The sequence below is a fragment of the Mytilus californianus genome, unplaced genomic scaffold (genome assembly GCF_021869535.1).
Source record: "Mytilus californianus isolate M0D057914Y unplaced genomic scaffold, xbMytCali1.0.p SCAF_11, whole genome shotgun sequence".
Lineage (NCBI taxonomy): Eukaryota > Metazoa > Mollusca > Bivalvia > Mytilida > Mytilidae > Mytilus > Mytilus californianus.
In genome coordinates, this window is record NW_026262593.1 from 29735934 (window position 1) to 29865979 (window position 130046).

The 130046-nt window shown below is 32.3% G+C and overlaps 1 protein-coding gene across 2 annotated transcripts; it reads right to left on the reverse strand.

Moving 5' to 3' along the window:
* Positions 1 to 18603: 18603 nt before the first annotated feature.
* Positions 18604 to 121461, reverse strand: LOC127719866 (uncharacterized). 2 transcript variants are annotated; one of them, XM_052226205.1, is made up of 28 exons: positions 120972 to 121461; positions 119077 to 119279; positions 117908 to 118023; positions 114542 to 114756; positions 112239 to 112364; positions 108752 to 108877; positions 107743 to 107948; positions 107013 to 107155; positions 105246 to 105348; positions 104451 to 104744; positions 103038 to 103365; positions 101862 to 102014; positions 90411 to 90560; positions 89129 to 89345; positions 82991 to 83144; positions 81026 to 81206; positions 79387 to 79764; positions 78098 to 78346; positions 67032 to 67073; positions 60298 to 60607; positions 58779 to 58902; positions 56564 to 56750; positions 48841 to 48956; positions 34282 to 34516; positions 26861 to 27016; positions 26464 to 26663; positions 22001 to 22145; positions 18604 to 19071 (listed from the first exon to the last, which is right to left on the reverse strand). In XM_052226205.1, exons 1-28 carry the CDS (start codon positions 121399 to 121401, stop codon positions 18983 to 18985), a joined length of 5376 nt encoding a protein of 1791 aa, XP_052082165.1. In that variant the 5' UTR covers positions 121402 to 121461; the 3' UTR covers positions 18604 to 18982. The 2 variants fall into 2 exon arrangements, with proteins under 2 accessions (XP_052082165.1, XP_052082166.1); XM_052226206.1 differs by lacking the exon at positions 67032 to 67073.
* Between the last annotated feature and the right edge of the window lie 8585 nt (positions 121462 to 130046).

The following is a 130046-nucleotide window of genomic DNA, read 5'->3' on the forward strand; positions in this document are numbered from 1 at the left end:
TACGAAATGTAAAGTTATCTTAATCAACAATCATATAATACAGTAGAGTTTCTTACATGTCTATCTTGTTTGCAGTCACTGTTGTCTCATGAATATGGAAAACGTTCACTTCCAAGACAGATTCCTGCAGAAAAGTATGAGAAAATAATCAAATACATAGACTTGAGTGATCATGGTGATTAAAGACAGCTTTTGTCAAAGTAAGTTAAATTAATACAGTTTCAAACTGATGAGTTGTGCCTTGTTTAACTGATATTTTTCAATTGTTCTTATGTCGTGCTGTTACACTGCTATCCCAGGTGAGGGGGTGTTTGGTTCCAGCAAATACACTCATCTTCGTTGCATATATACCTTATGTACCTGTCACATTTTAAATTGTATTTTTTCATCAATATCCAGAAATATTTCTTACTTTCCAAAACACAAAATGGATGTCACTGCCTGGATTAAAAAAACTTTTCAATTAAGGTTTTGTCTGTATTCTTAGATAGTTTTGAAGTCTAATACTACACAACTATTTGTCGAAAAGTTATGATGCACTTTAATTATATGTCACTCAACAAAAGTAAGAATTGTAACATGATTTTGGTAATGTCTTAAATTATCTATCAATCAAAAAAGAAAATTCTTGAACTGTTACACCCTATTACATTTGCTGCATTCTTATCTCTGTAATACTTATATTGTACAGTTTATATACAGAAATGATCAGTTCTATTCCTCACTATTTGTTTTTAGTGTTTTATTAGAATTGTTGATAGATTACAGTGTAAATAATGTTGTTTTCAACATTTGTGTATGTTTTTGAGGACAATTAGTGTTTTCGTGGATATTTGATTTTTTGGTTAGCAAGAAAAAAAGGTTTAAGAAAATTTGGACATCGTTGAAATTTGTGGATAACATTAATCAACGAAATCCAATAGAAAATTTGTATCGAACTAATTGTTGTGAATTCCCTAGTAATTCAAACCTTAATTTTTTTTGTCAAACTAAAAAAATATAAAATAAGCAGATACCATGGGCCAGAAAAATCCACAAGTTCAAGAAGGAAGACACTAAAGAGGGTCAAGTCACAAGATCGCGTTCAAAAATTGCCTCAGAGTACCAGGTAGCTTTTAAGCTAATTTGTCAGGTAACAGGTCCTTTCGAATGACACTTCAGGACCTGCCCATCCCGGGAAGTTGAAAGTTGTATTTTTTGTAGGTGAACAAAACTATTGATAAAGCTGAAATGAATTTCACTAATAATTTAGTTGAAACTAATCTACCGGGATGTAGTTTCTGCTTTGCTAAAGGTATCTTTCATAAAAAGGAGAGAAAAAAGTCGTATGATAGCTATGGATGTTATTCGTTTGCTTTTCCTGAAAAAGATCATATTTTTTTGCCAGGTGGTATGAAAAGATGAGAACTGTGTTCTACCACTATATATCCTTCAGCCAATCAGCAGTCATCTGCCAGAATTTATTGTAAAACAAAACAAAGAGAAACAGAATGCAGCTAAAGAGCAATGGTGGAAAGAAAGTGACATGATGTTTGATAGCTTAGTAACAGGTGCAGAGAAGGCTTTAACACAAGAGGAGGCATACACATTCAAAATTTTAGGTATTTTCTTCTTTAAATATTTGATTAACATATCAACGTATGTAATATAAGTATTACGACGGGTGTCAGATGTAGAGCAAGATCTGCTTACCCTTACGGAATACCTGAGATCGCCACGATTTTTTATGCGATTCCAGTTGCTCAGTTTTTAGTTTTCTTTGTTGTGTTATGCGGATTGGTGTTTTGTCTTTTCGTCGAATTTCACTTATTTTTTGCCAAGGTTTTGTCAGTTTGTCTTCCACTTTTGAGTTTGATTGTCGCTTTAGTATCTTTGCTTATTTTCTTCATCTCATTAAATAACTATATTTTTCTGAATCTTGCAAGTAGTATAGAATGCATGAAACGCTCATCCTTAGGGGGATGCCGTGACGTCATAGTACTATGACGTCATCTACCGGAAGTGGGTACTGCGCATGACTAGAAGTAACAAAACTGGAAGTGATTACTGTGCACGCGTGACCGGAAGTCGCAGACCCGGATGTGCGCATGCGTGACAAAAGTTACGTGATGTATGGGACCGCCATCTTGGATTGCGACATTGCGCATCTTGACCGGAAGTCACGTTTTGTCCCCCCCCCTTTCTTATGTTTCTCGCCTTTCCCAGTTAGTGTTCCAAATTTTCTCGCCCTTTTCAAGTGAGAAACTCCTAGATTGGTTTAATGGTTCTCTGGTTTTTACCTTAGGTAGCAATAAACAGATAGATCACCCCAGTTTTTGGTGAGGTTCGTGTTTTACAGTCTTTAGTTTTCTATGTTTTGTTTTGTGTACTATTATTTGTCTGTTTGTCTGTTTCTTTTTTAGCCATGGCGTTGTCAGTTTATTTTTGTCTTATGAGTTTAAAGTTCCTCTGGTCTATTTTGCCTCTCTTTTAGGAGTTTAGTTTTGCATTATGGCCATGGTGGATTTTTCAAATATGAAAGGTTTTGCACAACAAAATTCATTTTCAGATAGCTGAAGTAAAAAAATAGCCATCACAGGTGTTTGTGTAATCAGAAGTATGTTTTATGTGCCATTTTGTGTTTGGCAGTCTGCATCTTGGTATTCATGCTGGTCATTGGTCCAGAAATTATAGTGATGTTTATCAAACACAGTTTTTTAAAACAAACTTTTCAAAGCAATTGATGAAAAAACAAGGCGATTGACATATGATTTTTCTTTTCTCTTTTGATAGGTGTATGTAAATAGGTTCAGGAAAGATATCACTCAAGGGCATTGAAATTCTAATTTTGACCAAATACTGGGTAAACATATGACACCTTCAGCCCCATTTTAGCAAATTTTTAAAGCAAAAAAAAAATGCAGATTGTTGCCATGGATACTAAATAAATAAATTTTGTTTCACCATTTTAAGTATTGGCAATAAAATCTTTGGAAGATTCTGATAATAGACATATGCACATATATGACACAATCATTAAGCTTATGCAATTAAAAAGCAAGGAAAGAGGATGATGTAAAATTGTGAGGCTATATTTTAACATTGTAAGCTTACTGTATATTGCTACCTAAAGTTACAATGGTATCATTTCGGGTTGGAGTTCGGAACGGATCAGTAAAAATTCCGGATTGTGTGGCCTAGTTTGAGTTTCGGAATAGATTAGTTAAAATTCCGGATTGGTAGTCGGCTTCAGAATGGGTCCGTAAAATTCCGGATTCATACATCACGTGACTTAAGTATGCGCAATAAGCACATCTTGGTCTGCAACTTACGGTTATGCATGCACAGTACCCACTTCCCGTTTTGTTACTTCTGGTCAGGCGCGGTAACCACTTCCGGTCAATGACGTTATAGTACTGTGACGTCACGGCACCCCCATACGGCATCACTACAATGATAAGCGTTTCGTGCATGCTATACTACTCACGCATTTTAAATAACTTAAAATTTCTTTTGTAGTCACTCATACCGAGGTCATGAGAGGATTAGCAGATCAAGAACTTGGTAAGAAATGTATCTGGCTGAAACGTAATATTATAGATATTGAAAAGCAGGAACCTTCCAAAGAACTGTCAAGATTTACAGGTATAGATAATTTATTGAAGAATATATATATATATATATATTCTACCGCTGCATCGAGTGTGATACGATATTTATCCACTCGAGACGGTTAAATTTTCAAATTTGAAACGCGAGGCTCGCCGAGCGTTTTAAATATTTAAAATTTAACTGTCGAGAGTGGATAAATATCGTATTACACGAGATTTGGTGGTGGAATCTGTTTCTCTAATGATTTTCAAACAATACGCATGCAAATTTATTCCTTCTTTTCGAATGATCTGCAAAAAGATGTGTTCTTTCTATGTGACGTCATCAGGCATGGTCGCCTTTTTTCATGCCGTCACAATAGGGAATTCAGAGGAAAGCAAGAAAATTCGACGTCATAATCGGATTTTAACCAATGAAGAACTGAGATCAAACGAACCACACGTTGATTAAATTTTTTTTATACAATGGGTGCAGAAAGGGATAAATTGACGAAGAATTAGAGAAATATATATATACTTATCTTCTAGAGAAAAAATCAATGCACACTTGATTTTTATTTTTTTAAGAGAAAAAGATAGGTCCATGAAAAATTTAATAGAAATCTTAGGTAATTTAAAAAGTATGTGTTTCATTACACACCCTTAAATTATTTTAAGGATTTACGAAAAAAAAATCCCCAACATATTAGTTATCGTAACAGACTTAAGCTTCTTCGTCGGAATTATGACCGAATTAAATAAAAAATAAGTATTAACATGTAACAGCAGTCTTTATTCATTTAGTAAACAAAAAACAGTTAGTTGAAAGTGGTGAATAAAATATTTGTAATTATTTCGTAGATTATACAATACTTAAAAGCAAGGTTTGTAAAACATGTTTGAACCAGCTCACTTCAAAGGTGTTAAGTTCAAATATATAGGCAACAGTAGTGTACCGATGTCCAATAGTCATATATTGATGAAGGGATAACAAATTTAGACAACAAACTATTACAAACGGAAGAAAACACAACTACTAAAAAAAAACAAAAACAGTGAACTCGACCAAAAGCGACCACTAAAATATTTTATATAGAAACTTACTGTCTGATAAACAATGTCCATACTCCCAACTTGGCACAGGGAATTTTTAAAGAAAAAGGGTTGGTTGCACCTGGTTGATTGGCTAGTCAAACGTCGTGTCTGTATGGCAATATCTAAGATAGCACTAGAATGAAACACTGTGTGACAAAAACAAAAACAAAATATAAAAATTAAAAAAACGATCATTGGTAGGTTACACTTTAAGTAGCATAGCTTTACACATGAAGCACCTATTGAATTAAGATGATTTTAAATAAAACACTTTAGGAAGCATACATTTAGCTATAAACCTACAGTTCTTATTATATAAGGGAGATGTTTACTTTAATACTTTAGACAGCACAGCTACGTACACCCCAATCAAAAGACGAAAGCACATTAGTAGTATAGAATGAGCTCTTCGCTAAGTTTCATGAGGGATTTAGGGGGAAGATTTGTGACGTCATAGTTCTATGACGTCATCAACTGGAAGTGACGCCAAAGACCGGTTTTGGGTACCGCGCATGACCTGAATTCACGAGACCGAAAATGGTCACCACACATGCGATATCGGAAGTCACGTTTAGTTTCCCATCTTTCCCAGTTAGTGTTCCAAACTTTTCCCGCCCTTTTTTCGTTCAGAACACCTCATTGGGGTAGTTTAGGGTAATGGTTTTCGGATTTTTACCATAGGTTACAAGGGTATAGTTTTGAAGTCAGGTTCGGAACGTATTCTGAAGTCCGATTACGGAAATAACATATTCACATTGCGGATTGAGTGCTTTCTATGAGGTCCACGTTGACAAGTTACGAATAGGTTCGAATTCCGGATTGAGGTGTTTTATGTGAAGTCCGCTTTTTCTGTTCGGTTACAGATCGGCTAAGTATAGTTAAGTATGTCTCTCTTGCTTGGTATTTGCTGCTGCTGATGGAAGATAGGGTTTTTCTGCTTCTGCTGTTTTAGTGTGATTTAAAGGTGTTTTCATGAAGGATTTTCGCTGCTCCTGTAGCTCTTGTCGTGCTCATTTCATAGGCTCGTAATCTTCTTCGGCCCTGCAGCGTTTTGCAGTAGCTTTGATATTTCTGTGAACCGAATCTATTGCAATCTTCCTTTAATCAGAAATCATGTTTAAGGACCTGTTTTCAAGCTCTCCTCTGTAAGTTGTTTTCATTTTATGATAGACAAGAGACCGTACTTCGTATCTTTCGCAGACGTCTTCGAATTGTTCTTGATGAAGATCGAATGTTTTTCTGTACCAAGGATTCCCACGGGTCAGTGGTTTCGGATCTATTGTCAGTTTTTCCTGCATCTGACTTAGAAACCGAATATATAATGGTCGCGTATGAGCTTAATTCACTAATTTCAGTTTCCGTCTCACTTTCTCCCGTGCCATGTATCTTTTCCTTGTATCAATCAAGATTATATTTTCGTTGAGTGTCACATCCACATATATCTCATCGCAACGTGTACATTATTGTGTCCTTTTCTTTTGACATCCGAAGATTAAATTAACTAATCCTTTAATGAACGTTCAATACATATACAAATATTCCTTAGTTTGACTCGTTCTCCTTCTTCGAAAAACTAATTCCTGGTCTGTTTGATATCCTCTTTGTCTTGCTTGATACGGTTATTATTGTATCTCCACCACTTATAGTACATGTTCCTACAAGATTTAAACTGTTTAAAACATTTATAGAATTTCTCTGATGTTTTTTTTTTACCTTGCATCTTGAGCAGGTTTGCGAATTGGTTCGAGAAGATTCTTCTGTCGAGATCATGATATGCAGAGTTTCATCCCCGTTCTTATCGCGATGTTTGTATTTTCTTTGAAATTTCGTTGTAGTTTTTTTCTTTTTTAGCGTAGTAGTTGACTCATTATTAGATAAGCATATGGCATATCCTCTTGAGACGTGGGTATTGTACTAGTTTTTTGAAAAAACTGATAATAAAACCATTTTCAAGCTACTCGCATCTGCTCTCTATATTTATATAGCTGCTCCCGGCTGTTTTCGAGATTTTTCAAGATACTGACAGCTGCTTTTGATTTTTTAGAGATACCCACAGCTACTCTCGATATTTTTCGACATACTCACAGTTGCTCTCGATATTTTTCAAGATACTCACAGTTCCTCTTGGTTTTTTACTAGTATCTGTCATCATCTGCGAAAAACTCATATTTCAATTGGCGTGATGACGTCACTTCCGGTTCAGAGATGAACTATTGTGTTTTGTTAAAAAGGTAGCAATCGGGAAGAAACCTCTTCGTTGACAAATTCTACCAACAAAAAAAACCGTTCTGGTACAGGAAAAATGATGATTTGAATGAAATCAAATCAAACAGAGCTACAAAAATACGATTACACGTGCTTGTAGTGTACTTTTGACTTTTGTTTATGTTTACATCAGATATTATGATCATTGGAGATTGACTCGATGGTTAATCAGATGGCATCTAGACTTAGTTACACACGAAATCGTGAAACATTATAACGGGTCTATGCATAGTTAATACTTTCTTTAGGACTTTTTGTAATTTGGACAGTCGTTTAAATATGTTATAAATATTATATCGTAATTTGAGTCGAACATATGAACATGAATTTGACAGCTAGTGCCCCTTTAATTATTTTTTTTAGAGTAAAGGTAATTAACCATGAAGTTGACAACACCAACTGTAAACTTAATTCCTGATTTTGCAGTTTACTGAACAATTAAAATGATATTGAGAAAACTCAGTGCATGTTTTACCAAACAATAACTCTGTATCTTTCTTATAGAATAAAAATGTCAAAACATTCAAAACATTGTTAGAGGATTTAAACGAAGATTTGTCAAGGAAATTACCTTCAGAGAATATCCTATCTTATAACATTACATGGCAAGAAAAGGGTGAGTAAATATTCATATTATAGATGACACTTAATAAAGTTAAGGTCACTGCAACCTTGTTCAATGCATTATATAAAATATTGTGATTTTAATCTGATTTGTACATGGTAAGAGCAAATCATGAATAATAGTTAAATTATATTTGCTATTATATTCACTGTTTACAAGTTATGTTCATTTGATCATTTGTTGGTAATATTAGTCTTTACAATGTAGAGCTACAAATATTATAAAACAGTTTACATGTATTGTTTTCTTTTGTAAAAATCAGGATTGGATCCAGGTTTTAAAGAACACAGTGATTACCTAGATAAAATCACTGATGATGCAGAAAAGAAATTAAAACAGTTAATAAATGACATAATTCGAGCAGACAAGAAGAACAAACAGGATAATTTACGTCTTGAAGTCAAACAACATCTCTTGTTTTGTCAGTCAAAGAGTGCTGATTTTAAAGGCAAAGAAGATACTTTAAAGGTAGGTCTTTCCATCATGGGATCATTTTCCTAGTTACCTATTTTGTTTTGCCTGAAAACAAAATTTAATCTGTTTTAATTTAACAGACTTTCTATCTGCTTAGCAGCTAACAGTGATGAGTTTATAAGGTGTGAGCACTTGGACACCCACGCCTTTTTTGCCGATACTTTCAATTACGAATGGTGTGCGTTCTTGTTTGTTATATTTTTATATTATGATGGAGAGAAATATTCAAATTATTCCTGCAATTTTAATGGCTATCTTAAGAGAGTATTTCAGCCTAATTACCAAGTGAACGACCGAAGATCAGAATGACAAAACATGATGGAATCAAGACTCTCATGTATAATATAATTGTTATTTTGGCTACACATGGGATATGGGCTCAAATTCCCTGTCAGTACCCTATATCTCCTATACCATATGAAACACTGAAAGGGAATACCAGCCCATGCTTCTATGAATCTCCTGATTCATAAATAATATTTAAATCATACTGCTGATTATCCAATTTGAATTGTTAAACTGTGTATTGCTTGCCATGCAGTGTGGGCTTGTGCTCTGGGAAGCAGTATGGTAGCCTATAGTTGTTGACAACAATGAAATTTGATCAATGGTGGATGGTTGTCTCAGTTCAGTCATACCACATATTTGTGTTTCTTTTTCAGGCAGTACACAACTATATTAAAAGTGATAAAAGACATCCTCTTGTCATTCATGGAGAATCTGGTAGTGGTAAAACATCACTTTTGGTCATGATTGCCAAAATAGCTAATGAATGGCTTGATGGGAAGGCAACTGTTGTCATAAGGTAAGATTTTGCTATGTCAAAAGAAAAATAATTTTATGCTGAAATAGTCACCTATTTCTACAGAAGATTTTAATCTTATCAGACATTTAACAATAACATAATCTTACTATTAACCAAATTCAAGTTATCAAATATATTGTTTGTTTATTTTTTGGGCGAGCTGAAACCATAAAAAGATCTATTATGTCCTCTTTTTGAAAAGGGTTCAGTGTAATGAGGGAGTATGTCTCTCTTTTCAAACCCTTCATTCTTCTGTCGCACCTTTATATCAGCAGTTGTTCCTAAACAACTTAACAGAGTTTTGAAAACATTTCACATAATCATACATGATTTTCTTTTGCAACTTCCGGTATTTTTTTGGGTCAGAATTCTTTCTAGGGTTTTTTCTAATAAACAAATGGACTTTGACCTTGCTTTCAGGTAAACTTTTCTGTCTGCAACTACTTTTTTATTAATTTTCTTCAAAGCATGGACTTAACAATGTTTAATTTGGAGAGTTCACCTTCTAATTCCGCAACTTTCATGAAAATTCACACAATCTTCATCATAATATAATGCCATTGTAAACCAATGTTTTATGCTCTTGGTTATAACTATTTCTATGGTTCATATTTTAAAACACGGACTTTGCCATTCTTTACGTGTCTTAAAGGGTGGCTACTCTAATATCAACTTACAGTTACCGTAGGTCTCTGTCTTTATACACATATGACAATTGACTCCGAACCAAAAATCTCTGCAGCTGTTATACCTCAAAGGAGAAGTGTCCCTTAATAGTACCTTACTATTAGAAATATGGTCGCCTTTAGTACACCCGTTAAAGAACCCAGCAGAGATTTTTCATGAAATATCTTGTTCGTTTAAATGTTTAATCCAGATTCTAATGGCACTCCTGTACTAAACTATTCCGGTTAGTCAGATGATGTACGATGATAGATCGCACTAGAAATAACCGGAAGTGTTGACTGCATTATTATTGCGCAATGCAAACCATTACACATTTCAACTCAAGTTGTATGCTCAGTATCCTATTTTGTATATATAATTTTATCATCGTTTTTCGTCGTTTTGAAAATAATAAGTTTTCAATAAGTATTATTTTTAATCGCAATTAAGCATAGAAATAGAGTATAAAGAGATCCCTTGGGCCTGTATTATTCGCTTTAAATATGAACACAAATGAAAAAAATTGCAAGCAGATTATACAAAATTACCCTTACCATTAAATTAAAAAATGCATAACAATTCTTTACATTTAATATGGAATTGCTATGAGTATAGACTCACAACTGACTCATGCCAATGAATGAAATCATTTTCATAAGGGCTATACGAACAACCATTCATTTTTCATTTGCCATTTACTAACTTTATGTCTAATTTTGATTTAAATACATATAGCCATTTTCATCTAATATTTTTTACATGTACAATGTGTCAAGACATTGGTCTATTATTGATACAAAGAAATATCTCGTGTTGAACAAGTCTTATTTATAACAGAAATAGCAAAAGGACAATTGTGTAATAGTTTGCTTCTTGTATGTTCCATTTTTAACTCATTTCTTTTCTGAATGAATTAACATTTGAGATTTATATATGTTTGTAGGTTTCTTGGAACAACTCCGAAAAGTTCCAATCTTTTTGATTTGCTACGTAGTTTGACAGAACAACTCATCGTAACCAAAAACTTGGGGAACGTCTAAATCCAAAGGTAGGAATTTTTATTGTTTTATGAAATGAAGCAGAAATTCCTGTAGTTCCTTATTAAAACTGTTGTGCAGAGGTATACATTTTGGATTCACCATAGTTACAGTAGTATTTAGTACATATAAACAAAAATCAGCGACGAATGTTATCAATGAAATCTAAATTTATGAAGCCAGAAAAATGATAAACAAGGACAACAATTTAAGTTACATCAACCTAGTGTTTTTCTATGTTGCAAGAAGTCACTCCAATAACAAAAACAAACATTCAAATTATTGTTGCGGTTAATTAAAATATTATGTGGTTAATATTAGGAAGTCTTAACTCTTCAAACAACTGGTTCTATACAAAATATTGAGTATTTCAGCGTCATGTTATGTTGTTAAAGCTGAATAATTAAATGAATTAATTTTAATTTTAACTGTGTGAATTAAATTAATATGATAGCTATGCACTTTTGTTCAATAGTTATCTGAACAACAAAAATTGCAGTTTTAAATTTGAATTATATTTTCCTTGGAAAAAAGTTATGAAATCATAATTATGCATGTAAATTATAGGTTTTTTTTTTTCTAGAGCATCGAAGAAGCCTTGTCTATTCTTAGAAAGACCTTAGCAGGAACAACTACATCCGAACATATTATAACAGGAAGAACACAATCTGAAGAGAATATAGCAGGTACAACAGAACCTGGAAAAATGAACATCATCCTTTAGTCCTAATACTGGATTCTCTTGATCAATTGGACCCTTCCTACAATGCAAGAGGAATGAGGTGGTTACCACCATTTATAGGCAATCCTCATGTTAAAGTTATAGTATCAACCTTAGAAGATCAAAAGTATGAAGCATTTCCTAATCTCAAGGTATAACAAAATCTTCTAAGGTTTTAAATAAAAACCATTGATATAAAATAAAATTTTGTATTATTAGGATTGAAATACAACATAATGATAATTATTTACACCACTGGGTCGTTGACACTGCTTATAGACGTTTCTTTCCCTATGATATCACTAGTCCAGTAGTCAGCACTTCGGTGTTGACATGGAATATCAATTATATGGTCATTTTGCAAAACTATGAATTTATCGGAATACTAAGGATTTTATAATCCCATGCATATATTACCGTAACCGTATTTAACAAAACTTTTTGGAATTCTGGGTCTTCAATATTCCTCAACTTTGTACTTGTTCGGCTTTCTAACCATTTTGATTTGAGCGTCGCTGATGAGTCTTATGTAGACGAAACGAGCGACTGGCGTATAAAATTGAAAGCCTGGTACCTTTGATGCCTATTTACACCACTGGCTTTATGCCACTGCTCGTGGACGTTTCGTATCACCAGCTCAGTAGTCAGCACTTCAGTGTTTATGGTGTTAAAGAACTCGGCGGGCAAAAAATTAAAAGAAATAAGATTAGAAAAGAAAAAGCGGTTGCCTGACTTGACCTTATATAATCAACCTCCCCCCCCCCCCCCAAAAAAAAAATTAAAAAAAAAATATTAAAAAAAAAAATTAACAGACAGCTTTCAACAACAACCTTGGGACTGCAGACTCTTGCTAGGGATTTAACTCTTCAAAATAAAACGAATACAGTGCGCTTTGAACTTGCTTATCAGTGACCAACCCTTACCTTACTATTCTTTTGTAATGAAACAGCATATCACATATTTTGCCTTAAAATCGTAAGATTTACAAATTTTACTCTTGAATCGCCTACAATACTTAACTCATCAACTCTTAACAATCTAATGTGTAATATTTACAAATCTTAGACAAAGCCAATCACAGATTTTTAACTAGAGTTATGCCCTCAGAAATAATATAAATGTGAATAAACACAGCATCTCAAGGGGAATGGAATCGTTAGTCTTTAGCAAAGGTGCAACAAAATGAATTGCATTTACTTATAGAGCATAAGTCCATGTTGTTGCAATAAAAAGTGAACATTACGATACAAGTCATTGCAAAGATAATCCAAAACAAATTTCATATATCAAAATTATATTGTTGATGTATCAATAGTGCCATAAAAGACACTTTTCTTGTCAGAATATGAGTGTGAAAATATCGAATATGTACCTTCAAGGATGGCACCATTGGTATATAAATCTAACTAATTACTAATTATGTCTTTTTTTTTTGAATACGGGCGGATACGAATAGATAAGATGTGTTTCATATATATTGAAAAATGAATGTAAAATAATTTTACCCGCTTCGCTGATATTTCAGTTAGCACCTGTCTTAAATTATACAGCATATGTTTTTGTATTCAGAGTAAAGTTCCAGCTGAAGATTATATTCCTGTTGCAACTATCGATCCCAAGAGCTGATGTGAAATTAATTTTGAATCACTGGTTGAAAAGGAAACAACGAAGATTGACGCAAGAACAGGAAGATTTGGTTTATAAATCATACGACCAGTGTCCTGTTCCATTATATCTGAATCTTTGTTGCTTAGAAGCTTCTTAGTGGACTTCTTATATGGATGTTTCAAGCATTCAGTTGTATCAGACCGTGAGGGAAGCTATTAATGGTCTATTTGCAAAACTTGAGAAACTTCATGGATATGATTTCGTGTCTAAAACTTTAGGATATCTAACTGCAGGTAACATATTTGGAAAAGTATATTAAAATTGAAATGATTAAATAGGAAAATTAAAATGAAGATATCAAAGAGACCTTCATGTTCAAAAGTTGAAGATAATCTGATAAAGGGCAAATGTAAAACCAAACAGCAACAAAAAACAATTAACAGTCTATACAATTTATCATAGAAACTAAAAAAAACCAGGGGTGATAACATATTTAGTATGTATAGTAAACTTTGCAAATATTGATGTCATAATGTAACATATTTGATAGAATAAGGTCTTTCAATTGTTTGTTGCTAAGTGAGAAACTTCTGTTTTGCCGAATTCTCTTCAAATTCGAATAAGGTGTTTTCACATTAACATCTGTAATAAAAATAATCATAAATATCTGAAATGGAGAAAAATACTTTTGTGGATCGAGAGTGACTTGTAAATTTCTGGTTTTACATTTTGATAATAATAAAAAAGATACCTTATTTCCCAACATTATGTTCTGGCCTACATATTTCAATATTTAGTTTAAATAACGTATAGTTTTTTTTTTGCCCTGCCCATAATAGATTAGGAGCATAATGCGTTTTCTTTGGCAATCCATTCGTCAATCCTGGATAAGGTTTAAGTGTTTGTCGAGGACGTTTATGATAACGTTGCAATAACATCGACTTTAACATATGATAAACATGATTAAATCTATGTAAATCGTATGCAAAATTAAAGTTTTACCTAAAATTTCATATTTTGCTTAATACAGAGAAGTAAAGTGTGAGCGGGGCATTCAACCCCAGGGTGTGTATTGTCGTTTATGTATCAAATGATAGCTAAATGCAAAACGAGACTAAGAAAAAAGGGGAAACCCAAAATACATTTGTACAATGTTAAGTCTCTGTGATTAAATTTTATTGTGTAACTCATTGTTAGCAGTATCCTAATAAACAAGAATCATATTTTTGAATGAGCAAATTACTTGATCATTACACAGCAAAACTAGGATTGACTGAAACAGAATTAGAAGACATATTGGCTTGTGATGATGATGTGCTAAATGATGTGTATGAGTATTGGACACCACCATCAGAAGACTCCCCCCATTACTACTGGTGCGACTTCGGCATGATCTATAACAATATTTAGGTTTGTGTTACATGATCTAAAATAATACTCAGGTTTGTGTTACATGATCTACAACAATACTCAGATTTGTGTTACATGATCCAAAACAATGTTTACGTGTGTGTTACATGATCCAAAAACAATGTTTACGTGTGTGTAACACGATCTACAACAATATTTAGGTTTGTGTTACATGATCTACAACCAGACTCAGGTTTGTGTTACATTATCTACAACAATACCCAGGTTTGTGTTACATGATCTACAACAATACTATGGTTTGTGTTACATGATCTACAACAATACTAAGATTTGTGTTACATGATCTACAACAATACTCAGGTTTGTGTTACATGATCTACAACAATACTCAGGTTTGTGTTTCATGATCTTCAACAATGCTCAGTTTTGTGTTACATGATCTACAACAAAACTTTGGTTTGTGTTACATGATCCACAACAATACTTAGGTTTTTGTTACATGATCTACAACAATACTCTGGTTTATGTAACATGATCTACAACAATACTCAGGTTTGTGTTACATGATCTACAATAATGTTTACGTGTGTGTTACATGATCCAATACAATGTTTACGTGTGTGTTACAGGATCTACAACAATATTTAGGTTTGTGTTACATGATCTACAACAAAACTCAGGTTTGTGTTACATGATCTATAACACAACTCTGGTTTGTGTAACTTGATCTACAACAATACTGAGGTTTGCGTTACATGATTTACAACGATGTTTACGTGCGTGTTAAATGATCAAAAACAATGTTTACGTGTGTGTTACATGATTCAAAACAACGTTTACGTGTGTGTTACATGATCTACAACAATATTTAGGTTTGTGTTACATGATCCAAAAAAATTTTTACTTGTGTGTAATATGATATACAACAATTCTCAGGTTTGTGTTACATGATCCACAACAATACTCAGGTTTGTGTTACATGATCTACAACAATACTCTGGTTTATGTAACATGATCTACAACAATACTCAGGTTTGTGTTACATGATCTACAATAATGTTTACGTGTGTGTTACATGATCCAATACAATGTTTACGTGTGTGTTACAGGATCTACAACAATATTTAGGTTTGTGTTACATGATCTACAACAAAACTCAGGTTTGTGTTACATGATCTACAACAATATTCAGATTTGTGTTACATGATCTACAACAATACTGAGGTTTGCGTTACATGATTTACAACGATGTTTACGTGCGTGTTAAATGATCAAAAACAATGTTTACGTGTGTGTTACATGATTCAAAACAACGTTTACGTGTGTGTTACATGATCTACAACAATATTTAGGTTTGTGTTACATGATCCAAAAAAAATTTTACTTGTGTGTAATATGATATACAACAATTCTCAGGTTTGTGTTACATGATCTTCAACAAAACTCAGGTTTGTGTTACATGATCCAAAACAATGTTTACGTGTGTGTTACATGATCCAAAACAATGTTTACGTGTGTGTAACACGATCTACAACAATATTTAGGTTTGTGTTACATGATCTACAAAAAAAACTCAGGTTTGTGTTACATTATCTACAACAATACCCAGGTTTGTGTTACATGATCTACAGCAATACTATGGTTTGTGTTACATGATCTACAACAATATTCAGATTTGTGTTACATGATCTACAACAATACCCCGGTTTGTGTTACATGATCTACAACAATACTATGGTTTGTGTAACATGATCTACAACAATACTCTGGTTTGTGTAACATGATCTTGTATCTACGTTGGCCATTCTTTTTTATGAAACAAAGCAATACCAACTTTTAATTTGTCTTTTAGTTTGAAATGGGGAATACTTGTGTAAAGTGTAGAAAAGTCAAATGTTTTAATACTTTTGCAAGATGAAAGATGTATGTACTCTAAAAGATCTATTGAATTTTTTAGTATCCACATCTGATTCACTCCGACTCTAGAATAGGCAGTTTCGCAATAACTTTGAAGCCCGGCTTTGATTGCTGATAAAATAGATGTTAATAATTTAGAAAGAGGTTTCGTGGAGCACTTGGAAGACCCAGCAATATACCGTTGTTTGTAAGGACACTTATGTAGTTTAGGTGTCCAATACAGTGATGGAAGATCCAGTTCTTCATCTTTGGTTGAAATTACAAAGGAACATAGAACATACCTATGATTATCCAGGATTTCCTCTTTGGTAAGTGCAGTGAGGGTATATGTTGAGTTTCCAAGTGAATTGTCAATACCTAATTCATTTATCAAGCAATTTATGTAATGAGTTTTACACACAAAAACGATGTTGTTTGGGGCTTTATCTGCGGGGACAACAACATATTTGTCATGGAGGTAGGACAAGTGTGTTGCAACATTTGGGTCTTTAAAGATTGAAGTAGCATGAGTATTGATAGACCAATTCAGTTTCTTAATTCTGATTTGTATCAACGACCTCACAGCCTTAATCCATTCGGAAAGAATATCTACGTCTTCCTTCTCGCGTTAGCCCATTGCCTGGCATAATCCTCGACTGAATCCATTAGTATTTTGAAGTTGTATTTCCAATTGATGGATTTAGGCTCACGATATTTCGGACCTTTGGATAACACATTTCACAGGGTAGTGTTATTGACAATGTTGAGGTCACCGGTTATAACCTGGCCAGTTGGATTATATGTGAATTGGGAACTAGCACAAGTGCAATCAGGAGGTTTAGACTTGAAGTCGTCAATATTGAGATCCTGAAAAACGTGTTTGTAATTGAAAATTTTAGTTGCAATTGGTTTGGTATAGGTATAAGAAATGATTGGTACAGACTTATCTTTGAAATAAGGAGATATTTTCGACTGAACTAATTTATGATGAAGGATATTGCCTAAGTTGACGCAATCGAGACCTTTGTTGGCAAAGGAAAGTTTTAAAAAAGATCTTTTCTCTTTATCATCTCTTCCAATGCGAACTGGTTTGAAAAGTCTGTTATATTCAATATCCGAAATGATAGCTGTAAGTTTGTATTGGTTTGAATAAGGGTTTGTAACAGTGGTTTCCAAACATAAATTGAACAGTGAATAAAGTTTTGACAGGGGTAATGAATAAAGTTTCGTGCGAATGTGATAAATAACTAATGGCTTTTGTATAAATGGCAGCAAGTCATTAATAGAGACATCATGCAGAGTAGGTGATGTATAATGACGATGACCATGACTGCGTCAACGTCGAGGAGTAGAGTTGAAAATATTCATCACATTCACCGAGCTACACGAAGGACTAGATAGAATACCTATACTATCAATTTTGTCATTGCAACCATATGGTGTTATAGTTCCCAATTGTCGAATCCAGTAGTTCTCTTTTTTGTCTACGGACAGGCGTTGCCAGATGAGGATTGTTAGTCCTGTGGTATATTTTTCCGATAATGCGAACTGTCATAGAAACGATGGAATATCAAAAAGTATGGGTCACCGGACTTTTTTTCACGCTTAAAGGTGTTTTCAAAATTGTCAGATTTTGTATAGATTATGCATTGAAAATCAAATTTTGTGTGATAAAAAGAAAACTACTCGAGAGAACTTAAAGATAAAATGTAAGAAGACAGCTCTTATAACAAGCTTTCAGATAAGAAAAAGAAAAAATGGTGTCACCGAACTTGTTTTCTTGCTACATATCAAAATAGGTAAATTCACAACACTTTCTATTATAAATATTACTTTATCTGAGTCTTCTCCCCTTATTTGGCAAAGTTGAAAAAAATCTAATCAAACACAAACGAGGTGTTTTTGAGATATTACAGCCGTAATTATGATAAAACACACAATTTTCTATATTTACATCAAAAGTCTTCTACATAAATTACATACTACTCTCAAAATTTGCACATTATATCAAATATTTAGACCATGGTTATCAGCTACTTAAAAATCCAAGATGGAGGAAGACACCTGAGCCACCTTAAACATAAACTTCTTAGCTTTAATTCTGATCATTCAATGTGCTATGTATAAATATGTGAAATAGAGTAAGTTCTAATCCCAATGTCACGCACACACATGTTTTTAAAGTCTTAAACGTAGAAAGTCTTAGACAGAATGTTTTGCCGTACATGTCTCAACTTGCTGTGTAAACGACCTTGAAGTGAAGCGAAACTTATATTTCTGAAAACATAATACATTTTAATTTACTAGTATTTCTCTCTACTTTAATTGATATCAGGGTGCAGAATTTTCTTGCTGTGTGGATCACCCATTGGTGATCTTGGGACGTTTTCTGCTCTATGGTCGGATTGTTGTCTCTTCGACACAATCCCCTTTTCCAATCTCAATTTTATATATAATAACTTTATTTTAAATATGGTATACTATATCTATCTTTTATTTATGAACAAAATTAATGTTAGAATAAACAGTGAAATATAGATCTGTAAAAATAAATTAAAAAAACATTTCAATATCTCAATCTATATAATCTTTCTCAATATCTGAATGAGGGATTCTGTAGGATCGATGTCGACGATAATCTAAATCTGCTAAATAAACGTTTAAGAAAGTAATGCTGAGTCAAAGGTTTTATTTAAAATTCATTCAGATCGATTCTCCAATTCTTTAAATTTCAGATTTCTGCTTTTTTTTCTTTTTTCTAAATAATACTGATTGAATGAAGTACTTTTACTTATATATCAATCCTTAAAATGTGACGTTCTCGGTTTTCCTGTAATTTGTTAACTAGTCTTAATCATTTTCTTTGTCGCTACTGAGGTCACTGTTATCTGGACTATTATTCTTAAATTTCAAGGTTGGTATCTGTTCAGAGTCATTCACTGAAATTAAAATGTTTAGCATCTCATTTTTCTTTGCACATACATGGATAAATGTTATGAAGCTTTATACTTTCCACCATTGTGATATAGTATTATGGTAATTTTTTCAAAGTAATATGTTATTTCAATTGAAATCATTTGTGCTTTTCTTACAGCGTATCTGTTTGCCATTTTGTTTTGCTTTGATTTTATAGTATATGAGATTATAACACAACTTTGAATGCTCAACACCTAATTTTTGATATTTTTACAGATGATGTCTGTTTGATTTGCTCACACATTGTTGTCAATATAATTGAATTCTATGCATCTATCATACAAGTGAAAAATTAAGCTAGCTATAAAACCAGCTTTAACTAACTTTGTATGATAAAAAATGACTGTATCGGTTATATTTCGACTTTTCATTAAATGACTGCTTTTATTTGAGTTGAATTGGATTTGTAACAGCAAAATAATAATAAAAAAGTTTGTTTTTCGATATGACAACTTAGATTTAACCTTGCATAAACATGGTTAAAAAACGTATTTCAGAATATATCTTCAAAATAATAACTCATCCAAAGGACAAAAAACGTAATCTGTTACGTTTTGTACATTTCTGACGAATTTACTAGTTTTTTTAATCATTAAGATGAAAAATATGTGAAAAAGTAAGAACAGGCAAATCGAACCTTTCATACCTAATGTGCATTGATGACAATCATGAACTCGTCCAGTGTTCAGTTTGCAATGAATTTTATGTGCGTAATGCGGAATAAATATGAAAGATTGTCGGTGATATTATTATAGGAAGTCTATATAGGTTGTTTAACTATTGTTGTTTGTAGCTGGTTTACCGGTCAGTGTATAAGCTATTTACACGGGTTTTAAGATATCGAGGACCTGGTAGTAACCACAAAACGTCAAGTATATAGTTAGAAGTTAATTTTTATATTGTTTACAAAAATATGAGTACTTTTGTTTTCCATATTGAACAATATTTTAAATGCTTTGTAATTATTTAGTAGATTAGTTTGTTACAGAACACAAGAGTTAAAACCAAAAACACAAATAACACAAAGGAAATCAAATGACAACCTGTGCAAAAAATGACCAACCGGAACTATAAGTATAAAAAAAGTTATAACTAAATGTACAGAAGCGGAATATCTAAATAACAACCCGCGTGGTATATAAACTCATCATAGATACAAAATTGAAAATTTGTATTTGCGCCAGACGCGCGTTTCGTCTACAAAAGACTCTTCAACGAACATAAAACATGCAAAACACAGAACAAAACAAAAAGACAGCAAAAATTGAAGAAAATCAGTCTCAACTGCTATTGCCACTTTTTTGTGTCACACGTTCAATTCTGATTATTAAAATCAACACTATTGAACTCGTAAACTTACAAACAAAAATATTTTCAAAATATATGCATTCTTTGTTACTTTATATGATTTTTATAGGACCTACCTGCGCTTTCTCAGTATTACTTTTGCTATGTATTGTTCTACTTTTGGGATATATATTTTTTGTTTTCTAATTTGTATACAAAAGAGAGGCAAAAGATACCAGGGAGACTTTCAAACTTATAAGTAAAACAAAAAAAACTGACAACGATATGGCTAACAAAGAAACAGACCAACAGACAATCAATAGTACACAAAACACAACATAAAAAACTAAAGACTGAGAAATAAGAACTTGGGTTAGACTTTAAAAATGTTACAAGATTAAACGGTTTCGGTTAAACAAGGCAAAGCATTTCATTTGTCTCAAATGTACAAAACCAAAGTAACAAAAAAATAGGCCAGTCACAACCTGCACTATAGTTTTTCGGCACTTTTAGATAGTTCAAGGTCTAACTATGGCATAGGAAACATCGAATTCCCCCACAGAATCGTATCGCAAACTATAGTTCAATTAATATCTTGTCATGTTTTCTCAAACTGCTTTAGTTTTTTGATGTATTTTTAGCAACATTGGCCATGTTAATTTGTTGACGGACATCGACGATCGACGCAGACGGATGCCAAATAATATTGTTAGTGCAATTTCATTAAGTATATTCAACATACGGATTCATGTACGATGCAGTTCATTAAATGCGCAAACCTAAGGCTTTGATACATTTCTGCTTAATTATAAAAACAAAAATGCACTCACAACTTGATTTTGAGTATTTTATCTCATTTCTCCCAAAGTATCTTAAATAAATTAAGTAAACTTGTGGGTCACCTGTGTTTTAATTGGAAGTGTACATGTTCGGTGCATATCCGGTAAGTTCGCTTCACACAGTAAAAATGTATGGAGAGGTGGTTTATCACGTTTACGAAAAGAAAAAGGTAGACCAAAATTAAAGGAATTCCAGGCAATCGAAAAAATTCAAATTAGAAATCGGTTTTATAAGTAATAATTTCACCATTTGTAGCATTATGCATTGTGTTATAAAAATTACCAGATATTTTAATGATACATGATTCTTCTTTTAATATCCAATGCAGTGACGTTTAGGACAGTTCTAACAATGAAAAATAGCCAAAAAAAATATTTACAAATGTGACAGTTTTGGAAGAAAACTAAGTTTTTAACATAATCATAAATATAAAGTTTAATTTCATATACATCACTAATCATCTTTGGGTGGTGAATTATCATGCCAAGTTTTAAAACTATACTCCAATGACTTTGTATGTGAGGTAGCATAATCGTGATAATTGACTTAGTTGAACTTCAGTTTGTTTTAATATGGCCTCAACGTCTTTCTTCATTGTACCACTGAAATGAATCATCACAAGAAGTTTCATTACCCCACTGGGAGTGGTTTTAATGTAAGAGCAAACATTGTTCTTGTTCATAGCCCCATGGTTAATTAAGTTTAACTAAGGTAATGACCTTGTTATTCACTGTACAATTTTCAGATTAAAAAATAAAAACTAACCATTTCCTTTAAATATCGCAGGATACTTCGATAAACTACTTTTCCCCACATTGGCTCCTTCTATTGTCCATCGTACAATAACATTGGGATCCTCACTATAGCTCACAAATGATAGACCATCACTATTCAATTTAATATCAACAATCTACAAAATACCAAACTACAAATTTATTATCGGTAGTCATGAAATGATTTCACTTAAGAGTTTTCATTTTGCATCCTACTTGTTATAGTTTGTTATAGTCATACAAATTCAAAATGATACTTGATATAATTGTCAAATTAAATAAGTGTTCCCCCTATAAATCATATTCTTTTTTATTAAAATTGATGTATGTTATAAATTGTCCGCTAATTTAGTAAGACAAAATATTTAAATTGGTTAATATGCTTATATTTTATCTATATCATTATCAAAAATTGACTTCCAGGTAGAACACATGATTATACAGCACAAACATTGTAAATTTGTATCCCTTTTTCTTATATAACCCACAACTAATAATATAAATAATTGCAAATGTTAATTATTTTGTCGTTAAATTTTTCAATTAGAAGTTATGGCATATGATAGTACTTTAAATGTTTTTAATATTGTGTACCAGTTCTATAGTTTATATTTTAATTCTAAACAAAAATCACCTAATCAACACGTATATATATTTACTATTTATATAAGATCAATACTATATGATTAGTCTTTTTGTTTGCTGTTTTTTTTTCTTTTTTCTTGTTTTGATCTGTTGAGTCATAGTCCTTTTTTGCCGATTTTCACCATTTTATTTACACTGATTGGCCATGTCAGTTTATAGTTAATAGAGGTTTATAATCTGTGATGTTTTGTCTTTCATTTCCATCGTACAGAGCTCTTATTCCTTGTGTGGATTTGGTTATACAATTTGTCTTTTTCTATACAACTGCTTATTTTTGTATTTGAATATGTATTTTGAATATTTTGGCCTCAAGCATCACCAACAAGGACATAACTGTCAAGATGCAACCTTGTGAAGTACAATTGGCGTAGATTATGTGTGATTAAAGCCGTCAAAATTAGCTAATAAAGAACCATTAACTAACTTTGTGTGTGTCTATTAAAGTGGCTGGAAAAGGGGGGGTTGTTAATTTTTTTCTTAGAAAAGAAAATTTGTTTTCATATCCATCAAAAATCATTTGTTAAACAACCATTTGAAAATCTTTTTGTTTTAAGAAATTTTCTATATATTTACTGTATCACAATTTTCTATCAAAACAATTTTAATTTGTCAGTTCTATCCGGTTCTATAAATCTAAACCAGTAGGTAATGTGTAGGATTTTAAAATTTACCGGATTCTCGGATTTACCTCCCAATCCCTTCCAAGATTTATATTGTTTTCAAGGAATTTAAAATAGAATAAAGAATGGAAACGGGGAATGTGTCAAAGACACAACAACTCGACCAAAATGTATAAGACAGAAAAATGCCACAATAGGTCTTCAACGCAGCGAAGAATCCAATACCCAGATGGAGGGTTGAGTAGGCCCCGAAACACTTGTGTACACTAAAAAGAAAAATGGACGTCACTCTACACTCTACACACAGACAGCAACCAAAATTTTGAAAACACACACAAGACTAACAAAGGTTAGAGGTTTCTGACTTAGGACAGGCGCAAAAATGCGTCGGGGTTAAACATATTTTGTGGGCTCTCAACTTTCACCTTTAGCCAATGTACAATAAATAAATACACAGTGATATGTACAATGAAAATTCAGTTCAAGATAAATCCGAGTCCAATGTAAGATAAGGCAACGTAAGAAACTAACCAAAAGACAATGATCGACCAAATTAACAAAACTACTAGCAGTTGCTGATATGCCAGCTCCAGACCTCAAGTGAACCGATAGAAAAAAAAATCATGTCTTTACCTATAGCGTTGCATAAAAAAACGCCAAACAATCTAGTTTACTTTATATATTTAGTTATATTGTTAAAAAGTATTAAATTGTGATGCAAAAACCTCTTGAGCAAGAAAAACCCTATTCCAACGAAATGCAACAAAAAATGTTGTCCGGTAAAAATTCAAACATAATTATTTTGTTTGTTGTTACTAAAAAAAAAAACGAAAAGAGTTTGAACATATTTTTTTCACATTCCGACTTTGTAAATGCCCATCTAATTAGGTATGTCAATTTTTTTCTTTACAAATGAATAAGGCAAAGAATTATAACGGGTAGAAAATTTTAAACTTTTAACAGATTCTAAATCTGCAAAATAAGCATCCAATTTATCAAGTATTCCCAACGAATTATTGACACTCCAAAAGAAATTCATACCAGTATTTTCATAGACCTTATTTGAAAAATTTATTACACTGTTTTTGATTGTACCAATTGTACAAGTAAGTAGAATATACAGTTTAGTAGTAAAATAGAACAATGTCTTGCAGACGAAATAAATCCGTATTTGTAAGGTGTTTTGTGAAGTTTGGGAAGCTAGTATATAGTTGGAACTTTCATGTCATCGGTTCAGCTGGTAAAGAAGTAGTAATCAGTTTATGTTTGTTAACGATTTCATTTTCCGAAAATTGAGTCAGTTGAAAAGTTTGGGAATTTATGATTTCCTTTTGCAGAACTTCAAATTTAAGTCAAACAAAAACAATATTATTAAAAGCCTTATCAGCCGGGACAAAAACAAATTGCTTGCGGAGTTCTTTTAGTCTGTGTTTGATACGAGAATTAGGCTATTAAGGTTGGTAAAAGGTGTAAAATGTTCTTTAAAATGTTTAATACGAATATCTACTATTTCCATTATTGAATGGAAAAAAGAATCCAAGGATTTTTTGTCTGTTTTTCTTGTTTTATCCATTTTTAACATTATGAGTTACGACACTCATTCAATTTTATGGTTGACGAAGGGGGAAGGGGGTATTTAGTTCTCTTTCTGAGGAATTATTTCAAATAATAAATTTATCGGAATTTTAGGTAGTTCTTGGTAGTTCTGGTAGTTTTAACTTAGAAATTTGAGCATGTGCAGGTTAGATTTTGTGATGATACCACATAATACAACCCAGCTATAAAAATGTCGCCGTTAAAGCATTAAAAAGGACATAACGGCATATTTTGTGATAATTTCTAGATATATTTGTTATATTTCTAAAATGTGATCATCATTGTCATTTACAATCTTTTAAATATGACTTGAATAAGAAGTTTACTTTTATTGGTAAGCTGATTTTAATTCTTGTTAAATCGTATGTCCAGGACATTTGAATCGTCGAAACTTATTATTCCCTAACGGTAGAAGATAGGTCTACATACTTAAATGAAATGCTCCTACCATCTTACCATTTTTGTTCATATTTTATAAGTCCGTATCTACACAGAATGATGATAACTGGGAACTTCATTGCATCGTGTTAATTGGATTTAGTAGATAATCTGGACATATCCTAGTTTTCAGGTCAATGCCTTAGGACAAAACTTAAAACAATAATTTCAAACCCACCTCCCCCCTGAAAAAACAAAAGACCTGGGGAAATTATCGCATTTATATCTTCAATCAATACTGTTTTCTGTTTATATTAATAATCATCTTATCATCTATTGTGATTTCTGATGGAAAGTGGTCTCGTCGGATATCATGCATCACACCTTCTTATGTTTATGTTCCAGACCATACGAGTATTTGGACTGTACGCGTACGGTCCGGACCCTATGCGTATACTCGTACGGTCCAACCATACGCGTACGGTCGGACCATATGAGTATACTCATACGGTCTAGGATGAACTGGGCCATATATGTATTTGAACCATATGGGTTAATTTTAGACAAAAATTTATCAAAATCTTTTATTGAATTTACAAATGAATATTATTACAATTAGATTGATAAAGGGAAATATATCATCAATCCTACGTAATAATCGGGAAGGATCTGATCAGCAACAGCTATTATTAGAGTAACAAAGCTACCTTATTCATTCTTTGCATTAGTTTCGACACGTTTTTATTATATTTTCTCATTGTATTTTCGACGATTTTTTTTTTATATAGTTTTTGTCCAGTATCTTTTACCGTTTTTGTAGTAAAGTTCCTAAATATTCTAAAATCTTTTCTTCCAACATTATGTTTACTTCCGGTAACTTCAATTTCAGTGAGCATAATCAAATCTCATGTATTACGTACTGGCATGCTAAATACAGGAGCTTAACAGATTAAATTCACGTGACTTTTTTAAATAGTTAGAATATGAAGTTTTTATTTCATTTACAATTAAACTTTTCATTAATTAGAGATTTCAGTTATGTTGATCTGTTATATACATTTTTATCTAATAAACTTGACCAACATCTTAAAATTATGCAGACCGTACGCGTACAGTCCGACCGTACGCGTATTTTTAAAAAAGTACGCATACGGTCCAGGCCGTACGCGTACGGTCCAAATACTCATATGGTCTGGACATTTATATGAAACTTTACCTTTTTATCAAGGGTAAGAGATGATAACTGCAAGAATGATTTCTTATCCCAGAGACGAAGAGTTGTTGTCCTATCACTTTCGCAAGTCAATATAAATGGTGACTGAGGAGTGTAATACATAGAAATATAATTTGATCTATCTCCATAAGATTGATTATGAACTCTTAGTCTATGTCCAGCGACTCGTTTCAGTAGAGAACCTGAAATGAAAAGGAAAATTTTGTGTGTTGTTTCACTACATCAAATCAATGGTTAATCACAAATGCTTTATAAAATCCACGTCAGCAATGATTTTGTAAGGTAAGTAGGAAAAACACAAAACGGTCAATTGGTAAATTTACCAAGATATATGCAAACAAAAGTTACATGCGTATAGCTTATATGGAGAGAACATTACCATCTTTTGTAGACCAGACACGCATGAGTGTATCAAAATGAGTAGACAAGATAATATCATCATCAAGGAGAATACAATTACTCGGATGAATACTTTCATGTTCTCTTAATGCCTTTTCCAGGAAATCAAAATCTGTAAGTTCTTTTATCAGCTTCTCTGAAAAAAAAATATGACCAGTGTTCAATTGAATATTTGCCATGGACAAATAAGCAATATCCTTTATTTTCAACTAGAAACAAAATTCAATGTTGTACTATTGGATAAAAAATACATGTATTTGATAGTTTTTTTTTTATATCAGTGACAATGATGGTCATTATTTTCAGTTACTAGTTACGAAGTAAAAGTTTCTCATATTTGTTTTTCTTTTTATAGTAAATGGGTAACATTTTGGTTTTGGTGGATTTCAATGTGCCTTCTGTTATTTCCCTCTCGTAGTTTAGCATTTCCCACGGGTGTGTTTTTTTTTTGTATTGACTTGTTTCGTCTTTATCGAATTATGACCATTGAACATCAGTAAACTACTATTGCCTATGTTTACAGCAAATTCAAATGCATTTTGTATTTTTTCATTATTATCAGAGATCTGCATGTTAGAATTTACATAACTATACATATCATGCCAACAATGAAGGTTTTAATTCATGTGTTCCCTTTGCTAATTTCATAGTTATATAGTTGTATATATGTAAACAAAATATAATAACAAAACATTGTGTCTCTGTAAAATTATTTAAAAAACAAAGATGTATACATCTTTAAGCCCTTTCCAAGATGATTTATCTGATATATTACATTTCTTTTTTATTTTAGTTGCTTTATTGATCGAGCACAAACTCAGAGAGGATGTCAATTCTATAATAATATCTTAGCCATTCAATCGCTTCGACAATCGACCGGATTTTAAATTTTATTCTACATAAGTAATTATATTTTTTAAGTATCACTTTGCTTTGATTGATTGATTGTTGGAGTTCTAACGTCAGTTTTAAGCGCCGCTGCAGGGCTTTTCCGTGTAGGCCAGTTTATATAAGAGGAGGGAACCGGAGTGCCCGGAGAACACCACCGACCTTCGATAGGGAAACCGACAAAGCTAGTCAATTAAGATTGGAGTCGAGTGCACCCACCCAAGCGGGGTTCGAACTCACAACCTCAGTGTTAACTGGCTATTGATTACAGTAGTAACTTCTTACATCACTCGACCACCATGGCCCCTTTATCAATATACACATATTAGAACATCTTCAAAGCATGATAGTTAACTCCCAGTATTATACTTGATAACTTAATTGAAAACTTATATTACACGAGCCATTAAACTTTTGACAGAAAACAAACCAAAAAGTTCGCACACATCTATCTTTAAGTACGTATGTCACTTTTGTTTCTGTGCAGAAGGTACATAATTCTGTTTCACTGTAATTAAATTTCAATAATAACTTATTAACTCTTAGAATTCTATGAACTAATCCATACTGAAATGCGTTAGGAGCTCCACTCTTCAGCCTGGATATTTGATTCCAGTTTTGTATTCCAAATATTGTTTGCATAATAATTATGGTTTCCCTTATTTTGTTTACAAAGAATTTATAGAAATATTTGGAAACTTTTTCAATAGTTTTTATGGCAATTAGGTTTTTGTTACAGACAAAATTAAGTTTAAAATTGACTCTTGAGTGGAATATATTTAACCATTATTTTGGAAGTGAATATATTAGTCCATTAAATTCTAGGAAAGTTGTTTCTATAATTCCATTTCTGATAAACATCTGAAAATTATAAATTTCTCCAGTGTCTTAAATAATGTCATTTACATAAAAAAATCTGTATCCAATTTTTGTATAAGACTGATTTCCCACCAATTAGAATGTCATCATTCAGAAATAACGGTCTAGACAAAATATCCCTTTGGTCTGTAGACGGAGTCTAACACAATGAGGACTCTGATGAAAAGACTTATCAAATGTACCAAGATTATAATTTCTTCTACACAAGACACGTGTTTCATCTATATACGACTCATCAGTGACGCTCTAATCTGAATAATTTTAAGGCCAAATAAAGAAGAAAATTGAAGAGCATTGAGAATATAAAATTCCAAAAAAAGTTATGCCAAATACGGCTAAGGTAATCTTGTGCCTGGAGTAGAAAATCCTTAGTATTTCGAATAATTCTAAATTTTAAAACAGCAAATTTCTAAAAAAAAAAAACATTTTGCCAAAATAGGTTTAATTTGCTGTTATTTTTAATGATTGCTGATATTAATAAATTTCAAATGGTTTCTCCTCCTTTAGGCCACACCAATTTGATTAATAGTTCTTTGGATTTTCCCGCTCCTGTTTTGGAGAAATTGACTTTTCAATAAAAAAAAATAATTACCACTTCCGCCAATTTTTGGGCCGCATGCCGCTCCAAAATTAGTTTATCCTTGACATTTTTTTTCTTTTAGACGTTTTTCTTGTACATATATTGCTCCGATCGATTCAAACGCACGTGTGCTAAATCGATTTGTAAATTAAAGGTCAAAAATCGGGATGCCAACATGAAGTTGTGTCAGATCATTGCCGAGGACAAGTAGTTATTAAACACACAGTTATTTTAAACGCATTTTGTTTTACCTATGATGACCTGTTCTAGGAGACAAAAATAAAAAATCTTTCGTTAGGTGACCACGATCACATCAGTACTTGTTAGAAGTTAGAACCATTGTCATACCCGATCATTGTTTCAACAGACATAGTCCGAGATAACTTTGACGTCCAACGGCTGTTTTGCCGGACAAGATGGGGTGCTGTTGTCCCACGGCCCCAGCTTGTCCTGCAAAACAGCTGTTGGACGTCAGCGTAATCTCGGACTACAACAGACATAGAAAGAGCTATCTGTCTTGGATGAAATTAATATTAAATTCACATGAGTTTTTAAAAAATGACAGATTAATCTTATTTTGATGAAAACCTCATATCCCCTTGTTAGTCTATTGACATGCAATCAGAACTCTTTTGTAAGGGAAAATTTAAGAGTTCCAACGTTCGAAACCAAAGTGGTGGTATTGGGATTGGCATGCTAATAATAATTAGGGATGTGTTATTGCTGCAACCACTTACAGTTTGAAATATATTGCAGGTTTCAGGGGCAAAAGGAAAAAGTATTTTGCTAAGTCAGAATAATGCATGTGAATGTGGTTAACGATATTTTAAGGGAATGTTTTAATAAATTGAGATCTACATGCATAGCAATATAACTATCTTACTGAGGATGTTGTTGAACTATTCACCTTACTCTTTATGTTGATCCTATTATGGATAAATAGTTCTAACTGGATGTCAAGCAGCCAATAAACAATCATTACCATATAATAAAAACAACTATATCAAAAGATAATTAATATTTTTCATGGGCGTTTTTTGGAAGACATACACATATTTTAATTGTATTCAACACATTTCATTTAAATTTACCTCACTAACATAATTCCTCTTGCTAAACTGCATCTGCTATGCTTCCTTAATATATACGCATGTATGAATTTAATTTTTAATGAAAATTCACGCAGTCAAAGATTATTTGATGAAAATAATCAAAATTATACTAAACCAAAGCAAACCAGAAAGTTGGGTATGGTACAGACTGTACTTCAGGCACAAATACATCAAATTATATGCATAAGAACATGTTTATCTTCCTTTTTCTTTGAAGTAACCAGTTTTACATGTACATAAAATTATAAATCGCACAATTTAAAAAAAAATATTATACCGCTCGCTCCACTTGTAGAGCACCCGCCTCAACAAAACTCATTTTCAAGAAATAAATACAATCAAAAAAATTCGCTCACTCGCCCCATATTTTTTGGAGCTTTTGTCCGAAGAACTAAAAATCAAATTGGTGTGGCCTTAATTTCAATAGAATATGCCAATAGAACTTTCCATGAAGAATAATTTAAAGGGTCCAAAATCTTTTTACCAAGGAGAGTTTAAGTGCTTTAATAAATGACTTTATGTCTAAATGATCAATCACTTAGAAGATTTTTGACTTACTGATTTTTTTTAAAAAGTTGTCTTCATAGATATTATTTTTATGCACACAATATTGCCCGAATCTAAACAACTTCGGTATTTGGTCGAGTTGTTGCCTCTTTGAAACAAACCCAGTTTTAATTTTCGTTTTCATTCGATAATGCATTTAGAGTCGCATTAAGACACTGCGATGTAATATGAGCACACGGGTTTCTAACCCATTCAAAAAGCCGGAGGTTGTGGATGCTTTATCCTCTCTTCATGACAAATATGTCGTTGTTCAAGCAAATGAAGCCTCTATTAATATTGTTTTCATAGGTAAAAATATTTGTAATGTCTCATAAAAGAGCTTGTAATTAACAGAAAAAAATGATAATCCTACATACTTTTAAACATCATTTACAAAGGATGAAATTTAGAAAACACAAATCTTTTCTGCTTTCTTTAGGTATTCACATCAAAGAAGACGTAGAAAATCTCTCTTCATTATACTTGATACCTAAACTTTACAAAACTCCTTATATAGAACGGTACATAGCTGGATCGTGAAGATTTTCAACTAATCATCTTTCTAAAGTGCTGACTACTATTCTTTCTACAGTTAAAGATGGCCTTCCGAAATATTGTGATGAGATATATTCAACCAGTGGTGTCGATCAGATGCGGATTCTAAAAAAAATTCAAACGATCTACTGCTAAATCTCAAATCAATCTCTGCAATTTTGCTCTAGCATTAAGTCGTTTTTTCCACGCTTTATACTACTATTCTTCATGCTAAATATTGGAAGATCGACTTCACAGGTTCATTAAACAGAGCTTCTTTATATATATAAAAATTAGAATCGTAGATATACACTTCTTGTTTTTGGTTATAAAATTTTTATTTTGTGAAGAATTGACGATGATATTATAAAAATGCTGGACTTTTTTATCGACAACATATTTGTTGAGTTTAGAGGATTGATATTTCAACATACAGTTCGTTTTCCAATGGAGGAATTCATTCAGAACCTTCTAAAAGACAAAATGAAAAGCAACTTGGGAAGTTGTCTAATTTTACTTTCAGATATATTGATGATGTCCTATCACTGAATAACCAATATATCAGTGAGTACTTACAAATCGTATATCCCAGTGAACTTGAAATTAAGGATACTATGCATACTAGAAGGTCTGCTTCATACATTGATCTTTTCCTGAATATTGACACAGATGGACGACTTCAGACTAAAATCTATGACAAACGGTGATGATTTCAACTTTCCAATTATCAATTTCCCATTTCATAGCAGTAACATACGTCGTATGGTGTTTACATATCTCAGTTGATACGTTATGCTCGTGCATGTTCACACTATACAGACTTCATATACAGGAGTATGCTCCGTACGCAGAAATTGTTCCAACAGAGTTATGGGGAGGTAAGATAAAAATTGAAACTCCGTACATTTTATGGACACTATAATGAATTGGTTGATCTATACGATGTGTCTGTGTCTAAACTAAGTAATGACATTTTGTCCGCGTCTAAGATTGTGGTTTATCATCATAGTCGTCTGATCTGATTAGTAACGAACGTGACCTATTCCCGAATATGACTGTTTGCCGAATGTGAATTCACATTGATATACGATGTGACGTGGCTCAGTATTTATATATCCAGCATTCATGTATTTAGTTATTATGTTTCTTATGTCAGTTCGGTTGGATTTTTTTTTTTGTGACGTTGACGCTTTTATGCGCAGTTTCTCTCATTCATAGGAGATGTACATTGTTAGTCTGCGATTTAAATATTTTGAATGTACTAACATATGAGTTATTTAGGTATTTCTTTGTGTTGAGTATTACTGCTTTTTTTTAATTTTATTTATGTAGGTCATGCCATGCCTTACTTTCCCCCACATAGATAGTTTTGGCTGCACTCATAGTGACGTCGCATACGGTGTTAGTGATGATACGGCTACTGCATTCCAGTTCGCCTTTTTTGTATTTGTTCGAAGTTTCGAAATTGATAACTATATACATATATATAACTAAATGTGCGTAATTAAAATTAAAAATGAAATATGCCTTAAAATCAATACTTTTTACATTTTGTAACTGGAATAATCGAGTTTGCGCGTGAGGACAAATTACACTGCAACGTATGACCAGCGTTGTTTTAATGCTATTCTCGTCTTTGTTTTGTTTTCGGGGTATTCATTAAAAGAGCAGTCTTTTGTGTTAATAACGTATGTTTTAACTTATGAGTCATCGTTCAATGGACCCGCCTGACAAGGACGAATAGTTTTGTGGAAAAGCCAAAAAATGTAAAAAAAAGGTTTTGTAACAACATTTCAAAAGATCGTCGCAGAATTTATGATTATTTGAAATTTTTATTTCACAAACACAAATCTCTCTTGATAAAATTCTCTTCAAAATTCGAAGGAATGCTACAGACACAAATCACATTTTACATATTCATCCTTCCTGTGTCAAAATTATACAATAGATATAAAACTATCTGTGTCTTTAACTAGTGAATAATATTTAAATTATGTCCTATATTGTTCATTTGATTAAATCTGTTGAAATGTCACACAGGTCGTTTTTGACGTTTTCGGCGTATTTGTTATGTGTCTTATGAAAAAACAAAAACCATTTGCGGTCTTTTTTTACGATCTGAATTTTGTTTAAACGTGAACAGATGTTTTTTAAGTGTACGAAAACTAATATGTAGAAGTTTCAAGGGAAAATATATATAAAAGAAAATAAACACGATCTTTTTGTATGTGTCAAGTCATAATGTCACAACATGCTGTGATCCTGTTTTGTTTCAGAGATTTTGGGTTGAAAACAGTACATGGTTTAGAAGGAGTTGTCTAAAAAAAATGGTACACTCCTTTGCAAAGTTTGCAGGAAAATCACTAATTTCCAAATTCCGGAAAAATTGGAAATTTTTCTTCAACGATTCCATTATAACAGGTGCACATCTTCGTCATATGTGCAATTTAGCCTTCTGTGAAATTTCAGGGATCTAGGTTTAAACTGTAAGAGGAGTTCATAACACTAAGTATGTCGCCGTTTTTTCCACGCTTGCCCGAAATCCGAGTACCCGTCAGTCCATGCAACATCACCATGCTATAAGCCGGTTTTGGAATTCGTACAATCCGGCCAACAAATGAAAAAAAATAGGAGATTCACAATGGCATTATATGATAAAATTGAGAAAATTTCATTTTATTTAATATTTTTTGTGAAATAAAATGGGTACCGCATATAAAGCAATGGAAAAGTCGATGTTTTGGTAAAAAAAAGTTTTTGACCAAAATCAAAATAGGTGCAAATTGTCATTATATGGTTAAAAATCTGAGAAAGTTACTTTTCATTATGGCTTCACTTTCTTAACTAACAGACTCTACATACCTTTTTTAAAGTCATACAGAAAATGAGTCGGTATGTTATCTTTTTCACCAGAAAAGACTATGAAGCTCTTCTTATCTGGCACCAATTTTGGCGATACCGAGTCAGACAAGTTTAATCCAAACTTCATTCTTAATTCATCTACCATCACCTTTACAACTGTCCTGGCTTCAACATCTACCACAACAATCGTATCATCATCTTCTTTCATGGCTACCATGGTTCCATCAATATTTAACTTTAGTAAAAATTAAGAAAAATTTAGTAGGTGTTTGATAATATCACTACTGCAGGTTTTGTAATAATAGGGATAAAAAGCTACATATTATTGTATTAATTCAAATCTAAAGTAGACGATATAAATATTTAATCATAAGTTCTAAGAAGGAGGTATGATAAGAGGCATTATTTGGACCTTAAATTGTAAAAATAGTAAAATGTCTCTGCCCATTAAAAGTTTAAGGAAACTTTGTAGTTGGATGAACAGGCTAACATAATCTATATATTTTAGTGCAGAAAGGTTACCTCAGGTAGCACTTTGATGTTAAAACCATGTTTGAAAATGTATAAGTGTATTAAAAATTATATTAAAAGTTTTTCTGTTTCTGTCATAGTTTCTTTAAAAATATTCAAAAAATTGTAAAAATCGTCCATGGCCAATAATGGGTAATTGACAATTTCAGTCATATTCACTTATTCGTAGATTCTATTTTTCTGACGTTTTTGCTGTTAACAGTTTCTCTCTATCTATAATAATATTCAAGACAATAATCGAAAATTGCAAACTTTTCATACGGTAAACATTTTAGGGGCAGTTACCTGGAAATGAATTGTCAAATTGTCAAATGTCTAAAAATTTCACAAACGGAGAGATCATGACTTGTTGATAATATTAACTTCACAACTGCTTTAGTTTTTAAATTAAAAACCGAAATCTACATTTACCCCTATGTTTAATTCTAGCAAAGGCGGCCATTTGTCTTTGCGAGCAAGAAGTGAAATCACAAACTTAATACTAATAAAACTAACGATTATTCAGTCCAAATTTAATTGAAATTGATCAAGTAGTTTTAGAAGAGAAGATTTTTTCAACTTGAAGAAAATAAAGAATAAAATGTGAAAAACCGTCTTAAGTCCAATTACTCCATACGAGGTCAATTTACAATTTTGGTCATATATCATGATAATCAAGGTAATGAGCAAAAACTGCCAATTGCCTATTATCTGGGACGTCTATAATTGCGGTTATCACGCAACTTCACAATTAAGAACAAAGGTGCGACGTAGAAAATCGCAGGCACTCAACGAAGGCCATGTAGCCAAAGCGACTGATATGGCCTTCGTTAGACGGTTTCATTTTAAAATATTACGTTACCATGTGATTAACTTTTAAAGGTCATACAAACAGTCGTAAACAATATCGGTGACCATTTTTACCTTCTCTAGTCAATAGTTCCATTTCTTTTGTTTGATTTCTACTGGTTTCCGAGGTTCATTCACATAAGCAAACTTTTTTAAATTATAGGTAGTACAGTTAAAAAGTAAAGGTTGGCTAGATGAGATGTAAGGTAAACAAAGGGTTTTTATTTGGGGCTTTGGTTGGATGATAGTTGAAAAAGAAGACTGAAAATGATACTAGTACTAAAATAAAATAGTTTATAACGTCTATAAACAAATAATCTTAGATTCTGTAAATTCAATTTATTAAAAATCACAATTATAAGATGTGTATTTAATATACTTAGCCAAAATACATATACTAAATTTAATGTATCCATTGTTTTATTCAACATATTAAAGGGGCCCTAGCTACGATATATATAAACTAGAGGCTCTCAAGAGCCTGTGTCGGTCACCTGTATCTAGTGTGGTTTTGGAAATCATGTGAAAATCATAATAAATAGTATTAGATACCCCTATAATGATTGAGATCAAGTTTGGTTTAATTTGGCCCAGTAGTTAAATTAAAAGCAAGACATCTCATTGCAGTCTTACAATAGTTACGAAAGACCCCTTATCATTGTTTAAATTAGTTTTCAAGTTCAAAGTGACCACTTGAAATTATTTTTTTATAATTTTCCCAAAGACCTCTATAGTTAACCCCTATGTTTAATTTTAGTCATGGCGGCCATATTGGTAAAAATCGGGGTCATCGGTTAATTTTTTTTAACTCGATATTCTAAGGATGATTTAGGCCAAGTTTGGTTTAATTTTGCTAAGTAGTTTAAGAGAAGAAGATTCTTGTAAAAGATAGCACAAATTTACAAAAAACTGTGAAAAATTGATTTAAAGGGCAATAATTTCTTATAGGGTCAATTGACAATTTTGAACATTTGACTTATTTGTAGATACTACTTTGCTGAACACTTTTGCTGTTTTCAGTTTATCTCTATGTATTATAATATTTAAGATAATAACCAGAAATTGCAAATTTTTCTTAAAATTACCAATACAGGGGCAACAACCCAACAACGGGTTGTCTGATGCGTCCGAAAATTTCAGGGCAGATATATTGATAATCTAGATAAAAAACGAGACAGGAGAAACACTTATGAACCACATCAACAAACCACAACCACTGAACACCAGGTTCCTGACTTCGGACAGGTGCAAACAAATGCAGCGGGTTTAAAAGTTAAGATACCTTTTTATGTTTATATCGTGTTATGACCATCGGTAGTTATCGGATGTCATCTCGGTAGATAATTGGATGGCATCTAGACTCAAATACACACGAAATTCTAATATATATTATCTAGTATATGCATTGTTAACTGTTTATTTAAGACTTATCATAATTTGGATATGTGTTTTAGTATGTTAAAAACCAAATATGAGAATTTGATGATTTTGACAGCTAGTGTCCCTTTAAGTACATCCGAAAATAATATCCTACTTTCGTCGTACTAATATATATCAATGGATCAAATATGTAAAATAAGTAAGCCTGACAGTTGTTATAAAATTAAATATTATTATCAGTAGACAGCTACCTGTACACAAAACAATATGATACTTGTTGCTTCCTATGCAGTTTCATAACCACAACAGCACACGAACAGTGGAATTCTTTAAAACTATGCTTCTGAAAGACAGACTAAAATAGTGAATATTTTCGGTATGAACAAATCAAGCAACTATCAATTCATCTGAACACATGTACAGAACACGTTTTAAAACTTTTATTTAACACATAAATTGTATGTCGGCATATTCATAAGCTTGTGTTCAAGGCACGATTTTCTGGTTATTTTCTATGTATATGACCGTAAATTGACATCTACTATCTAGAACATAATACAAAATTTATTCCGCTTCTAGTAAATGATCAAACAGAGTAAACTAGGGCAACTATCACTAACTTTAACGCTTTTACTTTACATTGACTATTTAAAAACTTTATGTGAGCCACTTGTTATTGAACTACTCTCGCTTCGACGAACAGAAGTTCCGGTAGCTGTGCAGTTTTCTATTTTTTCCGTTCCCTCCCTGTGCATTATAAATAATACGATTGTTTTTATCATTTATTGATAATACGAGCACTTTTTGTTTATTATCATTTATTGATAATACGAGTGCTTTTGGTTTTTATCATTTATTGATAATACGAGTGTTTTTGGTTTTATCAATATATGATAATACAAGTGCTTTTGATTTTAACCAATTATTGATTATAAGATTAATTTTGGTTTTTATCCATTATTGATTTTAAGAGTGATTTTGGTTTTTATCAATTATTGCTGATAAGAGCTAATGTATTATATTGTGATCATGACGTCGTTGATAAAATTGTAAATACTTAAAAATTGATAGTTGAAATATAATAAACTGGTTTTCTATAAATTTATTGAAAGTAAGTCCTGACAAAATCCAGGCTTTAGCTATTGGTAAAAAGACAAATAAACGTAAGATTTAAATTGATATAAAATTTCTTGTGAAGATAATGTTAAACTCTTAGGGGTAATCATATATTCGGACTTAAATTTTAATAGTCTTATTTCTGAAATTTGTAAAAAGACATCAAGACAGTTAAACATTTTAAAACGGATTTAAATGATTAAGGCAGGTTAACAACGTACTATTCTTTCATTCTTTCATTTTTTTAAATTTTTGTCCAGTTATTGGCACTACTTTGGTAAGAAAAGATCTTTTAAACTTGAAAAATTCAAAAAAGAGCTTGAAGATTCATTTATGAAGATTATAATATATCTTATGAAAATTTATTGGAAAAATCAAAACTACCGTCTTTAAAAGTTCGATGAATAAAACCTATTGCTATTGAAACATTTAAGATTATTAATAAAAAAAAAGTCCAAGTTACCTACACTATTCAATCAAAATAAAAAATGTAACTTTAGGTCACAGAAAACAGCAGCACTTCCTAAAGTAAAAACTACAAAATATGGCCTTAAATCATTTAGGTACAATGCTGCATAGATCTGGAATAAGCTGTCAAACCATTGTCGTAGGGAAATATCGTTTGATTAGTCAAAAATGGTTCAAACATTGGACCCTAATAGCAGCTAATGCTAGTGCATGCATGTAGACTTTAAATCTTTCATATGTATTGTTTTCTTATAGTTTCTTTAAAATTTAAAATTTTGAATAATATGTTTTAAATATAGTTAATTTGCACATAGTTTTCATAAGACCTTAGACGAACTGTTCCTTTTATGTCAAACTTTTATTGTCTTAACATTGTATTTTGTATTGTTTAAGCATTAATTTTGTTGATATATCATGTGTGTATATATTGTTGTACACGTATAGTCGATTTGAAAAGCTCAATAGAGCTTGTGTTATATCGACTTTAAATACAACTTTGAATTAAATGTCCTATTTTGAATGTACATTGTGTACATCTGAATGAATCTTCAATAATTTCATCATATACAATTTTCATACTTTAGGGTTAAACTTTCCTTATTATCTTTCAATACCGGCCTGTTTGACTCTTGTCTTTAAATTTTTATCAATGTTAGCCGTTTTCGGCACCAATTTCATTGTATGTACCCATAGACATTTTCCACGAGAGTTAGTTTTTATCAAAGGGGTTCATACTTTTAAATTGAGGTAAACAAAATTAAGAAATTAATTTAAATATTTTATATAAAACCCTTAGTTAGAGAGTCTTTAATGCTATGCAACTTTTAATATTTAAATCTTTGATGTGAAATTCTTCTTATTTGATTAAACTTGAACCTTAGAATATAAATATGGTTAAACTCTTAGAAGTATTTTCTTGAGCAAATATGTCTAACTCTTGTCTATTGTTCACCCAGAATTCTATGTAGCCAATTAATCGGATTTCCCCTAATTGTCATAAAAACAATGTAGAACACCACATGTGGGGTGTCGGCTATGTTTGAAACGGGGTGGCGGTTTTGAAGCGGAGAAAAACGATAAAGGTAAGTTCAAGTATCAAAATTTCTGTTTTGAGAATTGTTAATTCCAAAAAATGTAATGCACGGAAGGAACCGAACCCTAATCTATTTCCAGCAAGCAGTAGCAGACGTTTTCAGTTATTACTCTGTTTTCCCAAACACCTCTCCCTAGTTTTCCGTGTTGCAGATTTTGAGTCTTCATATGCAAGTTTCAGGGTAAACAACTACTTTTGACAATTTTTTCTCGTATGATTTATATGGAAATAAATTCCTATCATGAAATTTTAACCAAATGCCAGCTTCTTAGTTAAAATTTATTGGTTTTAAAACTAATTTTTTATCAAAATATAATGTGTCGCTTGAGGTGTCAGATTTTGCGTTTCAAGGGGTGGAGGCATTTATTAAAAAAATATATAGATTTGCATATAATTTGGCCTTTTTCTGATACTTTGTAACTCAAATACACCTACTCTGTTATGATGACAAATTACAAACTTATGGTAGTTCAGTTGGTCCAAATTTTAGTCTTTTAAGTAATGAAGATATGCAATGTTAGAAATAGAGAAAAAGCTTCAAAGTAAACACATAAAGAGAGGTGATATGTTACTTGTTTTTGTTTTATATGTTTAAAGCACACAACTGTTATTAACACACGTATGAATGCAACAGATTGTACCCGATTCTATATAATATTTTTTTTATTTTTTTTAAATAACGTTGTAAATGAAACAAATATAGGCTATTGCTATCAAGATCAAGTTGTGAAAGAAGTTGCAAAGAAATGATTGCGCATATTGCTCAGTTATTATGATTCTTCGAAATTAATACTACTGACAGTGTGTGTTTCAAATAACATTCTTGCTTCCCTGTGATTGAAAAAAAATGTTTGTCCCAATAAACCCATTTTCATCCTGCCATGAGATTTAATATTGCTAGGCAAGATTATCAATTTAAAAAAAAAAACGCCCCCTTCCAGATAGAACTTACAAGAAAGTACACTGTACTACAAATTTACAAACAACAGACAGTGTAAAACAAATAATTTATCTTGACTTTTTATAATAAAAAACGTAAAACATTAACTTCGCCAGTGATATTTTTCAAATCCATGCAACAATTTGATTGATTTAAACGGCCCAGCATTTATTCTAAAAGTATCCATTCCATTCTTAATTTTATCGTAGTAAACATAGTACATACCATTGTCGGTCAATTGCGGCCAATGAAACAGTACGATAGAGGTTTTCTTGGGATACGTATTTAAATCTGAATATTTATGCAGTTTATCAAAGAGAGGCGAAAGATATTATCAAGGAGAGTCTTCAACATTTAGTTCAGGTCGACAGTTTGACCTGACCTTCAGGTTGACAGTTTGACTTGACCAATAAAAAAGACTGCTCTTTTTTCTGCTGACACTTTATATATTTTATCCTTTCACTAAGCTGTAACTGCAGTTAACTGTATTTTGCCTATACGTATAGGAAACAAGAGGTTCTCCAGAGCCTCAATCGCTAACCTGTAATCTTTTGCGTATATCTTTAATCCATGATTATTTTTGCTTTTCAATCTTAGACTAGTAGTTTTTGATGGAAGATTTTTGAAAATTTATGAACAGATTTTGAAAAATAGTTTTGTAAGGCAAAAAAGCCCTTAGGGTCAATTGACAATTTAAGTCAGCTTGGCTTATTTGTATATCTTACTTTTGTGAACATTTTTGGAGTTAACAGTTTATCTTTATCTATATTCCAGACCATATGAGTATTTGGACCGTACGTGTATGGTCGAGCTCGTACTAGACCGTACGAGTATACTCATACGGTCCGTCCGTACGCGTATGGTCGGACCGTACGAGTATATGTATACGGTCCAAATACTCGTATGGTCTGAAACATCTATAATGATAATCTAGATGATAACCAAAAACTGCCAAATTTCCTGGAAATTATTAATTCAGGGGCAAGAGCCCGAAAATCTATTGTCTGATTTGTCCGAAAATTTCATGGCAGGTGAATTAACCAAATAGAGTAAAGAATGGAAACGGGAAATGTGTCAAAAAGACAACAATCCGACCATAATGTACATCAATTGGCCCTCAATACAGACAGAAATCCCCCACCCAGAGGTTGGTTTGAGCAGGTCCCGAAACATTTATATATACTGGATCGAGAAAATGGACGCCACTGTACACTCCGAAACATAGAAATGAACCAAAATTTGAAATAAAACATACAAAACTAAAAAGGCTAGAAATCCGGACTTAGGACATGCGCAAAAATGCAGCGGGGTTAAACATGTCTTTTAAATAATAATAATAATAATGAAAGTTTATAAAGTGTCCTATATAAAAAATAAAAATTACTCTAAGGCGCTGTACATTCAGCATGGTAATTAAAACAAATCAAGGACAAAAACATAAAACATACACTGTGTCAGATACAAATACTGAAATAAGAAAAAAAAAATACAACAAAAATGTCTACAATAAAATAAAAGGTCAATACGAAAATACATGTTAAAACAAAAAATTAAAAATTAATTAAAAGTTAAATCGCAACCTTCGTCCTTTACTTCTAGCCATTGTAGAATAAATAAAGACACAGTGATACACACAATTAAATCCTATTCAGGAGAGGTCCGAGTCTAATTTTTTTTTAAATGCATCGTAAGAAACTAAGTACAAATACAATGATAGACATAAATTGACAAAAGACTACAAGCAGTTACTGATATGCCAGCTCCAGACCTCAAGTGAATTGATTTAAAAAATGTTGTCTCCACCTTTTTCATATTAAAACAAAATCCCTCCTATTAGGGTTTTAGAATCGTGTTATCATGATTTATAAGAGAAGAACATAACCGCGTCATGCCTTAACCTAAGGGTCAATTGACAATTTAAGTCAGCTTGGCTTATTTGTATATCTTACTTTGGTGAACATTTTTGGAGTCAACAGTTTATCTTTATCTATGTTCTAGACCAAATGAGTATTTGGACCGTACGTGTATGGTCGAGCTCGTACTAGACCGTACGAGTATACTCATACGGTCCGTCCGTACGCGTATGGTCGGACCGTACGAGTATATGTATACGGACCGGTCCAAATACTCGTATGGTCTGAAACATCTATAATGATAATCCAGATGATAACCAAAAACTGCCAAATTTCCTGGAAATTATTAATTCAGGGGCAAAAGCCCGAAAATCTATTGTCTGATTTGTCCGAAAATTTCATGGCAGGTGAATAAACCTAATAGAGTAAAGAATGGAAACGGGAAATGTGTCAAAAAGACAACAATCCGACCATAATGTACATCAATTGGCACTCAACACAGCCAGAAATCCCCCACCCAGAGGTGGGTTTTAGCAGGTCCCAAAACATTTATATATACTAGATCGAGAAAATGGACGCCACTGTACACTCCAAAACATAGAAATGAACCAAAATTTTAAATAAAACATACAAAACTAAAAAGGCTAGAAATCCGGACTTAGGACATGCGCAAAAATGCAGCGGGGTTAAACATGTCTTTTAAATAATAATAATAATAATGAAAATTTATAAGGTGTCCTATATAAAAAATAAAAATTACTCTAAGGCGCTGTACATTCAGCATGGTAATTAAAACAAATCAAGGACAAAAAAATAAAACATACACTGTGTCAGATACAAATACTGAAATAAGAAAAAAAAAATACAACAAAAATGTCTACAATAAAATAAAAGGTCAATACGAAAATACATGTTAAAACAAAAAATTAAAAATTAATTAAAAGTTAAATCGCAACCTTCGTCCTTTACTTCTAGCCATTGTAGAATAAATAAACGCACAGTGATACACACAATTAAATCCTATTCAGGAGAGGTCCGAGTCTAATTTAAAAAAAATGCATCGAAAGAAACTAAGTACAAATACAATGATAGACATAAATTCACAAAGACTACAAGCAGTTACTGATATGCCAGCTCCAGACCTCAAGTGAATTGATTTAAAACAATGTTGTCTTCACCTTTTTCATATTAAAACAAAATCCCTCCAATTAGGGTTTTAGAATCGTGTTATCATGATTTATAAGAGAAGAACATAACCACGTCATGCCTTAACTGGTTTTATATTAAATTTCTTTAAAACTCCAATCCAATTACGCTACGAGTTAGTCAAAATTATCTACAGTTATGGCCAAAACTCGTTACAGACCACAGGTAAATTTCAAAATAATTTTGTCGTTGTTAGTTTTGCACCGTAACATACGATTCGTCAACTTGTGATGAGAGTATTTCATAGAATAAGGAAATGGTCAAATACCCTTGTTTACATATTAAGTCATACTGTTATAAAGTGTTAAGTCCAGAAGCAGAGGTCCCATGAACAAGTATGCATGTTCACACTATACGGACTTCATATACAGAAGTGTGCTCCTTATGCAGAAACTGTCTTAACAGAGTTATGAGGAGGAAAGATTGAAAATGAAAATCCGTAAATTTTATGAACACCATCACGAATTGGTTTATCTATACGATGTGTCTGTGTCTAAACTAACGAACAATATTTTTACCACGTTTTTGATCGTGGTTTACCATCTATGTCGTCTGCTCTGCTTCGTACCGAAAGTGACTTATTCCCGAATATGACTGTTTATTCCAGTGTGAATTTGCATTGCTTGACGACATGTCTCGGTATTTATATATCCAACATCCATGTATTTAGTTATGATTGTTTCTTTTGTAAGTCCGGTTGGATATTTTGTTATGTCTAGTGTTCGCTGTTGGATACGACATGATTTGGTATTTATATATCCAACTTGCATGCATTTTTTTATTAATTTCTTTTACGTGTGGGTCCGGTTGGTCATTTTGTGCTTAGTTGTTAATTTGTCTGTTTATTTGGTTTGTGTTCTTTATGTTTGTGGTTTGAATTCTGTACCGTTATTTTATAATTATTTTCTATATGTATATATAAGTTCAGATAAAACTATCACCTATTTCATTTATTTAATTTAAGTTTAAAGTAACTATATGCAACAGTTCGTTTACACAGTTTTGATTTAGCAGAAAAACTGACCTGGTTAGAGGATGTAAATGATGACACCACTGCAAACGAAATCTCATTTTAATATTCTTGTCATAGTTAGACAATATAGAATACACCATTACAAATTAAATTTCCTGTACGTGCAACGTCTTAATCTTTTTTTTTGGTGAATTTGACTGTAATACGTCACAAATAGTTACGTTGAAAATAGTGACGTTGTGACGCTGTTTCTATTTCATATGTGGTGTGATGTACGTCGTGGATTCGTGAAAGGTGTCCATTGTTCTTCTGCTGTTTACATGTTGTGATTTGCTAGTATATTGTTAGCTTTTGTATTTCTCTGTGCTGGGTGTGCTTGTGTTTGTTTATACTGTCACGCAGTGTTGTCATTTTAGCGGTATTGATAACATTGCCATAGAAGCGGGAGGTTTGGCTAGACATAAAACAAGGTTCAACCCACCATTTTTTCTTAAAAATGTCCTTTACCAAGTCAGGAATATGGCAGTTGTTAACAGACAGTCCGTATCATGTATGTGTACGTTTGTTGTAGTTCAATGTTTCTGTTGTTCCTTCGTTTTCCTTTTATAGTTGATTTGTTTCCCTCGGTTTTGGTTTGTTACCTGCAGTTGCATTCGCCTTATGGAATTATAACATTGAACAGCGGTATACTACTGTTGCCTTTATTTATATACCAAATCCAAAGAAATGCAATTACGAGGCAATACTTGTGTCGTTTAGTATATTGTCGCTTATACACAACATACGGTTCGTTCAAAATAATTAAAAATACATTTATGTCTATTGTTAAAAAGTATATCTTCATTTTTTATGCAAATACCCTATGAAAATGTCAACATTAATTCCAAAAATGACATTTTAAATGACTTGACATAATTTGGTAGCTGTATTGCTTGCAGATAAGTCTATTTAAAGGTTTTGTAAGCTTTTCGGGTGAATGGCTAAATTTCTGAGCTTTGTATAGAATAACACCATAAATCATGGGATGTGAAATTCCTGAACGTATAAGATGTCTGCATGTGACGATGATAAAATTTGTTGATATCGATTTTGATTTTTTTGTTTTAACGCCAATTTTAACGCCAATTTTAAGCACCGCTTTTGGGCTATTTCGTGGCGGCCAGTTTTTATTAGTGGAGGAAGCCCGAGTGCCCGGAGAAAACCACCGACCTTCGATAGGAAAACTGACAATCCTAGTCAATTAAGATTGGAGTCGAGTGCACACGCACAAGCGGGGTTCGAACTCACAACTTCAGTGTTGACTGGCTAGTGATTACAGTAGTAACTACTTAGACCACTCGGCCACCGAGTCCCTTTTTGATATCGAAAACCCTGGTGTAATAATTTTTCAGTTATACAGAGATATCTTTCGTGAAAATCGAATACGTTGTTACATATAAGAGCGAATCTAACAAGTTGAGACACATAAACACTTTACGATGGTGTCAAGGGAACATCCCCGTCTAAGAATTGAAAGTTAACAATAGAAAATGAGAAATCATCTCTTTTATCATAAATTTAAGTATTAAGTTTTCAATTTTAGATGAATATATCAAGATCCAGAAATGGGCAGTTATCGTTGTTAGTATTGGCTTTTTTTTAACGTAACCTCAATAAGGTAAAATATCTTTTGTTAATATACTGAAGTCATCATTATACTCTAATAGTATCTGAGGTGTTCCTGGCTATAGGAAGCCTATACAAAAAAGAAGAAGAAAGCCAAAATATCATCCAAATATCTAAAGGTGTTATTAAATTGTTGTACTAGATGTTGTTTCGATAGGTCTTTGCTGATTTGCTTTGAAATTGGGTTCGTAAGAATACAGAAATAAATCTGCAATAAGTGGTGCATAGTTAGTGCCCATTGGAATTCCGATACCTTGGCGATATACAAAGTCTCCTTTGCGAACGAAAATGTTGTCTAGTGAAAATTCAATTGCAGTTGGCATATCAAAGCAGGTCCAATTTACATCGTTCTTTTGTCTGTCGTTACTAAAAAATATCCGAAAAGAGTTTGAACATATATATTCGTATTTTGACTTTTTAAATGCCCATTTGATTAGGTATGTGAATTTTCTTCTAAGTAAGGTTATGAGGCAAATAAGAATTAAGGGAAGAAAAATCAAAACTTTGAACAGATTCAAAATCACCAACATAAGCATGCAATAGTACTTCCAACGAATTTTTGACTCCAAAAGTAATTGATACCACTTATAAATACTTTAACACCATGCTAGATTTGCTCTAAATGCTTTAGTTTTTGTGATTTAACCCAAACAATGCATTTTAACTAATGTTTTATATTTAACCATAGCGGTCATGTTTTTTTAAGAAACAGATAAGAAAACACAATATTTATTCCAGATACCCTGAATATCATTCAGCTACGGTTTGGTTGAAATTGGTTCAGTAGTGTTAGATGAGAAAATGTTTGAAATAATTTTCAACGGACGGACGGACGGACAGACAGACGACGGACATCAAATGATGTCAAGGCTCACATTTTAGGAACGGTGAGCTACAAATGTAAACCAAAAACTTCAATACAAAAAACACTGATACCTGACAGACTTATGTCTTATGATCACCTGTAGGATGTAATTTGGTAAAAATATGACACTTTATTGATTTTTTAATTCAAGAGACCAAAAAAGTGGACTTATCATACCTTCTCCTTCCACTTAAAAAAGGTTAACTAAAGCCCTTATTGCACATGTTCAGTTATAGTATCTTATAGAACATGTCATTACTAACCTTACTGTAATATATAAATTCCCTTAAGCACTCATACTTGATAATTGTTAAAGTATAAGTTGCATTTAAGATAACACAGTGTACACATAACTATATCATAACTATAGGAGCTTAAACTTCTAAATCGTGATGTTGATTATATTTGCGAAATTAATATCAATAAACAAAGAATTGAAAAAAAATTGAAAACATACCCTATTAAAACAAAGATATGGTTTTCATGTAGATTTTAATTGCAAGCTTTTAAGTATCGGTATGCCTTAAAATCAGATTTAACCAACTATGTTTCTATATTTGTTTGTTTTTATAGTCATTAAGATTATAAAACAATGTTGACTGATATACCATAATTTTTGACATTTTTACTTATGTGCCTGTTTGTTTCGTTCACACATATTTGTCAATATAATGGAATTTCATGCGACTGTCATACAAGTGAGAGATTTATCTAGCTATAAACAAGGTTAAATCCACAATTTTCTACATAAGAAAATGCCTGTACGAAGGCAGGAATATGGCAGTTGTTATCCATTCGTTTGATGTGTTTGAGCTCTTGATTTTGCCGTTTGATTAGGGACTTTCCGTGTTGAATTTTCCTCGGAGTTCGGTATTTTTGTGATTTTGCTTTTCACTAATATAAACTTATAGTCTGCATCACTAATATAAATATTCTCACTTTATAGTATGCATCACAAATATAAACTTACTTACTTTATAGTATGCATCACAAATATAAACATACTCAATTTATAGTTTACATCACTAATATAAACATACTCACTTTTAAGTCTGCATCACTAATATAAACATACTCACTTTATAGTATGCATCACAAATATAAACATACTCAATTTATAGTCTACATCACAAATATAAACATACTCAATTTATAGTCTGCATCACTAATATAAACTTACTCACTCTATAGTCTGCATCACTAATTAAAAACATACTCAATTTATAGTCTGCATCACTAATATAAACTTACTAACTTTATAATATGCATCACAAATGTAAACACACTCACTTTATAATATGCATCACAAATGTAAACACACTCACTTTATAGTCTGCATCACAAATATAAACTTACTCACTTTATAGTCTGCATCACAATTATAAACTTACTCACTTTATAGTCTGCATCACAAATATAAACATACTCACTTTATAGTCTGCATCACAAATTTAAACATACTCACTTTATAGTCTGCATTACTAATTAAAAACATACTCAATTTACAGTCTGAATCACTAATATAAACATAATCTCTGTATAGTCTGCATCACTAATATAAACATACTCACTTTATAGTCTGCATCACAAATATAAACATACTCACTTTATAGTCTGCATCACAAATACAAACATACTCACTTTATAGTCTGCATCCCTTAAATCAGAGTCTGGTAGCTCAATTGTATAAGTTGCCTTTAGTGTCTCTGTGTTGTAAAATTTCACAGTCTTTCCATTTCCAGTTGTAACCATAAATTCTTCGAGTAGATATAAAAAATGTATAGGGGTCAGAAGTCTTTTATTATTATTTTTTCATGTATGTTTTAATAAGTTCAAATATTTATTAAAGGTATCTGGTATATAATTTTGTACACCAGACGCGAGTTTCGTCTATACAACACCCATCAGTGTCCCTCAAGTCAAAATAGTTAAAAGACAAATCCAGTACAAAGTTGAAGTGCATCGAGAACCACAAATTACAAAAGATACGACTAAGGTCATGTTTACCTGGGATAGAAAATCTGTAGTATTTCGAATGATTTATAGTGAAACAAAAAAATCCATTTATAACAATAAACATATCATTCATATTACAAGTCAAAACATAATACAAGTTATATGGTTCTTTACTGACCCACTACGGATCCATAGAGTGTTAGTAAAATCTATAGGGGTTGAAGGCCGAGGGCCAAATTTCCTATAGATTTCATTCACCCTGTATGGTCCGTAGGGGGTCAGTAGTGAACCGTATATACTAAAGTTGGCTATAGGAAAATTAAAGTCATCGCGTTTGTCATAAATTTTGGTGTTACACCTACCATCAGTAGTAATTTCAAGGAAAAAGTCTAAATGTGTAGATTTATATCAAATATGACAAATGGATATGTAAAGTTATGTATCGTAATTGTACAAAACATTTCATGTAGTTAAATTTTATGACCAAAGAAAATTGTAGCAGTCTTTCAAATTACTCATCGTATCTTGACCAAATTTGCTAAATTTCTAAACTGCCACTTATGGACAAAAATCCCATTAATTAATGAACATTTGCTCTACCCTGTATTGCATGTTTGATGTTTTTTTTACCGAATATATAATGTAAAGTAGAGATAAATTGCTTTACCCTATATTGAATTTTTGAAGTTTTTCCAGAATTTATACATGTTTGGTTTATCAATGAGACGGCAACCCAACAACGAATATTTACATGTATAACAGCAAATACATTTTTGTCTCAAATTGACGGAGTCAAAGAGCGAGCCTTACGTAGCTGTTCCGACGGCAGCGTTAAACTATCAAAGATGCATATAACAGAGATATACACCTGTTTCAACAGTTTATTTTAACAGTGTCTAAAAATTTATATTTTTGGATCATAACTTATAAATGTAATAATGTACATTCGCGTATCCAGTATTAGAAGAAGAGGTAATCGACAAGTTTTCATCAGCTTAGAATGACAATTTATTTGTCTTTATTCTTTTTTTTAACTTAAATACATCCGATTAAAGAACAAAAGTGGAATGCGTTGACATCCCTTGATGATCAAGTGGTGAACATTGCTTAGACGAAAATTTTGTACAACTTATGCTGCTTTAAGACATTTGAAATTTGTAAACCCACCAAGTGAAAGAACACTTTACGACTATAACATTGAATAAATAAGGGTGTAGGATTCCAACCAGAGATACTTGAACATTAAGCAAATGAATTACAAGAGTTAAAAGTCTATACTGATGATTGGAAGAAATTGGTTGGCTTTTTGTTGGACGAAATAAGGATAAAAAGTGACTTGGTGCACGACAAACATTCTGGAGAACTAGTTAGAATTGTGGATCTTGAAAATATGGGTAAGTCATAAGTTATGCTTTTACAAATTATTACTTGTCCAGGGTTTTCCATGGAAATTGTTTGAAAATTGGGGCTTGCCTGAAGGAATTGTGGTCACGATAAATTTTGAAGGATGTGGGCTTCATAGAGTTATAGGACATTTCAAACTTTAAAGGACGGGGCTTAAAGTTAATGCATTCGGCCCCATCATGCACATACCCTCTCAGAAAATCATTAGGTATATATAAAAAATAAGATGTGGTATGATTGCAAATGAGACAACTCTCCACAAGAGACCAAATGACACAGAAATTAACAACTATAGGTCACCGTACGGCCTTCAACAAAGAGCAAAGCCCATACCGCATATACATTTATATGTAGTTTGAAAGTTTTTGAGGCATAAATAAAAAATTTACTATTAAAGTATCACCTTGTCTGTATTAAATTTACTGCTTCTGAAACCAAATTTCAATTCAATAAATCAATTTGAATGAAATATTTCCAGAATGTAGAATAGCATACATGTAGTTGCATGCCATGATGCAATATACTTATTATAATCCTGTTTGAACAGGTAAATGTAGGAGATAAATACACTTGTTACGTAATATGATAAAATAAGTACATTAACTTTATACAAATGTATTATTACTTCATTCATCTAGTTGTCTGTGTATTATTATGCGCTTTACCTTTCACGCAATTGGACTTTAGATAGGGGTATCATGAACGAATAGGCAAATTTAACTATTACCTGTAGTACAGAACTCTACATCAATAATATTTCATAAAGATACATGTTTAAAAAGGTACAAAATATCGGTGTATCGTCAATACAGTTAAGCAACAATTGAGTCATGCATTGGATTACTCGTTTTAAGATTTCTTTGTTTTTATCATGTTTATAGTTCATTCTTTAGCTTACAACTAAAACTAATTTGTTTTTTAGACTTTTTAATGAAGTCCTTGATATTTTACAAAACGTGTATTACATTCTTGTATATGTTTATGTCAAAACCTTTATGCGAAACACAACCCATTTAAGTAAACACTGGTTACCCTGCCAGAAGCAAGGGGAGGTAAAGGCCAATGTCTTGTTGTGATTTTGTTAGGTTTTAATGCAATTTGAGTGACATCAAGAATAATATTTAATGAATGTGTTTTGCAGGCAACAAGCTGCAACAGATGGAAAAACTAACACCTGAAAAAGTCGAAGAACGGTAAAGGTATATTATAGTTATAATGATGAAAGGCATAGTGATTGACTCGAGATATCCGTTTGCATATTTTGCAACTACATTTGTAGTGGAATAAGGGCAGTTAACTTTTCCCAATAATTTGGAGAGCTGTGTAAATACTGGATGTAGATCTAGGATTGAAATGCATGTTCATTTTGAGCGATACGACAATCTATTAACAAACAGGAAGATGCAGCACGTCAGAATTAAAAATTGCTTACACACTTCAACTGAACATTGAACTGAACTCCTGATCAAATATAAAATCAAACCCTTTCACAGAAGACAAGAAAACTTTGACGAAATATTTCCCTTGTACATCGTGTGGTTAAATGTAAAACTATCGGCAAACAGGAAGCAGGTTTACCACATATATAAGAATTGCTTACACGTGATAACTCAACATAATAAAGCTTCAGACCAAAATTAAATAGTTCATTATTATAGAAATTAAGAAAACCTTGACGAAAATCTTTTCCCTGTACAAGGTTTGGTTGATTTTCAAAACTATCGGCATGCAGAAAGTGGCCGCATGGCAGATATAATAAGAGGCTCATAAAAACCTGAATTCTCTCACCTGTACTGCTTGGTGTATATCTTTAATTGATGATTATACATTTTTTTATATTTAAAGTATATTGATACATTTTTAAACATGCATTGATTGTTTATATCCATCTCTGTTTCTGCGAATAACGAAGACGTAAGGTAAAATTCATCTTTTAAGGGCAATAGTAGTATAGAGTGATCATTTATAACCGCCACCAATACCCGTGGCGTTGTGGCTGAACCATTTTGGGCAGACCCCGCCCCTTTACCCTTTTAGGTTTTCCCCCCTCCCCCTCCCGATAAGGTTATAACCGGAAATGACGTCACTGGAAGGAGTCGACGATTGAATCATTCATCGAGATACCATTTAAGGAAAACGTTGCCTCATTTGGGCGTAGAATCTCATCACAACCACCCAATCAGAACAGAGGGTTTTTTAATTTGGCCCAGTCAGGTCATCACATTGTAGTCTTACAATAGTTACTGAAGACCCCTTATCATCATTTAAATTAGTTTTCAAGTTGTGACCATTTGAAATTGTTTTTTTATACAATTTTCCCTAGATTTCTGTAGACTGTAGTAAACCCCTATGTTCTATTTTAGAGATGGCGTCCATGTTGGTTGGATGACAGGTTAATCGGATACATTTTTCAACCAAGATACCCTACTGAAAATTGTGGCTAAGTTTTAACTCTATTCGGACTAGTAGATTAAGTGGAGAAGATTTTTGTAAAAGATTACAAAAATTGATTATAAAGGGCAATAACTCCTTCAGGGGTCATTTGGCAATTTTGATCATATTTGACTTATTTGTAGATCGTACTTTGCTGAACATTATTGCTGTTCACAATTTATCTCCATCTATAATAATATTCAAGATAATAACCCAAAAAACTGCGAAATTATCTTACAATAATCAATTCAGGGGCAACAACCCAAAAACGGGTGTCTGATTCGTCTGAAAATTTCAGGGCATATAGATCTAAACTTGGAGAACATTTTTACCCCCTGTCAGATTTGCTCTAAATGCTTTAGTTTCAGAGATAAAAGCCAAAAAATTTTACTCCTATGTTCTATTAGTAGCCATGTCGGCTATGTCGGTTGGCAGGCAGTGTCATCGGACACATTTTTTAAACTACATACATACCCTTATGATGATTATAGCCAAGTTTGGTTAAATTTGTCTCAGTGGTTTAGAAGGAGAAGACTTTTGTAAAAGATTACAAAAATTTACGAAAAATTGTTAAAAATTGACTATAAAGGGCAATCACTCCTTAAAGGGTCAATTGACCATTTTGATTTGGTCATGTTAACTTATTTGTAAATCTCATTTTGCTGTACATTATTGCTTTTTACAGTTTATCTCTCTCTATAATAATATTCAAATTAATAATTTCTTTAAAATTATTAATTCAGAAGCAGCAACCCAACAAAGGGTTGTCTGATTCGTCTGTAAATTTCAGGGCAGATAGATCTTGACCTGATGATCAATTTTGTCCCCATATCAAATTTACTCTAAATGCTTTAGTTTCAGAGATATAAGCCAAAACCTACATTTTACTCCTATGTTCTATTTTTAGCCATGGCGCCAATCTTGGTTGGCGGGCCGGATCAGCGGACACATTTTTTAAACTATATTCCCAAATGACGATTGTGGCCAAGTTTAGTTAGATTTGGCCTAGTAGTTTCACAGAAGATGATTTTTTTTAAAGTTAACGACGGACAACGGACGATGAGAAAAGCTCACTTGGCCTTTTTTGGCCAGGTGAGCTATAAAAAAAACAATTCAAAGACAGTTACCCACCAATGGGTTGTCCAATTGGTCTTAGAATTTCAAGGCAGATAGAACTTGACCTGATATTTTCTTTATTTCCTTTTCGGTTTTGCTCAAAAACTGCATTTGACTTTTATTTTGTATTTTTAGGCAATAACTCCATTTAGCATATTTAGGGTAAATTGACAATTTTAGTCGAATAACCTTATTTTTTTTTATTGTACTTTTTGGAACTTTTTTGCTGTTTATAGTTTATCTTTACCTATAATAATATTCAAGATAATAACCAAAAACTGCCGAATTTCCTTGAAATTAACAATTCAGGGGTATGCAAGACCCCAAAATCGTTGGTCAAAATCATGACCTGATGAACACTTTTACCTCCATGTCAGTTTTCCTTTAAATGCTTTAGTTTTAAAATGTTAGCCAAAAACTGCATTTTACCGGCCATGTTTTTTGGACGAAACAGAAAATAAAACACAATCTTCATACTTGATATCATAAGGATAATTCAGCCTAAGTTTGGATAAAATTGGTTTAGTAGTGTCAGAGGAGAATATCTTTGATGTAGTGTACATTATAACTCACCATTATCAAGATCCACACCAAACATAAAAGCATTCCTAATCATAGAGGCTCAGATATACTTGACAAAAGTTTAATACCTGTCTTTTAGACAGATGGACGGATAGAATGAAAGAATGGAATGGTATTAACAGCTTATTTCCCCTTTTGTGACGCAGGTAAAAAATCAAGGACACATTTGTATACATGCATCACTGTAATGAAAATTTGTAGTTGCTTTCTTTTATATCATTTGGACTCTAGTGGCAATCAGGAAGCAGATAATTTACAGATCTGAAAAATGTGTCATATGGAAAAGCTAACAATATGAAGCTTGTTACATTTACGAAGCCCTAATTTCCTGTTGCTGATACAAATGAAATTGGGGAGTAGTACATGCTTACGAAACTCCCTCTAAAGTTCACGACTAGACAATAAGTTGTTGAGTGGTGAATCTTACAACGTATCACGCTGGCAGAGAATAGTCATATTAAGCTTCAATTTAAATTTCTGAAAGCCCTGATTTGTAGTTCTTAAATAATATGTGACAAAAATTTACAACATTGCTATTATGTGTAAGAAAATATAAGTGTTCTGTTTATAAGTTGCATTTCTGTAAATATCCACAATGCAATTTCCCATAGGAACTACGTTTACGGCTAAAACTGTACCACTTTTACTATGAAGTTTGAAAATAACACAAAAATTATGTACCCCCTACCTTGACTTTAGGATTTCCACAGATTTCAATATGACTGATATGCATATGCATATTTACTGGTAACATTTCCAAGTTATGTCTCTACGAGATCAAACATAGAGATCCTAACTGGGAACCAGTACGTTAACAAAATTAATTATCTATGAATATTATATATCTCACCAAAGGGGCGTGGTTTGAGAAACAGCTGTATTTACAAAGTGCAACCTATAACAGGGAGTTGTTGAACGATGAATCTTAAAATATGTCACATGGTATAGCATGGTCAGATGAATAATGAGTACGATATTCCAGGGCTTGTATTTCCTATCATAATTCCCTTGATAGAGGGTTGCTGCTCACAATGAAGCTATTAAAATAAGAGTTCAAAGTGTTGAAGTTGAAATCATTCCTTCGTAAGTTTTACGGACGCCATCACAATTTGGTTGACCGTTATGGAATGTCCGTTTCACAGATGATAGCAGATATGTTCCTGATGTCGTAACTACAATCAAGTCCCTTTTCCAGTATGTGACCTACCAAATTAGACTTCTTACCGGGTTTTTACTAATATAAGCAACACGACGGGTGCCGCATGTGGATCAGGATCTGCCTCCGCTTCCGCAACACCTGAGATCACACCAAGTTTTTGGTGGGGTTCGTTTTTCTCAGTCTTTAGTTTTCTACGTTGTGTTTTGTGTACTATTGTTTGTCTGTTGGTCTGTGTTTTTTTAGCAATAGTGTTGTCATTTCATTTTTGACTTATGAGTTTGAATGTCTCTCTGGTATATTTCGCCTCTCTTTTATGAAGCTAGACTCTAAATTTCAGAAAGGCTTGATCTGTAGTTCCTGGGAAAATTAGACAAACATTACTATATGGCTATTACTATGTCCTGTCATCTGTTGTATTTTATTATACCCTCTTTCAAAGAAGGGGGTAAACTGTTTGACCGCTGTTTTTTCCTCTGCTCGTCTGTCAGTCAGTCCCATTAAATTTCTGTCGCATTTCTCCAAGAAACTTAAAACCAGGGCGTCTGAAATGTTGAAGTCAAGCTTCATATATGATCATGCTATGTCGATGACTTATATATTCTTACACATGATAAACAGAATATCCCTCTCTAATAAACAGTACATCAATGGCAGTATAATTTCTTGTCTACTCTCAACTACATTATCACTCTAAGGACAGCTTTTCTTTATTACCTTTTCCATAATTAACTTTCAATATGTTGTAGCAATCTTTGAACATTTGGCATTGTACCGGATTCTCTGTCATTGAAATTATATCTATCAGATGAAGGTCTAGTGGTTTATTGTCTTTGGTATGGTCTTTAGTAAAGCACATTACTGCACTACTTTCACTTACGAACAGAGCTCTCTTTAAACTTGCCTGAAAGGTCAAATATGAATTCCAAATTTAGTAATGTATTCCCTTATCTAGAAGAATATTGAGATTTAGGAACTTGACACTTTATTTTATGCCATGATTTGACTACCTAATAATGACATATCTCACCAACTCTAAGAATACATAGTGAACAAAGCAAATGCTCGTAGCATTAACCATGACATTTGGGAGACTATAGTAAATATGATTAAGTAAATCTGATCACAGATATTCTAATTTCCCATCATTTGTTTAAGCTTTGCAAAAAAAAAACCACCAACAAACTGATGGACCAGTTTGCTTAAAATGACCTGTACTTCTTTGACTAAACTTATTGTGGGTGGTTTAAACCTGCCTCAGCACACATTGGCCTTGCCTTTGGAAGAACTCATTTATATCAAAACAGATTGTTAAGCCCAGTGTTCAGCCAAAAGGCACATAACATGGTTTAAAACAAAGCAAGATTTAACATGTATATATATATATATATATATATATATATATATATATTCAAGATAATGTGTCCACAAGACAAAATGCTTTACTCAGACTATGATTATCCATGTTCAGTGAACCATGGAATTTGGGTTAAAATCCTTATTAAGCATTACCTTTAGAAAGAAAATAAAATGTTTGATATGTGTACTAAGTTTCAAGTTGATGTGACTATTTTCAACTTTATCATACACTTCCTTGAACAAACATTTCAAACTAAGAATTAACTATTATAAACTATTAATAAATATTGTAATTTTCATTGTTATCAATACATGTTATATCAGTATTATAAACCTAATCTTGAACTCTATCCTATTTTTTGGAAATTTATAGAAATTTATATGTGACGTCACATCGTGCGTCGATCTCTTTGGCTAACATACAATGCGTTGTTCGGCTGTGCCTTTTTTATGTGCTGATTTAGGTTGTTTTACGTATTCGTTTTTATTCTGTAGTTAGTCACCACGTCGGTGTTAACATGTATATCTATTATATAGTCATTTTTATAAATTTACTGTTTGCAAAAGTATGAATTATTCTAAATACTAAAGATTTTCTTATCCCAGGCATATAACCTTAGCCGTATTTGGCACAACTTTTTGGAACTTTTGGTCCTCAATGGTCTTCAACTTTGTATTTGTTTTGGCTTTCGAACTTTTTTGATCTGAGCGTCACTGAGGGTCTTATGTAGACGAAACGCGCGTTAGGCGTATTAAATTATAAGCCTGGTACCTTTTGATAGCTATTATTTGTGTGTTTCTCTGTCCTGTATGTTCTCCCATTTATTTGTATTGTATTGTAGTCCTGTCATGTAATCTTGTCATTTTTATGTTATATTTAACATTGCCATAAAAGCGGGAGGTTTGGCTAGCCACAAAACCAGGTTCAACCCACCATTTTTTCTTAAAATGTCCTGTACCAAGTCAGGAAAATGGCCATTGTTATATTATAGTTCGTTTCTGTGTGTGTTGCATTTTAGTTTTGTGTTTCTGTTGTGTCGTTGTTCTCCTCTTATATTTGATGTGTTTCCTTCAGTTTTAGTTTGTTTTCTCAATCGATTTATGAATTTCGAATAGCGGTATACTACTGTTGCCTTTATTTATTCGACATCATTATATTTCAATATCCAGTGAAGATTTAAATTGGGGTCAAAACCCTGATTTGGCATACAATTTAGGAAGAGCAATCTATATATGCAGTTACAAATTGACGTGAAGACAGCTTCAGCGTAAACTCCATTCACCTAAAACTTTAACCTCATCTGGGAACGATGAATAAACAGATGGACAGACTGAAAATATAATGACCCTCTGCAATCCTAATGGTGATAAAAGAAACTACGAACTTAAAATAAGAAGCAAACTGTCAATTTTGTATGTTTTCATTCAATCAAAAGTTTGCAGTAAAATTGAGCATGTTTTATTTTTCTTCGATATTTGACAACACAAACAGCATCATTAATGCCGATTTTTCTCAAAAGAGACATCCCAGTGAAGTGAAGAAAAATAGAACATATCTAATAAAACATCTTACCTCTGTTTTTGCCTGGGACACAATTTTTTTCTCGACTGTATCAACAACAATTATTCTTTTTTCAAATGATGCCATGCTGAGACATGTGAGAGCATATCTTTCATTTGGTAATAACGTGAAGTACCTTTCAAAATTAATATATTTTATTATTATCATTTTTTATTGTCTATCGCATAACTCCTTATTTTTAGAATTGAAAGGATTGTGTTTACACTGGTTGCTAAGTTTTCTACCTGAATTAGTTTTCTCTTAATCGACTTATTACTATTGAACAGCGGTATACTACTGTTGCTCATATTTACATCCTGTATATTGATAATGATATTATTTACCAAACACGTTCTATAACACACTTTAGAAAACACATCCCAAACTACATTGAATGTTTAACCCTGGGTGAACACTGAAACAGACCAGTTTGTTTATGCTTTGTGAATTACAGAATTAATAACTATACTTGTTTACCGAATATTTATGTAATGTTTTGCATAAACCTATCTTTTACCATTATTTTTTATGGAATACTAAGTCTTATTAGAAAAAATGGTATCCTGTACATTTTTTTTTTATAATAAATGTTTTTATAGAGCTAAAGCATCCAGTATGATAACATAAAACTGTACAAAGACAATAAAAAAAGAAGAATTTGCATAGATTTCTACTCTCACGACACATGTGGGATAATTATCTAAAAATCATGAAGTCTATCTCGAAGGTCTGAACACCAGTTTCCTGAAAGGGATATAAAATCTTAAACGACTTCTTCAGCCAAATTATTTCTATAAATAGTGATTGTCATTTAAAAAAACCTGACAAATGTTTTGTCAAAACAATTTAAACAATATTCGTGCTAATAGCATACCCCCACCGGTTAATCCAAATATCGGCAAACAGAAAGTAGTTCCAAAAAGTGCATACACATTATAGTACAACTCATGTTTGTCAAGCTGATGACCAAGCATAAAGTCTATCTGTTCATTATTACTTGCAAAAAGATTGACGAAAAATTAAGGTTCATTCAAGATATTAAAAAAAATCATAGAATCAGCAAACAGAAAGTAGGTGTCTGACTGGTCTGAAAATGCCTACACGTTACAACTCGTCACTTTTCAACTGCTGACCAAATATAAAGGAATACCATTCAGTAGTTTGCTGTGAAATTTATGATGGTAATATTTGTTGGAATAACAGACAGTTAGATGAACGAACGTCTAATTGATTTACACTAATAATTTTGGGCCATTTATAGCTCACTTTGCTATGCGACTCAAGTCTTCACGTTGAAGGCCGTTTGTAACCTATAATTGCTTATATTTACTACCGCTGGTCTTGGATGAAGAGTTGTCTCATTGTCATTTATACGACATGGTTTTGATTTTATATATTAGTTTTAATATGAAATGAAAACCTTTCATAAACGAAAACACTTTTACCTGAAATAGGATGGTCAGACACGGCAATAACCATAAAAATGATAAAGCTCCTCTTCTAAACTACTTCATTATTTAACAAAACTTACTCAATTGATTTACCAATATCTAATTGATTTTCTTCTGGAAATGTTGCCTTGGAGATATTCCATATTCTAAGAAATGTATCACCAGAAACAGTTAAGAATGTTGTCATGTCATTTGAAACACAGCAACTGATAACATCGTTATGGGGCAAATTATGTTGTTGACCGCTTCCAGTTTCCAGATCTATCACAACTATGCTGTTGTCTGTACATGTATACACCTTTTTTCCATCCATAGAAAACTTGTAAAACTGGTCATCAAAAGGTTCTTTCTCATTGAAATAACCACCAAAAGGTTCTTGCTTGAAATATCCTAAGTAATAAAGTTATCAAATCATCATTGTTAAGGGTGAAATGTATAAGATCATAAAATTTATTTGGATTATGACTATTATTGAATGCTATTAGTTGGAGCTATTATTGCTATTTTTTGTAATGAATTCATTCATGTGAACAACCGTTAGAAAAAGATATATTCATAGGGTCCAATGTTTATCCCTGGGCATTATGATCAGTGTGAACACAGGGCCCCTTCTGTCGTCTACACTGTGCTGTATAAGGTATATTGTAATCAGATTTTAATGAATAATAAAAAAATCATTATTACCTAGTAGGTGAAATATAAAGACATAATAATCATATCCTATTAACTCAAAACGTAATCATCTAAGACAAAAATGATCACAATGTCATCACTTTGTCAAAAAATAATAACAACATTGTGATCGTGTTGTCAACATTAGTCAGCAGAAACTATTCACAATTTTGAAGTTAACTGTTGTTTCATATTACAATAAGGCTTTTTCATGAAGTCATCTTTAAGAAATGGACGAGATCAACATCCATTCAACTAAAAACAATACTAAAGGAATAATAAGAATTTCATAATTAATAATTATGCATACACTTTTTATCATTTTCTGTGAGTTATGAAGACAAAGAATTATGATATCTTTAGAATCATAGTAAAATGTAAAATTGTCTAGTGTTTATAATGTTGTATTCAAGATGGAATTTTATTAATGGATGATTTTTAAATTTTTTAAATTAAATACCATAAAAAAAAGTTGAAAAAAGTATGTGTTTTTTATTCAAACATTTTCAATGAGAATGAGTTAAAAAAATATCATTAAAGCATGATAGGATCATATGTGCAATTATATGCACAATAGTTATCAAAAGTACCTAGCTTATAATTTGATACTCTAGACACGCGTTTACATAAGACTCATCAGTGACGCTCAGATTAATAGTTAGAAAGCCAAATAAGTGTTAAGTTGAAGAGCATTAGGGACCGCAAATTCCAAAACGTTGTGCCAGACACGGCTAAAGTAATCTCTGCAAGACTTTCCCTTGACGTGGACGGTTTTTGTGAATCTGCTCTTCATTTTATTATTTAAAAAGAATCAACTGATCGGTTTTAGTCTTTTACCCTATTACAAATAAAATAGCTGGAAAATAAACAAACAATAACATACTACAGTAAACACTATAAATTAAAGCACTGTCTATTTACACTCTTATTTATTAAATCACTGTCAAGTTATGATGTGCATCAACATATTATTAATTCTACATGAATTATTATAAAGCCTTAAGTGAGTACAAAAAAGAGAGATCTCTCCTCACATGTAAACTTAGTTTTTAATCAATTCCCATTTATTACCAAACTTCTCTCTTGCTTTAGGGGATCTGTAAAAGAAGGTAGATAATTTTTCTATTTGGTAGGAATTTTTAATCATAGCTATCGCACCTGTAAGAGTCGGTAATGAAGTGTTAAAGCGACATGTATAAATGTAATACTTCATCAGAATAGTGAATAAGTTTAGGAAAACATCCCAATACTCTGACCCAAGAACAATATTTTCCGCATTAAATATTAAAGTTAGATTATTTTTAACTTGAAAAGTGCTGCAATTTCTAACCATAAACTTCTAACTTGGGTACATTCCCAGAAAAAGTGACTTATAGTTTCTTTAGTTTCATTACAGAAACTACATAAGTTAGTTTCTTATGACCCATATTTCTGCAATAATGCATTTGGAGTGAGAGTTCTATGCAAAATCTTAAACTGGAACATACTAAATTTGTTGTTTTAGTGCAACAAAAGGGTAAACTATAAATTAACTCCCAATTTTCTATATGAGTGCTTAGTTCTTTACACATTTTGTCTTCTTGTTTTGTAGGACGTTCTGTATACTTTGACAAGAATTTTTTATAAAAGAATTGACATGACTTTTTATTTTTTTTAATAAATTCAAATTTATCATTAGATATGTGCATAATTTTCTCTGAAGTAGTAATTAGATCTTTCCAGGCTTTTGGTATCATATGAAGTATAGAATGGTATTCCAGGAAATTAATATTAAGATTATATTTTCTGCAGAATTCCTGTAAAGTCAAAAGTTCACTGTTTTCATCAAGTAAATCACCTACAAAGAAAACTCCTGATTTTACCCTCCTCTGGTAAAAGACAGTTTTATTATTTATTGTCAAACTCTTGTTTAGCCATACGGATTGTTTCATGATCCCTTCAGCAGTGTCATTAGTGACAGTGTTTAGGATATTCCAGTTTAGTAAAAATATCTTTCCAAAAATTATTAAAATTTGTGGAAATCTTTTGGATACATTGTACCATCAGGGGTCATCAACCATACTTTGTCTGCTCCGAATCTGTTGTATTGATCTATTGACAGTGTTTTCCATGGGGATATATTCAGGAATATGACAGTTTTGATGTGTTTGAGCTTTTGATTTTGCCATTTGATTAGGGACTTTCCGTTTTGAATTTTCCTCGGAGTTCAGTATTTTTGTGATTTTACTTTTTTTTTCAAGGGGTCTAAAAGTTTACTTATCCATGTCATCTTTAGTGAATAACAAAAGGATCTTATATCTGGCATTTTCAACCCCCCTTTTTCATATTACCCTATCGTAACTTTTCTTTTCAACTTATTTGGTTTTCCTGACCACAAGAAACTAAAAAAATATTTTGAATTTCTTTTATTTAATCAACCGGTTGGTTTGGCAAAACTGTCAATGACTGAATTAGAATATGTAGAGCTAATAATTTAATAACAGTGATCTTTCCCATATATGTTAAATCTCTATATACCAAGGAATTAAGTAAGCTCTGTATTTTTTTTATTTTTTTTTCATAAAATTTACAAGCGTTTTATTTTCACTGAACAGATCAAATTTTATTCCTAAAAGTTTAAGTTTTCCTGATGAGTTTCAGTTAAAATTTCTTGTAGTTAGTTTATCCCTTGAGTGAATCTTTGACCCAATCCATATGGCTTCAGTTTTATCAAAATTAGCCCTTAGTCCAGCACACTCAGAGAATTTTTCTAAAGTATATAAGCATTTTTCTAAAGATTGCTCGTTCTCGTCTTATAAAAGACATGAGTCATCTGCATACTGGGTTAGTAGATATTCTGAATCATTTATTTTCATACCATTTATCTCCGGGTTATTCTTAAGTGCAGCGCTCATAAGTTCTGAATACAGCTCTGAGATTCTGAATATAAGGTCTTGACCCATTTACAAAAAATAGGACCAAATCCTAAAAAAGACAGAGCCAAGTCTATAAATGACCATTCAAGTGTATCAAAAGCTTTCTCAAAGTCTAATAAAAGTAAGAGACCTGGAAGATTATCATCTTCTGCTTTTTCCATAATGTCAAAAATAAGTTTTTAATTGAAATTTGGATTTACACTCTTTTGGAATGCAGGTTATTACTCCTTGTTTCTGACTAACAGATAAAGTTCCAGTTTCTAAGCTATAATTAAAAGATTTTATAATAAATTCATTGAGGTCTATCTAAAAGAATTTATAAAATTCAGTTGTAAATCCATCCATCCCTGGAGATTTACCATTTTTCATATTTTTCAATGTTTTTAAGCATTCATTAGCATTAAAATTACCCTCTGCCTGTACCCTCTGTTCATCAGAAAGTTTGCGGATAAAAGGATTATTTTCATCAAAAAATAGATTTTTATGTTTTTGATGAAGACAAGGATTTGTTGAGGAGTACAATTTTTCATAAAATGATTTTGTTCTTCTAAAATTTCACCTTGATTAAGAATTTCCTCTCCATTATCCTTAATTAATTTTGGAATTATTTTCTCATTATAATTTCTTTTTTCAAGATTACAAAAATAGTTCGTACATTTTTCACCTTCTGCTACCCATTTTGCCTTTGCTCTTGCCATTATACCTGCTACTATTGTCTCTCTGTGTTGAACAATATAAAAAAGAAGATGTGGCAGAGAGTATTGATTTATAGTTTCCCTTATGCAATTTTGTACTTCAGTTACATAGACCATATCATGTAGTAAGCTAATATTAAATTTCCATGAGCCTTTCCCTTTAATTTGATTGTAAAACTGTAAGGCCAGATACACTGGAGAATGATCAGACCTATAACTTATATCCATGTCTACATTTTTTACAAATGGTTCAAGGTCAGAAGAAATCAAAAAGTAATCCAAACGGCTTTGCTTAAGCCCAGGTCCGCGCCATGTAAATCTTTTAGTATCCGGATTTAAAGCTCGCCATATATCAGTAAGGTCCAGGGACTCTATCATATCTACAATTTTATCATGTGCTCTTATATTGTTTTTAGCACTATAGTTTAAGGTGTCCTTATCGAAGTCTTGCACCACATTCCAGTTTTCAACCATAATTATGGAGCTATTTTTTATACCAGATACTAGACTTTTTATATTTTCAAAAAAAGTTGGAGGGTCCCCATTGGGACCATATATTGCAACAAGAGACTGTCAATAATCTTGAATGGTCATATCTAGAATGATAAAGTTGCCTTTCTGATCCTTTTTTTTCTTGATGAATAATAAATGTAAAACTATTTTTTATTAAGATTGCTACCCCTCTTGAGCGGCTGGAGCCAGAACTAAAGAATGCCTTAAACCCCCACTCATGTACCCCCTGTTTTTCCTTTTTCTTTAGTACAATGTGTATCTGTTTATATAATTATATCATATTTTTTCCTATATCTTGAAACAAAATCTCTTTCCTTCACCTCCTCTGAAAGACCCCTACAGTTAAGAGCACCTATTTTCAAACAAGTCATTAATCAAAATGTTCAAAATAGATGTATTATGTAATTCTATCCAACTGTCAAATGTTTTCAGTATACTATAATGGTATGTCATTCATGATTTTTTTTTAACATACTGACAAATAAATAATATCATACCTTTAGACATCTGTAAAAAATTTATTAAGTAAATAAGATCACACTGAGCTTGGTAGCAATTCAGGATTTACAAAACGATATTTCCCCACCCTTTTGAATTCCCTCCCTTTTTAATCCCCCCTTTCCGGGTCATTCTAAGTAGTAACCAAATTTGCAAGACCATGAATAAGTTGTTTAAATTTGTTGATTTGTTATGGTCCTGGTATAGTAAGAATTTTGATAACAGATCTGCAAATAAATCATGTTCTCCTCATAAACCGTAGAAAACTCTAACCAAAATTAATTAATGTATACAATTCCCTTGAATCCCAAATATTGTGGGTGCAACATAGAGTCTAATAACTTATAACTATACAGTGAATTTTTGACAAAACAATACATATAAAAACATGGACAATACACACATGTATACAAACCTTTACTACTGCACATGCATGAGTAACAACCCCAAAAAATAAATGGGAAATGTGTCCATGGGACACAGATGATGGCCCTGCTTGCATTTCATATCCATTTATATAGGGACATAAATGAAGAACAGTAAATTGACCCTACCCAAATTTGGACTTGATCTGAGTTTTGTGGTAATAAGCATTGTGTATAAGATTCATAACATTTGGTTGATGCAAACTTAATTTAGAGAACGGAAACACAAATTCAGCTATTTTTCCATTTGTAAAGGGACATAACTCTAGAAAATTTAGGGACAACCCCAAAATTCAAACTTGATCTGTATTTTGTGGTAATAAGCATTGTGTATAAGTTTCATAGCATTTGGTTGAGGCAAACTAAAGTAAGAGAATGGAAACGAAAAATTTAGCAATTTTTCTATTTGTGAAGGGGCATAACTCTAGAACGGTTAAAGTGACGCCCCCAGAATTGAAACTTGATTTGTATTTTGTGGTAATAAGCATTGTGTATAAGTTTCATTGCAGTTTGTTGAGGCAAACTAAAGTTAGAGAACGGAAACTAAAAAAATCAGCATTTTTTTCATTTGTAAAGGAGCATTACTCTAGAACGGTTATAGTGATATATTGTGTATAAGTTTCATAAGATTTGGTTGAGGCAAACTGAAGTTAGAGAACGGAAACCAACTTTGGGACGTACGGACGGACGGTAGGACGGACGGACGTACGTACATACGGACAAGGGTAAAATTAATGCTTCCTCCCCTTCAGCGGGGGCATAAATATAAATAAATAAATAAATAAATCATATGCATAATATGCAGCAAGCAAATAAACATATCAAGCAACATGCTATCACAAAAATAAAGCTTAAACTAAAGCGGCAAAAAAATAAAGCAGTAAACAGATCAGCATTTTAGTCAACATGATAACATAAGATAAATAATGCAATTAAGCACCAAAGCTATCAGCATGCATTACTTTGATCTAAGCTGCCATTCAATGTAGGAATTAATTTTGAGAAAGTTCTCAATGTTTCTAGTTACTCAACTATAATGGTTCGGCAGCACACTCCAAAATTGGAGGCATAACGCGTAAATAAATGAAGACCATACCTTGTAATTCTAAATTATGTTTTATCCGCACTCTGATTGGATCTAAAAGAATAGATATTTTCTATATAGTATTTAACAGACCATATAAATATAGCACACACTTATTGTACAAATAAGGGGAATGAAATTTGATAAAAATAAACAGATGCATGTGTAGGACTAAGGTTGTTAGGGTAAACCCTGTTCTTACTTTTTATACCTGTAAACAGCACATATGTGACGAGGCTAATAACTAAATAATAACATGTGTTTTTTCACGGAGGCTTCCATTGTGTTATGATTGTAGCAGAACAAAACTATAGAGAGATTCCGAGTATCCAAATGTTTACATTATGGATATACAAGACTCCGCCTACAGGAATATACAACTGTCACACCCACTATTCACGTTAAGAAAAGTTAATAATGAGAGGAGAACTGACGAATAACACAAAAAGTGTCATATAAAATTTTATCTGACGAAATACGCGATAGAGTTACGAGAAAATATACATTCAAAAAAATATATAAACAAGCTAACAAAAAAGGAGGAGAAAAAATGTAACATAAATCTTGAAAGCGAAAATAATTCGATTTTCACAGCGATCTCTGGACTGAACGCACAATGTTTAGGAACTTTTCTTTACGAGTTGGACGAAAGGTGGCTCTTTCAAATATACTAATCTGCATTTTTTTTCTCCTCACTGAACATCTTGCTTCTTTCTGCCAGAAGTTCACCGCGACGAACTGCAAGTGAAGGTGGGAGGTCCGGGACCACGCTGTATCCGCACCTCCTAGGCAGCTTTGTGGCAGCAGTAAGGATATCATCTCGATCTATCAAGTTTGATAGCCTGAGGATGATATTGCGTTTCTGTTCAGGACAATTTGGCAATCTACGAACTGCTGTAAATAGCATACTTTTCACCTGCGCAGCAGCAATCCCAGGCCCCCTTTTATCATTATTCAGCCATATTCGGACTATGTTTTGGGTGACCTTTGAGGATTCACCAACAGTTCCCTCGAGCCCACGGATAATTAAATTCCATTTCCTCCCCCATACCTTCAATTTAAGACGTTCATTTGCCTCCTCGGCTATTTGTGCCTCTAAGTTAGGGCAAACTCGGTCTGGTTTTCAAGTATTTTAACTCGATCATCAATCTGTTCTTGCTTTACTTTTAGTTTTTCTACTTCAGTGTTGATATATACATGTAATTTCTGAACACATTTTCAAATGTCGGCAAAATCTTTACACTCGTAGTCAGCCATTGTTATTGTTTAGAACAGGGAGACCCAGGCGGGAATCGCCGATTGAATAATACATTTCCCATTTCTCAGCAGTAACATACCTTATGCCCCGTCGTATGGTGTTACAATATCGCAATTGATACGTTATGCTCGTGCATGTTCACACTTTACGGACGTCATATACAGAAGTGTGCTCCTTACGCAGAAACTCCTCCAACAGAGTTATGAGAAGGAAAGATTAAAAATGACACTCAGTAAATTTAATGGTCACCATCACGAATAGACCACTTTCGACTTCATCCATCACCGGAAAGGTTCTGTCTATTTTCTGCACCTTTATGATGTTATTTACCAGATCGTGGGTACACGACTGTATTCAAGCAGTATTTAAGTCCATCAAGCGTCTCCGTGATTGTTGTTAAGCAGGATGATCTAGAAATAATTATTGCTCCGTTAGTACTTTATCCTAATTCCCTGATGATTGCAGTGCTAATTATCGCTGCTGAGATTTAAATTTGCAGAATATTTCGTGCAAAATAGCATATTTTTTCCAGCCAGTCGCCCAACATTGAAACGGAAGTGACAATGCCCCTAAACGCACTAAAGATGTTTTTGACGGAATCGCACCGCGAAAGTAGTCTATTGGCTGACCTATACGATGTGTCTATGTCTAAATTAACAAACGATTATTTTACCACGTCTTAGATCGTCGTTTACCATTTTAGTCGTCTGCTCTGCTTAGTACCGAACGTGACTTATTTCCGAATATGACTGCTTTGCCGAGTGTGAATTCGCATTAATATACGACGTGTCTTGGTATTGATTTATCCATCATTTATGTATTTAGTTATGATGTTTCTGTTGCCTATTTTGTTTCGTCTTATGTTCGCTGTTGGATAAGAGTTGGTTCGGTATTCATATATCCTACTTCCGTGCATTTTGTTATTACTTTCTTTTACGAGCGGGTCCGTTTGCTTAGTTGTTGTCTGCTTATTTCGTTTGTGTTCTTTATGTTTTTGATTTGAATTCTGTACCTTTACTTTAAATTTTTTTTTATATGTATGTAAAAGTTCAGATAATAAAATCATTTATATATTCTTAGTATAAAGCCACTATATCCAATAGTTCGTTTATACAGTTTTGATTTAGAAAAAAAACCGACATGGTTATAAAATACAAAATATAACATCAATTTCCAATTAAATTTCTATTACGTGCAACGCTTAAATCTTTTTGGGGGAAATTTACCAAAGGCCGTACTTTGACAAATGATTGTTAACTTAAAATACATTGTGACTTGGATGGAGAGTTCTCTCATTGGCACTCATACAACATCTTCTTACTTATATAAGGGACATGGGTTTTAAGCAAATCTGTTTCCTTTGTTCATCTCCTCCACATCTAATGAATATGATATTCTGATCTGTTTTAACTATAAAGCACAAACATTTTGTTTTGATTTCCATGGAAACAATAGCAAGATTTCTTAAACATATTTAATTCAGAGGCAGCTATTAACTCAAATGGTTGAAATTAAACCTATGGTTTATAAGTATGGATAAGATGTTTGAAAAGGGACTATAGCAAACAGAAATAACAAACCGCTTGCATGGATCACATTAAATAATAATATTGAAAATACTCCAAGAATAATGCCGTTATATCAGACCTTAGTACTACTCTTATAAAAGATCGTGAAAAACAGAATTTGACAAACAACTGTATTGGTGAACATGCATATTGCAGAGAAATGTCCACACTTATTCTGCGTCGTTACTATGGAAACTTAAGACACTTACGCGTGTTTCAAACATTTTTGTTATGTTTTGCTGTTTGGGAGTATGGTAAAACAATATTTTAAAATTACAATAACATTTAGGACCACTAATTTTGTTGCTTTTTATATTTTTTTCCATAGCAATACATTTGCAGCTCTCATAAAATGATATAAATTCTATACCTATCATGAATTAGTCATGTTAGTATTATGTATAAAAAACAAAACAAGCAACTGTCGGATATGATGACAATTTAAGTTTTTAATACTTGAATTTAAAGTAATATGAAACGAGTTGTTGAAAAAAAAGTTAAACATGTGTTTTTTTAACTAAATGGTTAGTTTTTAGTATAAAACCTGTATTCATATTCTTGTTCTAGTGAAACATCGTATGTTTTAATGTAAAAAGTCAGGAAGAGTACGGCTTCTGAAAAATTATCTTCCACTCAGATTCACTGACCACTTTTCCGTATGCATGATATCCCTCGTAAATAATATGACAGCCGCAACTGCGCAAGTTAACTAGAGGCTCTCCAGAGCCTGTGTCGCTCACCTGATTCTACTTTGGTTTTGGAAATCATGTAAAAATATATCATAACAGATACCCTAATAATGAGTGAGGCCAAATTTGGTTTAATTTTGGTCCTGTAATTTAATAAAAAATTCTGGTGGCCATCTTGAACAGTAAATCAGCAACAAAGTAGCAACACTTCATCAGCACCTCATAAGAAACATTTATGCCATGTTTTGGTTTCATTCCATTCAGTGCACCTCTAGAAGAAGCATTTGTATGTATTTCCCATAGGGTCTTATGTTAAAGGAAGTCCCCCCATTGGCGGCCATCATGGATGAAGGATCAGCTTCAAAGTAACAAAACTTAGTCAGCACCTCATAAGGAACATTCATGCCATGATTGGTTTCAATCCATTCAGTATGTGGTTCTCTAAAAGAAGACATTTGTATGTATTGTCCATAGGGTCCTTTGTTAAACATTGTCCCCATCTTGCGGCCATCGTGGATGAAGGATCAGCTTCAAATTAACAACACTTGGTCAGCACCTCAAAAGGAACATGCATGCCATGTTTGGTTTCATTCCATTCAATGGTTTTCTAAAAGAAAACATTTGTATGTATTTCTCATAGGGTCCTATGTTAAACTTAGTCCTCCGCTGGCGGCCATCTTAGATTATGGATCGGCTTCATAGTAAAAAAAACTTGGTCAGCACCTCATAAAGAACATTCATGCCATGTTTGGTTTCATTGCATTCAGTGGTTCTCTAAAAGAAGTCATTTGTATGTATTTCCCATAGGGTCCTATGTTAAACTAAGTCCCCCGCTGGCGGCCATCTTGGATAATGGATCAGCTTCAAAGTAACAACACTTGGTCAGCACCTCATAAGGAACATTCATGTCATGTTTGAATTAATTCCATTCAGTGGTTCTCTAAAAAAAGACATTTGTATGTATTTCCAATAGGGTCCTATGTTAAACTAAGTCCCCCGCTGGCGGCCATCTTGGATTATGGATCGGCTTCATAGTAACAACACTTGGTCAGCACCTCATAAGGAACATTCATGCCATGTTTGGTTTCATTCCATTCAGTGGTTCTCTAAAAGAAGACGTTTGTATGTATTTCCCATAGGGTCCCATGTTAAACTAAGTCCCCCGCTGGCGGCCATTTTGGATTATGGATCAGCTTCAAAGTAACAACACTCAGTCAGCATCTCATAAGGAACATTCATGCCATGTTTGGTTTCATTCCATTCAGTGGTTCTCTAAAAGAAGACATTTGTATGTATTTCTCATAGGGTCCCATGTTAAACTAAGTCCCCTGCTGGCGGCCATCTTGGATTATGGATCGGCTTCAAAGTAACAACACTCGGTCAGCACCTCATAAGAAACATTCATGCCATGTTTGGTTTCATTCCATTTAGTGGTTCTCTAAAAGAAGACATTTGTATGTATTTCCCATATGGTCCAATGTTAAACTAAGTCCCCCGCTGGCGGCCATCTTGGATTATGGATCGGCTTCATAGTAACAACACTTGGTCAACACCTCATAAGGAACATTCATGCCGTGTTTGGTTTCATTCCATTCAGTGGTTCTCTAAAAGAAGACATTTGTATGTATTTCCCATAGAGTCCTATGTTAAACTAAGTCCCCCGCTGACGGCCATCTTGGATGTTGGATCGGCTTCAAAGTAACAACACTTGGACAGCACCTCATAAGAAACATTCATGCCATGTTTGGTTTCATTCCATTCAGTGGTTCTCTAAAAGAAGACATTTGTATGTATTTCCCATAGGGTCCTATGTTAAACTAAGTCCCCCGCTGGCGGCCATCTCGGATGATGGATGGGCTTCAAAGTAACAACACTTGATCAGCTCCTCATAAGGAACATTCATGCCATGTTTGGTTTCATTCCATTCAGTGGTGCTCTAGAAGAAGTTCAAAATGTAAAAAGTTAACGACGACGACGGACGACGACGACGACGACGACGACGGACGACGACGGATGACGGACGCCAAGTGATGAGAAAAGCTCACTTGGTCCTTCGGGCCAGGTGAGCTAAAAATGAGCGAAAGAAAATGTAAACAAACGAAGCTTACGTTTAGGAAAGAAATATTTATTGATCGATGATAAGAATAAGTTTTTATACACACAAACACAAACAGAAATGCACAGAAATATTTAAAAAAATAGGTATATCAACACATCCCAATTTTCACACTTACAATTCAAGTGCTGGACAAGTATGCTTTTGTTGATTGTTTATCAATGTAAACATTTCGGAGAAAATCGGAACTTCATCTCGAAAATTAATAAGAAGACATATTTTCTGTTTAAAATCAACGAACACATCATTTTGTTAGTAACTAATTCATTTTAAAAGATACAACGTGCACAAACATCTTTGCGGTAACTATATATAGATATAAGAAGATGTGGTATGAGTGCCAATGATACAACTCTCCATCCAAGTCACCTTTTTTTAAAGTTAACCATTATAGGTCAAAGTACGGTCTTCAACACGGAGTATTGGCTCACACCAAAAAGCAAGCTATAAAGGCTGAACGGGAAAAACAACGGTATAATCTATAAAAAGTAAAATAAAAATATTACTAAACTCCGAGAAAATTCAAAACGGAAAGTCCCTAATCAAATGGCAAAATAAAAAGCTTAAACACATCAAACGAATGGATAACAACTTTCATATTCCTGAGTTGGTACAGGTATATAAGAAACGAGAAACACTTATAAACCACATCAACAAACGACTACCACTGAACAACAGGTTCCTGACTTAGGACAGGTGCAAATAAATGCAGCGGGTTTAAACGTTTTAATAGGTACCTACCTTCACCCTTACTTGAAACAATAGTGTAACATCATAACATAGAAAGACACACTATAAAATATCAATTGAAATGGCTTAACTCAATGAAAAGACATATTAACACAAGTGAACATACACTGAACGAATACATTTGATCTATGAAACAATGTAAATACAAGATCAATAAAATAAGGGGTGAGATGTTAGATGTTTAGAAAGATAACCATAACCTTAAACAAAATGCCGCCAAATAGAATAATGTACAAAGGTAAATGAAAAAAAAATTGTTATAAGGTATACAGTATGAATGGAGAACGGAAATATTTTTCACAAAATAAATAATTTTGTTGTTCATAGTACGAGAACAGAAGTGAAAATTTATAGTCATACACTAATATGGTATATATTTAAAATAGAAAGACGAGATATAACACTAAATAAGTAAACATGAAATAACAAAATTTATAAAAAGCATTACAAATTGTATCAACAGGTCAAATTAACACGAAAGTACGATTTGAGAGTACTCGCAACTACTGAAAGCTAATTAAAAGCCAAACAAAAACCAATTAATAATAAAAAAAATCATGCATCATAGACTAAAATCAACAAAAACACATCCCAGGGATTTAGCGTCATGGACAGTCAAAGAAGACATCACTTGTGCAATGCCATAAATAAAAGTATCGACAGGCAGTAGGATAGTTACGATTCTATATAGAAAAAATGAACGTGGATGTGTATTTATACATCCCGTTTGACACGTTTGAAAAGAATACAAATTTAGTTATGTTTTAATTTGCTGGTTGCAAAATCAATATTTGTGCCAATGTAAACTATGTTCAATGATCTGATTACAACATTGGTAAGATTTGTATGCATGTATTTAATGAATAATTTAGTGAACATGATTTTAACCAGCAAGTCGTTTCATATTACTTCAATAGGATGATTTGTAAGATGAAAACAACGCGACACACATATTTTCAATCGCTTTTTGGTTTGTCATTACATGTCATGACATATTTTCTCATTGCTGTAGATTGACAACTATGTTTAGGGGTGACCTGCAATCCAAGAGAAAAGTTACTAAATTTTTATTTTTCTGATGAGGTTGATGAATACAAATTAGGGTCACTGGCAATATAAGAGATACTATCTATTTTGTATGTCCCGTTTACCATAGTGTTAAGGAATATTTATGTAAAAAAAATAAAAAACATTTTTTACCAATTAAGTATTTCTATTATCAATTTATATTTTAAAAATTCCGTTGGAATTAGGTACAATTTGGCAGGGATACTCAGCACTATTTGCAGATGGAACAGGTATTTTTTAGTGGCTTAAAATGTTAAAACATAGACTATGCAATGCTTGCCAATTGAAAATGTTAACGAGATATATTTGACACTTTTAATTAGAATATCAATTATTATCATGTGACAACTTGTATCAAATGCTCCTGAAGTTATGTAATCAAACTGACGTTGGAGTTACAATGTACTCATGATAAAACACATACTTTTTTGTTTACTCTGGATCTTTTACGAGGAGCATAACTTCAAAACATGGTGTAAAGGATACATTAAGCACATGCTATTTATAATACCAACTTTAAAATAAAGAATAGGAACGGGGAATATGTCAAAGAGACAAAAAAGTTCGAGTTCAATGTTAGAAAAAGGCAACTTAAAAAACTAAGTAAAAATATAATGATCGACATAAATTAACAAAGGCTTATAGCTGTTACTGACAAGCCAGCTCTAGACCTCAAGTGAACTAATAGAAAAACATGTATTAACCTATAGTAATTCCAACAATTTTACTCCCAATAGGGTTTTAGAAAATGGTCATCATGAACTACAAAAGTTGCCATAATCGTACAGCCGTTCATGGGTGTAAGTAAAATTTCCTAATATTAAATCCAAACACACTTTTTTCACATGATTTTTATAGTCTGTTTCTTTAAGCATTAATCTTACACCACTGTCTTAGGTTAGGGGGATAAAAGGATACCAGGAAATACGTTTAACCCCACTGCATTTGTATGTATCTTTCCAAAGTCAGGAATCAGGTTGTCGTTTGTTATTGTAGTTTATATTAAGTTTTCGTTTTTCGTTTTCAATTAAAATTAGGCCGTTGAATTTCTCGTTTAAATTGTTTTTCATGGGTCATGTTGGGGCCCTTTATAACTTACTGTTTGGTTTTAGCCAAGCCTTCTTGTTGAAGGCCGTACTGCAATCTATAATTGCTTACATTGAAAACACCAGAAGATGCCTGCGAAATCGCGGTACAATTAGGCAAGTGATGAAACAAAGAGTGTAGAAACCGTAAAGGATTTGGACAAGGTTAATGCTTTTAATTCTATTTTTTTTAAAAGATGAAGATGAGGAACATAATGCAAAAGACCCCATTCATCTCGTTTGGAAAATAAAAATATTGAACACCCTAAGAAAAGTGTGACAAAGTGGGATTTTCAGTAGTGTTTTGTCCTTTTAACTCAATAACCGTATTAGCTACGAAAATCCGTTGACATTACCGGAAGGAATCAAAATGAGTACCACAATGAAAAAATTCCATCTAAATAATTGAAAAATAAAATCTCAAACACTTCATCAGGAATCAACCTCTCTTGTATCCCAGAAACCGTTGACGCTACTCCAAATCTGTTGTCATACTCCAGTTGCGGAATCTTATTAACAATATAAAAACTCCATTAAAATACGTTAAAAAAAATGTATATGTCAACTGAGCATGAGCGAAAGCGTATAAGACACGGATCGATATTGGTCTCCGAATTTGGATATTTTCTCAAAAATAGGCGTTTTCTGTGGAAAAAAGATTGTTTCAAAGACAAATTTAAAAAAAAAGTATTTAACACTACATTTGTACGTCATATCATAAATATTTCCGACTTGTATAGTTTCAGAGGAGTTGCGGCTTAATGAAATTTAGTAGAATAGATTTTATCTTGGACCAAGAGTTGTCTCATTGGCACTCATGCCACATCTTCATATATTCATATAAAGATCCTTTAAATGATTTGTCATGACTACTGGCAGTAGGATAATACAGTATATTGCAAGTAACATGTATGTGAAGGTGGTTGTGTGCTTGAATTTATTTTGGGAGTTTGGAGAAGGGTCTTGCTTTGATGACTGGGGGTCCTCATTTATATTGTTGAGTGGGTTAAATAATGCTACATGTTGAGCAAATAAACAGCTGGTCACCTGGTCACCTTTATGAAAATGTTATTTGGTGTCACAGGTAGAAAAAGATACCTCATAATTGTACGTATTTACGCAGTTAACTTTCAAATAGGAAAATCAGTAACATATATATATATATATAGAAAGTTGGATTAATTGCCTAATGACAATTTTTTTTTTAAATAATATAATGGAAGTGATTTTGAATCTTAGAGTTGTTATTATTATCAACATTCATAAATTATGTCATCAGGAACTAATATATAGTACATATATGTCTATAAAGTCTTCGCTTGTGCATATATATTTATGTATGAAAAACACTTATTTCTTCAACGCCAGACGCGCGTTTCGTCTGTATAAGACTCATCAGTGACGCTCATATAATGGACGTTTTTAAATGATTAGGGGGGGGGGGGTTGAACTAGATATATTTGTTGAAACTTGAAGGATTGTATAATTTAAAACATCTGGGATACTTGAATTGATCATTTTTTTGTAATATTACATTGTAGTCATATCAGTTTTAACTATTAAAGGATTGTTTCCAATTGTTGAACCATACTCGACCAAAGGTCTGAACTGTACTTGACCTATTCTCAATCATACTCGACTAGTTTATTCAAATTTTATCAATCTTAGTTGTATACATTTCATCAATTAATAACTACAACTTTACAAGTTAACATAAGATGTATTATAGTTATTTTTTTATTCAAAGTTAGACTAAATAAAGATGTTACATGATAACTTTAAGGAGAAAAAAAACATGTTTCATAAACAAAATATCACTATAAAAAAGATTATTAAATTTAAAAAATTTAAAAACTGATAATGCCTACACAATAATTACATTCAAGTATCATATGTTCTTTAAATTAAACAATTCTTGAAGTAACAACAAGTTTATCAATTTATTCCCCCAGCCCTTTAAACTGTCCATTTTACTCAAATACATATCCACATTAGATCGACTTAGAGAAAAACTTATAGATTATCGTTGGTCATCTCAACAAGATTGATTTTCTCGCTTGAGCCGGTACGGCTGACCGAGATGACCAATGATAATCTGTTTTTCGCCATTTTACCATTTGACGACGTTGTAAATTTCGTTGACAACGGCACGTGTGCCCTTATTTTCTAGCGATAATTTTTCATATCACTCTACTGTGCTGAGAAAGGATATCAGTCAGTAAGATCAAAAGGAAATTTCGTAAAATAGCGATAAATATAAGTATCTGGTGATACATAATTTAGTGATGTTGATAATAAGAAAATGTTTAAGATTTACAAACTGTTTCTGTATATCACAATCAGCATTACCTACAATATTATGGCAAACAACCTGCGCAGAAGGTGCGAAAATTTAAAACTGCCATACCACATTAACTTAATCATGTTTTGAAGCAGTCAGGATTTCATTGTGACATTAGTATTAAACAAATAAGAACTGACATTTTGATAGAAAATATTATACCAATAAAGTTGACTTATGCTATAAAATATTCAATTACCTACCTCCTAATTTCCTACACAATTTGAAAGTCTTCATTTCAAACAGGTAAGGCACCTCATCGTTTGAATTCGATGCAATAATATATTTGCCATCATTTGAAACTGCAGCATAATCTATGGTTGAATAATTTGATCCATTTTTACTTGAAGGAAATTTGATACTTGGAGAACAGTAGACATTCTTTTTTTCTATATCAACGACCCATATAGAGGTTTTGCTATAAGCTGTACAAATGGCATAATTATCTGAACCTGAAACATTTTTTTAATAAATTACTCAGTTTTCTTTTTAAAACAATCGTCAATACTGTGTAAACAATGACTCAGAAAACAACAGCAGTTGGAAGTAAAACACACTGCACCTTGATAGGAAAATAAACAGTTATATAAAATAATAGAAGTTTTGTCCAGTTAATCATGGACCTTGACGCAAAAGACCTGAAAAGCAATGACAACAATGAAATGTTTTCTCAGACACATTAAAAGTTGAAGGTTTAGTGAAAACGTTTGACAAAATTAAGATATAAAATCTATTAAAGTTAAGAATCATGACATATCAACCAATAATTCATTCTCTATAAAAGAAACTGCCTTAGATTCTGTTATCTGCTCTATTTAATGGTTGAACTTATTTTTATTAAAACTGCAATTTCAATTATTTTAACCCACTTAATGGCTGTAGGCTTATCTCATGTAGATGCTTTTAATCCCGGACAGGTTCACATTTTACACTTGAAAATATGTATTAGCTGCCTCTCCTTCTCAGAACACAGCATATGGGAATTAGAGTGATGCCTATCTAGCCCGATGTCTTAGTACACCGACAGTGCAGCTTAACCATACACCAACCCATAGTCCTAAAGATAGGTGTTAAATACAAGTACAATTTAAATCTAACATGACGAATAATCAAATTTAAGGTCAGATAAACCATTGGAAGACATAAACTTTCCAAAAAAAAAATATAATTCCATGTTCCATATAAAGTAGGCATAATGCTTAAAGTGTTAAACACAAACTTGACCGCGAAAACTCAACTGTCATGACAGGCATTGGTAATATGCAAGGTATGCACATACCAAATATCGTTATCCTTTAAACAATATATACGAAATAAGTAAAGTTTATAGCATACGGCATCTGTATACAAAGTATAAAGAACTCAGGTCTTCTACCCACTTTAGTATTAAGTAATCCTTATGCCTTCTATGCAGCCAGATCGCTATCCTTATGAGTAGTATTCTGCAAGTTGTCGTCACAGAGGACAATGATAATAACTTATATATGCTTACCTGAAGTAAATGTATGTTTTGGAAAGGCAAATCCCCAAACAATACCGCTTTCTGGAATAATAATCTCTTCAATGATTTTGCCAGTTCTCATGTCATAAAGGTTGACTACATTACTCTTCATAAATCCAACAAGTATGTCTTTACTTGAACCACAGATACAATAACCACTAAAGGCATCAAAAGAAAAAGAGTATTTTTTTTCTCCTAATTCAGTAACTACTGACAAATTTGTTGATTTAAATGCCTTTGAATAAATCAGTATGAGAGAATCATCTGCGACAAAATTTACTGTAACTGGAAAATAAACTATCTTCTCCAGGATTCGGATAAGCCTATAATTCTTTACATCCCACAGGCATAACGATTGGTCCGAACATGCTGAAATTACATAGATTACATTTCATTCAATAGTGGCATTGTGAATTAAAATCTATCCAGAAGTAATGAAGCTAATACCATTGTGTCAACAGCACGAGATGGCACATATATTATCAACAAGATATCAGTGAGAAGGCAACAATCTGTAAGATCCCCACTGTATTAACTACAAAGAGATCGTATCACTATTTTTAATTTAGCATAGATAAGAAGATGTCGTATGAGTGCCAATGAGACAACTCTCCATCCAAGTCAGAATGCATAAAAAAAACTTACAATTATAGGTCAAAATATTGTTTTGAGGAGGAAAATTAAAAAATAAATGTTCAAATGTGGCGACCATCTTTAAATATGAAGACATTGGCCACCATTTTGAAATTTCTGACACTGTAATTCACTACTATGTAAGATTATACCAAGGGTCATTAAATTATTTCTTGAAACCTTATCTTATAAAAGATTGAAAACTGGTATTTTTTGCGATATGTCGGCTATCTTGAAAATTTGAAATTGATCACCATTATTGATGTCGTCTTGTTTGTCATGTATTATGTAAAACTACACTTTTGTATCAATTTTGATTGCAATTGAGCAACGATGCAAGACCTAACGGTTTTTTTTGGTAGACATCTAGAAAACGGCTGTCATCCTAAAACATTATTCCGATAGTAAATGTTAAAATGAGACAGGGGGTCCAGCATTACACCAAGACTCTTGGATTTCTGATTAGCAATTACAAAGTTACAGAGCAGACAGGATTTGGAATGGAAAAAATATGTTTTTTTCGCGGCCATTTTGAAGTGCCATTTGATATCACAACTAGACATGGCGGTTTAACATCATACCAAGATTCATTGAGTTCTATTATCCAGTTGCAAAGTTACAGAGTGGACAGGATTTGTGACGATTTGTGTATATGAACAACTTAGACCACAATGCCATCAACGTCCTTCAAATTCTTATTGGAATTTTAGAGGGTCATAAATTATTGGATGGATGTTAGGAGGATTAGATGGGGTTTTTTTCTGTGATTGAGTTTTAACCTTTGACTTTACTTTAGAATAAAGTAACAAAGTAGATTGGATAGGGCAAGAAACTAAAACTAGCAAGAGGCTTACTAGGGTTCCAAAAATGGTTTATAATGGTTCTTTAACATGCATATGAATTATCATTCTATCTATACTAGGAATAGGATTTAATTTCTTTCGCAACATGAGCAACATAACACAATTAAGAAAGAAAGTAAGGTATGAAATCTCACAAGAAGTAACAGCTATCTTTCCATTCTTCTTGATATCAACACTCATTTTAGCCGGACCATTAAATTCGTGTTCACCTGCAGCATAAACCAATGGTCCTCCAACCTTCACTAATAAATCACTATCAGGACACATGTAGGTAACATCTCTCTGCATACATGCATCAGTAAAGATCTGTAATTCCTAAATATGAAAACAAAGTGGTTTCAACTATATTGGTAATTCAATTGATTTTGTCTATGAATATGACTGAGTGTACCTCCGGAAATGAGCTTTATCACAGAATTTAGAAAATAAAAGAGATAAGTGAATATTTTTTTCATTTTTCAGATCCAATTTAACAAACTGCTTCTGTATTTAAAATTTCTCAAAAATCAGTAGCATGACCCATCAACAGGAGTAAAATTCCAATAGCATTACATGCCTGCCTATTAATTAGGATCTCAAACAGGCTTTATGTACAAGACGACCAGATATACCTTTCATACAAAACATAAGGGCTTTTTATTTGCTTAAAATACTTAAATAAAATTGAGAATGGAAATTTAAATTTATAATGCCTTTTTAATCCGAACTTGATCAATATCTGGGCATTTTAATTGTAGCACTTATGATGATATGTAAGTATGAATGAGAGGCAATCACAATGATGCTAACCATGGTTTGATTTACATTTATTAGTGTCTTGGCATTTTCGAATATACCAAGTACCATAACTCCAAAACAGTACAATACAATACGTTCATTTGAATGCGACCTACATTTTTTGTTATCAGCAACAACAAAACAGGAGAAGGTGCGATGAGGACCATATTTGACCTATTTTTCTACGGAAATTCTAACTTCAGATTTCAGTTTTTCTTCATGTCTGTTCAAAAGTTGAGGAACAGATAAATTAAAAAAAAGATAAGTTTTTAACTCATGAAGTCACCATTAATGCAGCTATGGCGTCATAAAAAGGCCTTTCTACCAGTTTTTTTTTCTTCAGAATATGTCGATTTTGGCAAATTTTCCTATGTTTTTGACATGCAAAAATAGACAAGATGCAAGAACCAACTACATAATTTACGATGATGTTTGTGTTTATAATCAACACCTTTCATGTTAATATTTTTGTGGTTCTTGCATGTACTCAATATTTTCCTCTCATAAATATGTATGAAAATATACTCATTTTCACAAATTTTGATGAAAAATCGGAATTTTGCTAACTTTTGTCTGAAAGATCGCTGTAAATAATCATAATATTCCAAAGATATTTTTGTTACAATTTGTACATACTCAACAATAATATATATGCTAAAATAACCAATTTTTTAAATACTTCATTTGTATAAGCCGAAGAGGGCCCTTAGCGCACCTCCTCCTTTAAAAAAAACATATTGATGAGTTTGAAAAATGTTATGTCTGAAATTATATACATAAATATTTGTATAATCATACATTGTTATCTCCCCAAATTTTTATCTCCCTTACCTTGTTTTCTGCCCAACCTTGTTATTTTCTCAACCTTGTTATCTCCCTTACTTGTTTTCTGCTCAACCTTGTTATCTCCCTTACCTTGTTTTCTGCCCAACCTTGTTGTTTTCTCAACCTTGTTATCTCTCTTACCTTGTTTTCTGTCCAACCTTTTTATTTTCTTAACCTTGTTATCTCTCTTACCTTTCTTTCTTCCCAACCTTGTTATTTTCCTAACCTTGTTATCTCCCTCGCCTTGTTTTTTGCACAACCTTTTTATTTTCTTAACCTTGTTATCTCCCTTACCTAGTTTTCTGCACAACCTTGCTTTTTTCTCAACCTTGATATCTCTCTTAATTTTTTTTGGTGCCCAACCTTGTTTTTTTCAACCATGTTATCTCCCTTACCTTGTTTTCTGCCAAACCTTGTTATTTTCTCAACCTTGTTATCTCCCTTACCTTGTTTTCTGCCCAACCTTGTTCTTTCCTTAACCTTGTTATCACCCTTACCTTGTTATCTTTAAGTCTTAGGAACATTTGTTGTGAGAACTGGCTTGTATCGTACAAAAAAGATTCCCCTGATACAAGGAGAGCTTGTAAAATAAGCTTTAACTGTTGATCGTTGATCATCTTTTTGGCAATCTCATAATCTTCTATCACTGACCTAAATAATGAATACATACTTATAATTATCAACTTGTATTACATTTTATATTTCATGATGCTAGGTAAACACATTCCACCATTTAAACATTACTTTAAACCATATAATAAATTTATGAATCATCAAATTTATATTAACCATAGGAAAACTAAAATTAAATAAGAGGCTTCTAAGATCCTAAATTGCTTATGACCTATATAAATAAGAAGTAGTGGCCGTTATGAGTGCCAATGATATAAATCTCCATCCAAGACACAATATAGTCAAAGTAACCAATTACAGGTTACAGTTCGGCTTTCAACATGGAGCCCTGGCTCACAACGAATACCAAGTTATGAAGGACCCAAAAATGACCAGTTTTTAAGGGGCACTAGCTGTCAAATTCATGTTCACCGATTCGACAATCGTATATAAGAATTATTGTATTTGTCTGTTTGATTTGATGTCATAGATTTAAAAAAATATGTAAATCATCTATTTACAAGTATTTATTGCTTTTTACGACCAAAATCAGTCCACGAAAGGATTCTTCCCGACGGCTACCTTGTTTCTCTTTTCAATGTTGACATTATTTATCTTTTATGAATAACATAACTCGCTTAGCTCGTGCGTAACAGGGGTCAAATTGAAGGTCGCGTGAATACGTCTGCAAATGAGGTCGAGTTATTCACTTGCAAGCAAAAAATTAATCAGCGATTTAGTTTACCTTATTTTGCCAAACTGGTTGCTAAAAGCGGATTTGTTTTTCATTATTATACTTTCATTAAGGTTTGAGACGCACAAACAATTATTTTACCATTATTTTTAACTTGAAAGCTAGTGCGCATTTAATCAATTCAATTGAGAAAACGAATGTATATAAAAAAACAAAAGATACGAAAACACATATGAACTACCCCAACAAACGACAACCACTTAACAACAGGGACTTGATTGAGGACAGGTGTATTTAAAAAACTAGAATGGTTTGTGTATGTCTTACATCAAGGATAACAGTTGCTGTTAAAACTTTGCGAAAAATCATACAGAGTCAAATTTAAAAATACACCGAAGGCGATATTACTGCCATGCTGGACTTTTTGATTGACAACATATTTGTTGAATTCGGAAATTTGATCTCCCAACAGACTATTGGGATCCAAATTGGTACCGATTGCCTTCCACTACTTGCAGATTTGTTTCTGTACTAATATGAAACGGAATTTATCGTAAGGCTTCTGCAGAAAGAAGAAAATTAATTGACCCAGTCTTTTAATTTCACCTTCCGGTAATGTAAATTCAGAAATTATTGCGTGCATTTATTATTGCAATTTGTAAAGAATGGACAATAATGCCAGATTAATTATTGCGATTTCAGGAAAATCTGCATACAGATGCATATATCAGATATCAAAATGCGACTTTTAATTATTGCGATACTATCCCAGTCGCACTATTCGCATTTATAAAAACCTCGCAATAATTTCTGAATTTACTGTATATAGACGGATGTACTGTCTAATACTAGTAGTAATAACAGATTGAATGATCACTTACATTTAATATATCTTATTTTACTTAAAATTACAGATATTACCGACACAGATAAATATGCTTCATATTTAGACCCTTTTCTTGAAATTACTACTGATAGTAGGTTGAATGCCAAAATTTATGACAAACGCGATGACTTCCCATTTCTAACAAGCAATATCTCAGCGTCGCCAGCTTATGGAGTATATGTGTCTCAATTGATACGTTACTTTAGAGAAAGTTCTCAGTACATTGATTTTGTTGAGCGAGGAATACTGCTTTCTCAAAAGTTAATTTGACAGGGCTATGAATCAGCAAATAAAAGTCAAGAAATTTTATTGTCGCCATCATGAACTGATTGGCCATTATGACAAAAGTGTGTCAGAAATTTTATCTGATATTCTTCCTCACGGGTGAAACACAATAATGGGGACATTTACAACTGGTATTTTTTTAAGTAAGCTCTAAAGCTAACTTAAATATATTTGGATGCCATTTTCTGTTTTTAATATTAGGCAATGAATGTTTTAACCCCATTCAAAATTCTATCTTAAATAGATTTTGAACAACAGTGAGATTAGTGGTTCACAAATGTTCATTTTCAGACGTTATGCAGTTGCGCTTCAAACTTTACATTATTTTTTATCTTTAAAATCTTTTAAATAGTAAGTGTAATCATCATTTCTAATGTTTTCATTTAAAGATTATTAAGATTAAGATTAAGCTAATTTAAAAAAATGGCATGCATAATTGTAAATGTGGTGCTTCTTATACATTTTTCATTTATGGTCCTGAAAACTAATTGCAAGAATATTCATTAAATATGTATGTCAAAATACTATCATATAATAATACTAAAATAAAATACAGTTATATAAATGATATAATTCATACAGAATATTTTTGAAATTTTCAAAGTAGAAAAAATATTTTTCAAAAAAGTGTAGTGTCCGTTACCACCTTATTATTCTCATAGAAAGAATAGCTACAGTAAACAATAAGCTACTTTTCATTATAAATTTGACACTTAACACTTAGTACTACTTAGTATTAACATAATAACAAAATTTAGCACCTTCTTATTTGAATCTATTCAGAATAAATGTAGTGTCCGTAACCATGATGTTACAAATATTTTTATTTCATCAAAATAAGCTTAATTTCTAGGTTATATGATGTCTACTTTGCTGCATCGTCATTGTCTTTTGATTAAAAATATTTGAGCTGATAGTAATTCTTGACGTTCTAATTTGAAACTAGAAACTTGGTATCAGTTTGTCATGAACTCATAAGATGAGTTCTTTTGTAATTTTAGGTTAAGAAAATTCATCTTCATGATTATTTTTATGGTTTTCATATCCTCGGATTATTTTTGTAGTGTCCGTAACCCAGGGATCTTTTTCATTTTTCAAAATCTCTGGTTTTTTCTTCCTCCAATTGATTAATACTGTTAGCCACCCAAGAGTATCCTGTCCTATACTGGGCAGTTTACATACAAACACCCATGAAATGCAGTATCTGCTCCCTGGAGCACCTCAGTTATGGTGTTTAAATATAGTTCCTCTGTTTGGTTAATGTATGTGTATTAAACGGCTTCCTTTGTATTTGTTTGTTACTGTGCTATTTGTGTTACTAACGGCTTTCCATAGTTTTTAATTTTGAACAAGCGTCCTCCAGCTCAAGTTAGTTTTACCAGTGTAAATGCATATTCCTTTTTATATGTATCCAAGATTGATAAAGATAGAACATCATTTCAATGTTAACAGTTTTATTTGTGATACTGTTTAAATATATTTGAAAAAAAACGAATTATGACCATTCTAATACTTGCATACAGTACAATATACCATAGTGCATATGAACTAAATTACGATCTAAATTCATATTTGTGGTGTCCGACGTGGTGGGAGATAGCTTACTGTACAAAAAGACGGCTACTAATATTCCATATTTTATCCTAATCTTAAGCTTATTTTACTTCTTTGTTTACAATTTTAAAAGTGAACTTTTTGAACCTGCCGCCAGCAGAACTTTGGGCTATCTGCCTTACTGAGTGTTCGCGCGTTTATATACAAAAGTCATAAGTGTCACGTGACATACTAATCCAATAGTTACTTGTCCTTTCCGGGAAGCCGGAACTATACAAAATTACGATATTGAAAAACATAGAATTGAAATCATCTTGAGTTGTCCTATGATTGTCTTTTAACATAAAATATTAAAACTAAACAATAGAGCTCATAATATCAATAAAATAACTTGAAATATGCAATTGGACACCACTGCGTGCGCATTAATTTAGCAGACGATATTCGCAAGTACATAGAAGTAAATAACGTAAAACATAGTTCATCACAATCTAAATATTTACAATATATTTGTGTCCGGAAGGGTATAACCATAAAATATTAAATGTGTGGTATTAAAAATACAAATAAAGGTCAATTGACCAGGGTACGAATTGGTATTTAAAGATATAAAAACATATGTTTCGGTACCCGCTAAAATGGCAGACGACAAAGTATCCGTCAATAAACAATTGCAATTAAAGTATTTCCATATGTATACCAGGCATATCAGACGTTTAAATATGAATATTTGGTTACCAGAAATGATCCTTAATACTGGAATTACATGATATATAGCATGAAGAAGGTAACCCATGAGTAATTACATACATTCCCTGCCGTAACACTTGTATAAAAAAATGTAAACAATGATAAACTCATTTCAAATTCCAGAGCTTTCACATAAAATCAGTTGCTTTACTGGATATATATCACCCTATTACCAACATATGTACACACCTAACTTGTAAAACTATGTTTTGGCTTATGAAATTCCTCCCCCTGTAATTTATTGGCAAAAAATGAAACTTTGGCCAATGAAATCCATAAAAATAGTAAATTTTATGCCATATCTTTTATTACAAATGTAAAATGTTTCACTTGCTGGCTGCGAGCAAAGTTACTATGCGTAAGAACACAACCGTTTAGTTTAAAAGATAATATTTCTGTTTCTGAATTTATAATTTCATAAAAAGTATTTCCAATGCCTTACAATACCATGTATACTAGCATGTAGATTCGTTAAAGATCTGTACTTGATATTAGTATATGATATTTTATAAAATAAACTAAGAAGTTAATCTAATGAACTCAGGTATATTTGAAGGTAAAGTATGCTTTATTTTTGTTTTATCTATAGTTCAGGTAGTGTCTTATAATAGAAAAACATTTATTTCATAAAGTTCAGAAGAAATGAATACCCTTTAATCCACAAAAAGTATGTTACTTTTAGAAAATTGTTGGAAAAAGTTGCCGGGGTGTAGTGTCTGTAACCATCAATATGTCTTTTTTTCTGATTACCAAATGTAATTCTATGAATTTTTCTTTTCAGAAATATATGTTTTTATCATTCCTTTAAGTGCATAACACCTACTTTGTTTAGATTTGTCTAAGGTTTTACTTCAGATTTGAAATGATAAACTTGGTCCATTTCATATCAACATGTCATGTATGTTTACATGTAAACAACTTTAATTACATATATTTATTTATAATCATGGGTCAATCTGTTGTTAAAAAATGTAAACGATAAACAAAAATACACAAACTTAATGTGTTACCCATGGAAAATATTCACATTGGGTAAATTATAAACATAAGATCAATGTAGTGTAACTTACTGAGTTTATGTAAGACACCAGTAATGTAAGGAATACATTTTCTGCTGTGATTTATATTCCCATGAATAGAAGGACAACTGTTAATGATTTTGATGGACTACATGTATATAGTCTTTCATTTTAAGCGAGGTGCAGTTCTTACAATAATCCTTTTTTTATCAAGAAAGGGGTGTAATTTTGAAAAATGCAAAAGTTAAACTTTGATTTTTATTTTGGTTGGTATTTTGTTAATAAATTGCATAGAAATATAATTATGAAAAGAGACTTGGGATAGTTCATTAAAGACATAAATTTCTAGAGGTTAATTAGTGTCCGTAATCAGCATTTACCTTACCCCATACAAAATAGAAAATAAAACACTTCTCATTGTTTTTTCCACTAACCAAATGAGTTTAATAAATTTCAAGCATTATTTATTCAAGATCAAAAATTATTTTTCTATTGTGCTGACCTTTATTTTTGACCTCAAGTGCAACATTACAGTTCCTTTTATTGTGTTTTACCCGACAGTCAAAAGTTACCTTCCATCATTACAAGACTGGATATAGAATAACACAACGGGTGCTGTATATGTTGCAGAAAATGCTAACCCGTAAGGAACATCTGATTCTACTCCCAGTTTTTGGTGGAGCTCGTGTTTGTGTCTAATTTATTTAAACTGTTTGTAAAAATTGTTTGGTTTTATGGGTCTTTTTTACTCCTTGGTTTTGATTGTTATTGTCTTTTAAAGAAATGACCTGATGGTCGGTTTATGAATTCTATATTTCTAAATAATTTTGTTTACCTTACAGAAGAACATTCTAGTTTGGTATATATAAATGGTAGGTTCATTAGACATTCATCCTTCAATTGTGTAACCCTTTTTGACATAGAAAGATGGTATGGAAGGTTGTTCAGCTTCCTTAAATTGTATGTATCGCCATATTTGATTGGCTGGGCAACAACATATCTGTCAGCTAATCCACTCTCATTGCTTCTGTTCACATACGGCTTTTTATTGCCTGATATGAAAAAGAAAAACAAAAAGAAATAAAAAAACTAAATTTTATCATTCAATGTAAACCAAATATAAAAAAAAATATTGCAATATATAAGTCCAAGTAATTTCCTCGGAAATGAGAAATGCAAGCACTGCATACCAAATAAAACTTGTCTTACTACTAGTGGAACGTCAGAAACTGAATGTATAATAAGAAACTTTAATTTGATTACTGTGCAAAAAACTTAAACAAAACTGGGGTTAGAAAATTTTTTTTTTTTTTTCTCTCGAATAATTCATAGTTTTGCAAACTGTAAATTTATAATATAACCTTCTTATTGTCCACCAACAGTGACATCAACCCAGTGTTTGTAAATACTTATCAAGGATATCAGGCTTATATTTGTATACGCTAGATGCGTGTTTCGTCTACAAAGGACTCATCAGTGACACCTATATATATAGAAATATTTTAAAAGCCAAAACAAGTACAAAGTTCAAGAGCCTTGAGGACCAAGAATTCTAAAATGTTATGCCTAATACGGCTAAGGTAATATATGCCTTTGTTAAGAAATTTCATAGTTTTTCGAATAATTTATAGTTTTGAAGACTGTAAATTTATATAAAAACAAGACCATATCATTTTTATCATTACTTCATAACGTATATAACTGATCTATAACAAGTGGTGCAAAACTTTTATAGTCATTAGAAATTTAACTTTTTGGCTAGATCGAATAATCTGAGTGCAAATTAAAAGTGCTAATTTAAAGCTTATACAAGCGAAAATATAATTGGCATTTCATTTTGGGTCCAATTAAACTTACTTAATCACAAACTGTATCGCCTTCAACTGTAGAAACAACAGGTATATGTCTCATATCCATTTGTTATGGCGAGACAAATTGGCAAACTTGAGAAAAATAAAAGTATGACAAAGCTTTGATGGACCTAAATGATACAAATTCAACCGAAAGGGAACATGCATTCATGGCACCAAACATCAATTGCATATAATTTTACATTCATTTCACAAGAAATAAACTTATTTGATCTTATATTCAAAACAGATGATAAATATAAGTACCATTGGCCCAAGTTCCTAAAAAGTAGTCTGCCAAAGCAGTATGAAGGTTTGTAACACTGGGTTCTCCTCTGCAGTACCTATCCTGTGCTGCCTCAATAAACTGTCTATGGTACCAGTAGATAACAGTAGCACCATCTGCTCCTCTCTCAACTGAAAGTAAGGCACATTAAAGCTATAACAGGAATACATACTCAATATTGTATTTACAATTAGTCACAAAATAGATCTAACAGGAATACATTTTCAATATTGTTTTTTACAATTAGTCACATAAATGAAGCTTAAGGCAACATTAGTATACCAGTGTTCAAAAATCATATTCCTGACTTCGTACATGACATTTTAAGAAAAATTGTGAGTTGAACCTGGTTTAATGGCATGCAAAACCTCCCGCTTTATGACAAAAGCTATAAGAGTAATATATATTCAATATTGTGTTTAAAATAAGTCACATAAATGCTATTACAGGAATACATTTTCAATATTGTATTTACAATTAGTCACATTTAAGCTATTACAGGAAAAGTAAAATCACAAAAATACTGAACTCCGAGGAAAATTCAATCGGAAAGTTCCTAATCACATGGCAAAATCAAATGACAAAACACATCAAACGAATGGACAACAACTGTTCATATTCACTATTTTATTTACAATAAGTCACATAAGGGCTATTCCAAGAATGCATTTGCAATATTGTATTTAAAAGTTTATAAAGCACAATATTGACAGATTTTCCTAAAACTAGAATAGTTTTGAACTAAAGAGAGATTTTCTGATAGAATATTAACGATCATCAAAAAGCTAAAGAAAAATATCAAAAGATGTTCACAGGCCACGATGCTTTGCTCTCAATATCATTTTCCAAGTTCAGTAAAACATGAAATTAGGGGGTTAGAACCCTAGTTTTGCATATGATTAAGAAAGATCACACCATAATAAACATGTGTTCAAAGTTTTAAGTCGATGTAACAACAACATCAACAAAATTTGCCTTCAAAACAATCTTCAATTTGATCACTAACAGACCTACAAAACGGAAACATGTCACTTTTCTATCGTAAGCGAGGCACCAAAGTTGAAAAAAAATTATGTCATAACTCTTACATGTCTTATCAGATGGCATTCAACGTCAACTGCATACATGTTTGGACATTATGGTAAAATGTAGGACATTAATTTCTTTATTTAGAACATGACTGTATTCAAATAAAAATTTGTTTGTTGCTTAACTTTTCTAACAATGTAAATAGTTTGGGGGTTAAACACTTTAATTAGATTAAACGAGTACATGGCGTGTTAAACGTAAATCGAAGATTTCAAAATTCGTTTTTTTTCTAAATAAAAAGTGTCTTTAAATGTACTTTGTTTTAAATTTTGTACAAAAAGAAAAATTCTTATCAAGCATCAATATAAACAGAAAAAGATGTGGTATAATTGCCAATGAGACAACTCTCAATCCAAGACCTAAAGTAGTAAATGTAAGCAATTATAATCACAGTAAGGCATTCGACGTGGAGCCTTGACTCACACAGCAAAAAAAGCTATAAATGTCCCAAAAATTACTAGTGTAAAACAATTCAGACGGGACTCACCAACGGCCAGATCTAAATTTAAAAAAAATATATACGAAAAACAGTTATAACACACAGCAACAAGCGACAACCACTAAAAGTACAGGGTCCTGAATTGGGACAGGTACATATAGTATATATGCAGTAAGGTTATATGTAATTGATGGATCCAAACCCTCCCTCTAACCTGGAACAGTGGTGTTACAGCACAACAAAAGAACTCACATTAAAAACTCTTTTGAAATAGGTTTAACTCATCAGATCTGTACCATGAAATATAAAGTAAACAACCAACGTATAAACAGGTATGATGACACAATCAAACATAAAAGATATCAAGTATAAATGTCCAAAATGAGAATAGAGACATAAAATATAAAAGATTATAGGGTCAAAACAATCAAATTTTTTGCTTATTAATAATAAATTTTAAATATCCGAAATTTATAACAGTGAATAACTTAAAAATCCATATGTAATGCTGGTTTTAAACGAAATGCTTCGACTTTAACCTTGTAAAAAATGTTCATAGTCAAACCCAGTTAAATTACAAAAACAATTATTGTTGATAGGCATATAAATTATAGAAGATCCATTACGAAATAAATTCGCTACAATCAAGGCAGATGAGATCATGTAACACAAACCTTAGTATCGCTGTAGATCATGTTACACAAACCTGAGTATCGCTGTAGATCATGTTACACAAACCTGAATATCGTTGTAAATCATTTAACACAAACCTTAGTATCGTTGTAAATCATGTAACACAAACCTTAGTATCGTTGTTGATCATGTTACACAAACCTGAGTATCGCTGTAGATCATGTTACACACACCTGAATATCGTTGTAAATCATTTAACACAAACCTTAGTATCGTTGTTAATCATGTTACATAAACCTGAGTATCGTTGTAGATCATGTAACACAAACCTGAGTATCGTTGTAAATCATGTTAAACAAACCTGAGTATCGTTATTGATCATGTAACAGAGACCTGAGTATCGTTGTAGATCATGTATCACAAACTAGAATATCGTTTTAAATCATGTAACAGAAACCTGAGTATTGTTGTACATCATGTAACAGAGACCTGAGTATCATTGTAAATCATGTAACAGAGACCTAATTATCGTTGTAGATCATGTTACACAAACCTTAGTATTGTTGTAGGTCATGTCACACAAACCTGAGTATCGTTGTTAGATCGTGTTACACAAACCTGAATATCGTTGAAGATCATGTAACACAAACCTGAGTATCGTTGTAGATCATGTAATACAAACCTTAGTATCGTTGTGGATCATGTAACAGAAACCTAAATTGTATGGTTCATGTAGATCATGTTAAATAAAACTGAGTATAATTGTATAACAGAGACATGAGTATCGTTGTAGATCATGTTACACAAACCTGAGTATCGTTGTAGATCATGTAACACATACCTGAGTATAATTGTAGATAATGTTTTACAAACCTAAATATAATTGTAGATCATGTAATACAAACCTGAGTATTGCTGTAGATTATGTAACACATACCTGAGTATAATTGTAGATAATGTTTTACAAACCTACATATAATTGTTTCGTGTTAGATAAAACTGAGTATAGTTGTAGATCATGTTACACATACCTGAGTATAATTGTAAATAATGTTTTACAAACCTAAATACAATTGTAGATCATGTAATACAAACCTGAGTATTGTTGTAGATCATATAACACATACCTGAGTATAATTGTAGATAATGTTTTACAAACCTAAATATAATTGTTTCATGTTAGATACAACTGAGTATAGTTGTAGATCGTGTTACACAAACCTGAGTATTGTTGTAGATCATGTCACACATACCTGAGTATAATTGTAGATAATGTTTTACAAACCTAAATATAATTGGAGATCATGTAATACAAGCCTTTATTATGTTGTAGATCATGTTAAACAAAGATGAATATTGTTGCTTATTATGTTTCGTAAAACTTAATATTGTTGGAGATCATGTTAAACACACGTAAATAATGTTTAAGAACTTGTTACATAAACCTATGCATTGTTGTAGATTTTGTTACACACACGTAAATATTGTTGAAGACATTGTAACACAAACCTATTCAGTAGAATAACCGGAAGCGTCTGAGTGAGGATTTCGTTGCTCAGTGATACGGTTCATTAGACGACGTTGTCAACACGTAATAGCGGCCATTGTTTGACGTTGGATTTGGCATTCCACGTTGTAAAGTTGCATTTATGACATTCTTGGATGCTTAAACTTTATGCCACACAACATTAAAGGTAAACGCTTATTTCAGATATTCAGATATAATAATTTTCAAATAAGTGTGATCCCAAGAAATGATTTAAAAGGCAAAAAATAAAGTGTAAAATGATATGAAACATGAAAATTGAAATCCCATTTTTCATCATTTGACATTTCCTATTCATATATTGAATCCACTATTTACACCAACAAATGGTGAATTACATTCGGATTTCGGTCTCAGGTATCCGCCCTTGTCTCCGGAAATATTGTACCCACAAAAGTTGTAAATATCCGTTTTCAAACTGTTCAAAGTGTTTTTCACAATCTCCCTGGAAAATATTGACGCCATTACTTCATGCTCATATAATAGAACATTGTTAACATCTAACAGGAAATACGGACCAAAATGAATCAAATTTGAATGCACGGATGATCACGTTTCATGCCGACCGTACGTTCTCTAAAAAGGGGGGAATTTTTTCCCAAAATATACTACATGAACATCTCAGATTCAACTCAAAAGTTTATGTACCAAATCATTAGCATGCGAGACACATTCACTTTAATTCTTTGCTACTATATACCTGGTCTAATATAAATATATTCGTCCCATTTCATATACACCAAAATTTAATATTTTATAAAAACTTCCATGAGGCCAAATAAAATAGTATGTGTGTTTCCTGTTACATCTTTGAAAAAAATAGGGTAGGTAGGGAATTTTTTTTATTTTACAATTTGTTTTTTACATTGAGTCTATAGGAGAGAAATTCTGACTTAAACCGTGCTCAGTGAAAAATGACCAAAAAAACTTTAAGGTAGGCTATTTCTAAGCTTAAAGACAAATCCCTCTATTGTTTATTCGCATATACAAGCGCAGCAGTATTATGCCGTCAACGGTTTGTGATGTCCCTGTTTCCGTAAACTGTTAACATTTATGAGAGTTATTCCTCTTTGATCCGATGAAGGAGAATGACAATCGTTTAGCATGGTCGAAAGGAAATTGTCCTCAGATTTTTGACGTGTTCCTAAATAGAAAAGAAAATGTTTTGTTTGTTTTCGAGGAACAACATAGGAAACACCAAAATATTCATATAAAAAAGAAGTTTACCAAGTATACCAAGAAATTAATAGAACAAAAAAGGAAGTAATTTACATAAAAGTAAACAAATCCTCTACAGGAAGTGGTTATGGTCTATGTTGATGGAGTATGCCTTCCTTTTTATATGAATACAAGGAGATTAGGGGTATACGTCAACTATACAGCAATCCAACAACAACAAAAAGATTATCAAGGCGCAAAACCAAAACTGAAAATTCGTCAGCAAGATGGGTTATTCAAATTACAATATAATAATAATTTCCTTTACTTCATAATTGTATGCAGTAATCTATTCTTAATTGTTAATCCTTATAGTATGCGTGTAATTAATTCTCCTCCACAAATAATTAAGAAAGAAGATCATCAATCCTGTGATCTTAATTCAAGGTATCTATAGTAGTCAGTGTGTATTGATATTCAAAATTGCACTGAAGTATTTTGAATGTGTATGGCGTTTTCATTTTAGATGCATATAATTATAATAGATTTCGGATTTACTCCAACAATACAAAAACCCAATTTACGACGCATACGTGTAACATGAAGAACATCTATAAAAGAAACATATGGTCTTATAACGCTGCGGTCGTTATTGTTATTATGTAACCATTTTGTTCCGACTTGCTGAGTTTAAACGCTTGTGAAATGGCGCATCAACATTTTCAGGTTCTATGTGGCAGTTTTGTGTATAAAACAAAAACGCGTCTTTTTTTCAGAAGTTGTCGGAAAAAATATAGAGGAATGCATATCAATAAAACAAATCATTTCACAAGAATTTATATGAAAGAAAAGAGGTCGGACTAGGTTCCTAGGAAATCTATTTCACGCTAGGGTCATAAAAAAAATCACAGTATAACAGCCGAATGTGTGTGTATTTGACTGAGAATCTACCAAATTCGGATTTTTTTTGTTATTAAAATTTGCTGTTACAAAATGTTAGAAATTATTTTAAATTAAGGAATGTATCTCCTTCATGCAAAGCTCTGATTCCGTGCCCTGTTTCGGCTATACTTTTTGTACTTTTTGAATTATAGCTCTTCATCTTTTTAATAAGCTTTTGATTTTCAAATATTGGCCTCGAGCATCACTGTTGAGACATTTATTGTCGAAATGCACATCTGGTGCAGAAAAATTGGTACCGTTAATGTTGGCAACATCGCAGCGTATTTCTAAACATGTGATAATCATTATAAAGGAAATAATGTAAGAATTTGGTTAATTTTAAGTAATTAACGTCCAAATGAAAAGGAGACATTCTAAACCAAAATTGAAATCATATCGAAAGCGATGCTCTGTTTTGTCTTTCAGATATACTTTAACTGAACTATATTCCTTTGATGCTCAATTTTACGAAAACATGTTAAATTTGCAATATTGATCACACTTGTAACATATTTTGAAGAATTATATTCTTATAGTTTATTTGTCATTTGCCTGGCACATTTTAAAGAAAAGGCTAACATAATTGCATAGGATTTGAAAATACCGTTTTTAGATACAACGTATGCATATAAGCAAGAGCCCATCTTGTAAAACAAACTCTATGAGACACTTGATCTTCTTTTACTATCTATATAGTCCGACAATATTCATAAAATTTGTACTTTGACTTCGCTGTTCACATTATTATATATATAGAAAATCTTCGTTGTTTAAAATTGAATTTCTTTTCAAAACATGAAAATTCTTATTAACTAAATCGAAATTTACATTCTAGAAATTCGCACAACGCATTGTTTTCGACTTGCCACTTTTAAATTACTTGTCTACGTTAAAAACTATCTACCATCATTTGAATATCAATGTTCATTTAAAACAAACAACTAGCAAAACAGCAAAAAAATAGGAATTGTATTGTCCATAACCTGTGAAAACATCGTTAATTCGGCCTAACGTCTTTCGACGTTGCTTTCAGAATTAGTGCAATGCATTCCCGCCAATTCAAATGTTTAACGTCTATAAAATATTTATCTCTTTTTCTAGTACGGTGACCCTACGTTTTTATTTCCTCATTTTGTTTTACAACAAGAAATGCATACTCTATTGAATTTTCATCGAGAAAACATTGTTCAATTTTTTTTTAACTTGATTTTTTTACAGATGTTTCACCATAATAAAGGCGGGAAAATTATGTTAGCAACTTATCGTTATCATCTGTCAGAAACGCACACATTTTTTTTATTTGGCCTGAACAGAACATACAAAGGGAAAGTGATCACAGGCAGGGGTTCACTATCCATACTCGTCCAAAAAAAAATTTCATATGGGTGGATAGGAGGAATTTTACAAGGGGATATAGGCCCCCTTTATTCATTTTCTTATTCTTCTATATGATTATTAATTGATTTTCAATCTGTACACAAATATTTCCTGCATTTTATTGGACAGAATATTCATTTTCATCCAGTGTCAGCAATCTTTAGTAATGTTTACGTTATGTTCAGTCATCGTGGTCATGTCAGTTTTATGATTACATGGACATGTACCAGATCAGAATATTCACTACCATAGACTCTTGCCCCCCTCTTTCCCATAAAAAAAAGTAGATAGACATCATCTAAATTCATACATGTATCTCTGAAATTATAAAAGAAGTTGAAATTAACCAATCCCCCATCCATTTGAAATCTTACACATGCATTACATGTATCACCAGAAACTAACAAATTAATGTCTGTACAATATCTTTATACCTGACATGTTATAGTCTTCCAATTATTATATATACAATCTAATTAGAAATTAAAATCCATTGACAATATTACTTTCTCAAACTTCATTTATATTATCAAATTCAATATGTCAATTTAGTATCAATACAGTCTTGACAGTGGTGGTTCCAGGATTTTAAAAATAAACTGGGCTGTGAGTGACTTTTATGTATTGAGCATAAATACATGAAATAATGGGGGCACACTTAGTGACATGCTATCTATTTTTTGTACCCAATCGAAATTAATACTTAATAATGCATGTACATGTATTTTCTTGGTAATTTATTTGGCAAATTTGTATTCATGTGTTGATGATAACTATGCAAAGTTTAATTTTGCTTTGAAAGATTTAGTTTTATACATTTTGTAATTGTATGTACATTTGCTTTATATTTACAGGATGGAGAAAGGTGTTCACTATGGATCAAAAATTCAAAACAGAGTCCTTTTTAGGCTTTTATATATAAACTAAAGTACAAGAAAACAGTAAATCAAATGGAATGTCTGTGATGGCAACCATAGGACTACAGTATACTAAGGGTAAGTAATCCAAAAGTGTCTGTTTAGGGTAATTACAAAAGTGGATTATTTACAATTTGCTATGATTTCAATACCCCAAATGTGAAAAAAACATAATGTACATGGTATTCCATCCGTTTTCATAAAGATACAGGCTGAAAATATTCTGCATTAAACAGTCAGACATGAAAGTTCTCAATGGAATAAATTGGGACTGGAACTTAAAAGTAATAGGATATCAGTCAAGGAACCTACACCGACTTTGAGGCCAAATGGTATACTTTTAATAGTTTAAAATATTCTATTCTATTATCTATCATGCTGTATAAATGTCAATATTGTTTCATTTGGATTTCAAACCTAATTTAAAGAATAAAGGGCTTGAGCAGACCATATTGGGGTCACAGATGGCCATAACGATGAAATACAATATATTATAATTATCATTCTTCATTACTTTTTGATTGAATTAACAAACTTAATTTTAAAACAAAATATTTTCTTAATTTCAGAACACTACACATCAGAAGAATAATTTTACTGGAGGATAAAAAATCTAATACCTGGAATCATCAATTCATATGAAATTTTTATACAGAGATTTATTCACGTACTGCATGGTAACCCCACCAGATAACCCAGGTGGTTCAAGTAAATATGGATCCACGAAGTACGATGTCAAAGATATATAGCCTAAAGCTGTTATTTTACCAAGCTCGGCCTTTTTTGGTATAATGTTGATATGGATTCAACACATCGCATGACTTCTTTGACATTAACATAAAAACAAAACTGCTACAATGAAGAGAAGAGAAGAATCCAACATTTAATTACATTTTACGTTGAAATTTTCGGCGCCGGAAATTGACAACGTTGATATAGGTACTGACACAACTTCGGATGAGGTCTATTCCGACAATTCTGGTTCAAAAGATCACTAGCACTTAAGGTAGATGGGGTGTCTAAATTATAATCCATAGAATTTTTTAATAATTTGCCAAAATGTAGTTTATATCAAGCTTTTTAAAAAAAAATGATAAAAAGAATGGGTCACGGGGCTTATTTTCACGCTACAGGTTGTTCAAAATTAACAGATTTTGTATAGATTATGCATGGAAAACCCAATTTTCTGCCATAAAACGAGAACTACACCATAGAATTTTGAAATAAAATATGAGAAGATAGCTTTAATAGTATGCTTTCAGATAAGAAAAAGAAAAAATGGGGTCACCGGACCCGTTTTCTTGCTACATAATAAAATAGATAAATTCCTAACACATTCTATTGTAAAAGTACCTTCATCTGAATTATCTGCCCTTACATTTGAGTTGCCTCCCCTTATGTGGCAAAGTTGGAAAAAAATGAATCAAACAAAAGTTTTCTGTTTTTTGTAAAATACAACCATAAATATGATAAAACATGTCATTTTCTATATTGAAATGAAAATTCTTACACATGAATTACCTACTACTCTCAAAATTTGCACATTCTATTAAAGATCTAGACCGATTGTTTTCAGGTATTCAAAATCCAAGATGGAGGAAGACACCCTATCTACCTTAAAACTTATTGATGTCTTAATATAAATTTGTTATGTTTCAATAATTTTTAGTGGATAATTATTTTCGAGAGATGAATAGCTATCGTGTACTTCAGAAACAAGGTTAAAGGAGGACCGCGCCCCCATAGTGGGGACATACAAAATAAAGATGACCGTTCTCCGTTTTTACTCGATAGAAGTGCCTAATTTTTTCATTACATATACATTATGTACCAAAGATTATTATATGAAAGTTTAAAAAAATTGAGGCGGAGATTTTTTAGAAACATCTAATAACTATAGCAGACCAATAGACGTAATAGAAAAATAGACGAATATGGCGCCTTCTTCAATTTCGAAAAAAATCTATAATTTTACAATTTATTGACACATATTGTTATTTTTAAAGAGGTTAAATATCTAAGGATTCACCTTTTCGTGACAGTTGAATGAATATTTACTTTAAAACAGAAACTCTTCCAATTTCTAAATCTACCGGCTTTGCAAGAAAAAACCTATCAAAATTTGAGACCCCTACTTTAAAATGGGTACAAATTTTTGCCTTGGTTTGAACATCCTGTTCTTTTCGAATTTCGATGCGAAAAACTAGCGAGAATAGGATGTAAAATTTTTAGGAAATTCGAAGGATATGTATTTTTTGTACCCATTTTTAATATCGCTATTTATATCTTCAGTGCAGAAAATCAAAATCCGAAATCTATGTTCAGATATTAAAAAATAAGATTTCCTTTTATTTTCATGTTCGAAAATGAAAATAATATGTAAACTCATATAAATTTCTCTTATAAATCTGCTTACAATGAACAGTATTTACAGTCAGTACTTTGCCGTAAACGAATGGAAAAAAAAATACAAAAGCGCGCCATTTTTCAGTTGACGTCGGCCGACGCAAAATAGTCCAATTTTCGGCGTAGGACTACTGAGCGCCGCCGAATCACATTTTGACCAAAAAGGCACATCCGGTTGTCCTACTGATTGTCGAATATCATGTAACACACGTACTTATTTTTCAGATCATGTTACACACCCGTACATATTGGTATAGATCATGTAACACTCACCTGGGTATCGGTGACGACCTTGTTACACACACCCGGGTATTAGTTGTTGTAGATCATTTTACACACACTTGAATATTGTTATAGACATTGTAACACAAACCTATAAATTGTTACATACACGAACATATTTTTGTAGATCATGTTACACACCCGTACATATTGGTATAGATCATATAACACTCACGTACATATTAGTGTATATCATATAACACAAACGTACATATTGTTGCAGATCATGTAACGCAAACCTAAGTATTGTTGTAGATTATGTAACACAAACCTAAGTATTGTTGCAGATCATGTTACACACACCTGAGTATCGGTGACGACCTTTTTATACAAACCTGAGTATTGTTGTAGGTCATTTTACACACACGTAAAATAGGAAACACAAACCTATTAACTGTTGTAGACATTGAAACACAAACCTATTAATTATTGTAGATCATGTTACACACACGAACATATTTTTGTAGATCAAGTTACACACCTGTACATATTGGTATATATCATATAACACACACGTACATAGAGTTGTAGATCATGTTACACACACGTGAATATCGTTGACAACCTTGTTACACAAACCTGAGTATTGTTGTAGATCATGTTACACACGCGTGAATTTTGTTTTAAATCATGTAACACAAACCTAAATATTGTTGTAGGTCATGTCGAAGTCGCACCAGTAGTAATGGGGGAAGTCTTCTGATAGGTGGTGTCCAATACTCATACACATCATTTAACACATCATCATCACAAGCCAATATGTCTTCTAATTCTGTTTCAGTCAATCCTAGGTTTGCTGTATAATGATCAAGTAATTTGCTAATTTGAAAATATGATTCTTGGTTGTTAGGATACTACTAGCAATGAGTTACACAATAAAATATAAACACCTAGAATAAATCATTGTACGAATGTATTCGGGGTTTCCTTTTTTTTTAGTCTTTGTTTGCATTTAGCTACCATTTGAATAATAAACGAAAATACGCATCCTTGGATAGGATGTCCCGCTTACACTATCCTTCTCTGTGTAAAACCTTAATTTAGCATACAGTTTAGGTAGATTTATTCATGTCTTAAAGTCGAGGTTATTGCAACTTTATCATAAACTACCTCGACAAATACTTAAACCTTATCCAGGATTGACGAATAAATGGACAGCCAAAACACATAATGTTCCTATATTCAATTAAAGGCAGGGTATAAAAACAAACTATACGTTATATAAACTTAAATATTGACATATTTAGGCCAGCAAATACGTTTTATGTGGCAATAATGGTAACTCTTTAATGTCATCAAAATGTCAACCAGAAGTTTACAAGTCACTCTCCACAAAAGTATGTTTCTCCATTTCAGATATTTCTAATTATTTTCATTATAGATGTTAATGTGAAAAAACCTTTCAAATTTGAAGACGATCCGACAAAAAGAAAACATCTTATTCAAATTTGAAGAGGATCCGGCCAAAAAAAGTTTCTCACTTAGCAACAACAAATTGATGAAAGACTTAAATCTATCAAAAAGGTTACATTATGACATCAAGTTTTGCTTACTAAATTTTATCAATATTTGTAAAGTTTACTATACATACTAACTATGTTATCACCCCTGGTTTATTTTAAAAGGCTGTGTTTCTCAGGTTTTAGTTTCTATGATGTACTGTGTAAACTGTTAGTTGTCTTGTGTTGCTGTTTGGTTTAAAATTTGCCCTTTATCAGGTTATCTTCAACTTTTGAACATAAAGGTCTCTTTGATATCTTTATTTAAAACTTTCATATTCAATCATTTCAATTTAAATATAATTTTCCAAACATGTTACCTGCAGTTAGATATCCTAAAGTTTTAGACACGAAATCATATCCATGAAGTTTCTCAAGTTTAGCAAATAGACCATTAATAGCTTCCCTCACGGTCTGATACAACTGGATGCTTGAAACATCAATATAAGAAGTCCACTGAGAAGCTTTTAAAAAACAAAGATTCAGATACAATGGAACAGGGCACTGATCGTATGATTTATACAGCAAAACTTCCTGTTCTTGCGTCAATCTTCGTTCTTTCCTTTTCAACCAGTGATTCAAAATTAATTTCACATCAGCTTTTGGGATAGTTGCCACAGGAATAAAACTTTCACCTGGAACTTTACTCTGAATACAGAAAACATATGCTGTATAATTTAAGACAGATGCTAACTGAAATATCAGCCAAGCAGGTAAAATAATTTTACATTAATTTTTCAATATATAAAACACATCTTATCTATTCGCATCCGCCCGTATTTAAAAAAAAGCAGAAGCATATTGACATAATTAGTAAATTAGTAATTTTTATACAAATGGTACCATGATTGAAGATACAGATTCGATATTTTCACACTCATATTCTGCCAAGAAAAGTGTCTTATGTGGCACTATTGATATCATTAACAATATAATTTCGATATATGACATTGTTTTGGTTATCTTTGCAATGATTTGTATCGTAATGTTCACTTTTTATTGCAACAACATGGAATAATGCACTATCAGTAAATGCAATTCATGTTGTTGCACCTTTACTAGAAACTAACGATTCCATTCCCCTTGAGATGCTATGTTTTTTTCACACTTATATTATTTCTGAGGGCATAAAAATCTGTGATTGGCTTCGTCTTAAATTTGTAGATATTACGCATTAGATTATTGAGAGTTGATGTGTTTAGTATTGCAGGAGATACAATAAACAATGAAGCGCTGACTACTGAACTGGTGATATGAATCGTCCACCAGCAGTGGCATCGAGCCAGTGGTGTAAATAGTTATCAAAGGTACCAGGCTTATAATTTGATACGCCAAACGCGCGTTTCATCGTCTACATAAGACTCATCAGCGACGCTCAGATCAAAATAGTTAGAAAGCCAAACAAGTACAAAGTTGAAGAATATTGAAGACCAAAAATTCCAAAAAGTGATGCCAAATACGGTTTTGGTAATATATGCATGGGATATTACAATCCTTAGTATTTCGATAAAATCATAGTTTTGCAAACAATACATTTATTAAAATGACCATATAATTGATATTCCATGTCAACACCGAAGTGCTGACTACTTGACTAGTGATATTCTAGGGGATGAAACGTCTACAAGCAGTGGTGTAAATAATTATCATTATGTTGAATGTCAATCCTAATAATACAAAATCCTATTTTATATCAAAAGTTTTTATTTAAAACCTTAGAAGATTTGTTATACCTTGAGATTAGGAAATGCTTCATACTTTTGATCTTCTAAGGTTGATACTATAACTTTAACATGTTGATTGCCTATAAATGGTGGTAACCACTTCATTCCTCTTGCATTGTAGGAAGGGTCCAATTGGTCAAGGGAATCCAGTATTAGGACTAAAGGACTTGTGATATTCATTTTTCCATGTTCTGTTGTTCCTGATATATCCTGTTCTGATTGTGTTCTTTCTGTTATATCATGTTCGGATGTTGCTGTTCCTGCTATAGTCTGTTGAAAAATAGACAAAGCTTCTTCGATGCTCTAGAAAAAAAGAACCTATAATTTACATGCATAATTATGATTGATAACTTTTTTCCAAGTAGAATAAAATTCAAATTTTAAACTGCAATTTTCGTTGTTCAGATAACTATTGAACTAACGTACATAGCTATCATACTAATTTAAGTCACACAATCAAAATTAAAATTAATTCATTTAATAATCCAGTTTTAACAATATACACTGACGCTGAAGTACTCAATATTTTGTATAGAACCAGTTGTTTGAACAGTTAAGACTTCCTAATATTGACCACATAATATTTTAATTAACCTAAACAATAATTTGCAATGTTGTCATTTATCATTTTTCTGGCTTCATAAATTTAGATTTCAATTACAACATTCATTGCTTATTTTTGTTAATATGTACTAAATACTATTGTAACTATGGTGAATTTAAATGTATATTTCTGCACAACAGTTTAAATGAGGAACTACAGGATTTTCTGCTTCATTTTATAAAACAATAAAAAAATCCTACCTTTGGATTTAGACGTTCCAGGTTTTTGGCTACACTGATATGTTCTGTCAAATTACATAACAATTCAAAAAGATTGGAACTTTTCGGAGTTGTTCCAAGAAACCTACCAACATATATAAATCCCATATGTTTATGCATTCAGAAAAGAAATGAGTTAAAACAGAACATACAAGAAGTAAATTATTACACAATTGTTCTTTTGCTATTTCTATTATAAATAAGACTTGTTTAACACGAGATATTTCTTTGTAACAATAATAGACCAATCTTATCTCGACACACTGTTCATGTTAAATAATTTAGATGAAAATGGCTAAATGTATTTAAATCAAAATTAGACACAAAGTTTGTAAATGGCATATTAAATATTTAACGTTGTTCGTATAGCCCATATGAAAATGATTTCATTCATAAGCATCAGTCAGTTGTGAGTCTATGCATATAGCAATTCCATATTAAATGCAAAGAATTGTTATGCATTTTTGGAGTGAAATGCAGTTTTAATGTAATGGTCAGGGTAATTTTTGTGCAATCTTCTTGCTATTCTTTTCATTTGTGTTCATATTTAAAGCGAATAATACCGGCCCGAGGGATGTCTCTATACTCTATTTCTATGCTTAATTGCGATTAAAAAGAATATTTGTTGAAAACGTGTTATTTTCAAAACGACCCAAAACAATGTTAAAACTATACACGTGATTAAATACAAAATAGCATACAATTTGAGTTGAAATGTGTAATGGTTTGCATTGCGCATAAAAAATGCAGTAACCACTTCCGCTTTTTTCTAGTGTGACCTATCATTGTACAGCATCTGACTAACCGGAATAGTTTAGTACATTAGTACCAGTAGAATTTTTTTTTTGTACACATATGTTTATTACTGCGTTTAAACATTTAAACGAACAAGATAATTCAAGAAAAATCTCTGTTGGGTTCTCTAAAAGGTGAACTAAAGGCAACCATATTTCTAATATTGAGGTACTATTAGTGGACACTTCTCCTTTAGCGTATAAAAGCTGGAGAGATTTCTGGTTCGAAGTCAGTTGTTATATGTCTATGAGGACAGAAACCTATGGTAACTGTACGTTGATATTAGAGAAGTAGCTATCCCTTAAGACACGTAAAGAATGGCAAAGTCTGTGTTTTTAAAATGGGAACCATAGAAATAATTATAACCAAAACCAAAAAACATTGGTTCACAATGGCATTATATGATAAAGATTCTGTGAAATTTTCATTAAATTTGCGGAATTAGAAGGCGTTCTCTCCAAATAAAACATTGTTAAGTCCAGGCTTTGAAGAAAATAAACAAAATAGTAGTTGCGGATAAAAAATGTTTACCTCAAATAAAGCAAGGTCAAAGTCCATTTGTTTATTCGAAAACCATAGAAAGAGTTCTGACTCAAAAAATATACCGGAAGTTGTAAAAGAAAATCGTGTATGATTCTGTGAAAATTTTACAAAACTCTGTCAAGTTGTTTAGGAACAACTGTTGATACAAAGGTGTGACAGAAGGATGAAGGGTTTGAAAAGAGAGACACACTACCTCATTACACTGAACCTTTTTCAAAAAGAGGTCATAATAGATCTTTTTATGTTTTCAGCTGGCCCAAAGAATAAACAAACAATATATATAAAAACTTAAATCTGGTTAACTGAAAGATTATTTTATTGTAAAACTTCTGAAAAGATTAAAATCTTCTGTAGAAATAGGTGACTATTTCAGCATAAATTTATTTTTCTTTTGACATAGCTAAATCTTACCTTATGACAACAGTTGCCTTCCCATCAAGCCAATCATTAGCTTTTTTTGCAATCATGGCCATAAGTGATGTTTTGCCACTACCAGATTCTCCATGGATAACAAGAGGATGTCTTTTGTCACTTTTAATATAGTTGTGTACTGCCTGAAAAAGAAACAGAAATATGCAACTGAGACAACCATCCACCATTGATCGAATTTCATTGTTGTTAACAACTATAGGCTACCTTACTGCTTCCCAGAGCACAAGCCCACACTACATGGCAAGCAAAACACAGTTTAACAATTCAAATAGGAAAATCAGCAATATGATTTAAATATTATTTTGAATCATGATAGTCATAGCTCATGTGAAGCCAAAATAACAATTATATTAGACATGAGAGTCTTGATTCCATCATGTCTTGTCATTCTTATCCTCGGTCGTTCACTTAGTATATGGACTCAAATACCCTGTAAAGATAGCCATTAAAATTACAGAATTAATTTGAATATTTCTCTCCATTATAATATAATAATATCACAAATAAGAATGCACACCATTCGTAATTGCAAGTATCGGCAAAAAAGGCGTGTGTGCCGACAGTTCTGAAAAGTGCTCACACGTTATAAATTCATCACTGTTAGCTGCTAATAAGATAGAAAGTCTGTTAGATTAAAACAGATTAAATTTTGTTTTCAGGCAAATAAAGTAGGTATCTAGGAAAAGTATCCCATGATTGGAAGACCTACCTCTAAAGTATTTTTTTTGCCTTTAAAATCGGCACATTTTGACTGACAAAACACGAGATGTTGTTTGACTTCAAGACGTAAATTATCCTGTTTGTTCTTCTTGTCGGCTCTAATCGTGTTATCTATTAACTGCTTTAATTTCTTTTCTGCATCATCAGTGATTTTATCTAGGTAATCACTGTGTTCTTTAAAACCTGGATTCAATCCTGGATTTTACAAAAGAAAACAATACATGTAATAAATTGGTTAACATCTAACCCCTTATCTTATTGATTTTGCATTTACATTGTGTCATAGATCAGATTTATTCGTTCAGTGTGTGTTCACTTGTGTTAATATGTCTTTTGATTGAGTTAAGCCATTTCAATTGATATTTTATAGTGTGTCTTTCTATGTTATGATGTTACACTATTGTTTCAGATAAGGGTGAAGGTTGGTACCTATTAAAACGTAAAAACCCGCTGCATTTGTTTGCACTTGTCCTAAGTCAGGAATCTGATGTTCAGTAGTTGTCGTTTTGTTGATGTGGTTCATAAGAGTTTCTCGTTTCTCGTTTTTTTTATATAGATTGGACCGTTGGTTTTCTCGTTTGAATGGGTTTGTTCTAGTCATTTTTGGGGCCCTTTATAGCTTGCTGTTCAGTGTGAGCCAATGCTCCGTGTTGAAGACCGTACTTTGACCTATAATTGTTTACTTTTACAAATTGTAACTTGGATGGATAGTTGTCTCATTGGCACTCATTCCACATCTTCTTATGTCTATGTAAACTATTTTGTAATTTTTGGTTCATCAAGTAGCTCTACATTGTAAAGACTAATATTAACAACAATTGACCAAATCGACATAACTTGTAAAAAGTTAATAAAATAGCAAATATAATTTTACTATTATTCATGATTTGCTCTTAACATATAAAACTCAGATTAAAATCACTATATTTTTTAGAATACATTAAACAAGGTTGCAGTGACCTTATTAAGTGTCAACTTTAATATGAATACTTACTCACCCTTTTCTTGCCATGTAATGTTATAAGATAGGATATTCTCTGAAGGTAATTTCCTTGACAAATCTCCTTTTAAATCTTCTAACAATGTTTTGAATGTTTTGACTTTTTCTTCAGGACCAGTACATTCTATAAGAAAGTGACAGAATTATTGTTTGGTAAAACATGCACTGAGTTTTCTCAATGTCATTTTCATTGTTCAGTAAACTGTAAGGAATTAAGTTTAAACTTGGTGTTTTCAACTTCATGGTTAATTACCTTTTCCCTAAACATTATACTTAAAGGAGCACTAGCTGTCAAATTCATGTTCACATATTCGAATCAAATTAATGACACATTTAAACGAATGTCCAAATTACAAAAAGTCATAAAAAAAGTATTAACTATGCATAGGCTCGTTATAATCATCGGTTTAGTCTCGACGCCATCTAATTAATCATCGAGTCAATCTCCGAAGAATTTCGATGGTCATAATATCTGATGTAAACAGAAACAAAAGTTTAAAGTACACTACAAGCACGTGTAATCGTATTTTTGTAGCTCTATAAAAATGAAGATGTGGTATGATTGCCATTGAGACAACTCTCCACAAGAGACCAGAATGACACAGAAATTAACAGCTTTGATTTGATTTCATTCAAATTATCACTTTTCCTGTACCAGAATGATATTTGTTTACAGAATCCGTTGACAAAGAAGTTTCTTCCCGATGTCTACCTTCTCGACAAAACACAATAGTTAATCTCTGAACCGGAAGTGACGTAATCACGCCCATTGAAATATGAATTAAAGAGAAAAGGAAAACCACAGGAATACTAACGGAAGCTTTTTGCAGATGATGACAGATACTAATACAAAACCAAAGGGAACCTGTGAGAGTTTTGAAAAATATGTAGAGCAACTGTGAGTATGTCGAAAAGTATCGAGGGTATCTTGGGTATATCTAACAAAATCAAGAGCAGCTGTCAGTATCTGGAAAAATCTCGAGAACAGCGGGGAGCGTCTTTATAAATATAGAGAACAGATGTAAGTGTCTTGAAAATGAACGGGAACAATTGTGAGTAACAAGTTAGAAAAAGGAATGTAGAAATATACACGATAACTTCTATAAGACGAAACAAACCGTTCAATTATCAGTTGTTAAAAAAACTAGTACAATACGAATGTTTTATAGAATATGTCATACGCTTATCTAATAATGAGTCAACTATTACGCTAAGAAAAAAGAAAAAAACTACTACGAAATTTCAAAGAAAATACAAACATCGTGATAAGAACTGGGATGAAACTCTGCATATAATGATCTCGACAGGAGAATCTTCTGCAATCTGAAAACCTGCTCGAGATGCAAAGTAAAAAAAAAACATTAGAGCAATCCTATCAATTTTTGAAACAGTTTAAATCTTGTAGGAACACGTACTATTAGTGGTGGAGATACAATAATAAATGTATCAAGCAAGACAAAGGGGATATCAAACATATCAGGAATGAGTTTTTTGCAAAAGGCTGCATTGATTCGTAAGATGGAGAACGAGTCAAACTACGAAATATTTGTATATGCATTAAACATGTATTGAAAGATTGGTTAATTCAATCTTCGGATTTTAAAAGAAAAGGACACAACAGTCTACACGTTGCTGTGCGATATATGAGGATATGAAACTCAACAAAAATATAATCTTGATTGATAAAAGGAAAAGATACATGACACGGGAGAAATATTCTGTTCACAGAAAAATCAAAGCTACTGCAAAACCCCACAGGGGCGAAGAAGATTAATAGCCTAAGAAATGAGCACGACAAGAGCTACAAGAGCAGCGAAAACCCTCCGTGAAAATTGAACACCTTTAAATCACACTAAATTTGCAGAGGCAGAAAAACCCTATCGTCCATCAGCAGTAGTAAAAACCAAACACGAGTGACATACTTAGCTTTACTTAGCCAATCTGTAACCGAACGGAACATCAATCCGGAATTCGAGCCTATTCATAACTTGTCAACGTGAACCTCATAGAAAGCACTCAATCCGCAGTGTGAACATATAATTTCCGTAATCGGACTTCAGAACGCCGACCTCTGATAAAGCATCCCAATCCGTAATTCGAATATTTTCGTTTCGAACCTGACTTAAAAATCATACCCTTGTAATCTATGGTGAAAATCCCAAAAACCATTACCCCAAACTACCCCAATGAGGAGTATTGAACGATAAAAGGGCGGGGAAAGTTTGGAAAACTTACTGAGAACTTTGGGAAACTAAACGTGACTTCCGATTTTGCATGTGCGGTGACCATTTTCGGGCTCATAAATTCCGGTCATGGGCGGGATCCACTTCCGGTCTTTGACGTTACTTTCGGTTTATGACGTCAAAAATTTCCCCCCCCCCCCTAAATCCTTTATGAAACTTGACAAAAAGCTTATTCTATACTACTTATGTGCCTTTGTCCGTTAATTGGAGTGTTCGTCTAAAGTATTTAAGTAAACATCTCCCTTTTACAATAAGAACTGTAGGTTTTTAGCTAAATGTATGCTTCTTAAAGTGTTTTATTTAAGATCATCTAAACTTAATAGGTGCTTCATGTGAAAAGCTATGACACCTAAAGTGTTACCTTACAATGATCGCTTTTTTAATTTTTATATTTTCGTCACATTTAGTTTTCATCCTTGTACGTACGACAATAAAATTATTTTTCTTCGGTTATTTTTTTGTCATTCAGTGTATCATTCTAGTGCTATTTCAAACATTTCCCTTACAGACAGGACGTTTGACTAGCCAATCTACCAGGTGCAACCAACCCTTTTTCTTTAAATATTCCCTGTGCCAAGTTGGGAGTATGGATATTGTTTATCAGACAGTCCGTTTCTAGATAAAATATTTTAGCGTTCGCTTTTGGTTGAGTTCAGTGTTTTTTGGGGGGGGTTTTGGGGTTTTTTTTTGTGTTTTTTATTTTCTGTAGTTTTGTTTTCTTCCGTTTGTATTAGTTTTTATCCGTTCATCAATATATGACTATTTGGCATCGGTACACTACTGTTGCCTATATATTTAAAATTAACACCTTAAAAATGAGCGGGTTCAAACATGTTTTACAAACCTTGCTTTTAAGTATTGTATAATCAAATAAATACAAGTATAAAATAAGTACAAATATTTTATTCACCACTTTTAGGTAACTGTGTTTTTTTACTCAATGCATAAAGACTACTGTGACATGTTAATACTTTTTAATTTAAATTGTGGCATAATTCCGATGAAAGTCTGTTACGATAACTAATAAGACTTTTTTTTGGTAAATCCTTAAAATTATTTAAGGGTTTTTTAAGAAACACATAGTTTTTAGATTACCTAAGATTTCTATTAAATTTTTCATGGACCTATCTTTTTCTCTTTTAAAAACAAAAATCGAGGGTGCATTGATTTTTTTTCTCAAAAGATAAATACATATATATATATATATATATATATATATATTCTTCAATAAATTATCTATACCTGTAAATCTTGACAGTTCTTTGGAAGGTTCCTGCTTTTCAATATCTGTAATATTACGTTTCAGCCAGATACATTTCTCACCAAGTTTTTGATCTGCTAATCCTCTCATGACCTCGGTATGGGTAACTTCAAAAGAAATTTTAAGTAATTTAAAAATGCATCAGTAGTATAGAATATACGAAACGCTTATCAATAAAATGGTGCTGTATGGGGGTGCCGTGAGGTCACAGTACTATAACGTCATCGACAGCAAGTGGTTACTGCGCCTGACAAGAAGTAACAAAACTGGAGGTTGGTACTGTGCATGCATAACCGAAAGTTGCAGACCCAGATGTGCTTATTGCGCATACTAAAGTCACGTGATGTATGAATACGGAATTTTACGGACCCATTCTGAACCCGACTACCCAATCCGGAATTTTAATTAATCCATTCCGAAACCCAAACTAGGCCACACAATCCGGAATTTTTACTTATCAGTTCCGAACCCCAACCCAAAATGATACCATTGTTACTTAAGGTAGCAATAAACAGTTAGCTGACAATGTTAAAATATAGCCTCACAATTTAGAACCATCCTCTTTTCCTTGCTTTTTAATTGTATAAGCTTAATAATTGTGTCATATATGTGCATCTGTCTATAATCAGAATCATCCAAAGATTGTATTGCCAATACTTCAAATGTATTTATGGTGTATCCATGGCAACCATCTGTATTTTTTTTTTTTTTTTTTTTTTTGCTTTAAAAATTTGTTTAAAATGAGGCCGGTGGTGTCATATGTTTACCCAAAATTGGGTCAAAATTAGAATTTCAATGCCCTTGAGTGATATCTTTCCTGAACCTATTTACATACACCTACAAAAGAGAAAGAGAAATCATATGTCAATCGCTTTGTTTTTTCGTAAATTGCGTTGGAAAGTTCGTTCTAAAAAACTGTGTTTGAAATCATCACTATAATTTCTTGACCAATGACCAGCATGTATACCAAGATGCGGACTTCAAAACCAAAAATTGCCCGTAAAACATACTTTATCATTACACAAACACACTGTGTAGGCTATTTTTTTTTACTTCAGCTATTTAAAAATGAATTTCAATGTGCAAAACCTCTCATATTTGAAAAATCCACCATGGCCATAATGTGAAACTGAACTCCTAAAAGAAAGGCGAAAGATACCAGAGGGTCATTCAAACTCATAAGTCAAGAATAAACTGACAACGCCATGGCTTAAAAAGAAACAGACAAACAGACAAATAATAGTACAAAAAGCACAACATAGAAAACTAAAGACTGAGAAACACGAACCATACCAAAAACTATGGGTGATCTAACTGTTTATTGCTACCTAAGTTAAAAACCCGAGAATCCTTAATTCAATTTAGGAGTTTCTACCTTTAAAAGTACGAAAACATTTGGAACACTAACTGGAAAGGCGAGAAACATGAAAAAGGGCGAGAAACAAAACGTGACTTCCGGTCAAGATGCACAATGTCGCAATTAAAGACGGCGGTCCCAATACATCACGTAACTTTTGTCACGCATGCGCACATCGAGGTATGCGACTTCTGGTCCCGCGTGCACAGTAATTTCTTTATGTTTTGTTACTTCTAGTCATGTGCAGTACCCACTTCCTGTCGATGACGCCATAGTACTGTTGTAATCGTCCGGAACTCATTATCAAGGAACCTGGACGATTCTCTTTTCCGTTCCTGTCATTTTCCGGCGGTATGTACTCTTTGACTTTGCAGAATAACTCCAGTACTTGATAAAGACAGACGTTTAAACTAAACCTGGAACTCCAAGTTGTATCTGACAGAGATCTGCCATATACCTTTACCTGGATAACTCAAGGTAACCTTAATTATTATATAAGTTCTAGCAGCAAATACTATAGTACTAATAAATAAATGGACTTTGACCTTGCTTTAATTTATTTGAGGTAAAAAAATAATATCCGCAACATAAGGATGAGCGTTTCGTGCGTTTCTATATTACTTGCGAGATTCAGAAAAATATAATTATTTTCTGAGATGGAGAAAATAGACAGAGACGTAAGATACTAAATGGACAATCAATCTCATATGTGAAAGGCATACTGACAAAGCCTTGGGTAAAAATAAGTGAAAATCGACGAAAAGACAAAACACCAATCTGCATAACAAAACTAAGAAAATTAAAAAAACTGAGCAACTCGAATCGCATAAATAGTGGCGATCGCAGGTACTCCGTAAGGGTTAGCAGGTCTTGGGTCACATCTGACACCCGTTGATATGTTTATTGAATAATTAAAGAAGAAAATACCTGAAATTTTGAATGTGTATGCCTCCTCTTGTGTTAAAGCCTTCTCTGCACCTGTTACTAAGCTATCAAACATCATGTCACTTTCTTTCCACCATTGCTCTTTAGCTGCATTCTGTTTCTCTTTGTTTTGTTTTACAATAAATTCTGGCAGATGACTGCTGATTGGTTGAAGGATATATAGTGGTGGAACACAGTTGTCATCTTTTACATACCACCTGGCAAAACAAAATTTGACCATTTTCAGGAAAAGCAAATGAATAACATCTATAACTAGCATACGACTTTTTTTATGAAAGATATCTTTAGCAAAGCAGAAACTACATCCAGGTAGAATAGCTTCAACAAAATTATTTGTAAAATTATTTCAGCTTCACCAATATTTTTGTTCATCTCCACAAAATACAACTTTCAATTTCCCGGGGATGAGGAGGTCTTGAAGTGTCATTCGAAAGGACCTGTTACCTGACAAATTAGCTTAAAAGTTACAGGGTACTGAAAGGCAAATTTTGAACCCGATCTTGTGACTTGACCCCCTTTAGTGTCTATTGGCCCTTGTTATCTGCTTATTTCATTTTTTGAGTTTCACAAACAAATTTAAGGTTTTAATTACTGGGAATTCACAACAATAAGTTGTATACAAATTTTATATTGGATTTTGTTGATTAATCTTATCCACAAATTTATCCAAATTTTCTTGCATCTCTTTATCTCGCTAACCAAAATATCAAATATCCACGAAAACACATACTGTCCTTAAATACCCACACAAATGTTGAAAACAACGTTATTTACACTGTAATATGTCATTAATTCTAATAATAAAACACTTAAAACAAATAGAGAGGAATAGAATAGACCATTTCTGTATATAAACTGTACAATATAAGTATTACATAGATTAGAATGCAGTAAATGTAATAGGGTGTACATAAAAAAGAAGATGTGGTATGATTGCCAATGAGACTAAATTAACAGCTAGAGGTCCCCGTACAGCCTTCAACACTGATCAAAGTCAATACCGCATTGTCAGCTATAAAAGGCGCCGAAATCACAAATGTAAAACAATTCAATCGAGAAAACTAACGGCCTAATTAATATTCCAAAAAATGAACGAAAAACAAATATGTAACACAGCAACAAACGACAACCACTGATTTACAGGCTCCTGACTCTGGACAGGCACGTACATACAGAATGTGGCGGGGTTAAACATCTCAACGGGATCCCAACCCTCCCTCTTATTGTTACAATTCAAGAAAATTTTTGAATTGTAACAATTCAAGAATGTTCTTTTTTTATTGAAATCATGTTACAATTCTTACTTTTGTTAAGTGACATATAACTAAAGTGCATCATAACTTTTTGACAAATAGTTGTATAATTTTAGACTTCAAAACTATCTAAGAATACAGAAAAACCCGTAATCGAAAAGTGTTTAATCCAGGCAGTGACATCCATTTTGTGTTTTTAAATAGTAAGAAATATTTCTAGATATCAATGATAAAATACAATTAAAAATGTGACAGGTACATAAGGTATATATGTAACGAAGATGAGTGTATTTGCTGGAACCAAACACCCCCTCCCCTTCTTCTTCTTATGGTTTCCAGTTATCTATCAACTTTTTTTTATTATTACTAACTGCTGCGCATTCGTAGGATAATTATAAAGAAAATATTTACAAAAGAATAATGCCAAAAATAAATAAATACTAACATGACATATTGTTAAAACTATTTACATAACTACTAAGGTTTACTGTTCTATATTGTAGAAAACAGTAGGTGTCAATTGTTCTCTAAAGATATTTAGTGTAGGGGAAAGTACTGCATTTGGAGGTAGTATATTCCATTGTGTAATTGTAAAAGGAAAAAATAAATATTTGTGTAAACGATTTTCATGTAAGTAGGTGTCTGTAAGTTTGTGGAATTTGTCGGGTTCTATTTTTGTTGGTATAAGTAATTTTGATGGAACTGCGACAATATGGTGAACAATTTTATAAAACATTATGTGTCTAGTTTTAAGTGTGCGTTGTTGTAAGGTAGTCCAGTTTAAAGTATTGATCATATCTGTAACGCTACTGATGTTGTGATAACGATTACAGGCATTTCTAGCAGCCCGACGCTCAACCATCTCAAGTTTATTGCATTGTTCAGCAGTATGAGGGTTCCAAACCGTAAATCATACTCTAGTTTTGGTCTGACAAGTGTTAGGTATGCCTGAGACTTAATGTTTGTGATGGATTTTTTGAGATTTCTTTTCAGAAAGCCTGGGCTTTTATTTGCATTTGCAATAATACTGTTTGTGTGTTGAGTCAGATTGAAGAGCAGCATCAACATCTTCCTGAAGGCTAAAGCAGTCTTTTTTTTTAAATTTGACACTTTTGTATATGATGCTGTCATCTGCAAACATTCTGAATTTACTAGATTTCAAATATTCTGGTAGGTCAAATATATATACCAGAAATAGAACAGGACCCAGAACTGTTCCCTGAGGGACATCAGAAGTAACATCTGATGACTCTCTATCAAGGACTACTGTTTGTGTGCGGTTTGATAAAAAGGCAGCGATCCAGTTTAGTGTTTCATTTTGTATACCAATAAAATTAGTTTGTATAAGAGTCTTTGGTGTGGGACTGTGTCAAAGGCTTTGGCAAAGTCCATAGTTATTAAATCTGTTTGAGTCATTGTCTGAATTTGAAGCTAGTTCTTGTACGAAAGATTGTAGTTGTGTTTCATACGATCATATCTGAAGCCGTGCTAGAGGTCATATAATAGGTTGTTATTTTCGAGATGATAAATTTGGTTTTTTGTTATGACATGTTCACTTGGTTTGCAACTGATACAAGTGAGAGAGATTGGTCTGTAATTAACTGAGTTGTAATTTCCCCCTTTTTGAATGCTGGTGCGACGTTTGCATGTTTCCAGTCAAATGGTATGCAGGCAGTTGTAAGTGATTACTAGAAAATGATGGTGAGGATTGGTGCCGTTATGTTTTGGAGTTGTTCTAGTATTCTGCTGCTGATGTTGTCTGGGCCACTGGCTTTGTGTGGATTGGTGTTTTGTAAAAGTTTCTCTGTATGCCAGGTGTATTATTTTGAGTGATGGTATGACTGGATGGAGACTTGTCCCTTTATCAAGCATATTATTTTCTGTTTCGGTGGTGAAGACTGATTGGAATTGTTCATTTAGTATGTTGGCTTTTTGTTTTGCATCATTTATTAACTGGCCCTCTTTTGTCAGTTCTAATTTATTTTATATAAGAGACCTGAGATGTCAGTATAACAGCACAACATAAGAACAAATGGAAAATATAAGTTAAACCAGACTCTACTCATCAGTTTGAAACCATTTTAATCTAACTTACTTTGACAAAAGCTGTTTTTGATCACTCAAATCTATGCATTTGAATATTTTCTCATACTTTTCTGCAGGAATCTGTCTTGGAAGTGAACGCTTTCCATATTTATGAGACAACAGTGACTGAAAACAAGATAGGTATGTAATAAATTCTACTGTATTTTATTATTGTTAATTTAGATATCTTTACATTTCGTATAAAAAAAATAACTAAACTGAAAATAATTTTATTTTTTTTTGTTCAAAAACAAAGTAACTGACATTTGTTTTACCTTTTGTTGTCAAACAGCTTATTTTCATCGATACTTTTATTTTTGACTTTATTTTTCTTTTTCTTAATTTTGGTGAGGGGGAACTCATTTAAGTTTGACCTGCTAGTCACAACCTAGAAATCCCCATTTTAATTCTACTCAATGTTGTTTTCCCATTAAAATAATACTTCACAAAAAAATCAATATTTACCTTTTTGTTTGTGGTAGTAACCTTCACTGAAAAGCCTTATCAATTTACGCAAATCTGCATAACCGTTCGAAGAGATTTATAATATCAAAGAGGGCCGGGATATTTGCGAAATATCGTATAGCATTCCGAATCCTAAGTGCATCGGTGTTTTTAACAGATATATCATTTTAAGGAGGGGTATTTGTATTCCAAGTATTTCTATCGTCAAACATCAATTTTTTTTTTTTGATATTTCGTATAATAACTTGGAATCTTTTTTCTGTAATATGTACCAGTTTCGAAGACTTAAAATGGTATTAACATTCGTTTTCGTTACATAGAGAACACGCTTATTTGCCATCACTTTTTCCCAGTTTCAAAGATAATCTTTAAAAAGGTTATCACAGGTACCAGGCTTATAATGTTGTACGCCAGCCACACGTTTCGTTTTCACAAGACGCATCAGTGACGATTGCATCATATAAATAAGGATTGTGCTAGGCATATGCATATTTAATCACAAATGATTTTTTTTATGTCCCATAACAAGAACTAAGATGGGTTTTAAGTCACTTCTCTCTAAAATATCTTGAAAAGTTGGTAGTAAATTATCAGATCTCAATAGAATATATAGTGTCCATCCAAAAATATACTGAAAATTCTTTCGTGGGATGGCACAAAAAGCGTCGGTTCCTTCGGGTACAAAAAAATACTGAATTCATAAAGTAATCATACCAAGAAATTAGGTCCAGCAGAGTATTTCTGACAGTTATCGAGTTCTTGTAGACAGATTTCCGTAGTCATGTGATCATTGGTAGCTTCATCTCTTATTCCCCATCTCATGTCCACAATTTGGAACTCAAAACCTCTCTGCTGACAGTATTCTCTAAGGCGAGGAAATGTTGTTTCCATCATTCTATTTCTCTCATGCTTAGTGTCTGTAAATATTATTATAAATTATGAGTAATATTGTGTCCCCTGCTAAGCCTTGAAGAAGTATTTTGAGGATTATTTCCTCATTGGTATTCCATATTATAAAATCATTATGCATTTTCTATTATTTCAAACATTATTTCTAAAGATAAAAATAAATGATTTCAATGCTTATCTTGAAAGATTAATTTTCAATTAAGGTTCATTTTTCCTAAATGAACTGTTCATTTAATTAGTTGTATGTATTTCTGATGACTGTATACCTTTCCAATATGCTGTCGTGCCTAACAAGTAAAACCTTGAGCTACTGCTCACTAATGATGACAGTGCTAATCGCATGGCTATAAGTACATGTATAAGGTAAACAGGAAGTTGTTGAGCAATGAATATAAATAAAACAAGCACACATTAAAGCTAGCTCGTATGATCATTTATTTCAAATTTCAAAAAAAGTTCCTATGAAAAATGTGACCTGAATTCATTACATGGCTATTATGTGTAAATATATACCGGTTATTTTAAACGGGAAATTGTAAAGCGACGAGTAACATATTGAACTACACAACTTGCTAATGTGAACCTTATTTCCAAGTTTCTGATTGCTCTGATATGTAGTTCATGAGAAGAATGCAACAAAGATTCTATTGAACAGAAGGAAAGAAGGACAGACATATGTAAAACAGAATACTGCCATTTTCTTAGCGGTAATTTAAATATAACTGGTAAAAGGGGCGAATAGTTTATATTTTTATAATGATATCGGATGGATGATTTAAAAAAGTTAACCCTTTATGGCCTTATGTTTAAAATGCATGTTTAGCATTTAAACTATAATCTTAAAAACAAAAAAAACAAAGGGAAACGTTTGAAAGTTAACTTTTATGACGTCATCATTACTATAGGCGTAAGATAAAACTAAGCTTGACATCCCTTTTCATAATGCTAGCAAGACAAAGAATTGTTTGGCTTGCTTGCTTTGTTTGTATAAATGTTTGCTCAGGCATTGTAATTCAGATTGACATCTGCAAACAATATAAGTAGGCGGAGTTAAACCTGTGTATAGGTGAATTTGATTATTTGATAATGTCCAATCAAATTTATATATAATGTATACAAGTTTAACGCTTTTTTATATTGTGTTCAGATGTCAATCTTAATTACAATGCTTGAGCAAACATTGATACAAACAAAGCAAGCAAGCCAAACAAACCTTTGTCTTACTAGCATTATGAAAAGAGCTGTAACTCACAAAGTGATAACTTTCTACCTGTAATAGATTGTCTCCCCTGTTAACATGTACAGGTATCAATGTTCAATCAGGACAACAACATTTTAGGAATATCTAATAAAGTGTTATACACCTTTGTAAAATTCATTTACTATTTTGTTTTCAGCTTTTCACTTATAAACTAATGGTTGATCGATTGCTTAATATTGGTCTTTTAACTTTTATGTACACTTTGACTGTTTCGTGGCAGGCAGTTTTGATTGGTAAGGGAAGCCGGAATGCCCGGCGAAAAAACGGACGTTCGATAGGATAAACTGATATCATCAATTAAGACAATTACACCAACAGAAGCGGGGTTCAAAATCATAAACGACAGGGACAGATTACCTGACATGTATTTGTGAAATGCTTGCAAAATATATTGATTCAAAGAGTATAATCAATTTTAAATGACTGAAAAATTATTTACCTGTAAATGTACTACTAGTAAAAATCCTGATAATCCTGTCAGTTGAAGTAAACTTTCTGTCTAAGTACCCCTGGTAAACTGCATCATTCATTACAGTATTCTGTAAATTTGAACAGGTGTGTTGAGGTATAACCATCAAGTCATTAGTCTGTTTTCTTAATTCTTTGGATTCCTCTTTCTGTCCTTTTTTGACCAATTGATTCACTTTTTTAGCAGTTGATGGTTGATTCTTCTTGTCCGAATTATTTGAGAGTTTTCTTAATTCTTCGGATTCCTCTTTCTGTCCTTTTTTGACCGATTCATCTACTTTCTTAGCAGTTGATGGTTGATTCTTCTTGTCAGAATTATCTTTTTGGGGCTTTTGAGTTGTTTTCTCTTGTTGACTCGTAGATACACAAGCGGATTTAGGTAATTTAGGTGGTGTTGGCATAACAGCGGTTCCATTTTTCTGAGGGTTACTGTTAGGAGAGTTTGAGACTGATCTTTTATGTACACTATAAATAAAAGAATAAAAAGTAGTAAACCTTACATTTTGCAACATCTTACACCCATATGAATGCTTAGTCTAGCTTTAGTATTGAAATGCAATAACCCGGTGTATGAGATAGCAATGGGAGCAAATATAGTCCCATTAAATGCTTATATTTTTATGGACAAATAATGACAGAAAGTTCTCAATACTTCTTTTGATCAACCTCTCTTTTTTTCGATTCATCGACGATATTGACATGGAGTGGGATAGTACTTATCAAAACATGATGTGTTCATTCAACATTCCAACGAGAACCATTCTTAATAAAATTAATTTATGAAATCTCTGCTTCTAAGATCAACCATTTGACACTGCTACACAATTGATAAATGGAAACATATTAACAGATATGAATTGCTAGCCCACAGACAAACTAACCCAGCAGTTACCAATATCTACATAAAAATATTCATATTCACAATATTAAATCTTTAGAATTCTACAAGAGTATTAGGTTTTTATATTGCATAACAAGATGCAGCTTTAGAGGAGGAAAAGATTCATTTGGGATCATTGATGGAAATAAAAGTTTCGTGGAATTTGTTATCAATTATGAAATGCTTCAATGTTTTAGCCTTTAAATTGTGATAGCTGACAATAATTGTATAATGTTTCATTTACTTTTATCCATTTTAAACATGGTATTAAATAAAACTGGAAATCAACATCAAGTTTAGAAAACCTGCATTACTTCTAACCGCTTAATTTCATGATGTTAGTTAGATTATTTTTAATTTGATGTTATTATCATTTTTTTTTCTTTTTAGTTGATTTTTTTCATATTCAATCTATTTGTTATGATTTAAAAACATATTGTGCATTATAACTTACATTAAAAAATAAATTGAAAACACTTGATAAAATGGCTAAACCTTTTCATGTTATGTAAACATGAAAACTTGGGAACTACGCTTATTCCATGCATGCATGGATGAAAGCAACTTCTGTTAACTTAGTCCATGCTTGCATGGACTAACACAACAGACTTAGTCCATGCATGCATGAGCTAAACTAACTTTACATAGACATTTGAAATTATTCAATGATTCAAGTAGACTTAGTCTATGCAAGCATGGACTAAGTTAACATTAGTTGCCTTCGTCCATGCATGCATGGAGTAAGCCTTGTTCTCAAGTTTTGATGTTAACATAACTCGAAAAGGTTTAGTCATACTTTCAAGTGTTTGCAATGAATTTCTTAAGGTAAGTTATAATGCACAATATGTCTTTAAAGTATAATAAATAGGTTGAATATGAAAAAATCAACTAAGAAGAAAAAAATAATGTAACATCAAATTAAAAAATAATCTAACTAACATCATGAAATAAAGCGGTAAGAAGTAATGCAGGTTTTCTAAACTCAATGTTGATTTCCAGTTTTATTTAATACCTTATTTTTATTATTTTTGCAATGAGTTTATTGGCAGAAATACATGTACCAATATTATATATTAGGAATAAGGTAATTAGTCATTCTTAACCATCTAACAATAGGCAAGACAAATGTATTTTATTTCTCTAATGAATAATTTGACATTTCAATAAATTTACAATAATAGAAAAAAACATAGACAGTGTGGATTGAGAGGAGTTTTGTTTAATTCATAAGTTAAGATTTTTTTAATTATTCCATTCTAGTGGTTGCAGACAGGAGTTCCAGAAGGAGTGTGCTCTTTCCAATGCTTTATTTTATAAAAACAAATCGATTAATTTAATTTCTTTTAGATAATTATTTCATTGTACAATATTTACTTCCCCGTTTTGCATTTTTGTTCTGTATATGTAATATTCTCATATAATATTTTAATTTTTTTTTCTATATTCCCAAATAGAACTTTCACCAACTTAAGAGGTAATTCAATCTGTACAGTTGTATACATTTAATTCTTCCCATAAGTCGGATACTTTTGGACAAGTCCAGAATATGTGTTCAATGGTTACTATTGATTCCTTACAGAATGTACATTTATTTGTTTGTATCATTTTGATTTTATAAAGAAATTCATTTTTTCTAATATTCTGTGAGTAATCCTGTATTGGAGCCATTGTAATTTTGATTTTTAGTTATGTAAAATGGTAGTCTATTATACACTTTATTCCAGATAAAATCATTTTTATTAAGGATTGAAGACCATTTTCCCTGTGATGTGATATTTGGTTTTCTATAAATAAAAAACTGTTGATCCTTTTGTGGATTTAAGGAACACTTAAAGAGTAATTGTTATGATTGGCCCATAAAGTTTTTAATTCTGATTACATTTTATATCAAGACTTTTCAAATATGATTTTTCTGCTGAGATTACCCCCTAGTATATAAAAAATTTGGTACTTATATTATATAAATTTTGAAATTCTTGCCAGCTTATCATGTCCATCATTATTGATAAGATCATTAAACAAACAAACTCCCTTTTCTGTCCATTTTTGTAGAAAGGGGTTTGTAATCCAACTTTATTTTTTTTATTATTCCAAATATTTGATGTAATAAAATCATATTCATTCTGAACTACTACTTTAGTTTGTAGTTCTGTTCAAGCATTAAAAACTTCTTTCTTGTATCCATTTTAATTGAATAATTATGAAATGTACATGATTTATAGCTTTTGAAATATACTACATGTATTTTTATACTAAATTGAAAAAAATATTTGTTCATGCCATCCTTTTTCTACACAGAGAAATAGCAAGATGAAATATAATGCTTAGAGTATGACATGTTAGCATTATTTGTTTTTTATAGAAAATTTCAGAACTTGTTTACTCCAATGAAGATCATATTAGGGACATTCAAATGTAATCATTTTGATTTGAGACTCAAAATCCTTATTAAAAGCAAACTTGTTTTACAAGCAAACAAGAGGCTCCTTCGCACATGAATTGCTAACCATAGAAATTTTGATAATACGTATCTGTTTTTAACGACAACTTTTTTCTGTCAGTTATGAGTGTTTATATATAGATTTCTTTTTGGAAAACCATTACGATCAAAAACTTTTACGTACTTCATGAGGGGTCGCACCGATGTGCAAACGCTGAAATAGGCTGTTCAGAAAATATAGAAAGAAGGTACACAGACCAGAACAGACTGCCATCTTATAGCGTAGACAGGGTATATAATGATTGATTGTTTTTTTGATTGATGGTGTTTAAATGCAACATTTAGCAATTTTAGCTATTTGCGACGAACATTTGTTGGGGTAGCCAGAGATACTGGAACAAAACTACGATCATCTGTAATAAAATTGACAATATAAGTTAATTTAATTTAGAGTTGAATGCACCAATGATTTAGAACATTGCTTTGTTCTGGAAAGATTTCATAGAATTTGATTGGTTGTATGATGTGACGTGCTAAATTTATAATTTGTAGTTGGTCAATCTTCTCTCTGATAAAGGTCACACGTTAAGGCTGGTGTCAGCTGATTCTTCTGTAACAGTAAATTCAAAAAAATAAATTTGTTTCCCGGTATGTACATATCCTTGTACCCGTAGCCTTTACTGTTTGACTGATCGGTGACGTGTCTTGGACTTATCTGTGATGTGACTTTGACTGATCATTGACTGATCGATGACCGCTCTTTCAGTCTTTGACGTATTGTTGGTTTGACGGATTTTACTTAGTGAATCCGTTAAATGACCGTTCCCTGGACAACGGTCACCGATCAATCAGTCCATTAATCACATACAAGGGTAAAAATCAATTCACCAATAACACGGATTTCGAAGAAAAAAAAGGAACTTTATACTTTTAATTTGTATAGATCAAAACTTATTTGATAATCGAAACGTGCACATGATACATATACATGCATATAAATTCTAGTTGAGATTTATACATAGTAAACATTTTTTATTAACACTTTTATCTTAAATTGTTTGAAGTTTTTAAACGAATACAATATGTGTATTCAGCCATGTATCACCTTCACTTGTGATTCAATGGATAGATCTGTCGTAGAGCTGTCACTTGTTCAGACGTATCTAATAATTAATTTCTATGACTGCATCTTACGATCCTTTACGACAGATGATTTTCTGTGACTGCATCGTACGATCTTTTACGACAGATAATTTAGCTAATCTACAATAAATTCCATCTTCATGCCTAATATATAGTTTAAACATATTTTATTTGCTAAATTATAGTAATATGGATTAGACACAAGTAAATCATACTTTTGAAGTCTTCTTCATAATACAATATAAATAAATACAATAATAGTATAATGAGCATGCATGTAAAAAAACAGTTCATAGAATAGTATACAAGCTAACATATGGAAAAAAAGAAGAGAGAAAAGAAAGAAAAAGTTTGAAAAGTCATATAATTTTGTGATGATGACGTGAGTGTTGATGATGATGTCGATGATGATATGTTCCGTGTCAGTATCAATAAAACATTATGAAGGTGCAAGAAATATGTTTGACCTTTTGATGACATTTTGAACATGTTTTAAAATTTAAATATTGTGTTCGTTCGAAAGTACAAATAAAACGTTTCAACTTTACTTAGTAGACTATCGTTTTTCAATTCTTTCTTCAATTTAGAAATAGAGTCGACATTGCGAATTTTTGGATCAACTTTATTCCACTAACGTACTGTAGAGGGAATAAACGATTCAGTCGTAAGGGAAAGTCTACAAATGGAACAATAATATCATCACCGTTTCGCGAATGCCTAATATATCATGTACTGTGTTACAACAGTAGTATAGCATGTGTCGTACAAGCATCAAAAACCTGGACACTGGACGCGGACGCCACATTCGACCCTTAAATCGGGACGCGGACGCCACACCCTAGGGTTGGACCATGTGACCCTGAAATCCGGACACGGATGCCATATTTGACCCTTAAATCGGAACGCGGACGCCTGACCCTAAGGGTGGACCATGTGACCCTGAAATCTGGACGCGGACGCAATATTTGACCCTGAAATCGGGACGCAGACACCAAGACGACCAAGACAACCCTTAAACCGGGACGCGGACGCCATATCCTTAAAAAAAGGACGGTACACCCTCGAAAACGGACGCGAGTTATTCTTCGCTAAAGGCTAACCCTTTAAACCCTACGCCTGGACCATAAGTCTGTGGTAATTCTGAAAAGGAATAATTTGCACATCAACCTGTCGAGTTTCCATACACTACTGCTTTCGACCGCTTATGTTATATAGTGTCTTCGTACCAGAACAAGCCTTGCATGGAAACAGTTCAGAGTAGACTTCAATGAAAGTTCTACCACTTAAACAGGTAACTACTAAGACATGCTTATCACAACTGTAAGACGTCTCCAAGATACAATATTTATATTTAATCATTTAATCAGATAAACTGTCACTCAATCCAGTAGGTGGTACTATGAATAGTTGCACGTGTAAAGATAATTGAATTAAAAATTATAAATACGCAGCTTTGTCCGATCAAAATAGGAATGTATTTCCGATGCCTGGTGTAGTGAGAATTTGACGCTGTCTATACGTTAAAAATATTAAAAGGAAATACGATCTATGCACGAGATGAATGAATGAAATGTGTAAACAACAAGAAAAGTCAGCTAAATCTTTTCATATAAGTGTTTTATGGCTGATTTTAACACATTTTTTGCGACTTTTGCTAGGACAATTGTATGAAAAAAAATAACATAACCGATCACCAAGACAATATCTAAACAAATATAAATGAAACGCCCAAAATAAGTTGAATATAAATTGTTGTCAACCTTTTTTCACAGTGTAGATACTATTCTGTACGCTATCTGGAAGTCGCGATTTTCGAAGCGATGATTTCCAACTGGCTAACAGGACGGTTTTGCCTACGGTGACTTTTCTCATCATTTGTTTTCTCCTATATCTATAAAGTGCTTTGAACATCTTCAAGGTATGTATAGCATCATAAATATGAGTAACTGTAACAAAAACATGCATAAGAATATAAAATATACGTGTGCATCACACCAACTTGATAGAAAATAGTGAAATCGATGGACAATTTTGCTCTCGTAGTACAAAGCAAATAATCTTTTAATGCAAATATTTGCATCAGTTAACAGTTAAATATATACTGTTTCAATATTCTTTTCGTATTTAAGTAGAATATTCGTATTTCCCATAAAAAAATATGTTTTCCTTGAGGATCTCAAAATAAATTACTGTACGATCAGTTTAGAACTGACTGTATTCTAGAAGCGATTTCAGATTTTTTGACTGTATGACCAGTCGTGATTTTGAAAAAGAAACAACGGCAATTTGAAGTTATATACGTGTCTATGTGATATTATGAACTGTCCAGGGAACTATAACGTGTAATTTCTTTCATCAGGCAATACAAATATATTTCTGATGGTATTTGTAGACGGCATTTGTATGGGATTATACATTTGGAATCCCTTTTCTCCTGGATTGGACCCCATCTCCATTTAAAAATGGCTGGAACCCACAATGTATATTAAGTGGTTTATGAGGAGATGCACTTACAAAACCGACGAAACATACTGTACCGGTCCAACGGAAAGACGGACTTCATTATCACTATAAACTCCCGCTTTACAAAGTGGTGTACAATTGAGTTTCAAAGAGACAGCTCTACATCCAAAACAAAGTGAAGGAACTGTGATCAATTATAGGCTACAGTACGGCCTCGAATGTGTGTAAATACATGCATTTTTATATAACAATTAAATCTGTGTGTTTGTACAATTTTAAGTATAACGGAGGACATTTCTGAAACTTGTATATACAACAAACCTTCCTCTTATTTTAGCAACATTTAAACATCCTTATACTTAATGTAGTAAGTCGAGTACACCCAATCAAACTAAAACATGTTTCATAAGTTTTCAGGATGTGAATTTATTGAAATATATTTGTGTTATTTAGAAAATGCCACCTTCTAATGTATCGTAAATAACTTTGAAATCACCACTAGAATACAGTGAAATAAAGACTGATCATACAGTTTAAAAATATACAAGCGAGACTGATCCGGCGTACGGTGAGAAATCAAACAAGTGTAATTTTCTTATTTCTGGCTTCAAAGATCTGGTTGAAACTTTTACCACCACTTGAAATATACTTCATTTAGTTAATTACGTCTGGTTTTTACGTTAATTTGTACACTTAGAGGGTAAAAAGATTGCTTTTAGGTTCACCGACTGATTTTCCTTAGTGATGCACTTGAAAATCTCTTGATTAAGGCAAAGATACGAATAATGAATGTGCTGAATTTAATTCTAAACCATTTGAGAATATCGATGTCAGCTGAATTAATCATTAAGCAATGTACAGATGATCAACTTACCGTTTAATTCGGTATATCCATCAAATTTAAAATGTGATCCAAAAAGTTCTCGCTTCGAAAATCGCGACTAGTATCTACACTGTGTTTTTTATCCATTTTCGCTCAGTTTATGACTTCTATCATAACAGTCTGAGTTATAAATAAACTTGAAACAGCAAATGTTGTCACCTAAACAAGACAGCCGTCATTGTACGTTTCAATATATGAGTTATTGCAACTCAATGAAGATTGTTTTTTCTGTTCTTTAATCCCCTCTCCTATTAGTTTTGCTGGAAAGGATACAATTTAACCCCTGATTTGTACTACGACAACGTTTTTAAAATACTTAAAAAAAAAAGATTAAATGCAAAAAGATAAATGATGGAATAAATGCTAAGACTTACGCTTAAAAATTCATATGTAAACAAAAATGAAATATATAAAAATGAAATATATAAAAATTTGAAAACTGTTTGAGATAATTATCACCTGAAGACAAATTATTATACATCACTAAATGAAGCTGGTTAATTAATTGCTCCATTTATGTCCAGTGGCAAATATGTCATGCATATTCACGACGAGATGCAAAGTGAATCAACCTGAAGCAAATGATTAGAATTTTATAGTGGCACTTTTTTACAATCAGGCAGAGCGTTCACTCGAGGTAAAACGTATGCCGTAATAGAATACAGTTGAACCATGATCGAAGTCGTAAGCTAAGCTTTTAGCCCTCCTTCCCTCTTTTTTCTCCACAATAGACGAATGCCAAAAACAAAATGTCATGAATTTACAAACAATACGGCCACTATAAGTAAATGAGATATGGACTTTTTTTGTAAATAAATTCCTATTGCAACCAACATCTCTCGGTTCGGGACAGGTTAGTATTTCCACCAAAATACCGTTTGATTATTGACTGGAGATATTAAAGCAACCAAAAGCACTTTGAATCAAAACTTTTCTAAAATTGTAAATTATGGTGTTCAACTGGGTGTTCTTCCCCGCTACTATTTTGGACCCCCTGATTTTAAGAGGGCGTATCTAATTAGTCATGCCCGATTAACTTTTAGTAAATTGAACCTCAAATTAAAGACCTACACCGGGTAAATAAGTTCGAGGTACAATTAGAACATAGTAAAGTGCTTTCGACCAATGAAATGCAAGATTTTTCACCCTCTTAATGGTGAAGAATGACACAAAACATGTTCTTAGTAGCTAATTACCTTATTGTTCTGTAAAACATACAAAGGGCCATTTACTGTAG

Coding starts and splice junctions, on each gene's coding strand:
- LOC127719866 (XM_052226205.1), bottom strand. CDS start 121,401: ATGCCAACACCACCTAAATTACCTAAATCCGCTTGTGTATCTACGAGT. Junction 119,280..120,971: donor TACTAGTAGTACATTTACAG/GTAAATAATTTT, acceptor TAATATTTACAG/ACACTAAGCATGAGAGAAAT. Junction 67,074..78,097: donor ATTGTGTAGGAAATTAGGAG/GTAGGTAATTGA, acceptor CTATTCTTTTAG/ATCCAATCAGAGTGCGGATA.